This window comes from Palaemon carinicauda, chromosome 7, assembly GCF_036898095.1.
Source record: "Palaemon carinicauda isolate YSFRI2023 chromosome 7, ASM3689809v2, whole genome shotgun sequence".
In the NCBI taxonomy this organism is placed as follows: domain Eukaryota; kingdom Metazoa; phylum Arthropoda; class Malacostraca; order Decapoda; family Palaemonidae; genus Palaemon; species Palaemon carinicauda.
This window is the reverse complement of record NC_090731.1, coordinates 112,292,564-112,436,742: the sequence shown is the minus strand read 5'-3', so window position 1 is coordinate 112,436,742 and position 144,179 is coordinate 112,292,564.

Below are 144,179 nucleotides of genomic sequence, written 5' to 3'. Positions count from 1 at the left end.
TCACCAGGGGACGCCAGGAGAGGGTTCTAGGATCTTTGCAATTCGCCTCGGTAAGGAACCCTGTCCTCAAAGTACATCTCAAGGTGCAAACAGAGTTTGGAAACGGAGAGCCTCCAAAGCTCTTCGCGACCATCAGAATAAGACCCCGGTTTTACTCCAAAGACATCTTTGACCGTGGTTCACTGCCAAAAGTCTGTCACACATGATACCGTTGCGCTTTCCTCCTCCGGTAGTGAAACTTCATAATACCACATCAATATTCTGGAGGCCATGGCAGTCTTCTTGTCCCTCAAAAAGTTACACTTGAAGAAAAACATTCACATTCGTCCCCTCAAATAAATCATGTAATGTTAGCCATCTTTACGTTGGCTCAGAAGAGAGGTTGGCATCTGTCAGCATCCCAGCTTCACGGAGTAAGAAATGTGATGGCGGATTCCTTATCTCGGACAAAACCTTTAGAGACGGAGTAGTCTCTCGACAAAAATTCATTCTCTTTCGTGCAGGATCAAGATCCTGGACTTTAAGTGGATCTGTTTGCAACGAGTCTCAACTAGAAACTTCTGTGCTATGTAGCACCGACTGTGGATCAAGCAGCAGTGAGCATGGATGCGATGTCTCTGCATTGGAATCGTTGGATGAGGATTTACCTGTTTCCACCCTTCAATCTCCTTATGAAGGTTCTGGACAAGCTTCGGTCGTTCAAAGGGACAGCGGCCCTGGTGGCTCCTCTGTGGCCGAAGAGCAACTGGTTTTCCATGGTTACAGAATTGAATCCCAAGTTGGTGCTGTTGCCCAACCCGATTCTGTTCCAGGAGGTACAGCGAAAGATTGTCTATGCTTCATCATGAAGAACGAACAACCTTCATCTCATGATTTTTTCACCTTAGCTCTGGAAAAGATATTCCAAATTCAATGTGATAAGTTGGAGTTTGCAGAAAACTATAAGACTTCTACTGCTATGACTCAATATGAAACGTCATGAAAGAAATGGGTCAAATACGTCAAGGACAAGAATCCAGATTCAATTACTATGGATTTTTGTTTAGGTTTTTTGATTGATTTACACGCGCAAGGTCTAGCTTCCACCACAATCTCGTTGTACAAGTCGCCCTCGCTAGACCTATACTATACGCTTTTGATATCAATTTTAACTCGGATCTCTTCAACAAAATTCCGAGGGCCTTTGCAAGGTTGCCGCCGTCGGCTCCACCGAAACCTATCTCTTGGTCTTTAGACAAGGTTTTGCAATTTCGCTTCGGATATAGACAATCAAACGGCTTCTGTTCGTGATCTGACTCAAAAAGTCATCTTTCTAGTTGCGATGGCTTCCGGTGCTCGTGTTAGTGAAATTGTGGTTCTTTCTAGAGACGAGGCTCACTTTGAATTTGTGGATAATGATGAGGTGAATTTATACCCTGATCCTGCTTTTCTAGCTAAGAATGAACTTCCCTCTAAATGTTTGGGTCCATGGAAAATAGTTCCCCTATCAAGGGATCCCTCCCTGTGCCCAGTGCAGTGTCTAAAAGTTTATTTATTTAGAACAGTGCTGTTTAAAGGTGGTCAATTGTTTAAGGAGGAAACGGTGGGATCAGATTTGTCTGTGAAACAGTTAAAAGCAAAGATTACTTATTTTATACGAAGAGCGGACCCGGCTAGTATGCCATCGGGTCATGACCCTAGGATAGTGGCTTTCTCTTTAAATTTCTTCCAGTACATGTCCATTGAGGGACTACAGGCATATACCGGTTGGAAGTCCACTAGGGTTTTCTTCAGGCATTATCTGATGCAATTGGAGGAGATACATCGTTTTGTGGTGGCTGCGGGAAGTGTTATCAAACCCGCTGCATCGACGTAGCCCTCAAGTGCATCCTAGGGCACTCCTGCTTGTTATTTATAAAGAATAAACAGTGAGTTTTTGTTTCAGGATCACAAGAAAATACAATTAATCTTTCATTTTTCAGGATTCATTAGTGTATCTCTAACATAATGGTGTACCTCTACAGCTATAGACTAACTGTCTTAATGTTGATTAGACCATAGTTCAATTTATTTGTTGTACATGTATGATTTTGTCTTTATTAATCGATTTGTCTTGTCATAAGTTCCTTACGGTGCCTTATGTCATGTTTTTATATTCCCTAATGATACCTTTTGTATGGGTATGGTAGGGATATATTATTTGGTACAAACACAGTTCCTTTATGCCAGTAATGTTATTTATTTATTATTCTTTGCACTGATACTTGTAAATATAAGACTTTGATCTTTTTCACACCTTATATTTTAAGCCCTATTATTATTTTAGTGGCAATAAAATTAGTGTGCCTCTTGATTGTTATCCTTCCTGAACAAGCTTATTTAACATATTGATGAGTATTTGTTCCTTACGTTTTCCCTACGATGCCTCCTTCAGTTTGGGATGTTCTAAATTCTCACTACTGAAATCGGATGTCTTTCCCATGGTTGAAGGCTGTCCTTTGCTCTTTTCTACCTCCCTGACAGGCCATCATACTTGTCAATACAGCTTCTTTATTGTTCTGGAATAGAAGTTTGAGATTAATACCTATGCTTTGACAAAGTAATCCAGTTAGCGCATTTCGGTATTTGAACCTCTCCAAGGCCTCCTACCAAGTAATAGGTAATTCTCTGGTACACTTCCATCAGGGCGACATGGCTCGAGCCCAAAAATCGGATTTTGACGTAGGAAACATCTATTTTGGAGTGAGATAGCCATGTCGTCCTGATAGCCCACCCGTTACGTTGTCCCTCCCCGATTCCTCGTAGGATGCTCTTTTTCCACAGTAGTTACGTTGCTATGTGGAATGGAGCTTCAGAGACGAACGCAGGCACCTTAGGGAGAGAGGATATGTAACGGTTCCTCACTTATCTTTCCCCTTAGTTGATTATACTGGGTAAAGTCTATTGGGGGTGCAGATATCTATGGTTATCTTCGGATACGTCCCTGATTATACACGATATCTTCGGATAGTCGTTCCGGGGGTTTGAACCCCATGATACCCGACGGTAATTCTCCTGTAATATCACTCGCAGAAATATTATACAGTAGGAAGCTGCCAAACGGAACTTCCATCAGGACGACATGGCTATTTCACCCAAAAATAGATTTTTCCTACGTCTAAATCCGTTTCATTGGACCTACTGTACAACATAAAAGTAGTGTACCTCAATTTTTAACCCTCCTTTTATAGACTTCGGTCTTTTCATCTTCTGGAGTCAAAGATCTTCTCCACAATGAGTGGGACTGTGATGTTGATTTCCTTTACCCCTATAGTTTACAAAATATTGTTTGCTCCATAGCTTGGTACCATAGTTACCAATGCTACAGGAAGTTGGATTATGAATGGGTGTAAAGGTTTAAAACTCTCCTGACCACAACTGAGAATCATAACTCTCTGGTACATTTCCATCAGGACGACATGGATCGACCCGAAAAAACGGATTTTGACATAGGAAAAATCTATTTTTGGGTGAGATAGCCATGTCGTCCTGATGGCCCGCCCGTTACTTTCCATTCCCTCCCAATTCTCAGTGTGGAACCCCGCGTCATGCGATGGCTGCTCCTGGAATGGTTCAACAGGAAACGTGTTAGTTGTAGCACATTGAGATCGGGAGTTGTAACGGCTCACTTGCCTATGTCCTTCCCTCTATTCTAGGAAGGATAGCCATGGCTTGTTATTAACACATCCCTGATTTATACACGATATCTCTCTGGATATTTGCTCCAGAGGTCAGAATTCTGTTGATACCTCAAAGGTAAAATTTCTCTGGTATATCACTTGCAGAAATATCCCAAGTAGAAGCTTGGTACCATAGTTACCAATGCTACAGGAAGTGTGATTACAGTATGTCAATGGGGTGTAAAGGTTTAAAACTCTCCTGGCCAAAACTGATAATAATAATTCTCTGGTACACTGCCATCAGGATGACATGGCTCGAGCCCAAAAAACGGATTTTGACATAGGAAAAATCTATTTTTGGGTAAAATAGTCTTGTCGTCCTGATGGCCCGCCCGTTACTTATCATCACTTCCCAATTCTCAGTGTGGGACCTCGCATCATGCGATGGCTGCTCCTGGAATGGTTTAACAGGAAACGTGTTAGTTGTAGCACATTGAGATCAGGAGTTGTAACGGCTCACTTGCCTATGTCCTTCCCTCTACCCTTATCCTTCGACACAAAGTTAACTCTATTCAGGGAAACATAGCCATGGCTTGTTATTAGCACGTCTCTGATTTATACATGATACCTCTTAGGATATTTGCTCCAGAGGTCAGAACTCTGTTGATACCTCTAAGGTAAAATATATGTAATAGTAATGTATAAGTTATAAGAAAACACTATTTTTCTATGAACCTAATGAAAAATGATGTGAATTGGTAAATTTCTTTGCATTCTGATAAAGGTAACAAACATTTGGCTGTAAATTGTATATATTTCCATACAAATATATTATTTCTACAAAAGTATATGTATTATCCATATATTCCCTCTATATTATAGCGTTTCACTATCAGAATTTTAGATAAAATAAAAAGTACTCATATTAACCGATACTGTCCGTGGAAGTCCTTGGTATCGGTGCTCGATACTGGGAAAAATATTATTTGATATCGTATCGAAAGGAAATCACTGGTATCGCCAAGCACTAGAGAACATGTTTACAGTAACACACTGGTATCAGAGTTTTAACGGCTGTCTCACGTATTTAATCTTATCCCATATCCTTCGAGACTAGGTTAACTATATTCGGGGAGGGATAGCCTTGGTTACATACACTATATCTTTCGGGATATTCGCTCCAGGGGTAGTAACCCTGTAATACCTCTACAGATAAAATTCTCTCGATATATAACTTGCAGGAAATATCCCAAGTAGAAAGCTGCCTAGAGGAACTTTCATCAGCACAACATGGCTTGAGCCTAAAAATATAAGATACATTTACCCATGATCATCATAAGAAATATACAATAGAAGATTTGGGTTCAAATCTTCTTCCAGTGTAGGAATGGTACACTATTGCCTATAAAAATAGAGTAATTTTCTGTACGCAGCATTGCCTCTGTTCTTCTCATCAGATTTTTCAGTAATATAGCTGGCAATTAAAATAGTTAAAAGCATATTTCCACATACTTTTTTTCTAATTTTCAGTCTTATAGGGATTTTAAAAACCCTTCAGAACTATTTTCGTATGAGTAAGTTCCTTTGTTCAACAAATTAAGCTTTGTAGGTAATAAAACAATTGAAGTTTCTGAAAATACAAGAAAAGAGATTCCACTTGTTTGGGCACGTAGTGAGGAGAGATCAGGAGTATGTTGGGAGGATATTGTTGGAGATGGATATTCCTGGTAGGAGGACGATGGGCAGACAAAAGAGAAGGTGGATGGAGTGTGTAACAGCAATATGGAGGAGAAAGATCTTACAGTGGAGGACCCTCTTCATGAGAGAATGCCTTGATGAAGTCATTGAGCTTCAGCACGGCATTTCATTCCCGTGCTGAATCTTGGTGACGGGCAAGAGGGCTCTCGAACTTCATCTTGCTGTCCTATCTCTATGATTATTATTTTTCTTAGTTATATATATATATATGTAGATGTATGCATATATATATATATATATATATATATATATATATTTATTTATTTTATTTGTTCATTTATTTATTTATATATTTTTTTTTCTATTTTATTTAAATAGCGTGGATATTTCCACATTCGTTATTACTGCCTGCTTAGATGAATGGGAGAAGGGATCACGGTTGGGAGGTATTCGCATTCAAAGCTATATATGAGAGTATTGGATGATCTCAGCCATCCCAAGGATGGTTTGGACCTTTTTGGCGGAACTACTCTCAAGGGTTGGGTCATCGGAATCCAGGGGGATCCAATCCTTGAGGTGGGACTCTTGGCTTTTGGCCGGAAGCCCATCATTACAGATATGGGGAGGATGATTCCATACTACTTTGGTCTCAGTCCTAACAGGCGGGTTTAGCTTACAACTGTGCCTCTATATCTGTTTTGATGCTATCCTTCGGGTAGGGTATGGAGTGGACCATCGGGGAAGTATACTCTCATTGTGCCGATGGTGGAGAATGCAAATTTCCTTTCCAATGTATGATACTTTCTTATAATTCTCAAGCAGGTACCCCAACAAAACAACAACAAAAAACCTGAAAATCCCACCCTTAAATATGGACCCTTCAAATACTGACTCCCCCATCCCCTGGATTTGCTGACTCCCCCCCGGCAATGTTGACGACTTCTGCTACTGTAATTAAGGAAAACTCTGTTGACGACCTTCGAACTAAAAAGGACCACTCTACTGATGTTAAAAAATCTTGCAATTTGGGTAACACAGGGAAACTACGATTCCTTCATGTTTCCCAAATCCCTTTAGAGACAAATTATGATGATATATATAGAGCATTTGAGTGCTATGGATTGATAAAGGAAATAAGGATGAGACTTGGAGATGAAAAATGGGACTCTTGGATATCTTTTGAAAGTCATGATGAAGCGTTTAATGCCATTAGTAATATTAGTAGTATCAAAATTAACAAATTGAACATCATGGGAGCTCTTTGTGATAAGGTCCCAAAGGAATTGGATGTGTACAAACCTGCTGATTGGTTTGAAAAAGATAGAAATGTACCCATGCCTTCACAGAGAAAACCCACACCACCAATGTGGCTCTTAGCTGAACCTAAAGGGATAATAGGGAATTATTTTAAGATATGTAAGTTTATCCAAAAAAAAAGTAGGAACCATAGCTCCTGGAGATATATCTCATTTTGGGAAGAACAGTTATCTCATCCATGCCAAATCTTCGACTCAGTCTGCAATACTGTTTAACTTACAGACAGGCAGTGATGAAATTACATTGGAAATGAAACCTCATCTAAATTTTAGTTATGGAAAGGGAGTGGTCTTTAATAAGGACCTGGAGATACTTTCTATGTGTCCATTAAATGTATGGAAAGTGCATAAGGTTCCTAGAACTTCAATGATTATACTTACTTCCAGGATGCTGATGTACCTTTCCATATTTTTATTGAAAATGAAAGGATTAAAGTTCGGCCTTTCAAACAAAAGCCCCTGCAATGTTTTAATTGTTTTAAATTTGGACACCCATCCAAAGTTTGCAAAAATGGAAAAATGTGTGGTATTTGCTCCAAAACTTATCATGGAGAATGTACACTTGAGGCCAGGTGTTCAAATTGCAATTTGAATCATAAATCAACTGATAGGAGATGCGAACTGTATAAGTTGGAGGAAACTGCCCTAAACAAATCAAGTTTGGAACACATAAGTGTGGGACATGCAAAAAGACTGTTGAATAAATCAACCAGGTATGCAAAGGCCTTAAAATTAAAGGTAAATTTACCACAGGAGACAGCAACCCCACCTAGCACTGCCAGTAATCCTAAGAAAAGAAATACAACCTCTGATAATAAAGTACTGCATGACAAGGTAATCATATTGCAATCTGAGGCTTTGCCACAGCGTATTAAAAATGGGTCATTGCCCATTTCTGTACAGCCTTCGTCCCCCATTACCAACAATAGTACTGTACTAACCTCTCCCAGGTCATGTCCTTGCCTGATTTGATGGAGATACCACCTGACACCAAGTTACCAGGTGCACCTGTATTGGGGAAAGTGCAAAAACCTGGTAGCTCAAAACCTACTAATCGGAAAAGAGAGAGACCTCCATCTCTCTCGCTCCCTTCCATAAGAAATATCAAAATCACGACGTCAAATAAATATGATGATTTGTCTGTAGATATTTCTGATCTGGAGGTCAATTTAAATAAATCGGAAATTCAAGTGGAGGTTCACCAACCTCCTCAACAATCAGATCAAAAAGACAAAAAGAAAATCATAAATTCTAAACCCAATCTATCAAGACCCTCTTTAATAAAACCACCTAAAAATAGTGTTAGATCAAAAACTGCTAATGGGAAGACTCCATCCAAGGGGTCTACCAAATTATAAACCATAGTTTTTTCCTCCATTTTGCAATGGAATTGTCAGGGTTTAAGGGCCAAATATGAAGAACTTAAGCTCCTTATTCATGAGCATTCCCCCATAATTATTTGTCTACAGAAGAGCAAACTTGATCATAATACCCCTTGTCCTCGCGAATACATTAGTTATAGGACACCATATGATCACCAAGTGGGGAGCCATGGCAGAAGTCTCATATACGTTCGTCGAGATGTTCCCCAAGTTTCTCTGTCTATTCATACACCTCTGCAGGCAGTGGTTGTACAGATCGACATAGGGCGAAAATATACTATTTGTTCTGTGTACTTGCCTCCAAATGATAAAATTTTGTATGATAACTTAGTGGAGGTGATTCAACAACTCCCTCAACCTTTTCTTTTACTTGGAGATTTTAATGGTAGACATCCTTTGTGGGGTGATGTTTTAGCAAACACGAGGGGAAATATCATATCATCAATTGTGGAAAATGAAGATGTGGGACTCCTTAATACAGGAGAGCCCACACACTTTCATGTCCAGACAGGTACCTTGTCATGTATTGACCTATCAATTGTAAGCTCTAATTGCCTTCTCGACTTCAATTGGAGAACATTAGATGATTGGCATACTAGTGATCACGCACCAATCATTATAAACACCAACAATGGTCCACCTTTACAGGGATCGCCACGATGGAATCTTGACAAGGCAGACTGGGATAAATTTCGTGAGCTAAGCGAAATTGAGGGGGATGCAGGACAAGTTGAAAATATCGATGATGCCATAGACTTACTGAATGGAACTCTCCATACAGCAGGAGTCAATTCAATTCCAAAAACAACAGGGTTATTCAAACGACGACCAGTCCCGTGGTGGTCTTCAGAACTAACTGCCCTGCACAGAGCCACAAGAAGATCTTTAACATGATTGCGTAGACGCAGAACTGATGAGAATTTAATTATGTACAAGAAATGTAGAACACTGTTCCGTCGTGCCATGAAAGAAGCAAGGCGCCAGTCATGGATGTCTTTTGTTTCCTCCATTAACAGTAGAACACCACCATCTTCTGTGTGGAGGAAAGTAAAAAAGATAGCTGGCAAATTCACCCCCAACCCACCACCAGTGTTGAAGGTGAATGGCCAGTATGTAACTGAAGCAAATGATGTTAGCAATGCCCTGGCTAATCATTTTTCAAAAGTATCCAGCAAGTGTGAAGGAGCCCCTGGTCACCAGTATAGGAGCACTGAAGAAAAGAAAATTTTAAATTTTGCAACAAGAAGGGAAGAGTCGTATAATTCTCCTTTCACTGAAAGAGAATTTGATTCCGCACTTGCTCATTGCAACGATACAGCCCCTGGACCCGATGGAATTCCATATGCAATGATTAAACATGTACATTTTAATACAAAGCTATTTATTTTAAGTATTATTAATAGAATATGGCATGATCATAGTTACCCAAGTGTTTGGGAACTAGCCATTATTTTAGCCTTTTTAAAACCCGGTAAAGACAAGTTTTTAGCAGCAAACTATCGTCCTATTGCATTGACATCTTGTTTATGTAAAATCATGGAGAAGATGGTCAATGCAAGGCTGATGTGGTACCTTGAAAAGAAAGGTATTTTATCATCGATTCAATGTGGATTCCGAAAAATGCACTCAACGACTGATGTGTTGATACGACTAGAGTCTTCTATTTGTGAAGCCTTTGCTTCCAAACAGCACCATGTTACAGTATTTTTTGACCTTGAAAAGGCATATGATACCACATGGAGATATGGTATACTTAAAACCATTCATGAATTGGGATTGAGAGGAGAGCTGCCACTGTTTATTCAGGCATTTCTTTCACGTAGAGTTTTTCAAGTGAGAGTTGGGGAAGCTCTATCTGAGAGTAAGTGCCAGGAAGAAGGAGTTCCTCAGGGTAGTGTGCTGAGTGTAACCCTTTTTGCACTAGCAATTAATGGGATATCCTCAGCCATTCCCCAGGATGTTCTCTCAACATTATTTGTGGATGATCTCTCAATATCATTTGCTGGCACCAGAATGGCAATGGTTGAGAGAAAAATCCAACTCTCTATTGATAAAATTATCCAGTGGGCTGACATGAATGGATTTAAGTTCTCGACAAGTAAAACTACCGTTGTCCATTTTTGTCGTATCCGGGGAGTACATCCAGACCCGGATATATACATTAAAGGTCAACGGATACCATGTGCAAGAGAAGCTAAATTTTTAGGTTTGATATTTGATTGTAGGCTGACATGGGTTTCTCACTTAAAAGCATTAAAAGGTAAATGTGTTGAAGCTCTGAATATCTTGAAAGTATTGTCCCATACATCGTGGGGGGCAGACCGCAATACTATTTTAAAATTATACAAGGCCTTGATTTTTTCCAAAATTAGTTATGGTTGTGAGGTATATTCTTCAGCCACCCCAAGCCGGTTAAAAATATTAGACTCGATACATCATGCAGGTATTAGATTGTCTACTGGAGCTTTTAAAACCTCGCCTATCCCAAGTCTCCTTGTTGATGCTGGAGAGTTACCTCTAGACTTTTACCGAATGTCTTCCATTCTTCGGTATTGGTTTAGATTGCAAAGACTCCCTAACACTCTAGCATTTCAGACTGCAAGCCTTGTAAGACACGCATCATACTTTGAGTTGCACCCAAAATCTCCTCAACCTTATGGCTTTCGGGTGAAACGATTATTAAATAGTCTGGATATAATTAGAAATAAGGTACTTCCATTCAAGGTATCATCAACGCCTCCATGGAAGTTACCGGAGATATCTTTTTGTAAATATTTTATTGGAGATAAGAAGAATATGTCAGACCTAGAAGCCAGTCTCTTTTTAATGAACATGTTAAAGAATATAGAGGATCAACTTTTGTCTATACTGATGGCTCCAAATCTGATCCTGGCGTTGGATTTGGAGTACATAGTAATGGTTTTAATTGTAGAGGTGCACTTCCTCTGACCGCTTCCATATTTACTGCCGAACTGTATTGCATATTAACCGCTATTGAGAAAATAGCGTTGGAGAAGGAGGGTAATTTTACAATTTTTAGTGATGCAAGGAGTGTCCTTCCAGCTATGGAAATTTTTAATTCTAATAACCCTCTAGTTTTAAAGATTTTAGAATGGCTTTTCATTATTGGACGGAGAGGTATAACAGTTCAATTTTGTTGGGTTCCAGCACATGTAGGTGTGTCCGGGAATGAGAAGGCAGATTCACTGGCTAAGGAGGCTGCATCCGAGTTGCTGCCAAGAAGGTATCCCATTCCCTGTGATGATTTCTTACCTGACATCAAGAAATTGGTTTGCAATAAATGGCAACAGCAATGGGATAGTCAAGATGGCAATAAAATGCGAGAGATAACAAATGGCATATCTCCTTGGAGGTATAATATGATGCCCCGAAAATGGGAGACGTCTCTTTGTCGTCTCCGTATTGGTCACACTCGGCTGACACATGAGTTTCAGCTGAAGGGCCAACACCAACCGTATTGTGACAACTGTTTAGTACCTCTAACAGTAAGGCATTTGTTGACCGAATGCCCCAATTATAACAACTTGCGGAATAGATATTTGTTTGAGGCTCGAGGTGAGGGTGGCAGGTTCATCCTTGCCAAGATTCTTGGAAATGATGTGTCCTACCATGCAAGTGGCATTTTTAGATTTCTTTCAGAAGCAGGTCTTTTGAAAAATATTTAACTTTTATGACATTCAATTTTTATGATTTTAATTGAATACTCTTTAATTTTTTATTTTATTTCATTTTTCATTTTTGTATACATAAATTAAATGTTTCCGGCATCAATGACCTTAGATGTCAGGATGCCTGAAAACTTTAAATCATTCATTCATTCATTACAGTGGAGGATACTGGAAACAGAAGAAATTGGAAACGGCTTTCAAGAAATAGCGACCCTGCATAGCTGGGAAAGCTTAGTCCAAGAAGTTGCTGATAATTCCTATGATTAGATCAATTATATAAGTTTCTGTCAGTAATATCTAATTGTAAAATCTGCAAACTAGATATATGGAAGATATTGTGGAATAATAAATCTGACAATAAATTAAAACATTTGTGGTCTTCATTCCAAACAGTAAGTAACATTGAAACAATATTAGCATGTCTTAGAATCACGCTCATTTGAGCCGTGAAGGTTTATCAATATCTTTTGTTTCTTGCTTTTGTGTTGATTGTTTTTTCTTCTATCTTTCAAAATGAATGCGAAGCAAGTGGGAAATGAGGACGTGTCCTAGTGTGGAAGGACGTCCCTGTAGAACTTTTATAAGTCATTTAGACGTGGATTCTCATCTTTTGTTTTCAGCGTGTAGAGGACATTGATGCTCCTTTGAGTACCCTTGTGTTTTATGTAGGAAGTGGTTGTCCTTCCAATGGGAAAAAATTTCACGGTAGGAAGAAGAAATCTAAACTAGACTGTTTTCCGTCGATTACTTCAGCTTCAAAGGAGAATAAAAAGCCTAGATCTCCAACTGTGACTCCAGAAATTCCTCTGCCTAAGCCTTTGTTGTTGGGTCTTCTGCAAGGCCAACCAGTGAAGGTCAGCAATCATGTGCTATTCCAGGCTCACCCTGAAGACGTAGATTCTTCTGTCCTCCATAGTGAGGTATGAGATCCTGCATTAGAGGCTGTTCCTCTTGCTACATCATTGTCTCCAGCCGTTGAGCGTGCTCCGACTGATGCTTGCCGCACGATGGCTAAAAAGTGCCATAATGCGCCATCTCTTTCATCAACTTTCAGTGCTCTGGGCTCATGCGATGAGCTTTTTATCTATGACCTGGGTTCTCAAAGTGAGTACTTTGGGTTTGCCTCTACGATATTTAGATAATTCTTCAGAGCACACTCCTAAGCGTAGGCCAAAGCACCAACAGTCCCATGAGGGCCCTCCATTGCTAACCTTACCAAGTCCATAATATCACCTTTCTTGAAATCTTATTCGTCACCACCATCTGCAACGAAGTATGGTCTTCCACTTATGCCACGAGGGCCGAAAATTTGTGATAGTCAGGGTGTGTAAGCTAATCTTCTCTGAAAGGGTTGTTAAAAGTGGTAGGTTAGGCAGAAGACACTCAGAGAGATCAGCGTTGTGAGTTTTTCTCCAGGTCAGAGTGACAGGAGCAGTTTGGTGGTAGAGTTGTTATTCATTCACACTCCCACAAGATGCGAGTGAGAGAGGCACTTCCGCCTACCTACACTTCAGGGGAGTGCAAGGAGCGTCTGCCAAATTGCAATTCAGAGGTGCATCTATCATAACTCAGTTCATTCAGAGGTGCGTCCGCCAATCCGCATCTAAAGGGAGTGCACTGCTGTCCCTCACAGTGCGCGCCCTGAGTCTTCATGCCCTCGTCCTTTACTATCTTGATCCGATGTGTACCGCATCTCATAAGATGCGAGTGAGAGAGGCACTTCCGCCTACCTACACTTCAGGGGAGTGCAAGGAGCGTCTGCCAAATTGCAATTCAGAGGTGCATCTATCATTACTCAGTTCATTCAGAGGTGCGTCCACCAATCCGCATCTAAAGGGAGTGCACTGCTGTCCCTCACAGTGCGCGCCCTGAGTCTTCATGCCCTCGTCCTTTACTATCTTGATCCGATGCGTACCGCATCTCATAGAGACGCCTTTTCACTTCCTATTGTTTTACAGGATCATGACGAGATATTTTTAGGTTAAGCACTGTGCTCCACCTAGATAAACTTCCAAGAGGAGGGGGAGCGTTCCAGTTCCTTCGGCTGTGAACATGGTTCCCCCTTAACATTGTGTGCAGAGAAATGTCCTGAGCCTTTCCCTCCGAATGTTTCCCCAAGATCATTCTTTGAAAGGGACTATGCCTATTAGACCTTGTATTCCCCCGATTCTGACATTTTCTGGTGAACAACTCCATGATCCTTGCATTACAGAATTTTCTAGGAGTGAATGCTGTAAAGGGGAGTACTGTTTGGTTGAAATAGATCTTAACTCTATTTCAGACAAAGAGGATGTTAAGCATCCACTTCAACCTGCTAAACATTATCGCTTCCCTGCTTCACCATAGGAATTTCCATGGCAAGATTATCTTCCGTCTCTTTCCCTTTGTTCTGTTCTGTGCTTGAGCTTCGGTGGCAACGGGACATCCCAGAACAATGCAAAAATTGTCGCCGTTTAATCAAGCAGGAAAATTCTTCTGTTTCTCTGCCAAGTGAAAGGACTAGGGTAGACTTGATTGAGTCTCCTCCGATTATGATTGAGGATAGTTAAACAAACTTGGTGAGGCACCTCGTGTACCATACGTTGGTAGGAAAATGTCCATTGATGGTTTCTTCTCGAAACTATTTATTTCTTGTCACATGCTGGAACTACCCTAGTCCCGACAGGCAAAGGACACCATAAGAAAGATAGAACTGCAGGTCTCTGCTCCAAAGGACTCCCTTAAGGTTATGAGGGTATCCAAATTAATTCCTACGGTGCTGTTAAAGCTGCAGAAAATTTGTCACTGAAGGGGCACAACCTAATCCGTTGTCTCTGGATCCTGATAGGTCAACCTTGACCTCAGGGGTGTCAAGTGAGAAACTATCTCAGCAGTTGGCTGTTTTGACAGCGGCTGAAATTCTTAATTTTGAACCTTTCGGAATTGAGAGCCCGTAAACAATATGAAGAGCTTGTTTGGTCAGAGGCGAAAGCATTTGAGTTGCCGATCCACCAATGTGCTTTCCTCTTGGGTATCTGCTTCCTCAAGAGAAGGCATGCAGTTTTTATCAATTTGTGCATCAGATGACTTCTAGGGACTCTTAGGTATTCAGAAACACCCAGTTGATGCAGTGTCCAATCTTTTCCCCACCTGGTGAGGTCACGGCAGTATTGTATAAATGGGAGAAGGAGAGCCAGGTTATGCTCTTTAGAAGAGCAGCTTCATCCAAAAAAAAACTCAACCACAGCTTGCAAAGCATAGGCATTCATCTCCTAAGCAGCAGCCTCCACACCATAAGCTTCTTTCTGACCTGGACCATCCTCATTAATGAAGGCATGTTTTGACCCATTCCCTTCAGTGTCGTGGACTTCCCAATCGACAGGGTTGAGGCAGGAGGGATTCACATTAGGGAAGTCAATCCCCCTTAACATGCCACCTGTAAGGAGATGCTTGGCAACTCGGTGGGTGAGGTGGCAGTTGTACGGGGCAGAACCCTAGCCCGTAGTGGTCCTTCTTTCCGGGTATCGCATTCTGTTCATGAACTATCACCTTCCTTTGACTCAGACTCCGATGAACTCATCATTGTGTTCGAAAGAATCTTCCAAAGATATTCTTCTGCAAGACAAGCTTCAGGCTATGCTGAGGAAAAATACCATTAAAGAAGTCCAGGATGGGTCTCAGGCCTTCTACAGCAACTTGTTCCGAGTGGAAAAATTGATAGGAGATTGGAAATCAGACATAAACCTGTCTCGTTTGAAGCTTTTCAACTTCCTTGTAAAATTCAAGATGGAGACTCCCTGCACAGTTATGCAGGCAATTAGACGAAACGACTTCCTGCTGTCTATAGACCTAAAAGATATTTACTTTCAGGTATCTATCCAATCAAAGTTCAGAAAGTATCTCTAATTTTTTCTGAGAGAGGCACCACAAATTTTCACTCTTCATTCTGTTGTCTTCTTCAGACTTTTGCAGTACCTGGATGACTGGTTGTTACTGGCAGAGTCGAAATCTCAGATTCTCCACCACTGGGACCTTCTCGAGTTTTATCACGATCTCGGCATCGGGATAAATCTCAAAAATTGGTTCTCGAACTTCGGGATTGTCTAATGGTATTTAGGCATAGATATAGACACAGTCCAAGACAGTGTGTTTCCGTTCAAACAGGTTGCAGTTCTGTTCTTTGAGTCTATATTTCTTGAAGTACGTCAATGGTAAAGGTTAGCTCTGTTCAGTCGAATGCACCTCTGGTCATTCTAGTGGACCTTGAAGTCCCAATGGTATCAGAAGACAAACTCTTCTGTTCTGATCAAAATGCTCCAAGATGTCGGAACAGATCTCGACTGATGTGTTCAAGACAAGAACCTGTTGAGTGGGTCCCCATTGCTGGTCCCTCAGAATTTCTCCTGTTCTCAGACATGTCACAACGGGTGACAAGCCCATCTGCGCAACCAGCATGTCTCTGGTCTATGGACACAGGAAAATATAATGTTTCATATTAATTACCTCAAACTGAAAGCGGCGTAACTAACGTTACTCTATTTCACAGACACCCGACAAGATCACTTGGTAATGTTGATGAGCGACAACACTACCATGGGGACTTAGGTCAACAAGCAGTGGGGTTTGGTGTCTCAGATTCTTTGTCAATTAGCTATAAAAATGCATCAGTGGAGGTTAGTTCATGCAGTACACTTCACAGCTTGTTTCATTCTGTGGAGGTGGAATGTGATAGCAGACAATCTGAGTCGACTAGGCAAGATTGTTGGCTCAGAATGGTCTTTGAATCTCCATGTAGTGAGAGAACTCCTGACTTTGTGAGGTTCCCCAATCATTGAGTTGGTACCTTGTGAACCTTTCAGAAAGGCCTTGGCATATTCTAAGAGAGTAAACAAACTTGACGTACTCTCATATTTGGTTTCTTACTGCAAGAGGCGGAGGCATCTGTTGTTCTACGTACCTGACTTTGTCGCAAAAACACAGAATCCATCATTTAATGACTGTTGGTTTTACTCTTTATTTTTATTTTGTTAGTCAAAGAGGTAAGTGATAATGTTGATGATCTGTTATATTGTCCTGTACGGGTAGTTTGCCTTTACTTAAAGTGTACACGCCAGTGTCGCCCTACGGTACAGTATCTCTTCATCAGTACAGGCAAGATGAAGAAGAAACTAACTAAGAACACAAAGTCCTTTTGGCTCCAGGAAACCATCATGAAAGCATACAAGAATCAGGGAGATCTGTTCATGCAGATGCCTCCCAGAGCCCATGGTGTCAGAGGAATTGCTGCCACAATGGCTTTCTGCAAAAACCATTCATTAACAAAAGTTACTGCGCACTATTCTAAAGGACACCTTTTCCATTGGGCCTGTGGTAGCTGTCCAGCAATTGGTGTAGTGAATCATCTCTGTAGAGGACAAGTACCAAAGTGTCCAAGTCAACAGTTGCACTCAATATTATTATGTGTGAGAGTAGTACCTGGCCTCTTCATCTCTTTTGTCGTCCTCACCTTTTTGTGGGATTATTATGTGTAACACTATTGCTGGTCGGACACTCATACTGGTAAGCTCACTGGTGATGGGTAGTTTTTTTTTTTTTTACTACAATATAGGAAGGAGTGTTGTCCTCACATTCCTTTCAAGGAGAATCATGACTGCTCTGCAAATCCTTTATCATTTTATAGAGTTGCAGTCTCTGTTCCATTCAGACACAAGATGGGCCATGACCCATTATAAGAATTTTTTGGGTCATGGGATGAAAGCACATTGTGCATGTTTTCTCATCATACTAGACTGTGCACATTTATCCCAGAATGGTTGCCAGCCAGATGGCCAACAGGACTTCCTCCTACCTAAGGAAGACAACCTTTTGTAAATGACGAAGGTTTTTTGCTCAGAAACATCTCACACATTTAAGAAATGATTTGTATTTTTCCTAGCTATATAACCTGAGTCATTTAAATTTTACGTTCTGCCGCATCTATCCTGCAAGTCCCTTCTGGAGTTATAGCGAGTTCCCTGCTTCATGCCAGCGCATGTCAACCCAACACATGGGAGAGTAGGGCATGCCTTATTGGTGGCTAGATTCTCTATGATTATTCATTGGCTATACCAGCTTATGTGCCGGAGTACACCCATTTTAAATGGCTCAGGTTTGTATAGATAGGAAAAATACAAATAATTTTTAATTTTTTTATTTTAATTCATAATTTCAAGTCTTGACTTCATTTTTTTTTTCATTTTCAATGCATGCTTGAAACTTTTTTCTATTCTTTACCAATAAAAGGGGAAGTAAAAAAGAAAGTGGAGTAATGAGGTAAGCTAAAAATCTCTCTTGTAAATTTGTGGTATGTAGAGTATTTGAAAGTGGAGGACAAGAACGTTTTGGCAAAAATAAGGAAGAGCACAAAGGAATAAATACTTTTCACAACACTTCAGAGCTGACATAAAATTACATTAAGCATCATATAGTTTAGGAAGTTTACTTCCCCCTATAAAGCTAGGTGACCACTAATTCAAGTTAGAATATTGTTAAATATGAGGTTTATATGGTAAATTGAATTATTTCATTCAGTTCAAGAGTCCAATTAGCATTGCATAGAAATATGCTTCTGTTTTCTATTTTTTATTTTTTACATTTACAAGCTCAATTTGTCTTTATCTGCTACAATTTTACTTTACCACCTTTTAAAACCCCTTAGTTTGGTAGTGGAGGGTAACGGCAAAGTGATGTGTTAATTAGCTTTGTACAGTACTTTGCTGTTATAACTTTTGGTTATTGAGACCGTGATAACATTTGTAATTTGAAGGTAATTTTTGTCCTGATGATTTTGTGTATTTTATTGTGTACTGTTTTCTGTGTCTTAATTACTGTAGTTCATCAACAAGAATGTTAATTCTTGGTACAGTATTTGAATATCAATCTAGATTAGTTTTATCAGTTTTTACACTGCATTTTTCCCACTTCCTAGCCATTAGCCAGATTCCACATCTGTATGTTTTTTATATCTTAATGATCTGTCTAGTGCCAGTTTTCTGTTTTCATTTAAATTCAGCCCTCAATTTCAAGAAACTCAATGATGTTCACTGAAAGTCAATTGTTTTTAGTTTTGTCTCAACTCTTGAAATGTTTCAGGACCTGGGAGTGTGTGCACTTCTTTCTGTTGGAGGTGTCAGTGGAGCCATTGAACAGCTAGTACAGCAGCATTATCATCAGCGTGCAGCACTTCTGTTGGCTGCTACACAACAGCTTCACATTTTACCCAATACACATATACAGCCAGGAACTGCATCTTTAAATGCACAGTTAGGAAGTTCACCAGTTCTCACGGGAACTACCTCCATGATGTCCTTTGCCGAAAACATTCATAGGTAAGTAGTTCAATGAATAGCTTATTTTTATGTTAAATTAAGTTAGCAGTGAAATTCTGTTGAAAGGAACCCTCTCCTTTGGTGTTGGGGGGGGGGGGTACAAACATGGATTTTGTATTTTAATCATATTTGGTATTCTTTATGTGTGCTGGTACCAGACGCAAGGTATTAAAGCTCTAAGTTATAAATAACTAAAAATCACCCTTTTATACAAGTATCCATAGTACAAAATAATCATGAAATCATGATACCCTTTTGTTGTTCTTATTTTATATAAATTTGACAGAGTAATCAACACTTGTATACAATATATTTTCCCTCTATTGTGAAATGGTAACAAGACGTAAGATATAGAGACAACTATACATTTTTTAACGTAGTTCAGCTTACCCTAGATGTGCATATGCTTTTTGAAAGCTGCCAGATAGTGCCTATTTTTATCACGTTAATTACTGTTTTTAGGCTTTTCGCATAAAATGCTGAGAAAACTAATGACTTGAGAGTAGACAGAAAAGTCGTGCAAGGATAACAGTTAGTAATAGACGGAAAATATTGGAGGAAACAAATTAAAATAGGTGAAGAAAAAGCAGTAGTGCATGCCATGAATCTGCTTACAAGCCCTGAGTCCCTAACCATCAAGATTAGTCAAAGATTTTACTGAAAAGAGTTTTGTTGATTATGATGATTCTCTTGGTGTTGTAATAACGAAAAAATTTAAACTATATGTCAGATGGTGACAATGAAGAAATGGAAGAGGATATAGATATTGAATTATATATTCTTAATGATACACAACTTAGTTGAGGAAAAAATGGGTTCACTAGCAGAAAAAGTAATAATTTGACAGGAAATCAGAAGGCTACGAAATAGCTGAAGAATCCATAAGAAAAGAAAAAAAATAAAGACCCAACTACTAAGGGACCCAGGCTATAATCCTAGTAGCTTCTAAATTTCCTGCAACAATAAGGGGAAAGTATTATTATACTCTGAAAGTGAGGGGACCAAGTACCTTAGAAGCATGCCGATAGAAAATAAAACAAAAAAGCTTTAGAGAGTAACTTTGCAGCTTTACATACATTTACGCTAGAAATTTGGTTGTGTAAACTTTATCACGCGATATATATCAACTAGGTTTTCCTGAATGCGAGTGACTTTAAAACGCAAATGATTTTCTATTTGTTGTTCCTTTTTTCATTCTAAAACCTTTGGAATCTTTGATAAGTTCTGCATTAGAAACTCAAATTTTTATTTTTTGTTAATATAGAATTTAATAGTAAAATGAGATTTTTTAATCTATAGATATAATTTTTTTTTGTATCTGTTAATCAAAATTTTATCCACGGTTTCTGATAGATCATCATACTGTGAGTATATATTGGTTTAGCTTTCAAAATTTAGTTGGAAAATAAGGAAGCCTTTAGGTTTTAAAGCAACACATCTAAAAATCAGTAAATCATAAAAGTAAATATTATTATAACTTTATGAAACTTCCTATAGCAACTTCCCATTAGGTGTACTATAAAAGAGTACCAGAACAAAATTGATGTAAGAAATCTTTCAATACTTTGAGCCAGTCCCCTTGAATGTTTATGGAGAGTATTTTTACTCACAATGATACTTACCTGCTCCTGATCCATTGAGCCGCCCAAATAGTTTTTTTTAGTGATATTTGTTTTAAATTTGACTTTTCTGCCAGAGTGGCAGGCACTGGAAAGATCAATTACTTGAAAATGAGTATGTTAATGTCTCTTTTAAATGGTAAAAGATCCTAGAAGTTAAACATCCTCATACCCCATTCTGGATCATACCTGATATTTCTTTGTGCCCAAAATCTTTCTCATATATAAAATCAACTTTAGACTGTGTCCACACAAAGGGGAAATTCTGCAGGTCCAGGGAGAAGAGTTGAAAGATTTATTGAAAATACATTTATTTCAATAAGAACTGAAGATGTTAGCAGGATTGGTCTCATTGGAATCAATGCATCATAAATTTAAGCTTTAGTCTGCTCCTTCCTGTACCATCCAAATCACAGTTCTTTGAATATTATGTAGTTAATAAATACTGTATCATGTGAAGCTAATTACTGTTGGTTAAAAGTCAGAGAAGGGTACTGGATGACTTGTAATTCATGGGTATGATTCTGATGTCTTTGAGTTACCTGATATTGCTTCTGGTTGTTCCTACACGAATACAAACCATCGTCGTTTAGGTAGGGAGTTTGTTTACAGCATGAAACTGGACAGCTGTTAAATCATTTAACAAGCTGTTAAGCAACAGTTGGGATGGAGGGTGAGGAGGCCTGCCTCCTTACCTATCAAAGTCTTTTCACTTGATTTTGGCTACATCGAGTACAGGCATACAGTGTTTCTAGAGCTATCGTGGGCGTTTTGTTCCAGGACGCCCTGTGATACCTGGAAAACTGCGAAGTAAGTATAGAAATCTAAGGTATAGGCCTGTTCTTTTCATTATTTTCAACTTTTTCATATTTTTTTTTTTATTTTCTTCATAAACTTAAGTTTATATAAACATTCCTAAAATTCTTATATTCTTTCAAAACATCTGCATTAATGAAATGCCTTCTAAAACAAGGAATAGAAGAATCTTATGTTAAAACACTTGAAGATATCTATTCAGGAAGTGCAGCAGTCCTAAAAATACATAATGATAAAATTAAATTTCTCTTTTTTTACCTTTTTTAGTTTTTTTCTTTTTTTCTATACGTTTTGTATTTTCTAAATTTAATTATGTATTTTCTTCATCACGGCCACTTTTCTTTTCTTTTTTATCATGCCCTTGGTCTGCTTGTACTGAAGGCCTCTTTTTGAAAAATTTTTACAAAGAAGCTTGTTTCTGCCTGCTTTTTAAAATTTTCCTGAAATGACATCATTTACATATTCAAGCGCACGACCTGTGATTATCTTTTCTGGGTGTGTCTTTTCTAGCAGAGCCACCATTTTATAGTAGCCAGCTGGACCCTCCGTAATTTCTGCCGTTGTCAGTGGGTCACCCTCCCCCCTCGCTGCTAAAGAACTGTTCTTGAACTTTTTTCTGTTGCATGGCCTCCAACTCCTTTAGGTCATCCGTTGTAAGTTGTCAATTACACTAATTAAATCAAAAATAAAGTTAAAGAAACGGGATAAGACAGAGACTAATCTGCATTTCAAACTTCTTGTATTTAAATGAAAAATTCACAAGTTTTTCTTGAGCACTTCATATATCTAAGTTCATGAAAATTCTGGAAAGCATCTTTAATATCAAAGTGATAAGTGATCTTACATTACAAACATTACATCATAATTTTCTTGGGCGAGCATACAGCGAGGAGACGAAGTCTAATTAAATGGTTTTCATACTTTAAGTTATGGTGTAAAATAAAAGAAATTTCAGGGTTGGCATGGAAATGTGTCGAACTTTAGTAAATAATAAGAGGCGAAATACTAATCAAACTAATTAAGTATTGTGAAGTTTATTTCTTTTTTTTTAAATTAAATAAATAATTAATAAATAAATAGATCGAATATTATAAATAAAAGTATAAATAATTAGTATAAATATTTGAGAGATGCCGCGAATTAAAGTACTAGTAGAGTTGTACAGTCATAAATAATCGATTGTTACCGTTTAGCTCTTCCGAAAAACTAGTTCAATAGTGTGCGGTAGGCGGAAAAGTTAAAATGGAAGAGTATTTTTCCTTCAGAGTTAGTGGTACTAAAACCTCCGCCAGACATACAGTGCTTTCTCTAAAAATTAAGTGATTTAAAAAACAAGAAGGAACCAACTTCTACAATTCCAAGGAGCCACCAATTTGGAAAGTTCAAAGTCGCTAAGTTTATTTTCTATTTTTGTTAACATGTAATAGTGAATAGAAACTGTGCGTCTTTGAAACCTAAGCTCAAACAGGTTGGTTTTTTGAAGGTTGGTTCTTAAATAGGTTCCTTTTGTTAATTACGTGTATATTTTCTTTTACTTAATACTCAAAACCAATTATAACTTTACTAAAACTTTCTTATCTGAGTCCTTGGACACCGGAGCGACACGAGCCCTTTAATCTGACAATGGCTAGAACCCGACTGACTACCAGGTGCGGCACTTCGCAGGACGTGGTTATGGCGTCCGTGGGCAGGTGCCACCTTCCTTAGGGGTGTCAAGGTAGTAGTCTGTTCTGGTACTACCCGGATATTTCCGGATGTCCTTCATCTCCTTGCTGCAGCTTTCCCGCACAATCTGTAAGAAAAATGAGGTGACAACAAAAAGCCCTTTGTCAACAGATTGAGACGGCAACAGAATCCTGTCGCCGGTGGAAGCTGAGGTAGCATGCATTCCAGGCGAGCCAGCAGGCAGCGGTCGTTTACATGACCCCAAATAGGGGTTTCAAGCAGTGACTACGTGACAACTCCCCCCCTTACCAAGTTACAGTTACTCCTAGCACTGTGGTGGGCAAGAAAACAATCACATCAAGTTTACTTTAAACTCAAACCCCAACATTACTATTCTGCCGCAGTTCGCTCTGGTTGCACAAAACCTCAACTTCTCAAAAAAAAAAAAAAAAAAAAAAAAAACAAAGTCTGAACAAAGCAAGTTCACATATCATTACAGTAGTTGTGCTTTTAATCATGAGTAAAATAGGAACTATAACCATATGAATACACAATATATATAATGTGATTAACTGAAAACTAAGATTATATACTCAAAAAGATTATATACTTAAAAAGGAACAAAAAATACAGTAGATAACTCTGAAAACCAATACATATGGGTAAATATGAGTAGGTAAATACCAAGAAACAAAATACTGAAAAAGTTACATATTAGTAATTGGAATCTGAAACAGACTTCCATCATCAAAACAAATCATACAAAAATACTCATCATCAGTGAACATATTTTTAAGATAACTCAAAAAGAGAACTATCATCAATTAACACTACACATGTCTGTATTCGTGAACATGTACGGATACTGTATGATTCATCAAAAGTACATATAACAGAGGACTGTGACTGTTAAGTTAAAATTTATACAACAGAAAGTAACCTTTGTATTAAAAAATACTTGACTTTTCTAATTCCCACAGTCCATTAGTGGATTGGATGCAGTCACCATACAAAAAGAATTAATGCCCTCATATGTCAAGCCTACACTCTGGCTCACTCATTGCACTCTCAGTCTAAAAGAGATCTAAGATATAGTACTGGTAAAAACAATACATTATACATTCTTTATATTTAAACCAAAATCAATAGTTGCTAGCAAAAAACTCTCAAATTACCTAAAAGAAAAGTTTCACACAAAAACAATTCCTCGGAAAACCAACATATGTTATCAGTCATAATATTCTCATATAGCTATATCACACTAACAAAGTGTTTACAAACCAAAGTGCTAGTACATAAAAACAAAAAACATCTGTGCGCACACTAAACCTACAGGCGACACCACCTGGCTCGTTACATCTTCACACCGTGCACCTGAGGGCTCATTTGGACACACCGGAGCCCCACCCTGTGTAGGAATGTTCCCTCGACCTTCGCCGGCGTGAGACACCTGGCAGGAGGTCCTCCTTGGAACACTCTTGTGCAAAAAAGCAACAAAATGACACAATGTCAAAATGAATGGTGCCACTGCAACCACTCATCTGAGCTATGCCTATACTCTGCACTAAGCAAAGCATGCCTGGGATCCCCAGATCCCCTTCCCTCCGCGTTCATTGCCTAAACTGTGGCGGAGGTCTTCCTCAAAGCCTCTGGCTTAAGGACAACAAAGCAACCTCTCCTAAGAAAGGGTCCGCCAGCATTAAGAATCTGGGCTTCTTTCTTCCCCTCCACCGGGGTCAGGTAGGTCATCAAAACAGAACACCAGACCAACCAGACGGCGAGGAAGGAAATCAATTTCTCAACATCCACAACAGGGATGTGTAAAATCCCAAGTTTCAATCAGCCTCTGCCAACTCACAACAAGGGACATCCAAAAACTCTAAGGACATCTCGACGCCCAAGTACAGAAAGTCTCTCTGTCTCTCTGTCTCTCTCTCTGGCATCATCATCAGAGCTATGAACTCTCCATGCCCAATCATTTAAATCCCAATCTGGGTAAACTGCTGACACATTGCTCACATCACCACAGAAAACAAGCTTTCTGGCAGAAATTTTGCAACAGAAACACAACCTACATACATCGCTTCACAACAGCAACATTCCCATCTTGTGTTGTCTTACCTCTTTTGCTCGAACTCAAACTAAGCAAAACTCAAACTCTGTCAAACAAATAGCAGTCATTCTAAGACACTTATTCATCCAAGCTGACCCACATCACGCAAACAAGGCTCTTGTGTTACCATCACATCATCTTTATCTACATCGCACTTCACAGCCCTAAGCCATGTTGGCCTGGGTCTTCCAATTCTTCTAGTGCCTTGTGGAGCCCAATTAAACGTTTGACGAACCAATCTCTTTATGGGAGTGCAACCACTCACCACAGAGAACTAATTCGAAACTGAAATTTCCTAACGCAATCACGAATAGGGAAAACCATTCCAATCAGATCGACGTTAAATCTCAAACATAAAAAAACACAAGGCGGAAAATGTACATTTACATTAAAATTAAACGCCATAGAATTTCTTTGAAGTCAAAACTTTTCCCAAATTACGTTAAACTCCATCCAGAACATAACAAATTCTTCATAACCTGTTACTGAGGTCAATAAAAATAAAATCTCTTTAATCAATTTCCTAAGAAAAAGAAAAAACTTCAAAGGAAAAACTTTCTTACTTCCCTACCCTTAAGGGACAATCATTAGCAAAAAAGGAAACAGTTCTCTCTCATTTCTTCTCTCAGAACTATCTCACAAGGAAACAACTCTCACTCAGTCATCTCCACTTTTTTTTTTTTCATTTTGCGAACATACATACACCGCTCCTGCGCGTGCGCAATCTTGCACCTCTCTCCCTCTCTCACTCAGCAGAAAAGGGGCCAGAGTAACATTTTGACACTCATCAGCTGATCTCTCTCTCTCTCTCTCTCTCTCTCTCTCTCTCTCTCTCTCTCTCTCTCTCTCTCTCTCTCTGCGCACATGTAAGCGAACACAAACATTCGCTCACACAGAGACTGAGATAGGTCAAACTCTTTCTTTCTCGCATCTTTCAGCGAGTCACGTACTTAAAGCTAAAAACATCAGAAAAAGATAACAAATAAACATAGCATATAAAACGGATATCTATTTTTGGGTGAGATAGCCATGTCGTCCTGATGGAAGGTTCCTTTAGTAGCTTCCTAGGGTATATTTGACTACAGTGATATTCCCAGAGAATTAAACTAAAGGTCTCCAGAATTATAACTTCTGGCGCGAATATCCTTAAAGTTTCCTTTTAGGAAATCGCATAATATCAGGGGACGTATTCTTGACACGCCACATAGCAATCTGCACCCTGCATAGCGTTTACACTTCGAGACGGAAAAGTGGTAAGATAAAAGAGGAGCCGTTACAAAATTCTCCTCCGTTACTGTTTGAGTACTCAGATGATGTCATATTTGTCCGCCAACTTAGATGATGTCATATCCGCCCGCCATCTTCATTCCTTGTTGCGTTAAGCTGGTACTCTAAGATACACTAAGATTGGGAGGGAGTCTGCCAAGGCCTCTCATAGAAAGAATGGCGGGTCCATCAGGACGACATGGCTATCTCTCCCAAAAATAGATTTTTCGCTTCGCTCAAAATCTGGTTTTTTTTTTTACTCAGGCCATGTCGTCCTGATGGAAGTTTACCAGAGCATTAATGTATCGTGGATTTCCCAGTTGTGCCTTTCGACTTCAAGACAATCTTTCCCTGGTCTTTAAGACCTAAGAGACCTATGACATTACCGCTATATGTCATTTCTGCTAATCATATACTATGTTAGTGCTTCCTGCCCCCTACAGGGAAGAGTCAAACTAGACTCGGGAAAAGTCTCGAAGTTTCATATTATACGTAAACTACCCAGCATTCAAAGGAGACATGCAAATCTCAGTGTATGTCGTTAGCCAAAGTTTGTATCAAGTATTGGAACAAATTACATCTAGCCAGGAAGCTTTGAATAAATGTAGGAACAAAAATATTACTTTCGTTCAATTATATCATGCAGAATAAAAGGTAGAAGAAATACTCACATATAGGCTTTATTATAATGTTTAGGGCGAAATATGACGCACAAAACCATTAGACATTTATTGACAAGCAATAAATAATGATCAGCATACATGTATCGTAATGTAAAACTGCAATTGAAAACTCATATCATGAACATAAACAGAAATGCTTGTGTGATCTGAAAAGGAAAACTTTGCCACCACACATGTAAATTTTCGTTAGAAATTGTAATGTCTTTCTGAGAATTCATCTATTTACACTTATGTAAGAAACACGCAGCACCAGTGTTCAGTCTATGTTACATCACCTTAGTATATCAGAACAGTCCATAATGTCACCATGATGACAAGTCACTACTATGTTGCTCTCTAAGTGCCAACATATACACCCTTTGAATTTAAAGTCCCATATAATTCACTGTTCCTGGCAGCACTAAGCGGCTGGTTTTAGAACACTACCTGCCGCTACCACGAAACGCTTGACTTCCTGCACTTGCTTTGCATAGTGTTTGAAGAACACCCTGGATGATTTCCATCCAGTAAACGAACGAAGACTCTCGAAGTCCATCAGTTGGAAGAAGTTCAAGGAAGAGGCAATCTTCCTAGGATCATGACCTGCGGGTGTACTGTCAGGATCCGCTCTGCGAATGAAGTAGGTGATCTTCGCCCTTAGTTGTTTTAGTGACAGGTTTGAACCCGATGTTTCTCCTTTAAAGAGCTGTCCTCCCTCGAAGTCTGAAGTTCTGCGAAGATAGACTTGTAGACTCTCCACTGGACACAGAGAGACATCTTCCTTCAGAGGGCAGATTCTCCAGGGACCCCATCTCTTAGTGGGTAGCTCGTTCTTGGCGTGAAACGTTGGGTCAGGAAAGAGGGTGAGCTCACCCGTTTCAGCAAACTGGATATGGCCTTCTTCCCTAGATAATGCCACAATTTCACTAACTCTAGCCCCTGAGGCTAGAGCAAACAAGAAAATAACTTTCTGAGTCAAATCTTTCAGAGGCCAAGTCTCATTGTCCAAACCTGAGGAAAAATGTAACACCCTATCAAGAGACCACGAGATGGGGCTTGGAGGTGCTGCATGTCTAAGTCTGGCACAGGCCTTGGGTATCTTATTAGAAATTTCATTAGACAAGTCTATCTGGAAGGCATACAGTAAGGGTCTTGTCAAGGCAGATTTACTCAGAGATCGTGTTGGCTGCAGTAGATTTTGACTTATATTCCTCCAAGAAGTCTAGACTTTCTTTCGATATTCCAAACCTTTTCTTTACGGCTAGCGAGAGAAAATCATGAGATGAAGGTCTCGGGTTTTCTGTAATGAAGCGAAGACAGTCGACTTCTGAACTTGTTGAGACAGAACTGGGTCCGGCAGAGGAATCAGCTTCGGCTGTAATTCCAGAATCAAGGGGAACCAGTTGCTCTCGGGCCACTTGGGAGCCACTAGGGCTGCTGTTCCCTGAAAGGATCTCAGCTTGTTGAGGACCTTTTACAGAAGGTTGGGTTGAGGGAACAGGTAAATCCTGGTCCATCTGTTCCAGTCCAAGGACATGGCGTCCACTGCCTCCGCTCGAGGGTCCTCGTACGGGGCCACGTATCGAGGATGTTTCTTGTTGTCACTCATTACAAAGAGGTCGATCTGCAGTTTCGGGACTTGATGTGAGAGGAAGAAGAATGATTCTGCATCTAGGGACCATTCTTACTCTATCGGAGCTATCCTGGGTAGAGCGTCCGCTGTTACATTGCGGAACCTTTGAAGGTGAACTGCTGATAAGTGCCATCTCTTCTTTTCCGTTAGTCGGAAGATGGTCAACATCACTTGGTTGAGTTGAGGCAATCTTGAGCCTTGACGATTCAGACATCTGACCACCACATCGCTGTCTAGAATCAGTCTTATGTGGACTGAAGGACTTGGGGACAATTTCTTCAATGTGAGAAAGACTGCCATGGCCTCCAAGATGTTGATGTGAAACGTCTTGAACAGGGAGGACCAAGTTCCTTGAGTCTTGCGCTGATGGGAGTGACCCCCCCATCCTTCCCACGATGCGTCCATATGGATGATAACTGAGGGTGGAGGCATTTGTAGAGGTATTGACCTCTTGAACTTCCTGGCCTCTGACCATGGCTTGAGAGGTGATCGTACGTAGCCGAGTTGGTAGTGGTCTTCTTAGATCTCTTCGAGCATTTGATGCGTATCTTCTCCAGACTCCTGATGCATCTTTTAGCTGTGCTTTCAGCACTGGGTCTGTCACTGAAGCAAACTGGAGGGAGCCCAGCAATCGCTCCTGTTGTCGTCTTGAAATCCACTCGGATTTGAGGAGTCTCATGACAGATCCCGCTATCTCTCTCCTCTTCCTTAACGGAATGGAGAGGTAATGTGAATATAAGTCCCAATGTATGCCTAGCCATTGGAACTTCTGAGACTTTTTGGTGTTGATCTTGAATCCTAGATGTTCCAGGAACTGGATCATCTTCCTGGAGGCTTGCAAGCATTCTGTTTCCGATGCTGCCCACACCAGCCAATCGTCCAGATAAGACACCACCTGGACGCCTTGTAGGCGTAGTTGTTGAACGATTACCTCTGCAAGCTTCGTGACGAGCCTTGGGGCTATGTTTAGCCCAAAGGGCATGGCTTTGAAAACGTACTTTCTTCTTCAAAGCCTGAATCCTAGGTTGGAGGAGATCTGGCGATTCATCGGAATATGCCAATAAGCATCCACCATGTCTATGGAGACTGTGTATGCCCTTTTGGGCAATAGGGCCCTTATGTGTTGAAGGGTTAGCATCTTGAACTAGTTGATCTCGATGAACTTGTTGAGAGGAGACAAATCCAGAATGACTCTGAGTCCTTCTTGGGAACACAAAACAGTCTTCCTTGAAATTTGATGGACTTTGCCCTCTTGATCACCCATTTGCTCAAGAGGTCTCGGACGTATTCTTCCAGAACGGGGCTGGAGTGTTGGAAGAACTGAGGAAATGCTGGTGGAGCTGTCTTCCAGCTCCAGCCTAGTCCGTTCTTGATGATGCCGAAGGTCCAACGATCCCGGAAGAGTCGGAGTCTTCCTCCTACAGGAAGCAACTCATTGCTTCTGATTCCCGGAGGGCTTGCCCCTCGACTGCTTGCTCCCCTGCCTCCTCTCCCTCTAGAGCAGTGGTTCCCAAACTGGGGGGCGTGCCCCACTAGGGGGGCGTGAGGACGATACAATGGGGGGGGGGCGTGAAGTCATCTGCTTGAAATTACTTATTTAATAGAATAATAAAAAAATCATTCAGAGAGGAAGACTTTCAGCTCTCACTAGCATACCTTGTGGACTTTTTTGAGGCTATCAACAACCTCAATTTGAAGTTACAAGGAAGAAACACAAACATTGCACGCACTGATGTAATCAGAGCTTTCACCAAAAAAAATTCATCTTTGGAAAAGAAAAGTACAAGTTGGGAACTTTTCATCGTTCTCACATCTGAATGAGCCCTTGTCTGAGAAGAGAAAAATTGAGCAGTATGGCGTGACAAAAGAGGTTTTATCACATCTGGATTCCCTTGCTGAGGAATTTATACACTATTTTCCAGATGTCTCAATGGAGAACTCTCTTTGGACATTGGTGCAGAATCCATTTAACACTGATGGGGAGTTACTACTGGAATCACTGCAAGAGGAAGCCATCGATCGATTTGAAATGTAACTCAAGCATGAAACAATGAAGTTAGAAGAGTTTTTGGTGAAATATCTCCCCATGTACCCAAAAGTAGGTGGAGAAGCATTTCGTGTGATTCTTCCCTTTTCTTCTACTTATCTTTGTGAAGCAGGATGTTCAGCTCTTGTTGTTCTGAAAACAAAACAGCGCAACCGACTTGATGTAGAAAATGACTTGCGTTGTGCGCTGTCATCCTTCAATCCTAGAATTTCTGATCTTGTGAGGAAGAAGCAGCAGCATCCATCTCACTAAATTTGACCAGAAATTGTGCCTTCGTCTCAAAAGTATTTCCAAATATTATATGCCATGTTTTCAAATTATCTATTCTTAAAATTGTAACTCAATTTTGCCAATTTGCTAATGTTCAAACTTTTTTTTCGCTCTCTTTGAACCAAATGTTTCGTTTTTAGTTACTAGAATGTACTATTATTTGTTTGAGTGGCTTTCATTATTAAAATGTAATACAAACAGAAATCTGTTTTCCTGTAAAATGCTAAGAAATAAATGTAAGAATCAATTCATATAAAAAAAGAGAGGAGTGGGGGCGTACGGGTCTACTGGAAGCAAAAAGGGGGCGTCAGGTAAGATAGTTTGGGAACCACTGCTCTAGAGGGACGTCTAGAAGAGTTTTTACCTGAGCCTCTGCTTCTAGGGCGAAAGGTAGTGGTCTTCCTCTCATAGGCGGGAGTAAAGGCTGGTGAACGAGTCACCACCTGCTGGGGTACCAACTGGTAGGTAGGTTGGGGCTGTGCTACCAGCTGTGGCGGTCACGGGAAGTTGATGTTTAGCCGGGGGAGTTGACTTTCTTGGTCTTTTTGTCTTCCTCTTCGGTTGGGGACCCTCATCCGGAAAAGACTTCCTCTTTGCTGACATGCCCCACTTCTGGAGAAGATTCATATTCCCTGTGGCGGCCTTGTCAACAATTTCTTTGACCAAGTCATGAGGGAATGGATCTTTCCCCCAGATGTTGGAAGAAATCAACTTCCTTGGCTCGTGTTTAATCGTAGCCGAAGCAAACACGAACTCTCTACACGCCCTTCTTGCCCTGACGAAGCTGTAGAAATCTTTCGTCAGGGTCGCCAAATGAGTCTTGGCCAAGACCATGAAAATGTCCAGGGTTCTCTGCTCGCCTGCCATCGTCTCCATGGACACCCGGAGGGAGAGAGAGGCAGCAAGCCTCTCCTTTGTATCCTGTTCTCTACGAAGGAGAAACTCAGATAACTTGGGGAGGTTCTCACTGAACTGTCGTCCAGCGATGTCAGCCTCCAACTTCTCGATTGAGAAGGTTAGCTGAATGTCCTTCCAATCTTTTTCTTCGGGTGGTAGGGCCAGGAAGAGGGGCCTACACTCTTCCTGTGTAGGGCAAGGTTTCCCCGCTTCCACTGCCTTAATAGCTGCCCTGAAGGATTTCTCCGTGAAGGGGAAGACCATAGTTGTAGGAGCAAGAAAAGATGGATGCTTCTTTCAGTGCCGACACCTTGGAATTGGTGTAGCCCCTGTCCTTCAGGCTGCTGGTGAACAAAGCCTGGGCCTTTGAATGGTGAAATACTATGACCTCCTTAGGCTCTGTTTCCTCCTTGGAAACGGGTTCCGTCCTAAGACGAACGAAGCAGTCCGGATAGGATTCAAAGCTGGGCCAGAACTCGACGTCCTCAATGGGGACAGCATCCAGCTTGTCCGAGATAACAATCTTGCCTTTGGCGATGGGCATGTATTCGGCATGCTTCCTTGGGTTAATCTCGGAACACGAGGAAGGATCCTTGACGTTGAGTCTCCGCTGAGACCCCCAGTGAAGCGTGATGCGAAGAATCTCCTTCTTGAGATCTGCATCCCTCTGCTTGATCTTCTCGTCAAACAGCGCCATCATAGCTTTGATGGCAGCCATAGTATCGTCCGGCTTCGTAGGTTGAGGAGTGGAGGATATAGAGGGTCCAGGTTCTGGGGCAGGAACCGACGAAACGGAGAGTGATTCGACCTCCTCCTCTTCCGACTCAGGAGCCACCATTGACTCCTCTTCCGACTCAGGAGCCACCGTTGACTCCTCTTCCAACTCAGGAGCCACCGTTGACTCCTCTTCCGACTCAAGAGCCACCGTTGAATCATCTTCTTGACCTTCTGCCAAAAGGTCCTTCTCAGTGTCCTCTGACATCTCTTGACATCCTTTCATCATCTATGTGGATGTCCTTCATCGCATCCGAGACGTCTGAGTCAACAGATAACTGGATGCAAGGGATCTCAGGGTGAGGCTGAGGGATGACAGCATCCACAGATGCTCTGGGGAATAGCAGGGCTCTCATGCGCTCGCTAGGGAAGTAAGGTCCCATAGAGTTCTTCTGAAAACCACGCAACCATTTGCGTAGTTTTTCCCAAGTATTATCCCTTGACTCCGCAGACTTGGGAGTCTCAAACCCCTCATTTAGCAGGTCATTACATACAGTACATACCTGCGGGTCCCAGTACCTCAGAGGTCCCTTCGTGATGGAACAGCGGGAGTGTGTCCTACACCCCAGATGGCCGTAGAAGTCCTTGCAACGAACGCTGCAAAACACGCTCTAACACTGGACATAGTCCTCCTGTAAAGAGAGGAAAGGGAAATGAGTATGTTGTAGTCTATCACATTAGACTTAATATTATAATAATCATTATAACAGCAGATTCCTTTCTATTTTATTGCATGGAGCTTAGGATAGGTAAGCTGGAAATGAAATAGGAAAGACACATACATGTAAATCCCGCCTAGCCAATTGCTGCGACCTTTCTCACTTAATTCTAGGGTATCCTCTATAAGAGGCCCTCTGGAAGATTCTAGCCTATAGGGATAGAGTAGTGTAAACAACACACACTTCCAAAGAATTAATAATGAGAATTAAAGAAACTGATCAACAATCAGCGTAAAGAAAAGGGAATTCATTTCCCAATTCAATTAGGTCTCAACAATAGACTGCGCCTGGATGCACAGAGTATGTTGGAAAACTTTTACTATTGTATAATTATATACCGTAGTTTTCTGTCTGTAGTATGCTTCTATACTACTGATTTACTGGCTATTGTATACTCCTATACAACAGTTATCGCCGGCATGCTGCCGGCAAGGCTAGTACTTAGAGTTAATTCAACTGGCACAATATTCATTACGTGTATAGCCAGCAGTCCGCCGGAGGGTCGCCGACAGAAAGCACACCATCCCAGCCGTCATTCAATGTGACTGGGTAGTGGTGAGACCTTATGTATAGCTGGCAGCCCGCCGACTTGCCGGGGACCCTCTGGACTGCCGGCGGGCTACCGACTGAAGGCACACCAACCCAGCTGCCGGCTCTCGCCGGCAGAGTCAGATGTGACAGTGAATCAATGGCTGTCGGACCACAAACCTAGCCTGCATCTTGCCGGCAAGGTTAGTGCCGGCAGCCGTCATAGTTGGCAGCACTAGCCCATAGAGAGAGAGAAAGCAAGAAGCAAGGGGAGATGAAAGGGTGGCGGCATTAGCCACTCTGACACTGCCTTCCTCCGGAATGAGGGTTTTAATGGAAGGGGAGAACATATCATGATCAAGCTTCCACCCATCCGCAGCTATGCCGGTATTAGTCGGACAAAGGCAACGGATGGCAGCATAAGGGAGGACTGAAGAACACTCCAAAATAAATGGGTCTCCTGCCGGCAGCTACACCTGCCGAAACAGCTATCCCAGGACATCATGTCCGAAAGAGAAGCTGAACAGCTAGGCCAAACAGGCAGAAGACCGAGCCGGCCCTACTACCCGGCGGCACTCGGTGAGATTGTAGGACAGCGGACACAGAGGTGTGATGGCTAGGCCATCACCAAAGGACAGAAGGGACGGGGGAAAAGGGTCCTGTATAAGGTGTGAGAGGAGCCGGCGCATGCCGTCCCTGTCACACCAAAAAGGGAACTCTGTTTCAGTATCGGCGCCATCCCAGGCATAAGGAGAGTACATTCTCCAGCCGAGGGTGGGCTAATACAGTAAAAGGAACCGTCATCATCAAGTCGTCCCAAACTAAAAGAGAAACAGAATTCCCTTGCTTGCTCATCCTAGACCAAAAAATAATCACTATCCTTCAGCCCATGGTCCGCAAGCACAGGACTAGTCGCCAAACCACAGGGAGAAGGGGATCCCATGACCCCTCCAAGTGCAGTCTAGGGGGGCAAAGCCCCCTATTCCAGCCAATTATGTCAGACAGGGGAGTACATTCACCAGATTGGACAGCTGGAGGCACACGACAAGTACTCTGAAGTTCTGACCCAAACTCAAAGCTCATCAGCAATGGCTTGGAAAGAGGCAGAAAACCCTACCCTAACCTTAGCAGAATCACAATTCGAGGCAAAACCGGCTAGGATTGTAGCCATAGGCAACACTCAGAGGGAAGAAGAGATTACCTTATACATAAAGGTAACCGGGGAGATTGTATGAAAGTATACCAAAGCCACTAGACTATTAGCCTAGTGACAGTGAGATCGACTACTTGACTCATCGAAGCTCTTTCGTATACTATCTTGGAAGAGAAAATTATTATGCAATCCCTATATCTTATACGTATAAATTGCCTAATATCTTCATTTGAAATTAATAACACCAGGAACACTTATTATATCATGCAAGAGAGTAAACTAAAGCACCTAGCCTAGCGTTAACAAGATCAGCTACCTCATTCGCCGAAACCAAAGAATACTACCAGCATAATATAATTAATTCCTAGCAATGAAGACTACATAGCTAATTATTTAAGCTATTATACCGGGAAAGTCGTTCTGGCTAACTAAATAACACATGCGTTACGAACGACAGCGCCGAAGACGCCTCTGGTCTAGGCAATAGCGCTGCCACAAAAAAAAAACATAGTTTTTTCAAGAGATTCGTTACTTTATGGCCAGAGCTAAATTTATACGATATAAGAAGTAAATACTCAACTTTCCAGAGGTAGAAGAAGCTGAAGATTGGGACATAATATCCAAAATAGCGAAGAGCACTGGGAAAATCACCGAGCTAGCGCGCTACAGAATACGGAATGAAGATGGCGGGCGGATATGACGTCATCTAAGATGGCGGACAAATATGACGTCATCTGAGTACTCAAACAGTCATGGAGGAGGAGAATTTTGTAACGGCTCCTCTTTTATCTTGCCACTTTTTCCCCTCGAAGCGTAAATGCTATGCGGTGTGCAGATTGCTATGTGGCGTATCAACAAAACTTCCTCCTAAAAGGAAACTTTAAGGATATCGCGCTAGAAGTTAGAATTCTGGAGACCTTTAGTTTAATTCTCTGGGAATATCACTGTTGTCAAATATACCCTAGGAAGCTACTGAAGGAACCTTCCATCAGGACGACATGGCCTGAGCCCCCCAAAAAATACCGAAACTAAAAAAACATACTGAGCTCAAAACCTTAAAATTACATCCTTAACTTATGCATAAGATAGTTACTATGGCATAAACAAAAATAAAAAAAAAGAAAACAAACCAGAGTCTCTTTTGGCCTTTGAGATAAGTCACTGAGACTTACATAACTCTGAAGAACAGATAACTAGCCTCTTATTGAGTTCCTAAACGTACACAAAGCCACTAAAATACTAGGCTTTATCTCGTGGATTCACCAAATCACTTAATTGGAATCAAATTCACTTTTTACGTTATACTTTGACACCAAAAATATATCCTTTTTTCTTTAACAGGATTTGACATAAAACATAACTTTTTCTTATCAGATATTAATTAACTAACGAAGGCAACGGTATGTCTACTCATTGTCACCTTCTAACCCAAAGCTTGTTTGGTTGAGATATTCCCTGGATACTCAAAAATAAGGACTTAACCTAAGAACTCGTTACATGAATCAGAATTTAGTGCTTGACTAAGTTATTCTTCAAAACACAGGTTAGTCTTGCAACACTAGGCCTACTGTTATACCTATCATGTCACCAATATCTGATTTTACAATCATTCCAATTATTTACTTTATTCTTTGCCACAAACAAATGAAAATCTACGACAATCAATTTTCGTTCACTTGTCACGATTTTTCCAAAACACGTAGCCCTCTACAGAGTTAGAAAACAAAGATCTAATTCTGACCGCTAAGCAAAAAGAAATTACGTTACTTGTCAAGATCTCAGATTTCTTCTCAACACAAAAAAAAAAACTCACTCAAGGTGTGCTCTTGAACAGTGGCTGTGACATCATAATGCTTACTCAGGGAATTCACACGCCATCTCATTCGCTTCATTCATCTTCATTCATGTCAGCTGACTCTAATCGGGATCCCTTTAAACCTAAAATGCATTCGCACTCCCTGTTAAATCATTTGACATTACTGGTCCAAGATAATTTGTTAACAATGCTCGGTGCCATCAATCAGATCACTGGCAAACAAATCACTTATGACACACTGTAACTAAAAGAAACCAAACGCAACATTTTTAAATCTCCCATGTGACATTGCTAATTACTTAACAACTGTTAACAACTGAACTCGCTTCTGTTATCACGTTAACAAATGATTCTTCACTATTTAGGATAATCTCAGACTAAAACTGACAAACAATGGCTTAACTCTGTCTTTTAAAACATTCCATAACGATTAAGTAGGCTATTGATCAACAACACGGAATATGACGTAAGAACAAATATTGTGACACTAATTTCCCAAATTACCAATGTACCTAATTTACACCTTTTTTTCTCCATAATTTTATTAAGTACACTCAAAAGGGACATCATAAAGAACTTCATAACTTACGTCTTAACTCTGAACTTACAAACGTTCTACATTTCCTCTCTGGAATTAAACAACTTGTTATTGTTAACACAAAGTTATCTCAACATGTGACTTTACTTCTTTTCCAAAAATCACATTTAACATCTTTGACCACAAAGTTCTCAAAAACAAACTTAAACTACCATAAGTCAAAGAAACTATGCAACGAAAACTCATAGTTCATACAGCATAAAGAACAATTTCTCATTTAACCACACAGCAACAAAATCAATCTGATTTTCTACTTTTGTGAACAGAAAAGTTAATCTCTACTGGAAGCTTTAACACTGAAAACATTTTACTCGACTAGTGTTCTTTCATCCAACTTTAACATTACGTAAAGAAAACGGGATGATAGCTTCGTTACTCTACACACGTTTTACAAAATCTCAAAACGTATTAGTTAGTCATAAAACTACAGATTTTGTACCATGTTACTTAACTTCTGTGGGGGGTTGATTGCTGTAGGTCGCCTTGGGTCCCTCGTCCTACAGTTGCTGTCTAGGACCTCTTCCAATTTTCGGGATTGTCCTCGGCCTTTGTGGGCATGCCATTTCTACCAGAATGCCCGCTGCTGCCGCTTGGTCGACGAAATCCTCTATGGCAAGGATAATCAAACACACTCCAACTGCTGTTGACAGGGTCCTGGATCGCCATTTCAAACGGAAATTTTCGATGCTGTTGCTCCCGCGACGGGAAACGAAATACGGCGACGATTTTAGACGTATATGAGAGGGTACCGTCTTCTCTTCCAACAGGAACATTGCCGTGTCATCCTCTAGGACGAATGTGTTTCCTTACAATTTCCTCTCTTGGCCGCCATCTGTTTTGGCCCTCTCAACTCGACGTAAGGGCGCTAAGGTCTCCTCCCCACAGGTCCTCCGAGGGTGACTGATCCACAAAACTCCTGGTTGTTTCCTTCCGGACGGGAACAAAGTTACTGGTGGTACTTAGGTCTAACCTCAGTTGTAGGTGTCTTCTCAGATGTGCCCACAACCTGGGTTCCATGAATTCGAGATCTTTCCTCTCTTTCCTATGGGCATTTCCTCGAATTCTCTGTTTCGCCACAATGATTTTCTGACGATCAATCCAACATTGCTCTGACGTCGCTTCTTCCACAGAACTCAGAAATGTTTTGGATTGGCTGTATCGTCCATTCGCTCCGGCCCGGGGTTTGAATCCATCTTCTAGTGAAGGGCTGTTTTGGTATTGTCCCTGCTGTGCTATTCTCTCTGCGCCTATCGATGTTCCACTGTGTACAGATTCTCCTTGTGTTCTTACGAAATGCCGTAGGTCTCCGACGGTCTCGTCGACTTCGATGTAAAAATCTTCAAGTCCCTGTACACTCATTTTGTAATTTATTTTTTTCACTAAGTTGTTGAAATTATCCAACCCCAAAGCCACCAAAATTTGTCAAGTACACAAATTAAATAAAAAATAAAGTTCAAGAAATGGGATAAGACAGAGACTAATCTGCATTTCAAAATTCTTATATTTAAATGAAAAATTCAAAAGTTTTTCTTGAGCACTTCATATATCTTAAGTTCATGAAAATTCTGGAAAGCAACCTTAATATCAAAGTGATAAGTGCTCTTACATTACAAACATTACATCATAATTTTCTTGGGCGAGCATACAGCGAGGAGACGAAGTCTAATTAAATGGTTTTCATACTTTAACTTAATACCCAAAACAATTATAACTTTACTAAAAACTTTCTTATCTGAGTCCTTGGATACCGGAGCGACACGAGCCCTTTATTCTGACAATTGCTCCATCCCGACTGACTATTAGGTGTGGCACTTCGCAGGACGTGGTTATGGTGTCCGTGGGCAGGTGCCACTTTCCCTAGGAGTGTCGAGGTAGTAGTCCGTTCTGGTACTACCCGGATGTTTCCGGATGTCCTTCGTCTCCTTGCAGCAGCTTTCCCGCACAATCTGTAAGAAAAATGAGGTGACAACAAAAAGCCCTTTGTCAACAGATTGAAACGGCAACAGAATCCTGTTGCCGGTGGAAGCTGAGGTAGCATGCATTCCAGGCGAGCCAGCAGGCAGCGGTCGTTTACATGACCCCAAATAGGGTTTCAAGTAGTGAATACGTGACAAAGTTCCTCTTGGTGCTCCTCGATAAGCTCATTGATGTCGGGCTCATCAATTTCCAGACCCATGTTCGTCCCAAGTGTAACGATCTCGGCAACCTCAGATTGAGCAACAGGTTGAGGATCGTCAACATTTTCGGCCTAGTCTTCAGCTTGGCCTCAAAATCTTGTGCGGAGACAGCATCAGGCCACAGCTTCTTCCACTCAGAGTTCAAGGTGCGCCTCGAAACCTCCTGCCGAGCTGGATCAATGATTTTGAGGCACATCAAGATATCGAAATGCTCCTTCCAAAATTGACGAAGGGTGAGGGTTGTGCTCTTAGTGATTTTGAAACATCTCTTGAGAAGGTACTTTGTGTAGAGTTTTTTAAAGTTTAAATCACTTGCTGGTCCATGGGCTGGAGGAGAGGGGTGATGTTAGGTGGAAGATAGAGAACCTTGATGAATGAATACTGTGTTAGGATGTCTTCATCGAGGTCAGGGGGGTGAGCAGGGGCATTGTCCAACATCAGCAGGCGTCTCAGAGGAAGACGCTTCTCTTCCAAATACTTTTTCAGTCGGGCCGAAACAAGCATTTACCCAGTCAGTGAACAAATGTCTTGTTACCTAGGCATTTGCATTAGCCCTCCACAACACGTGAAGATTCTCCTTAATCACTTTGTGGGCCTTGAAGTCTCGAGGAGTATCGGAGTGATACACCAGGAGGGGTTTCACGTTACAATTCCTACTGGCGTTTGCACAGAGTGCAATAGTAAGCGTGTCCATCATAGGCTTATGCCCGGGTAGCCTTTTTTTTTCTGCAGTGAAGTACATTCGACGAGGCATTTTTTTTTCCAAAAAAGCCCAGTTTTGTCGCAGTTGAAGACTTGCTGGGAACTGTATCCTTCCTGGAAAGTCAACTCCTCGAACTTCTTAACCAAGGCCTCGGCCGCTTTCGTGCCCGAGATTGCAGCCGCCTCATGAGGCACCACTGAATGAATGCCAGAGTGTCTCTTAAATTTTTTAAACCACCCCTGAGAAGTCTTAAATGCTGGGGTTGCCTGCTTTGATGTTCCTTCTCCTGCATCAGCTTCGGCCTGAGCACACACAAGATCACCAAAAATGGCATTGGCCTTCTGGCAGATTATCGGTGATAGTGTCTATAGCCGTTTCCTTGTCCTTTATCCAGACATGCAGCAGTCTCCATCTCATCACTGACAAAGTTCCTCTTGCTGGAGAAAACAGTCACGCCTTAAGGGGTTTCTACTTTGATGGCTTCCTTCTGCTAACGATCGTTCTTATCATAGACAGATTTTGGCCATGTTCCTTTGCGATCACACTTAACCGCATGTCAGCCTTGTATTTCTTGATCATTTCCATCTTTGTCTCCATGGAAAGCATCATCCTCTTCTTCCCCTGGACATCCGCAACTTTTATGGTACCCATGGTATCACACACGATACAGTACAAAAGTTACGGAAGCAAAATCACAAACACTAAGTCAATGCATACGATACCGATGCCGAAACAAAAAGAAATAGGAATGCCAATGCGTAGATGCATGATGGGATACAATACAGTAGATGCCTACCAATAGGAGAGCAGGATCTTATGGTGGTAACTAGCATTGTAGTAGGGAGATAACCAAGGGAAGCGCGGGAGGATGGTAGCGAGTTTACGGGCTGGCGGCACATGAATTTTAAAATCGGTCTCGGACATGGTCAGGTTCTTGTACCATACCTCCTTTTGTTGCCCAAAACATTTTTCATGATGCAAGTCGTAAAATTCTTCGCATCTCGTTTTGCAGAGTGAAAATTTTGTAAGCAGATTCTTTTGTGTCAAGAGGTATAGCTGTACTATATTAACTATATATAGTAAATTTCTTGAATAAGTTAAGAAATAGTATACACATTATACTCTTTGGCATTGATTCATATGTGCATCAGCTTTGATAAAATACATCCGAAATTTAAAACAAAAGTATCTAAATGTGTTATTAAAGCACAGGTTCCCTGTTCCATGTGTGTACTTATGTTTACCCATTGGAATACTTTACCCCCTGTTCTGATGCTGACTAGTAGACTTCCTTTTGTCCCCTTAACCATCATTGGGCTTCTCTCTTATTTTTTGGTAGGCTAGGCTTGGTTGTCCTTTGTGCCCTATCACGGCAGCCCCTTTGGAACACTATTGCTGTTCTAATGTTGCTGTTTGGCTTTCCTGTCATGCTGCCTCACCATTTTCTGAGTCTCCCATCACCACCCACTTCTTCCCCTTTCCTTGTGCCTGTTAGTGTGCCTACTTGTGGGGTATCTTTCCTGGCCTAGGTAGGTGAGGTTTTCTCCTCCCCTGGTTAAAATCTCTCTGCCACCTTAGGGGTTTTGGGAGAGGGCTTGCATTGGAAAAGGCCCCTTATTAAGCCGTAGAATTTTGGTTAGAGGACAGTTAAGATCTTCAGCTTTACTTTGTGGTTCTTCTGAGAAAATTTTGGTGTTCCTCGGGAAGTATCCCACTAGGTTAGCTCCTACGCAGGTTTTCGCTATGCAGGTTACTGATCCGCCTGGATTTGTTACCGTTGCTTCCTCCATGGATGCCTCGCTTATCAGAAAAATGGCTGAAGCTTCAATCTACTCCCTCTATGATGAGTCTACTCATGGTGCTACCATTCTAAGGAGTTTCTACCCTCCATCCACTCCCTTTTTGTCTCAACCTCTGGATCGAGGATGGCTGGATCTTGAGGTTTTTGAGCTCATGTAAAAGCTCCAGATGGGACTTGACCACCTGAATCAAGTCTTCCTGGCTCGGTATTGGGGGAAGAGTCAGCGTAGGCTGCTGCTTTTTTTAATATAGAGGAGGGGATTCTAGTAGGAAACCCTTGGCACCTGTGAGATGGATGTACCTTCTGGTCTGAGTTGACTATTTTTCAACACAGGAGTACAGATCTTCCATTCTATGATAATGAATTTGAAAATCTTTGTTGCATTACCCAAATCGCGATGTTGTGGTTAGCAGGCTGTTGCCAGGTATAGCATACTGCATTAGTTTTCGGTCTAGTAGTGTTAAAGGCACCTCAAATATAGGTTCTAACAAGTAGAAAAGGATGGTCTACATTTAACCCTGAATAGGTACGCTCCTCGGACACCCCTTTAAGGGTATACTCGGACGCGAACGACCCCGACGCCAAAAAAAATTCTTGAAAAATCAGTTTTTGCAGTAACCTCCTTTTTTCTTTTGCCAAAAAAAACTTCAATGAATGCTTAAAACAACTGTAAAGATAAATACTACTCATCTGCAGAAAAACTATTTATTATAAATATTTTAAAAAATTAAGTAGAAAAAATAAAAGACCTGACATAAAAATTCATAAAAAAAAGGTTATACATATATACACAAATCCTTTTAGGAATTGATTCTTGAATGTTTAGGACACATCTTGATGTATTTTGGATGAAGTCAGACCCATGGAGGTGAAGATCTGAAATGAGAAAAAAAGGGTAACTTTTTTTGGCCAAAAAAATTTGTCCAAATTTCATGAATTTTTTTGGGTACCCAAATGAAATAGGAAGTGGCTAATTTTTTTAGGGAATAAACATATGTTATCCTAAAATAGAAATATGTAAAAAAATCTTCATTATTTTGTAAATTACATTTATATCAGGGGCCATATCTAAAGGTAATTTTTTGAGTACTTAGAAATTTCGTAAAAAAATACATATATTTAATATATAATATGATATTTATGCAGGTAAAAATATACCAAAATATCACAAATTCTATAGGGAACAAGAATATATATAGATAAGGCAGCTTACGCTTCGGATATGTCCACAAAATGGCCGCCAACCACACTGACTCAGACTCCCTAATCTGCCACTTGAAATGTAGGAAGGGTATGTCAATTTCAAGGTGTTATTTACTAATCTAATTATTATTGGATATGCATAAAAATTGTATGGTGGGTTGCTGGATAATTGTCGATTATTTTACGACTATAAAATTAAAATTCTGACCCAAAAAAATTTTTTTGAAGGGAAATAAAATCGAAAAAAAAAATGTAAAACAATATAATATTTTAGCTAAAAAAATTTGATGATATTCAATCAAAAAAAAAGTAAACAAAATTTTCCGACAAATAAACATCTAGAGGAATCATTACTCTGTGATAGTTCCTTAGTACGTAGTAATTTTGAAAGAATTGGGAAAAAACGAAAAAATGGCAATCACCGGAAAATCGAACACATACCTATATATACGCCATATCTGGCTAAAAAAAAGATAGGCATGGGTAGCCAGATCATCTAGAAACACTTTCCAACACTATAAAAATATAAGTTTTGCGACACTTGCCAATTCCTTACGGTAACATGACTAAGAAAAAAATGCAAAACAAATAAAAAGGGGCACTCGCGGAAAAATGGCTAACATTCTAATATACGGCATTTCAGAAAAAAAAAATTCAGCCACGTGCTAGGCAAACCATCAAGGCACATTTTCCGACAAATAAACATCTAAATGAATCATTACTCTGTGATAGTTCCTTAGTACGTAGTAATTTTGAAAGAAATGGGAAAAAACGAAAAAATGGCAATCACAGGAAAATCGAACACATACCTATATATACACCATATCTGGCTAAAAAAAGAAGATAGGCATGGGTAGCCAGATCATCTAGAAACACTTTCCAACACTATAAAATTATAAGTTTTGCGACACTACTTGCCAATTCCTTACGGTAACATGACTAAGCAAAAAGATGCAAAACAAATAAAAAGGGGCACTCGTGGAAAAATGGCCATTCTAATATACGGCATTTCAGAAAAAAAAAATTTCAGCCACGTGCTAGGCAAACCATCAAGGCACATTTTCCGACAAATAAACATATAAATGAAATATTACTCTGTGATAGTTCCTTAGTACGTAGTAATTTTGAAAGAAATGGGAAAAAACGAAAAAATGGCAATCACAGGAAAATCGAACACATACTTATATATACGCCATATCTGGCTAAAAAAAAAATAGGCATGGGTAGCCAGATCATCTAGAAACACTTTCCAACACTATAAAAATATAAGTTTTGCGACACTACTTGCCAATTCCTTACGGTAACATGACTAAGCAAAAAAATGCAAAACAAATAAAAAGGGGCACTCGTGGAAAAATGGCCATTCTAATATACGGCATTTCAGAAAAAAAAAATTTCAGCCACGTGCTAGGCAAACCATCAAGGCACATTTTCCGACAAATAAACATATAAATGAAATATTACTCTGTGATAGTTCCTTAGTACGTAGTAATTTTGAAAGAAATGGGAAAAAACGAAAAAATGGCAATCACAGGAAAATCGAACACATACTTATATATACGCCATATCTGGCTAAAAAAAAAATAGGCATGGGTAGCCAGATCATCTAGAAACACTTTCCAACACTATAAAAATATAAGTTTTGCGACACTACTTGCCAATTCCTTACGGTAACATGACTAAGCAAAAAAATGCAAAACAAATAAAAAGGGGCACTCGCGGAAAAATGCCCAACATTCTAATATACGGCATCTCAGATAAAAAAAAAAGACATGCACGTGTTAGCCCAACCATCAAGGCACACTATCTAACACATAAACATGAAAAAAAATCAATAATATACGGCAATTCCTTACTACGTAGTAAATTTTTACAAATATTGAAAAAAAACAGAAATTGGCAACCGCAGTTAAATACCCAATATACCAATAACTACGTCGTATCTGACAAAAACAAAATCACGCATGGGTAGCCAGATCATCTAGACACACTTTCCAACACTAAAAAAGCAAAAGTTTTACGATACTATTTCGCAATATCTTACGGAAAAATGACTTGGCAAAAAAATGAAAAAAAATGAAAAAGGGACACTCGCGGTAAAATGCCCGACATTCTAATATACGGCATCTCAGATAAAAAAAAAGACATGCACGTGTTAGCCCAACCATCAAGGCACACTTTCTAACACATAAACATGAAAAAAAAATGAATAATATACGGCAATTCCTTACTACGTAGTAATTTTTACAAATATTGAAAAAAAAACAGAAATTGGTAACCGCAGTTAAATACCCAATATACCAATAACTACGTCGTATCTGACAAAAACAAAGTCATGCATGGGTAGCCAGATCATCTAGACACACTTTCCAACACTAAACAAGCAAAAGTTTTACGACACTATTTGGCAATATCTTACGGAAAAATGACTTGGCAAAAAAATGAAAAAAAATGAAAAAGGGGCACTCGCGGTAAAATGGTCCTCGTGGTGATGAACGACATTTTAACTAAAAAAAAAATCATGCACATGGTAGCCAAACAATCCACCAAGACTTTCCACAACTGATAACCTATACAAGTTGCACCATTCTACGACAATTTCATAATACGTAATAACTTTGATAATTATGCAAACTACCTTAGAAGGGTAAACTCGGTCGCGCTCGACCCCGACGCGTCTCAGAAATCGGGGAAGGAGTACAGCTACAGCAATGCACATCTGGACACTACTAGAGCGTGTAGGGGAGACACCTCCTGCAGGTCGATCACCCACAAATTCAGTCACGGGGGTGAGTCACGTGAGAAAAACCTCTTTTTTTTTGACGCTCGGGGTCGCAAACGACCCATCGTACCTATCCAGGGTTAAGTAAGGGACCACAGTCTTGTCGACAACTCCACCACCTTACCTTCCACAGAACAACCACAGGTAAGTTTATTGATTTCATGGGATCCACTGAATTTTTATAAGCCCACTATGTACAGTTTCAAGGGCACTTTCACAAGGCCAGTTTATAATCATACAACATATGTCCATGAATATGTCCTTCCTATGGCACAACAAGAATCGGGAAGGACATATTTATGTAGAGATGTTGTCCTTCAGGGACCCCGTCCCTTTGAAGGTGGCAGCTGCCAAACCTTCAGATGTAGCCAAGACTATGAGATTGGGATTAAGGAAGGACCCTGTGCCTGCTCTGAGACCCTGGTTGGCAGCGCCAGCAACCTCTTCCAGAAAGAGCTTGTGCGTGCACAACCTTTTCCAGCTGACACTGATACCGATGTTTACCCCTCTCCCACTGCTGAGAGCAGGGGTATGCCTGTCTCGCCACTGGGTGACTTGACAGAGACACTGGCCAAGTCTTGAGTAGTGAGTATCCTTCGGCACGATTACTTCCTGTCTTTTCAGAACTGCTGGCCCCCCTATCACATGAACTGATCGAGTTCCCTGTGGATCATCCAACATCACCAAAAGCCCTGGCCTTGTGCGTAGAGGTGGACGGGATGTTAGAGAACTCGCTGGAAGTCATTTGAGATGAGTCTCTCAGTACGATCTGTGCGGTTTTCCATAAGAGAGGGAGACTTTATGCTTTCAGTGGACCTGATGGATGCATACTTTTGATTGCCAGTTCATCTGTCTCCATGAAAGTACCTGCACTTTTCCCTCAGTGGCACAGTTTGCTAGTCTAAAGTCTCTGTGTTTCAGACTATATATAAGTGTTCACTTTGGTGTTCACCTTGTTAGCTGCTTGGGCCTATTCGCAAGTGATATGTCTGTTAATATATCACGATGATTGGTTGATACTGGTTCTTCGGAGGGGCATTTGCTATACAGTAGGTTCAAGATCAAACTCATGCATTTTGCCCTAATATGGGGATTATGGTACACTAGGAGAAGTCAAGTTTCATACCCGAGCAGAGACTGAAGTACCTGGACATGTTAATAGATATTGCAGCAGCGAGAGTTTTTCCTTTAGATGATCACATCAGTAGGGTAAGGGAGGTTGCACAATCAATATTTGTCTAAGGCAGAAGTACCAGCTAAGCCCTGGTAATGTCTTCTCGGTCACCTCTCCCTATTGGAGAAGTTCATTCCACACAGGTAGCTCAATCAGAGATGTCTTTAATGATGTCTGAAAGATCACTGATCAGCCAACAGGGATCCCCCATTTCAGCCTGTCCCCGGGGGTTAATAGGTTCGGACCAATCTGTCCTGGTGGTTTACCGAGGAGAACCTCACCAGGTGAGCTCCACTCGATTATCTGCTCTGCTTCTGAACATGCAAGTGTTCTCAGATGTATTGATGGAGGGGTGCAGAGCACACGTTGACAACTTGATCCTTTTGGGTGTATAGACTGAAGAAGAAAGGTATCTGCACATCAAAGTTCTCAAGATGCAAGCAGCCTTTCTAGCATAGCAAGCATTCTAAGAATGTTTGAGCAGACACTCGATACTGTTGGTGAGTAAGAACACCAATGTAGTGGCTTATGTCAACAAGCTAGAGAGCGTGGTCTCACACTTCCTTTACAAACTGACGAAGCGGATTGACATCTGGGCAGTATTTCACGCTGTAGAGTTGTCAACAAGTCACATTCAAATGAAGAGGAATGTACTGGCAAACACATTCAATCCCTAGGGGCAGGTTGTATGGGCAGAGTTGTCTTTATGTCCTCTTGTAGCGGAAAGGATTCTTGCCTTATTAGGATCTCTTCTGATCGACATGTTTGCTACAGGGATGAACAGGAAGCTCCCTGTGTTTTTCCTCCTCCATTCCAGACTTATAGGTAGTGTCCGAAGATGCTTTTCAACACCCATGGGATCACCTGGACATGTACACCTGTCAGCTGGTCAGCCTGATCCGGCCAGTATCAACAGTGTGACTCAGGGTGACCCTCATGAGTCCCAGTTGGTATCATGCCAAGTGGTATCCCGATCTGCTTGCTCTTCGCGCTGTAGTGCCGAGATGGCTACCTCAGTGGCCACACTTCTCTGTCACTGACACTTACATAGGATCTAGAAGGTCGTGGAGTCCTTGGCTTTTCCCCTCTCCTCCGAGTGAAAGGTTTTTTGCGAGGCACTGCACAAGAGATGTCTGGGTACCTCTGAAGATCCTCTGCAGCTGCCTACCAGGCTAAGTGGGCCATTTACAATTGGTGTTGTAGAAAGGATATTTCTCTGGTCAGAGCAACTCAAGATATTAACTACAGCACTATAATTGTTTATTGGCTACTTACCTCTTTATAGGGGTAGAAAAGACTTTAGCTATTGTAAGCAGCTCTTCTAGGTGAATGACACTTCAGAATCAAACCATTGTTCTCTAGTCTTGTGTAGTGCCATAGCCTCTGTACCATTGGCTTCTACTATCTTAGGTAGAGTTCTCTTGCTTGAGGGTACACTCGGGCATACTATTCTATATTAATTTTTTTTCTTCTTATTTTTTATAGAAATGGAGCGTTGGACAGGCTTAATAGAAGGGCCATGGATGCCTGGTGGTTTATCAAGAGGTTGTCTTTACCTTTTCTGTTTCTTTATCTTTTCAAAGTCATTCTTACTGCTCTGCCTTCAGTTTACGTGGCTATCTTGGAGGGTATTTAGCCTTGTACAGTGTATCAGCAATGCCATGTTGACCAGTTTTTCCAACTTTTTGTCTATAGCCTATGGGTTTTATCAATCACTTTATTTATATTTCTGTACATATGGTTTTTGCTATCGTTATTATTAATTTAGTTTTTAAATATGATGAACCTTTTTCATTTCTACTAATTCTTATCCTGTCTGGAGACATTGAGCAAAATCCAGCATCAATGTGTTCTAGATTTTGCCAGTGTCATCTGTTATATTGCAATATTCATGGTCTGCGGGCAAACATTCAAGACCTTACAGTTGCGTCCAGACAATATGACATTCTTTTGTGATCAGAAACTTTTGTTTCTAATATGAGACACTCATCTGAGCTCCTTATTACTGGTTTTAAGAAGCCAATAATTTTGAAACGGGATGCCATTCTTAGGGCCAGGAGAATTGCAGTGTACATCAGAAATGTGTAACCTGCTTCTCGTAAGTCCTACTATAAATGTTGATGACATGAGATTCAGGTAATTAAAGTTTGTGGCTGGTACAACAACGTCTATAGGTGTTTGATCTATCAGAATCCAGACATGGATGATCCTCTCTTCAATTGTTTTTTGTTTTACCATTATGGCTAAGACGCAAGAACATGATAGAAAGGCCTCTTATGTTTTTATTGGTCATTTCAATGCTTACCCTAGGGAGTTGGTTAAATTCTGTCCTACTGATCGCCATGGCTTAAGAGCTATGGAGTTTGCCTCTGAATCAGTCTGTGAGCAAATCATAATTGAAGTTACTGACAGGTCTGGTAACTGCCTGAACCTCGTATACACCGACTCCCATGGCGTTATAACAAGTAAGGTTGATTCTCCAATTGGGACATCTGATCATGCCTTGATTTCATTAGTAGTGAAGTCTGAGCAGCCTTTTCCAGATGTGTCATACTCATGTAAGATTTATATAAAATCCCCAGCAGACTGGAATGGTATTTTGAGTGATTTCATGGACCTGAATTGATCACAATTTTATAATACAGTCAAGCCTGTGAATGAGAATATAGTCAACATACTGTAATTGATAGGCGTATCCCTTCTCATGTGCTAAGGTACCGAGTAAAAACCCAAAACTTGGTTCAGTGATGATTGTAGATGTGCTTATTTGGAGAAGCAGGAGGCCTATCAATTTTTGAAGGGTAACAGATCAGATTTGACTTGGAATAACTATACTAAGCTTAGAGCTTTTGCTCAGAGAGTTTATGCTTCAACTGGAAAGGAGTACAATTTATCCCTAAAAGAAACCCTTGTGGTGGGTTACCCTTAAATCTAAACTATTTGATGTATATGCAACAGTTCCTGCTATACATAAACCAGATGGGTCTGTCACTCACTGTTCAAAGGGTAAGGGAATCCTTTAGTCGGATGTATTTGACATTAAGCAGAGTAATGAGAAACTTGATCTTCCTCATTCCTGTTTTCCAGAGACTTAACTGATTAGTTTAGCTTTACGATCTCGGGAAATTAAAGCTCTCATGATGAACTTTGAGGCTTATGGAGATGTAGACCCAAATGGTATTTTTTCCACTCTTTTTTTTTATAAAGACTGCTGATTTCTTAGATCCAAAGTTATCTGTTATTTTGCGCAAGTTAGCAAGAAGAGGTTCTATTAGCACTTGTTGAAGGATTTATAATGTTACTCCATTAAGTAAATGTTTTGTGGTAGCTCAAGTCCAACCGATTACCACTCATTTCCATAACTCATATCTAAAGTTTTTGAACGTCTTTTGGCAAAGCTTCTAAGTTGGTTTGCTGGAGGTAATCATCTGCTCATTAATTTTCAATTTGGTATTCGTAAAGGCCTTTAGTATGTGATGCCCTTCTTACTATCTCCAATGCTGCTGCTCAGAAATCCCTTGATTGTGGTCAGGAAGTTCATATGGTTGGCCTTGATTGTAGTGCTGCCTTTGACCATGTTAATCTTGAGGCCCTTGTTTTCAAACTCAAACAGTTGGCATCAATATTGAATTTTTAAGTAATAGATTGCAAAGAGTTGTTGTTGGTGGGCACTCTAGTGAGTGTAGGAATGTGATATCTGGTGTTCTCCAGGGTAGTGTTCTTGGCCCATTGCTTTTCATACCATATACAAATGACATGTGGTTTGGCCTAGAAAACAGGTCATTGCGTGTGCAGATGATGCTACTTTCTTTGCATCAGTTACTGAAGCCCTTAGTAGAGATCTAGCTAGAATTAGTGTGTGGTGCAAATTATGGAGCAGGAAGTTGAATTATAACAAAACTCAAAGTATGATTGTAAGTAGGCGGAAGACAGTGGCTCCTCTACATCCAGATCTCAGCATTGATAATGTGTCTTTAACTCTGTATGACTTTTAGAACATTTTAGGTGTAATTCTCGATAGCAAACCCCTCCAATGGTCCAGCACTTGGCTTCAGTGGAGGGGCTTGAAAGTCTCAATGATGAGCTGGGAAATGGTGGTGGGATGATTATCCACCCTGGCAGGTTCAACCATACCACAAAGGCCAGTTATGAGAGACCAGACTAAGACTGGACCTCTATAAGCCTTCTTCTTTATTTCAGTTGTTTCTCTTCTTGCTCTATCTGAGTTTTGTGACGACCATTATTGAAACATTGACCAGTTTCTGCATATACTTCAAATTTAGACGCCATCACCCTCTGGCAGACCCCATTGGGTGCAGACTTAGTCTTTTAAGAGTCGGGCTTCAATGATCCAGTTTTAAGTAATTCCATATTTGCGGGTAGTGGGTTATGCCAGGCATTGGAGTCGTCAGTGGGAGGGTTAACTAACCCCATTGACCAGTATAAGCCCTCTGGCAGACCCCATTGGGTGCAGACTTAGTCTCTTAAGAGTCGGGCTTCAATGATCCAGTTTTAAGTAATTCCATATTTGCGGGTAGTGGGTTATGCCAGGCATTGGAGTCGTCAGTGGGAGGGTTAACTAACCCCATTGACCAGTATAAGCCCACCTAAAGGGAGGCAGCTCCTCTTTAATAGAGGACTTGTCCCTACTGAAACCTCTTCTCATGTTGAGCCACATGGGATAGGAGGACAGACATCCTCTGATAAGAGGTGGATCGGCTTGCTCCTATGGAAACCAACCCCTCGGGTGACGAGCTGAAAAATACCAAGATGGACCTCGTTATTGACAATTCCAACTCTGGTTTTGATATTGTGACATCAAAACCCTACTCGCGCCATGTAAAGAAGAAGAGAGAGAATAAGAGATATCTGCAAAACAGAAAAATATAGAAAAAAAGTGAATTATGAGATTTTTTTTTATTCAGAATTTGAAAATGGAAGACAAGAAAATGTGAATGTTTTTAAAGCCAGTAGGGAAATAGTAAAAGTATGTGGACGGTAGCCAAAAAATTCTTCCCCAGGGAAATGGAAGTCTCTTGATGGAGACACAATCTCACATACAAAGTGAAAGATTGAAAGCACTTTCAACTTTGGATGGTCATAATGTAAAATGCTTTTCTCACCCCATTTTTAACCAGAGTAATAGTGTGATATATGCTCCAGAGTTACTAGAAATAGAGGATGAACTGAATTGAATATGAACTCAAAAGTCAAGGAGTAGTAAAAGTAGTTAGAATGAGAGAGACGAAGAACATGTTCACATAGCTACTTCAGTTTTAACTTTTGATCAGTGTAGGCTACCCAATTTGATTAAAGCTGGTTGGTTATCTTTGAAGGTAAAACCATACACCCCTTCACCATTGCGATGTTATCATTGCCAAATGTATGGCCATTCAAGCCAAAAGTGTAAGGAAAAACTGAAAAATAAGCCAGCTGTTTGTGCCAACTGTGGAAAAAATAGTCATGGAGAATGCACAGAAAATTCAAATTGTATTCACTGTGGGGAAGCACACCCAGTTACATGTAAAAGCCGTGTTAAGTTTATTTTTGGAAAAAAAAAAGAAATTCAGGACATTAGGACCATGGATAGAGTTACTTTTAAAGAGGCTCATGAAAGAGCTCTTGAAAAGCAGATAAGGTCAGGACAACCCTTTTCACTGGTTTTAAAGAAAAACGTGGCTAAACACACTGATGAAAATAGTATCCTCACTTATAACATAGAGATATGACAGTAGTTAAAGAAGATGAAAGTCCAAATGCAAAATTATATCTGGAAGGTGAAGAAAAATAAAAAAAGATACTTAAAGAACACAGAGATATTAAAAAACCATCTACTTTCATTCTAAACAATAGTACAAACCTCTCTCAAGCCGTGTCCGGCAGATTTGATTGGAATTTCACTTAAAGCCAATTTACCCGGTGCATCTGTAGTGGGGAAGGTGCAAAAACCTGGTAGCTCACGACCTTTTAATAAAAAAAAGAGAGACTCCTCCATCTCTCTTGCCCTCTTTCATAAGAAATATTAAAGTTTAAAGGTTTAAGATTTAAAGGCCGCTCATAAATGGCAGAGGCAAGGGACAGGGACATTGTCCTATCGAGCAGGACAATGCCACACAGACTGACCATATATGCATATGATCAGCGCCTAAGCCCCCCTCTCCACCCAAGCGAAGACCAAGGAGGGCCAGGCAATGGCTGCTGATGACTCGGAAGATAGACCTATAGGCTCCTCCAAACCCCCCATCCTTAGCTCTCAAGGATGGTGAGGTTGCAGCGACCAAAGAAACTAACAAATTTGAGCAGGACTCGAACCCCAGTCTGGTGGTCACTAGTTAGGGACATTACCACATCAACTATTGATGTCTTGTCTGCTGATGTTTCTGATCAACTGGAAGACAACATAGATGAATCAGAAATTGAAGTTGTGGTCCACCATCCCCCTCAACACAGATCAAAAGGACACAAAGAAAACACAAACACAAAACCCAGTATATCAAGACCCTCTCTAGAGAAACCACCAGGGAATAGTGTTCGATCAAAAACTGCCCATGGGAAGACTTCATCCATTGTGTTTTCCAAAAAATAAACCATAGTTTTTTCCTCCATTCTGCAATGGAATTGTCCGGGTTTAAGGGCCAAATAAGAACTTAAGCTCTTCATTCATGAGCACTCCCCTATAATTGTATGTCTGCAGGAGAGGAAGCTCAATGCTAATACTCTTTGCCCTTGAGAGGAGGTTAGCTATAGGACAACATATGATCAATGAGCTGGGAGCCATGTGGAAGGTGTTATATACGATTGTCGAGATGTTCCCCAAATGTCTTTGTCTATCTGTACTCCAGTGCAGGCAGTGGGTGTACAAATACATATAGAGAGAAAATACACAATCTGCTTTCTTTTCTTCCCTCCAAATGATAACATCTCCTATGATAATTTATTAGAGGCGATTCAACAATTCTCAAACCTTTTCTATTACTAGGAGATTTTAATAGTAGACATCCTTAATGGGACGATGTTTTGGCAAGCACAAGGTGTGATACTATATCATCAGTTGTGGAGAATGATTGATTGATTGATTGTAAGTTTTCTGGCATTGTGGAGAATGAAGATGTAGCACTCCTTAATACAGGAGAGCCCACACACTTTCATGTTCAGACAGGTACCTTGTCATATATTGACCTATCAATTGCAGGTTGTAACTGCCTTCTCATTTTTATTGGAGAATATTAGATGATTGACATACTATGGATCATGCACCAATCATATAACCAACAATGGTCAACCTTTGCAGAGATCGCCACGATGGAATCTTGACAAGGACTGGGATAGATTTCATGAGCTAAGCGAAATTGGAGGGAACAGTTTGAAAGTGTTGATGATGCCATAGACTTAATGAATGGAACTCTTCATACAGCAGAAGTCAATTCAATTCCTAAAACAACCGGGATATTCAAATGGCGACTAGTCCCCTGGTGGTCTTCAGAACTAACTGCCGTGCACAGAGCCACAAGAAGGTCTTTAACTCTATTGCACAGACGCCATAATAAGGAGAATTTAATTATATACAAGAAATGTAGAGCACAGTTCCGTTGTGCCATGAAAAAAGGTAGGCGCCAATCTTGGGTATCTTTTGTTTCCTCCATTAAGAGTAGAACACCACCATCTTCTTTGTGGAGGAAAGTAAAAAAGATAGCAGGTAAATTCACCCCCAACCCACCACCAGTGTTGAAGGTGAATGATCAGTATGTGACTGGAGCAACTGAGGTTAGCAATGCCCTGGCTGATCATTTATCAAATGTATCATGTTAATGTGAAGCAGCTCCTGGTCACCTGTATAGGAGCATTGAAGAAAAGAAAATTTTAAATTTTGCAACAGGAAGGTAAGAGTCATACGACTGTCCTTTTAATGAAAGAGAATTTGATTCCGCACATGCTACTTGTAATGTTACAGCCCATGGACCCAATGGAATTCCATATGCAATGATTAAACATGTACCTGTAAATACCAAGTTATTTATTTTAAGCATTATTAACAGAGTATGGGATGATCATTGTAATCAAAGTGTTTGGGAGCTAGCCATTGTTTTAGCCTTTTTAAAACCTGGTAAGGATAAGTTTTTAGCAGCAAACTATCGACCGATTGCATTGACATCTTACTTATGTAATATCATGGAGAAGATGGTCAATGTAAGACTGGTGTGGTACCTGGAAAAGAAGGGTATTTTATCACCTATCCCGTGTTGATTTAGAAAAATGCACTCAACGATTGATGTGTTGATACGACTCGAGTCCTCTATTTATGAAGCCTTTCCTTCCAAACAGCACCATGAAACCTTTTTTTTTTTTTTTTTTTTTACTTTGAGCAGGCATATGATACTGCATGGAGATATGGTATGCTTAAAACCATTCATAAGTTGGGATTACGAGGAGAGCTACCATTGTTCATTCAATTATTTATTTCAGAAAGATTTTTTCAAGTGAGAGATGTGAAACTCTGTCAGAGAGGAAATGTCAGGAAGGAATTTCCTAGGGTTGTGTGCTAGGTGTAACCCTATTTTCCCTAGTCAATAATGGGATATCATCTGTCATTCCCTAAGATATTCTTTCAACACTATTTGTAGATGGCAATGGTTGAAAGAAAACTACAGCTTCCGATTGATAAAGTTACTTAGTGGGCTGATATGAATGGGTTTAAGTTTTCAAAAAGCAAAACTATTTGTGTCCATTTCTGTCGTATTCAGGGAGTACATCCAGACCCTGATATATACATCAAAGGTCAAAGGATCACATGTGTAAGTGAAGCTAGGTTTTTAGGCTTGATATTTGATTGTAGATTGATATGGGATCGTCACTTAAAAGCATTAAAAGTAAAATGTCTTGATGCTTTCAAGCTTTTAAAAGTTTTGTCTCTATATCATGGGAGCATACTGCAAAACTATTTTAAAGTTATACAAGGCCTTAATTTTTTCAAAAATTATTTATGGGTGTGAAATATACTCCTCAGCCACCCCAAGCCGATTAAAGATTTTAGATTCTATACACTATACTAGTATCAGATTGGCAACAGGAGCATTTAGAACTTGGCTTGCAGTCTTCTATTATTTGGTATGGGTTTAGGGTGCAAAGACTTCCTAATTCTTTAGCCTGTCACACTGCATGCCTTGTTAAGCACACAACATACTTTTAGTTGGACCCAAAATCTCTACAACCTTATGGTTTTCGGGTAGAACGATTGATACACAGTTTTGATATAATTAGAAGTAACGTGCCTCCCTTTAAGATATCATCAATGGTTCCATGGAAATTACCAGAGGTAACTTTTTGTAAATATTTTATTAGAGTTACAAAGAATATGACTGAGTTAGAAGCCAGGTTTCTTTTTATGGAACATGTTGCAGAACAGGGAATTAACTTTTATAAATATGATGGCTCCAAATCCGATGCTGGCGCTGGATTTGGAGTATACGGTAATGCTTTTAATTGTAGAGGTGCACTTCCTCTAACAGCTTCCATATTTACTGCCCAACTATATAACATATTAACTGCTATTGAGAAAATAGCTTTCGAGGAGGGAGGTCATTTTACCACTTTTAGTGATGCAAGAAGTATCCTTCAAGATTTAGAAGTTTTCAATTCCAGTAACCCTCAAGTTTTAAAGATTTTATAGTGTTTTTTCATCGTTATAGTGAGAGGTATGACAGTTCAATTTTGCTGGATTCCAGCACACTTAGCTGTGTCTGGAAACGAGAAAGCAGATTTACTGGCAAAGAATGTTGCAGCTGAGTTGCTTCCAAGAAGGTATCTCATTCTTTGTGATGATTGTTTACCCAACATTAAGAATTTGATTTCTAATAATTGGCAATAGCATTGGGATAGTTTAGATGAAAATAAGATGCGAGAAATAACGAATACTATATCCCCTTGGAAGTATGCCATGATGCCCCGAAAGTGGGAGATTACCCTTGTCGTCTCCATATTAGTCACATTCGGATGACACATGCATTTCCGCTTACTACCCAATACCAGCCATATTACGATGACTGTTTGGTACCTTTGACAGTGAGGCCTTTGTTGACTAAACGCCCCACTTATAGTAGCAAAAGAAATAGATATCTGCTTGAGGCTCTAGGTGAGGATGGCAGGATTATTTTGTAGGTAGTGGGTTGGCCAGGGCACCAGCCACTCGTTGAGATACTACCGCTAAAGAGTTATGAGGTCTTTTGACTGATAAGTCAGTACTACATTGAATCCTTCGCTCTAGTTACGGTTCATTTTCACTTTGCCTACACACACACACACGCACACACAGCAAATAGTCTGGCCTATTCTTTACTTATTCTCCTTTGTCCTCATACACCTGACAACACTGAGATTACCAAACAATTCTTCTTCACCCAAGGGGTTACTGCACTGTAATTGTTCAGTGGCCACTTTCCTCTTATTAGGGTAGAAAAGAGACTTTATTTATGGCCAGCAGCTCATCTAGGAGAAGGATATTCCAAAATCAAACCATTGTTCTCTAGTCTTGGGTAGTGCCATAGCCTCTGTACCTTGGTCTTCCACTGTCTTGGGTTAGAGTTCTCTTGCTTGAGGGTACACTCGGGCATGGTGTTCCGTCTTGTTTCTCCTCCTCTTGTTTTGTTAAAGTTTTTATAGTTTATATAGGAGATATTTATTTTAATGTTGTTACTCTTCTTAGAAATTGTATTTTTCCTTGTTTCCTTCCTCACTGGGCTATTTTCCCTGTTGGAGCCCCTGAGCTTATAGCATCTTGCTTTTCCAACTAGGGTTGTAGCTTAGCAAGTAATAATAATGATGATAATATCCTTGCCAAGATTCTTAGACATGATGTGTCCTACCATGCTAGTGGTATTTTTAGCTTTACTTCTGAAGCAGGTCTTCTGAAAGCTATTTAACTTTTAAAGTGACATCTTTGCCTTTATGGTTTTAATTGAATATCCTTTTATTCTTAATTTATAATAAATACTATCGTCATCAATGACCTTAGATGTCAGGATACCAGAAAACCTCAAATCAATCAATCAATCAATTGATAGCAATTTTACTTTTGAGAAACACATTAGGTCTGTCTCTTCTTCAATTGTAAAAAAAAAAAAAAAAAAAAAAAAGAAGGCTTATTGAAAAAGTCTTGTAAGTTTTCCAGAGATCAATCTATTTTGAAGAAGTGTTTTAATGCCTTCATTCTACCTTGTTTCGAGTATTGTTCTCCTATTTGGTCTTCAGCTGCTGACTCTCATCTTAAATTGTTGTACAGGAACTTACGGTCAATTAAATTTCTTATTCCTGATCTAGATATTATCTGGCACCGTCGTTCTGATCATCCTTTACTTTCAGATCTTCCCGGACAGTTCCATCCTGTTCGTAATACTTGGTATGAAGTTAATTCTGATAGTCTTGCCTTCTCCATCATGGAGCTCAATACGACACATTACTCTAGAAATTTTACTCCCGCTGTGACCAAGTTGTGGAATGATCTTCCTAATTGGGTAGTTGAATTAGTAAAATTTCAAAAGTTCAAACTTGCTGCAAATGTTTTTATGTCGTGTAGGCTTACTTAAGTATCTTTTTGTAGTTTATAAAAGATTGCTTTAGTGTTGTTGCTTTTTTATGGGGTATTTTGTTTCAGTTGTTCATTGCTTCTCAGTTTATTTATTTCCTTATTTCGTTTCCTCACTGGGCTATTTTCCCCTGTTGGAGCCCTTGGGTATACCTGCTTTTCCAACTAGGGATATAGCTTAGCTAGTAATAGTAATAATAGTCTTCCTCCTCCGAGTCAAGAGCCCCACAATCAGCCATAAAAGGCACTTCAAAGGCTAATGCTCAACCTTGATTTATGGCCCTCTAATTTAAAGCTATAGACCTCTCGTCTTCCAGTGAGTAGTCTATGCTCGTGAGAAGCTTCCAGCAGTCTTGTCCTCCCCATGATCTCAGGCCTCTGGAGTGGAACGTTCCTTTAGTCCTTATTGACTCTTACTCATACACTGTTAGACTTTGATGAGGATGTCAGACAGGGATCAGACTCTCAAGACTGTTTTTTTGTTAGCTTTAGCGTTGGTAAAAAGAGTTGACATACTGCACACTCTCTCTTAATTAGTCACCTACGACAAGGGGGTCGAAGGAGTTTTCCTTCAGTTTTGTGCCAGACTTCATAGCCACAACCCTGAAACCAGTGGCGCATATTCCGAGGTTTGCGTCTTTTTTTTCATTCCCTCCCTTCCAGAGGCATTGGTTGGTCATCAAAAGGAAAAGCTTTTGTGTCCCGTGAAGGCTATGCGTTGCTCTCTGAAAAGGACCCGACACCTCAGGTCTGAGTGTCAGAGACTTTTTGTTAACACTAGAAGGTCCAAGAAAGAGGTGTCTAGGAACACGGTCTCTTTATGGTTTTGTGAGACTTTCCATAGAGCATATGCCTTGACTGATGAGAGGGTCAAGGAACCAGCTAGAACCAGAACTGACGAAATCAGGGGTATTATCCCCACTCTTGCCTTCAGAAAAGTCCCTTGATACATTAGTACCTGGACCTGTGGTGGCTGCTCAACCAGCTCCCACACGGGACAAGTCTGCATCTCATCTATGGTCACATGTAGATATAAGTCTGGAATAAACAGTAGTAGGACTGGCTTTTCTCCTTCATTTTTCTGCCCCCCCCCCCCCCCTCAGGGACCAAGCGGTTGAAACATTAAGTGCTGGATCGGACCTCATGCTGGTAAGTTACTTTTTGGAGCCCCATTCTTTAGATCCAATGAATACATCTCGCATCCCCCTTTAATGAGCAGGGTGATGGTGGATTTAATACCAACCCTTTAATGTTCATACAAGGTACCTATATATATTTCCAACTTACATCTCCTTTGGGGGAGGGGACCTCTACTTTGATCAGGTACATGATTGTATATACATCCTAGGTCCTATCAGCCTTTCATTCCTATGGAAGTCAGATAGGAGACTAGTTGGGTCATCACTTTGCTTATACACAGATCAAGTGAGGTTCACTTTCAGGGTAGGAAATGAACTATCCAGTTTAGGTTTTAAGGGGACTTCCTATCCACCAAGCAGTGAGTCTCCCGAATGAAAGGATGAAGGTTTGTATGCTGTATAAAAACAAGTCAACTTCGTTACACACCCACCCCTTTCATTCCTAGACCGAAAGGTCAAATGTGAAGGCTTTCTAGCTGGAAAGAGGGTGGGGTTACTAATCCATACCTTCACTTGCTGGATAACCGCTTAGTATGCAACTTTAATGACCAACTTCAGCTCACAACGAATCAATCTCTCTAATTAAAGGATTCAGGTTTGTATTGCTAGGAAAATACAAATTATTTTATAGATTTGTTATATTAACTAAACAAAACTATTTCTAAGAAGTATTCCATTTACTCATCAGTAGCTCCAATTTACAAAAATTACTAATATCATTCTTTTTAACTATTTGTTTACGGTATTGTATGTAATTTATTAAGTTTCTCCCTTTAATGAATGGAATTTGATTTATGTTCGTTTGGTGTAGATATTAACGAAAAACATCTTTTCCAGGAAGTATGTATTACACCTGTTCAGTCTTGGCAATAGACCTGCAGTATCATATTTTTGCCGTTTAATGGGGGAAAAAGGAGCAACACTCTTGCAAGAGCTAGAATCACTACAGTAAAAATACCTTTCATGGAGGATATTGTCAACTGCACAAACAGAGAGTATTGTATTTGAATTATCATTAGAAGATTTATCTTTTGTTGTTTATACTAGCTTTATTTTGATTTTTGTATCATTCCTTATTTTTATTGTTTAAATACTCATAAGAACAAGAGAAAATTAATAAATTATTAATATCTTGAATAACTGTAAGTTATTATGCTTGTTTTGCATTAAGAGTCTTGTTAGGAAACATTGAAATTTCAACTTTATTCCAAATATGTTCTAGCAATTATGTTTTTGTAATGTATTGCATTCCTACTATGAAAGTGGTTTATTTAATTTCATAAAGAGTATTTCTATTGGTAAATAATTATTGTTTTCAATGAATATCAAAGAGATATTATTTTATATATGTGATGAACAACTATACTGCTACCTTTAGAGACTAAAGAATATTCCACTTGTATAACAGTATGCATAAAATAATTATGGTAAGCCTCTAGAATCCGATTGATATATGCTAGAAGATGCTAGCTTAATTAATAGGAAAAAGTAATGTTTATATATATATATATATACAGTATATATATATATATATATATATATATATATATATATATATATATATATATATATATATATATATATATAGAAAAAAGAAATCTGTATATAGACCACTGGCTTACCTTGTCCTTTTACTGTTGCATACAATGATTTATATGGCTTCCCCAAAAATAAACTAACACTTTCATTCCAGAAAATGAGACTAGTCTTTTTGTAATGGTATGGCCCAATCTCTCACCAACCTTTGATTCTTGTATCTTTGTAGAATCAGAGGTGGGGAGAGATAATATTGTATGAAAAATGGGGAAATATATTTAAAAACAGAACTTGTAGTTTTGCTTACATAGCTTTCCATGCATAATTTTTAATTATACATCACATTTTACTAATAATGAAACATTTTAGCTTGTATGCTAACATATAGCTAATAAGCAGCACAAAACATAAAGACGTGTTATGAAAGAATTATTGAGGCAAGTAAATGGATGACAATAACCATAAAAGAAACTTCCTGATATAACCCAGGACCATAAGTGGTGGGCTACCCTTGATTTTCCACTCTTTGGTGTAGGCATAATGGTTCCTCCTTTACTTAAACCAGTTGACTCTGTCACTCACTGTCCAAAGGAGAAGGCAACCCCATTGGCTGATGGGTTTGACAGTAAGGAGAATAATGAGAAACTCAATCTTCTTCATTCCTGTTTTCGTAAGACTTAACTGATTAGTATAGCCTTTTGATAATGTGAAATTAAAACACTTAATGAACCTTGATGCTTAAGGAAGTGTAGACCCAAATGGTATTTTTCCTTTGTTTTTTATAATTACTGATGATTTCTGAGCCTCTAAGTTGTCTGTTATTTTGCGCAAATTAGCAAGAAGAGATTCTTTTTGTACTTGTTGGAGAATTGGTAATGGTACTCCATTAGGTAAATGTGTTTGTGGTAGCTTTAGTCCTACAGATTCCTGCCTAATTTCCATAACTTCCATATTATCTAAAGTTTTTGACCATCGTTTGGTAAAATGTCTAAATAGTTATGTCAAAGGTAATAATCAGTTACATGGTTTGCAATTTGGCTTTTGCAAAGGTCTTAGAGAATATGATGCCCTTCTTACAATTTCCAATGCTGTGCAGAAGTCTCTTGATTATGGTCAGGAAGTTCGTATGATTGGCCTTAATTTTAGTGCTGCCTTTGGCCATTGTTAATCATGAGACCCTTGTTTTCAAATTCAAACAGTTGGGAGTTGGTGGGTCTTTTCTTAGCATCATTATTGAATTTTGAGGTAACAGGTTGCAAAGAGTTGTTGTTGATGAGTACCTAGTGAATATAGGAATGTGATGTCTGGTGTTCCTCAGGGTGGTATTTTTCACCCATTACTTTTCTTATTATATAGACATACAGTATGTGTCTTGACCTAGAAAACAAGCTCCGGGAATTTGCTAATGATGTTAATTTGTTTGCATCAATTCCATCTCCTGAATGTAGATCTGGGGTTGCTGATTCCTTTAATTGAGATCAAGCTAAAATGAGTTCATGATACAAATTATGCATGTATGATTGTAAGTAGTTCGAGGACAGTGGCTCCTCAACATTCAGATTTTTGCATTGAAAATAGTTCTCTAACTGTATACACCATCATCATATCCTCCTACGCGTATTGACGTAAAGGGCCCTGGTTAGATTCCGCCAGTCATCTCTATCTTGAGCTTTTAATTCAATACTTCTCCATTCATCATCTCCTACATCGCACTTCATAGTCCTCAGGTATATAGGCCTGGGTCTTCTAACTCTTCTAAACCCTCGAGGAGCCCAGCTGAACATTTGGTGAACTAATATCTCATGGTGAGTGCAAAGAGCATGCCCAAACCATCTCCATCTACCGCTCATCATGATCTCATCCATATATGGCCCTCAAGTAAACCCACTGTTACTACATGACCATGAGTCATGGAATGACAATGAAACAATCGCCAATAGATTTAGTAGATTTGCGAACAAAGCCCTCAGAAGGATATAGGGAGTTAAATGACAGGACAGTTATAGAAAGGAAATTATAAGAAACTGTATAGAATTACTTTAAAATTTTAGTTGTGATTCTTGATTGCAAATGTACTTTTGAGAAACCCATTCAGTCTCCTGCTTCTTCAATTGCACAAAGAAATTAGCTTATTGTGAAAGTCTTTTAGGATTTTTTGTGACCAATCTATCATGAAGGAATTTTTTTATTATTTCTTTCTGCCTTGTTTTAAGTAATGTTCTTCTGGTTTTCAGCTGCTGACTGTGATCTTAATTTGTTGGATAAAAACTTCAGATCCTTTAAATTCCTTATGCCTGATCTGGATATTAATCTGTGGCACTGTCGTTCAGTTAGTTCTTTATACGTGTTACATAAGATTTTTCATAGTTCTGACCATCCTATGCATTCAGATCTTCCCAGACTGTACCATCCTGTACGTAGTACTAGGTATGCGGTTAGTTCTAACAGTCTTACCTTCTTCTTCATAAGGCTCAATACTACACAGTATTCTAAAATTCTTAAACTAGCTGTTACCAGATTGTGGAATGATTTTCTTATTTAGGCAGTTTAATCGGTGGAACTTCAAAAGTTCAAACTTGCAGCAGATGTTTTCATGTTGAACAGGCTATCATGATTCTCTCTTCATAGTTTATGACAGGTCTATTTTAATACTGCTACTGATCTTAGGACATTTAATATTCTTTGTTCCTTACTTCTCAAATATATTCTTGTTTTGGCACTATACAGTATACAAACCATTTCACTTTTTATAGTTCAGATGTGTTTCAGCGACAGCTAAAACTAGACATAAGACTTTTAGCGAGGTGTAACTACCCACTGCTACTTAGCGGGGGTGGGATTAGCGTGGGTAGACATGCCACAACGCTCTCATCCACACTGGTAACCCAACCACTTTTTTTTTGTCTTGGGAGTGAATAGACATTCCGTCTCTTTCTCCCATTAGCCCTAAAAAACTGGCTTTTGACTTACTGTTTTTTTTTTTTTTTTTTTTTTTTTTGCTTATTTATCCTCTGATGGAGGGGGAATGAGTAGAATGATGATAATTGGACTTCCCTTAGGTGCAGACATTGTTGTTTCTGGTGAAGCAGCGGTGCCTCCATAACGAGTCATGTTAGACATAATCTTGTTGGGTTATTGTCTCGGATAGGAATGGTATTTCTACCTTACTGACTGTTCCCCTTTTCTATTGATGTTTTGATTGATTTGATTTGTCAGTTAAAGTAACCGGATTAGTAACATTGATTTTCTTTATAAGTTTGTGAATAAACATGTTGTGATTTTTCGTGAATTTCTTTTTATATTCATTTAAAGGTTTAAAGGTTTATGAATGGCAGAGGCAAGGGACAGGGACATTGCCCTAGCAATCAGTACAATGCCCTAGAGACTGACCATATATGATCAGCGCCCAAGCCTCCTCTCCACCCAAGCTAGGACCAGGGAGGGCCAAGCAATGGCTGCTGATGACTCAGCAGATAGACCTATAGGCTCCCCCACACCCCCCAACCTTAGCTCACAAGGAATGTAAGGATGCAGACACTAATGGCACTAACGAGTCTGAGCGGGACTCGAACCTCCGACTGGCAAACACCAGGCAGAGACGTTACCAATCAGGCCACAGCGTATTTTGCATATTTCAATGGTGGTTGTTGGAAACATTTATTTTAATTATTAAAAGAACCTGTAATGATTTTAAGGTCATAACAAGCCACCACATCCCACTGTAGTTTGGAAAATGATAAGTCTCGTGAAACATAATCTTCCTCCAGGTTACTATCTCAAGCTTCTCCTCCATACGGGATAGAGAGCTCTTCAAAGCACTCACACGGTTTTAGCCTCCAACCCCTTGCGATCTCTTCTCAACCCATTAAGTCCTAAGGGCACAATGGTCTCGTGAGACATAACCCTTCAAGACTAGGTTTGCAAGCCTCTATCCCCAAAGGGATAGAGTCAGCTGGTGCGTACGTTTATGAACGATAGCAAGCATTCGCTTACAGGAACACTTGTCCCACCCACAAGGCGGATAGGCAAGCACCTTCTACTGATGATTGCTTTGCCAGCTGCATGTACTTGTCGTGGCCACATGCGTGCTCACGAACATGTTGACAGTGCTAGGGCTGGTTAGCGATCAATTCATTTTGAGCAATAATGTTGCACTTTGCCCCACACACATTATTCTTGCAAGTGACTTCACGAGGTCTGTACGGGTCCTCATACATGGTATCGATTTTACAATGCTCAGGCTCGTGTTTCGAGCACTTATCCGCAGTCGGAGAAGTTAGCGAGTTCTCACAACTACATGGTAAGCAAGCTACTGCGGCTGGCAAAGGTGGTTCACTTTGCCAGTTGCATGTGTCACCCTTGTGGGCGGATGCTCACCCGTGAGGGTTAGCAAGGGCTACGTACCATCATACAAAATGGAACATTGTTCCAATACATCATTAGACCTCTTTCTAATTTAATGGTTGTATTTGAGATCTTTTGTTAACGCTGGAGGAGGTATGGAAGATGAAGTTAAACATTGGGTACAGGCAGGCTGGAACAACTGGAGAGCAGTCTCAGGAGTTCTTTGTGACAAAAGAATGCAACTGAGATTTAAAGGAAAATTTCATAAGACGGTGGTAAGAACAGCAATGCTGTACGGAACGGAAACAGCAAGCATGAGGAAGACATAGGAGAAGAAGATGGATGTGGCAGAAATGAAAATGCTTAGGTAGATGTCTGGGGTGACAAAAGTGGATCAGATAAACAATGACTACATAAGGGGGTCGACAATTTGGTAGAAATATCAAAGAAAGTGCAGGAAGGGATGCTGAGATGGTATGGACACCTGATGAGGAGAGATGAGGACCGCGTTGGGAGACATACTATGGAGATGGAGGTTCAAGGAAGAAGAAGAAGAGGGAGACCAAGAAAGAGATGGAGGGACTGTGTGAGAGGAGACTTACAGGAGAAGGGAATTGATGAGGCAGAATCGCAGAATAGAAAAAGATGGAACCGGCTTATCTGCAACGGCGACCCCATATAAAAATGGGAACCAGCTGGGAAGAAGAAGATTCCTTAGGGAGAGCCAGATTATTCACGACCCTCCTATCTTCACGTAACCAGACATAGGTATGCTGCCCTCAAGTAGACCCCTCCTTCATTCCAGTTAGTTCCTCCGTAACATCTCCGTATTGTTTGTCTAAGTATTGAAAGTACTTATTCTCTGAAGCTTTGCATAAGTGAGTCTGTTACCTTGAGAGGGAGCAATGAAAGCTTATATCACTTTTGCCGATTAAGAACTGAGAAATATAAAACTTATTCGCCAAACCTAAGGGATTTATGTCATAGGGAGAAAGAGGTCTCGTTTACGAACATTTATCGATGTTCACTAATCGAGTTGCGGGCTCAACAAACTATTCGGGACGTACCGGATCTTTATTCTGCCTAGGCTTCCCATCAGGGGAGTCCTAACGATAGATCGTTGGAAAATTATGTTCTATACGGGAAATATTTTTGGTCTGTGTTACTGGTCCGTAGATGGCCCTATACATACAATTACCTCTTTGACAAAATAATGATACATATCAATCTTGTCTTTAGGAAGTCACTGACTGATCGTTTTCTTGACAGCGTTCAACTAGGGAGATTTGCAGTGATGTTATTATCTGCTAGAGTACTCGCTACTCTTTGGTTACCTATCCATAAGCAGACATACAATCAACTCCCTTAAGAACGAAGGCAGTTGGAGGACAGGGTTCACCGCCCCATTACAGAAATCGACTTGAAATGTTTACTTACTAAGCAATCTCTTGGCCATTGGGCACTCCAATAAGAGTTGATCTTTTGCTTGAGAGTCAAATGTTCCTTATTCCTCTCAATTGAACTTTCCAACCTTTCAGGGTTGGTCAACAGATATAATCTCTGGGCTGCCGTACTAGGTAGCTGGCTGGCCAGTTAACCCAGATTCCAACTGAGTTTCCAATAGTGTGGAAGGGAAGAATAGTTTCTATAGAAAGGGTTGTTGATAACACCAGTCTTTCGTGCCCTTTCTCGCCTGTTTTTGAGCGGAAGCCTCCTCCTGTAGGAGCGCACAAGGGTAATCACCAACCTCTGGTGGGAGGCATGCCACTTCAGTGTGAGGAAGCACACACCCTAGTCTTGTGTAGTGTTGTGCATCCTTTCGCTGACCACTAGCGAGGGGGTGGGTAAGCTCATACACCTGACAGAGTTTTGCGCGCTCTCCCAACTGCACACCATAGTGAGTTCGCTATACCTTACTCGCCAGCTCGTCATGCTTGAACTTCGCAGGCACCACAGTTGAGCGCTACCATGATAACGCGTTCGGTAGTGCTCTGAACGCAGATGGAGAAACAGCAAATAATTCCAGAAGACTAAACTTACTGCCAGATCATTGCTCAGACAGCATCTAAAATGTCTTTGCTCAGACCACATCTATAATGTTTGAAATGGTTACAGAAGACTAAGATTACTGCCAGATCTTTGCTCAGATAGTATCAATAACGTTTAAAAAGGTTTTAGAAGACTGAAACTACTGCCAGACCTTTGCTCAAACAGCAACGTTCCAGAATAAAAATTGCTGCCAGATCTTTGCTCATAATGCAACTATAAAATTTAAGACGCGTCAAGAAGACAAGAATTACTTCCAGATCTTTGCTCATGCAGCCTCTAAAACACTTCAAATGTATCAGAAGACTGAAATTACTGTCTGATCTTTGCTCAGATAGCATCTCTAACGTTTAGAACGTTCCAGAAGAAAAACTACTGGCAGATCCTTGCTCAGACAGCATCTGTAACATTTAAAACGCTTGAAGAAGACTAAAATTATCGCCAGATTTTTCCTCGAACAGCCTCTATAATGTTCAAATCGCTTCCAGAAAACTAAAATTACTGCCAAATATATACTCAGACTTCATCTAAAACTTTTTAAACGTTTCCAGAGGACTAAAATTCCTATCAGAGTTTTCCTAAGACAGCATCTATACCATTTAAAATGCTTCCAGTATACTAAAATTACCACCATATTTATCATCAGACTACATCAATAACGTTTAAAACGCTGACAGAAGATTAAAATTACTGCCAGATCTATGCTCAGACTGCATCAATAACGATGAAAACTCTTCCAGAAGACAAAGATTACTTCCAGATCGTTGCTCAGAGATCATCAATAACGTTTCAAACGTGTCCAGAAGACAAAATACTGCCAGATTTTCGCTCAGACAGCATTTTGAATGTTGAAAATGCTTCCAGAAAATTAAAATTATGACAATATCTTTGCTCAGACAGCATCTATAACGTTTAAAACGTTTCCAAGTCACTAAAATTACTGCCATATCAAAGATAAGACGGAATCTCTAATGTTTACAACGTTCCAGGCGACAAATTAATGCCAGATCTTTGCTCTGGCAGAATCTATAACGTTCAAAATGCTTCAAAAATTTTAAAATTACTGCTAGATCTTTGCTCAGACAGCATCTATAACATTTACAACTCTTCCAGAAGACAAATTACAGCCAGCTCTTTTCTCAGACAGAATATTTAACATGTAAAATGCTTTCAGAAAAAGAAAATTATTTCCAGATCTATACTCAGACTGCATCTCTACCGTTTAAAACCTTCCAGAAGACTATTATTACTACCAGATTTTTGATAAGACAGCATCTATAACGTTATAAACGCATCCAGAATACAAATTACTGCCAGATCTTTGCTCAGACAATATCTAGAACGTTTAAACTGCTTCCAGAAAATTAAAATTGCGACATTATCCTTGTTTTCAGAAGACTAAAATTACTGCCAGATCTTTGCTTGGATTACTTCTATATCGTTTAAAACTTCCAGAAGAATACAATCACTGCCAGATCTTTTCTTAGACAGCATCTATAACGTTCAAAACGCTTCCAGAAGACTAAAATCACTGCCAGATCTTTGCTCAGACAGAATTTATAACGTTTAAAACGCTTCTGGAAGATTAAAATTACTGCTCAGACTCCATCTAAAACATTTAAAATGCTTTGAGAAGACTAAAATTATAGCCAGATATTTGTTCAGACAGCTTCTGTAATGTATAAGAAGCTTCTAGAAGACTAAAATTACTGCAGATCTTTGCTCAGACTGCATCTATAATGATTAAAACTCTTTTAGGAAACTAAAATCACTACCACATCTTTGTTCAGTAAGCTTCTATAACGTTTAAAAAGCTTCCAGAGGACTAGAATTACTGCCAGGTCTTTGATCAGACAGCATTTATTACGTTGAAAACGTTTCAAGAAGACAAGAATTACTGCAAGATCTTTGCTCAGACAGCATCTATAACATTTAAGACGCTTCCAGATGATTAAGATTTTTCCCATATCTTTTTTTCAGACAACCTATATAATGTTTAAAATGCTTCCAGAAGACTAAAATTACTGGCAGGTCTTTGCTTAGACAATATCTATTACTTTTAAACCACCTACATAAGACTAAAATCGCTGCCAGATCTTTGCTCAGACTCCATCTATAATGTTTGAAATACTTTAAGATTGCTAAAATTGCTGCCAAATCTTTATACAAACAGCATCTATAACGTTTATAACGCTTCTTATAGACTAAAATTCTGCCACATCTTTGGTTAGACAAAATTTATGATGTTTAAAATGCTTCCAGAAAACTAAAACTACTGCAGATCTTTGCTTAGACACCATCTCTAACGTATAAAACGTTTATAGATCACTAAAACTACTGCCAGATCTTTGCTTAATAATGCATCTATAAAATGCTTCTTGAAGACTAAAATTACTGCCGGATCTTTGCCCAGACAGCATCTATAACATTGAGAGCTCTTCCAGAAGACAAAAATTGCTGCCAAATCTTCACTCAGACAGCCCCTATAGCATTTGAAAAACTTACAGATATCTAAAATTACTGCCAGATCTTTCATCAGACATCTATAACGTTAAAAGACCTTTCAGAAAACTAAAATTACTACCCGATGTTTGCTCTAACAGCATCCATAACGTTTAAAACGTTTCCAGGAGACTTAAAATAAAGCCAGATCTTTGTTCAGACAGCATCTTATATGTTTAAAATGCTTCTTGAAGACTAAATTCACCTTCAGATCTCTGCTCCGACAGCATCAATAACTTTTGAAATACTTCCAGAAGGGGAAGGATACTGCCATATGTTTATTAAAACAGCTCTATAATGTTTAAAGTGCTTCCAGAAGACGAAAATAACTTCCAGATCTTTATTAACATGGCATCTATAACGTTTAAAACGCTCCCAGATGACTAGAATAACTACTAGAATTTGGTCAGACATCTATAACTTAAAACGCTACCAAAAGACGAAAATTACTGCCATATCGTCACTCAGACGCCATCTATAATGTTTAAAACGCTTCCAGAATACTAAAAGTACTGTCAGATCTTTGCTCAGAGAACATCTATAACGTTTAAAATGCTACCAAAAAACTGAAATTACTCCCTTATTTTTACTCAGGCTGCATCTATAACATTTAAAATGCTTCCATAAGACTAAAATTACTGCCAGATCTTTGCTCAGAGAGTATATATAACTTTTAAAACTCTTCCAAAAGACTAAAATTACTGTCACATCTTCATTCAGAAAGCATCTGGAAAGTTTGAAACGCTTCCAGAAGACTAAAATTACTGCCAGATCTTTGCTCAGACTACATCTATAACGTTTGACACGCTTCCAGAACGATAAAATTACTGCCAAATCTCTGTTCAGACAGCATCTATTACGTTTAAGATGCAGCCTGAACACGAAAATTAGTGCAAGATCTTGCCTCAGACAGCATCTATAACATTTAAGATGCTTCCAGAAGACTAAAAATTTAGTCTTTGTTCAGACACCATATTAAACATTTAAAATGCTTCCATAAGACTAAAATTACTGCTAGATCTCTGCTCAGACAATATTTATAACGTTTCAAACGCTTCCTGAAGACTAAAATCTCTTTCAGATCTCTGCTGAAACAGCATCAATAACTTTTAAGATGTTTGCAGAAGGGAAAGGTTACTGCCATATGTTTGTTAAAACAGTTCTATAATGTTTAAAATGCTTCCTAATGACAAAAATAACTTCCAGATCTTCATTAACATGGCATCTATAATGTGCTCCCAGATGACTAAAATAACTACCAGAATTTGGTCAGACATCATCTAGAACTTGAAACGCAACCAAAAGACGAAAATTACTGCCATATCGTCACTCAGACGGCATTTATAACGTTTAAAACGCTTCCAGAATACTAAAAGTACTGTCAGATCTTTGCTCAGAGAACATCTATAACGTTTAAAATGCTACCAGAAGACTGAAATGACTACCAGATCTTAGCTCAGACAGCATCTATAACGTTTAAAACGCTACCAAAAGACTGAAATTACTGCCAGATTTTTGCTCAGAGAATATCTATAGCAAATAAAATGCTTTCAGAAGACTGAAATTACTCACTTGGTTTTACTCAGGCTGCATCTATAACGTTTAAAATGCTTCTATAAGACTAAAATTACTGCCAGATCTTTGCTCAGTGAGTATCTATAACTTTTGAAAAGTTTGAAAAGCTTCCAGAAGACTAAAATTACTGCCAGATTTATGCCCAGACTGCATCTATTACGTTTAAAATGCTTCCAGAAGACGGAAATAGCTGTCAGATCTTTGCTCAGGAGGCATTTATAACTTCTAAAATGCTTCCAGTAGACTAAAATTACTGCCAGATCTTTGCTCAGACTGCATCTATAACGTTTGACACGCTTCCAGAAGGATAAAATTACTGCCAAATTTCTGTTCAGATAGCATCTACTATGCTTAAAATGCTTCAAGAAGGCAAAAATTACTTCCAGGTCTTTGGTCAGACAACATTTTATAAGTTTGAAACGCATCCAGACACTAAAATAACTGCACGATCTTTGCTCATACAGTATCTATAACATTTAAAACGTACCCAGGAGACTAAAATTACTGCCAGATCTTTGCTCAGACATCTTGTAAGTTTGAAACGCATCCTGACACTAAAATAACTTCCAAATCATTACTCAGAAAGAATCTATAACGTTTAAAACACACCCAGAAGACTAAAATTGATGCCATATCTTTACTCAGACAGTATCTATAACATTTAAAATTTATCAGATGTTTAAAATTCCTACCAGATCTTTGCTCACACAGCATCTATAATATTTGAAACGATTTTAGAAGTCTAAAATTACTGCCAAAATGTTGCTCAGACAGCATATCTAACGTTTAAAACACTTCCAGAAGACGAAAATTACTGCCGGATCTTTACTCAGACAGCGTCTATTACATTTAAAAAACCTCCAACAGACTAAAATTACTGCCAGATCTTTGCTCAGATAGCATCTATGACATTTAAAACTCTTCCAAAAGACTAAAATTACGGCCATATCTTTGCTCAAACCTCGTCTATAACGTTTAAAACGATTTCAGAAGACTGAATTTACTGCCACGTGTTTCCTCAAACAGCATCTGTGACGTTCAAAATGCTTCCATAAAGCTACAATTACTGCCAGATCTCTGCTCACACAGATTCTATAAAGTTTAAAACTCTTGCAAGACTAAAATTACTGCCAGATTTTTGCTCAGATTGCATATATAACGCTGAAAGAGTTTCCAGAAGACTAAAATTACTGTGAGATCTTTGCCCAGAAAGCATCCATAACTTTTGAATATCTAACATATGACTGAAGTTACTGCTAGATCTTTGCTCAACAGCACATATTAAGTTTAAAATGCTTACAAAAAGACTAAATTTACTGACTGATCTTTGCTCAAATAGCATCTTTAACGTTTAAAACTCTATCAGATGTCTAACATTACCTCCAGATCTTTGGTCAGACAGCATCTATAACGAATAAAATGCTTCCAGAACACGAAAATTACTGCAAGATGTTGCCACAGAGAGCATCTTTAACGTTTAAAACCATTCCAGAAGACTGAAAATTCAGCCAGATCTTTGTGTTAAACATTTATAATGCTTCTTGAAGACGAAAATTACAGCTAGATCTCAGCTCAGACAATATTTATAACGTTTCAAACGCTTCCAGAATACTAAAATCACTTTCAGATCTCTGCTCAAACAGCATCAATAACTTTTAAAATGCTTGCATAAGGGGAAGGTTACTGCCATGTGTTTGTTAAAACAGCTTTATAATGTTTAAAATGCTTCCAGAAGACGAAAATAACTTCCAGATCTTTATTAACATGGCATCTATAACGTTTAAAATGCTCCCAGATGACTAAAATAACTACCAGATTTTTATTTGGACATCATCTAGAACTTTTAAAACATTTCCAGAAGACTAAAATTACTGCCATATCTTCACTCAGACTGCATCTATAACGTTTAAAACGCTTCCAGAACACTAAAAGTACTGTCAGATCTTTGCTCGGAGAACATCTATAACGTTTAAAACGCTACCAAAAGACTGAAATTACTACCAGATCTTAACTCAGACAGCATCTATAACGTTTAAAACGCTACCAAAAGACTGAAATTACTGACAGATTTTTGCTCAAAGAGCATCGATATCAAACAAAATGCTTTCAAAAGACTGAAATTACTCCTTTTTTTTTTTTTTTTTTGCTCGGACCGCATTTATAACGTTTAAAATGCTTCTATAAGATTAAGATTACTGACAGATCTTTCCTCAGAGAGTATCTATAACTTTTGAAACACTTCCAAAAGGCTAAAATTACTGCCACATATTCATCTAAAAGGCATCTGAAAAGTTTAAAAAGCTTCCAGAAGACTAAAATTGGTGTCACATCTTAGTTCAGGATCCATTTCTTACTTTTAAAAAGCTTCCAAAAGACTAGAATTACTACCTGATATTTACTCAGTCTGCATCTGTAACATTTAACACGTTTATAGAAGGATAAAATTGCTGCCAAAACTCTGTACAGACAGCATCTATTACGTTTAAAATACTTGGAGAAGACAAAAATTACTTCCAGAGCTTTGCTCAGACATCTTATAAGTTTGAAACGCATCCAGACACTAGAATAACTGCCAAATCTTTGCTCAGACAGCATCTGTAATGTTTAAAACGTACCAAAGAGACCAAAATTACTGTCATATTTTTGCTCAGACAGCATCTATAACATAGATCTTTGCTCAACAGCACATATTACATTTAAAATGCTTACAAATTACTAAATTAACTGACTAACCTTTGCTCAAATAGCATCTTTAACGTTTAAAACTCTATTAGATGTCTAAAAGTACCTCCAGATCTTTTCTCAGACAGCATCCATAACGTTTAAAATGCTTCCAGAACACAAAAATTACTGCAAGATGTTGCCTCAGACAGCATTTATAACGTTTAATATGCTTCCAGAAGACCGAAAATTCAGCCAGATCTTTGTTCAGACACCATGTTAAACATTTAGATCTCTGCAAAGACAATATCTATAACGTTTCAAACGCTTCCAGAAGACTAAAATCACTTTCAGATAAGTTCTCAAACATCATCAATAACTTTTAAAATGCTTGCAGAAGGAGAAGGTTACTGCCATATGTTTGTTAAAACAGTTCTATAATGTATAAAAGGCATCCAGAAGACGAAAATAACTTCCAGATCTTTATTAACATGGCATCTATAACGTTTAAAACGCTCCCAGATGACTAAAATACCTACCAGATTTTTGTTTGGACATCATCTAGAACTTTTAAAACACTTCCAGAAGACTAAAATTACTGCCATATCTTCACTCAGACTGCATCTATAACGTTTAAAACGCTCCCAGATGACTAAAAGTACTGTCAGATCTTTGCTCAGAGAACATCTATAACGTTTAAAACTCTACTAGAAGACTGAAATTACTACCAGATCTTAGCTCAGACAGCATCTATAACGTGTAAAACGCTACCAAAAGACTGAAATTACTGACAGATATTTGCTCGGAGCATTTATGTGAAATAAAATGCTTTCAGAAGACTGAAATTACTCCCTTATTTTTGCTTAAACTGCACCTATAACGTTTAAAATGCTTCCACAAGACTAAAATTACTGCCAGATCTTTGCTCAGAGAGTATCTATAACTTTTGAAACGCTTCCATAAGACTAAAATTACTGCCACATCTTTGTCCAAAAAGCATCTGAAAAGTTTGAAAAGCTTCCACAAGACTAAAATTACTGCCATAATATTACACAGACAGCATCTAATACATTTACTATAAAATGCTTCCAGGAGACTAAAATTGCTGTCAGATCTTTGCTCAGGAGGCATCTATAAATTTTAAAACGCTTCCAGAAGACTGAAATTGTTGCCAGATCTTTTCTCTGACTGTATCTATAACGTTTAACATGCTTTCAGAAGGATAAAATTACTGCCAAATCTCTGTTCAGACAGCATCTATTACGTTTAAAATGCTTGGAGAAGACAAAAATTGCTAACAGATCTTTGCTCAGACAACATCTTGTAAGTTTGAAACGCATCCAGACTCTAGAATAACTGCCATATCTTTGCTCAAATAGCATCTATAACATTTAAAACGTACCCAGGAGATCTTGCCTCAGACAGTATCTATAACGTTTAAAACACTTCAAGAAGACAAATTATTGCTAGATCTTTGCTCTGACATCTTATAAGTTTGAAATGCAATCAGACACTAAAATAACTCCCAAGTCCTTGCTCAGACAGCATCTATAACGTTTAAAATGCATCCAGCAGACTAAAATTAATGCCAGATCTTTACTCAGTATGTATAACGTTTAAAATTTATCAGATGACTAAAATTCCTACCAGATCTCTGCTCACACAGCATCTATAATGTTTGAAACGATTTCAGAAGTCTAAAATTACTGCCAAAATTCTGCTCAGACAGCATCTATAACGTTTGAAATGCTTCCAGAACACGAAAATTACCGCAAAATCTTTCCTCAGACAGATTCTATAACGTTTAAAACGCTTCCAGAAGAGGAAAATTACTGCCAGATCTTTGCTCAGATAGCATCTATGACATTTAAAAGGCTTCCAAAAGACTAAAATTACGGCCTTATCTTTGCTCAGACCTCGTTTATAATGTTTAAAATGATTTCAGACAGCATCTGTGACGTTCAAAACGCTTCCATAAGACTAAAATCACTGCCACATCTCTGCTCACACAGATTCTATAAAGTTTCAAACGCTTCTAGAAGACTAAAATTACTGCCAGATTTTTGCTCAGATTGCATCTATAATACTGAAAATTTCCAGAAGCCTAAACTTCCTGTTAGATCTTTGCCCAGGAAGCATCCACAACTTTTAAAAATCTAACATATGACTTAAGTTACTGCTAGATCTTTGCTCAACAGCACATATCACGTATAAAATACTTACAAAAGACTAAATTTACTGAAAGATCTTTTGCTCAAATAGCATCTTTAACGTTTAAAACTATCAGATGTGTAACATTACCTCCAGATTTTTGCTCAGACAGCATCTATAATGTTTAAAATTCTTCAAAAAGACTAAAATTACTGCCATATCTTTGTTCAGACAGCATTTATAATGTTTAAATTGTTTCCAGAACACTAAAATTACTGCCAGATCTTAGCTAAGACAACATCTATAATGTTTAAATCGCTTATAAAAGACTTGAAATACTGTCAGATCTTTGCTCAGAAAGCATCTATAACGTTTGAAACGCTTCCAGATGGCTTATATTATCTACAAATCCTTGCTCAGATAGTATCTATAATGTTAAAAACGCTTCCAGACGACTAAAATCCCTGTCAGATCTTTGCTCAGACTGCATCCTTAACATTTACAAATCATCCAGAAGACTAAAATTACTGCCAGTTCTTTGCTCAAACTGCATCCATAACGTTTAAATCTCTTCAAGAAGACTAAAATTACCTCCAGATATTTGCTCAGGTAGCTTCTAAAACATTTTAAAGTTTCCAAATGACTAAAATTACAGCCAGATCTTTACTCGGACAGTATCTATAACGTTTAAAATTTATGAGATGACTAAAATTCCTACCAGATTTTTTGCTCATAGAGCATCTATAACATTTAAAACGATTTCAGGAGACTAAAATTACTGCCAGAACTTTGCTCAGACAGCATCTATAATGTTTAAAATACTTCCAGAACACTAAAATCACTGCAAGATGTTTCCTTAGACAGAATTTATAACGTTTAAAACTCTCCCAGAAGACGAAAATTACTGCCAGATCTTTGCTCAGACAGCATCTATTACGTTTCGAAAATTTCCAGAAGTCTAAAATTACTGCTATATCTTTGCTCAGACTGCATCTATAACGTTTATAACGCTTCTAGGAGACTAAAATTACTGCCAGACCTTTGCTGAGGAAGCATCTATAATGTTTAGTATGCTTCCAGAAAACTAAAATTAATGCCACATCTTTGCTCAGAGAGCATCTTTAACGTTTAATATGCTTCCAAAGGGATTAGATTACTGTCACATCTTTGTTCAAACGCACTCAATGATATTTTAACCCGTTCTCAAACACTAAAATTACGGCCATATCTTTGCTCAGACCTCATCTATAACGTTTAAAACGCTTCCAGAGGACTGATTTTACTACCAGATGTTTCCCCACATAGCATATGTGACGTTTAAAAAGCTTTGAAAAGGCTAAAATTCCTGCCAGATCTTTGCTCAGACAGCATCTATATCGTTTTACACGCTTCCAGAAGACTAAAAATAAATTCAGATCTTTGCTCAGACGGCATATATAACGTATAGAATGCTTCTTGAAGACTAAAATTACAGCTAATCTCTGCTCAGACAATATTTATAACATTTAAAATACTTCCAAAATACAGCATCTATAATGTACAAAATGCCTCTAGAAGACTGAAATTACTGCAATATCTTTGCTCAGAATGCATCTTAAAACGCTTCTAGAAGACTAGAATTACTGCCATATCTTTGTTGAGACAGTATCTATAACGTTTAAAAAGCTTTTAGAAGACTAAAATTACTGCCAGATCTTTCCTCAAACAGCATCTATAACATAAAGAAATGCTTTTAGAAGAATAAAATTGCTATCAGATCTTTGCTTAGACTGCATCTATAACGTTTTAAACTTCCAGAAGACTAAAATTACTGCCAGATCTTTGCTCACACAGCCTCTATAACGTTTAATATGATTCTCTTAGACTGAAATTACTGCCAGATGTATAATCAGACCAAGGTCTATATATACCAGGTCAGCCAACGCACAGCTTAAGCTGTGAATCACCCATACTGTGACGTCAAGCTTCCCCGTCTCACACACGTGGGTAAACAAAACAAAGGACCGTTGCCTTAGTTAGCTACCTATAGAGGTAACGTAAACAATAGGAGACACTGTGTCCATTATCATTTTATTCATTCATTCATTCCATCACTAATAATGCCAAGTAACTGCGCAGTATTTGGCTGTTATAATAGACATGATAAAACTAAAAGCTCAAACATAAAATACCATCGCTTTCCAAAAGAAAAACCATACATAGACCAGTGGATACATGCATGTTGCCGTGCAGACAGAATTAACGTTGTGGATGCTACTGTTTGCTCGATTAATTTTAAACCAGGCGATTACAAAGATGACATGAAGTCTAGGTTACTAGGTATTGAAAGTCCTAGAAATTGATTACCTACTTATACAAAATCAAGATTGCCTTGAACATTTCTTTCTGTGTATAAGGCAAATGGATGGGCACTATGATCATCCTCATGCTGTGAACTTTAAATTTCGGCTAAAAAAAATGTTACCAGGAAAGGAAATTAAAGTATTAAGTGAAAAGTGTAATATCACGACCGTTGAAAAATCTCATGAATCAGCCAAAGACGATGAATCTATCACGAAAGAAAGGGACTTAGCGTTAGAAATATGCCTAACAACGCAGATATTCAGCAATTTAGATTTTGATTTAGAGAAAGATGCTTGAGACGAGGAAGAAGACCTTTTGAGAGCAAATAAAGAAAGATATTGGGGGAGTAATTGAGGAAGAAGCTCTTAAATACATTGGTGAATATATTGTAAAGAAATTTTGTGTAAAATATCCTGAGTTAGGAAATAAGACTGAAGAAGTGCTATTGAATGATACTTGGATACCATGTGTTAATCGGGGGGAATTACATGCACCGTCTAGTCAGTTTTTTTTCACAGTTGTTAATAATGCGGGAGATTTTTAATGCTGTACACGGGTAAGCTCTCATGGAGGGAAAATTTGTTTTAAAAAGCTTTATTGAGAATTAAAAGAGTCTGGTACTGAAGTTCCTGACGATGTTACTGCTTTTTTTGTTAAGATATCGGTATATTTTCGAATGCGATATCTTAATCATTTGATAAAGTATAGAACACCTCAAGAACAACCATGCAGGGAGGCCCTAAGAAAAAAATGAAAGTTGTAACTTAAAATATTTTCCAGTTAAAATGTTGTTTTATTTACATTGACTGTGTGATAGATCTACGTTCTTAATGGGTCTCGCCAACACTAAGCCCCTTCAGATGACGTAGGTGCGCAGAAGAGGCTTAAAATCGGTATGCTGTCTGGCTGACCTGGTATATCTGGACCCCGAATCAGACTGCATCTATAAAATTTAAAATACTTCGAGAAGACTGAAATTACTACCAGACCTGTGCTTAGACAGCATCTATAACAGTTGAAACGCCTTCTGAATACAAAAATTACTGTCAGATCTTTCCTCAGACAGCATATCTAACGTATAAAACGCTTCCAAAATACTAAAACTGCTGCCAAATCTTTGCTCAGACAGCCTCTATAACTTTTAAAACGATTCCAGAAGACTGAAATTACTGCCAGATGTATACTCAGACTACATCTGTAACGTTAGAAGCGCTTCCAGAATTCTGAAATTACTACCATATCTATCCTCAGACTACATATATACCGTTTAAATTGCAGCATAAGCCTAAAATTACTGAAAGATCAATACTCAGACTGCATCTATAACGTTTAAAAACGCTTCCAGAAGACTAATATTGCTGCTAGATATTTGCTCAGAGAGCCTCTAACGTTGTAACAATATGTGAATGTTGTGGTCAGGATTTCGTATGTAATCAGTGTATGAATATTGTTTGGTATGCTGTCTAAGTTTGTAAACGATATCTGTTGTTTATGTTTGGGTAAGTCACGTGACCACACAGTCTTCCGCATTCTCCCCCGCTCTACAAATGTTGGCTCGGCAATGCTGTATAACTTGCTGTTTAACTTGTATGATAAACTAAGGTTAATTACCCTCAGCTTATCAATCAGAACCCATAACATGGTGTCAGGAGTGGTTCTTATCTACATATAAGCTGGATTAAAGAAGAAATGAGGGTAAGTGACAACTTACAAGTTACGGACCAGTTTGTTGATGTCCTAGGCTACGTCTTATGCCGACGTGCATAATTTTTCCCAGTGTGATAAGTTTTTTTTTTTTCTCATCATAATTAAGGTAGTTTTGTACCATAAAGATGAATGTACACCTAACTCCACCGAGTCCTATGGACTTTAGTGCAAGTACTAATGTAGCCCTTAAATGGAAGAAATTTAAAGAAGCTTTTATTAACTATGAAATTGCCATAGGCTTAGATAATGAAGCTGACAGACGAAGGGTAGCAACATTCTTGCATGTTATATAGAGGTTGAGAAATATAATACACTGTCTTGGGATGCAGATGGAGATAAATATAAGATAGATATAGTATTAAGGAAATTTGATGCAGAATGCAGTCCCAGATCAAATATAATCATGGAAAGATACAAATTTCTCAAGCAGAAACAAGAATCTAATGAAAGTTGTGACCAATTCATAACTCAGTTAAGAATTTTATGCAAAACTTGCAATTATGATAATGAAGAAGAAATGATCAGGGATCAATTCATCCTCAATTTACATGATGATAAGGCTAGGGAGAAATTACTGGATAATGTGCAGATGGATACAAAGCCAATGACCTTGGAAAGGGCTGTGAATTTTGTAAAAAATTATGAAATGGGAATTCAGCAAAAGCAGCAGATGACTAGTAGCAATACTGAAGAAGAGGAAGTTAATGTCGTGTGGAAGAAGAAAAATAAGTACACAAATCCTCAAATTAAGCCTAAGTACAATTGTGCCAAGGAAATAAAAGATTGCAGGTATTGTGGTAGGACTCATAAAATTAGGATGTGCCCAGCATATGGTCAAGTGTGTGCCAAATGTAAGAGAAAGAATCATTATGCTGAACAGTGTAATACTAATTGGAACTCTGAAAAAGTGAAAACTTGTGAAAAGAATGAGGACAGTGATAGTGACCTTCAGCAAATTAGCACAATAAATGAATCGATAGAAACATTTCTATGTCTCATGAGAGAAAGCAGTATGTAACCATGACTGTAAATCAGCAAGAAATAAATTTTCAGATTGATTCCGGTGCTACGTGCAATGTTTTGAGTGTTAGAGAATTGAAGCGTTTGATTGGCAATGATAAGTTAGATATTGGTGATAGCATCAAACTGAAAGTGTTTAATAATAAAACAATCAAGACTATTGGAATTAAAACTCTAATGTGTGAAAGGAAAGGAAAGCAGTATAAACTTAATTTCTATGTAGTGAAGGAAAATGTTTCTTCTGTAATAGGTTATGAGGATGGACAGAGACTGAATTTGATCAAAATTCTTGTGAATGATAACCCAAGCGATAAGCAAGAAATAAATGAGGTTTCTCCGAAAGTGTTAGATAAAAACAAGATTATTTCTGATTTTCCTGATTTATTCGAAGGATTGGGGGAATTAGGACCTCCATGTAAGATAAATATTGATGATACAGTGTCACCAGTGATCCATGCTCCAAGAAAAGTTCCTTTTGCCCTTAAGAGAAATTGAAGCAGCAGTTAAGTAGTATGGAAGGTACCATTATTGAAAAGGTCTCAGAACCTACAAATTGGGTTTCTAGCATGGTTTTAGTAACAAAACCTAATTCCGATTTAAGGATTTGTTTAGATCCTACGGATCTGAACAAAGCTATCAGGAGACCCCATTATCCACTTCCAACAAATGAGGAAATTTTACCAAGATTGGGTAAAGCTAAAATATTTTCAGTACTTGATGCAAAGAACGGATTTTGGCAAGTACAACTTGACAAAGAGTAGAGGAAATTGTAAGAGATAGACAAATAGACAGAATAGAAGGAATGGATCTGATAATAAAAGAGGCTGCAGAAGAAAAATTGGCAAGAGTATATAAAAGGAAAGTTCTTGATGAAGAAAAGGTACATGAGCAACCCTGGATGAACGATGAAATAAGAAAAGGCATAAAGGAAAGGAAGGATTTAAACAGAAAGAAAAGAAATGAATCCAACATCGAAGTAAAAAATGTATTAGAAGAGAGATATGATCAAAAGAAGAGGGAAGTGCAAGAAATGATAAAGAAGGAAATTACTAGATTTGAAAAAAAGGTAACAGAAGAAATAAAAATGGATAAAAATAAAAAACTCTGGGAGAATATTGATAGAATAAGGAACAGACAGAAAGCCCATGGCAAAGTTATACAACTTTATGGAGAACAAGGAAATAAGCTAAATAAGGAAGAAACAAAAGAAGAATTAATCAAGTACTGGAAAACTATATATTGTAAACATGAAAATAAAATAGACTCAGTTTGGAATGAAGAAAAACAGATAGAATATGAAAATGAAATAGCGCATCAGGAAGATACAACAAGAATAGATGAATATAGTATCCCGGACATACTTAGGGAACACTATGACCTTGTAATGGTAACAAAAGGGAAAATAAAATCAATGAAAAATACAAAAATCACAACAGAAAAAGTAAGGAATTGCCTGGGAAAATTAAAGGCAAAAAAAGCGGCAGGACCAGATGGCCTAAAACCCAAACTATATAAGGCACTAGGAAAAAGCAAAATATGTCTTGAAACCTTACAGAAATGTTATCAAAATGAGTTGGACGAAAAAGAAAAACCAAATATGTGGAAGAAGTCAAGAACAAAGATGATTGAAAAGAAAAGAAGGCCAATGGCAAAAGACTTAAGACCCATAGCTCTATTAAATATTTCTTATAAAATATTCATGATGATGGTGAAAGAGGAAATAGAAAACCACATAAGAATGAATGAAGAAGACAATGAATGTCAAGCAGGATTTACAGGTGGAGGCAGGATAGAGGACAATATCTTTATATTACAGTATTGTGTGGAAGAGAGCCATAGTAACAAGAAACCTCTAATAGTAACTGCGATAGATTTTAGTAAAGCATTTGACTCTGTAAAAAGGGAGGTATTAATAGAAGTTTTAAAAGAATATAAAATTAACACCAAAATCATAAGTGCAATTGCAAATATTTATCAAGGAGATACTACGGGCATTGACTTAGGAGAAGGTATAGAACAAGAAATGGAGGTTACAAGTGGAATTAAACAAGGTTGCACAGGATCAACTTCACTTTTTAAACTGATTACGTATATTGTCATGAAGAAAATAGAAGAGGAAGGAAACGGTTTCAGAAATCAATTAATAAAGATAGAATCATTATTTTTTGCAGATGATGCCTTAATAATTGCACAGGATATACATAATGCTAAGCGTAACATTCAGATATTAGTAGAAACTAGTGAAAAATGTGGGTTGAAAATTAATAAAGAAAAGAGTAATATTATGATTTACAATATGAAAGAAAAGCCAGATAACATAGAGGGAATCAATGTAGTAGAAAGTTTGACATACTTAGGAATAAAGCTAGACAATAGTAGGAATATATTTAAAACTCAGAAAAGGGTAATGATAGAAAAGGCACAAAAATTAGCTAATCTAACATATTCAGTTATAGAGAAAAGTTGCAATAAAGTGATGATAGGAAAAACGTTCTGGAAAAGTATTGCTTTACCATCTATTTTGTATGGAACAAATGTTATAAATCTAACAGAAACTGAAATAGAGAAACTACAAAGAATAGAGAATGGGGTATATAGGAAGATTTTAGGTGCCACTAAAAGCACAGCTAATACTGCTCTAAGAGGGGAGATAGGTGCATCTTCTATGAAAGCAAGGGTGATGGATGGGAAGCTGCAGTACTTAAATCGTACCCTGAATGGAAAGAAGGAAATACTGAAAATAATTATCCAGGATATTCAAGAAAAAGAAGGAATATGGTGGAAACAACCTGTAAAGTATTTGGAAGAATTAAGTTTAGGTATAAGACAAATAAGAAGAATAAACAAGGCAGAAATATAAACGGAAACCAGAAAGTGGGATACTGAAAAGTGGAAAGAAGAAATAGAAAGTAAAGTGAGCTTAGAAATATATAGAACGTGGAAGAAAGAAATTAAAGAAGAGTTAATTTATGACAATACATTTGCTTCAGTGATATTTTTTAGAGCAAGAACTAATACGTTAAAACTAAATATTGTAAATAGACACAATGGAGGGAATGTAAACTGTAATTTTTGTGAAAATGAGGAGGAAGATTTGATACATTTTTTGTTATTTTGCCAGGAATATAGAAAAGAAAGGAATAAAGTAATTGAGCTACAACAACCATACGACGAAGACCCAAAGAAAAAAGTAGGATTATTTTTATTTAGTGAAACAAATATAGAAAAAGAAAAAGAAGCATTGAACATAATGTGGAAGAAAAGACAAAACAGTACAAGAAGATAAGCGTTAGAGGCGCCGTTGTAAAGGCTATGCCTCACCCCAGACCCTGAACCTGAACCTGAGAGTCAAGTTATTTGACTACATTTAATACGCCTTTTGGTAGGTATAGATGGAAGAGAATGCCTTTTGGTATATCATCGGCACCAGAAGAGTACCAGAGACGAATGCATGATGCCTTACATAATTTAGATGGCATAGAAGTAATAGCAGACGATATCCTAGTTTATGGCAAAGGAAATACTGATCAAGAAGCTTTGGAAAACCATGATAAGAACCTATTAGCGTTACTACAAAGATGCCGAAAAGAAAACATCAAGTTAAATCAAGAGAAGATGAAATTACATGTGACTGAAGTTAAGTACATTGGACATTTGCTAACAAAGGATGGTGTTTGTCCAGATCCAAAGAAAATTTAAGCTATTAATTGTTTAAAAGTGCCAAGTAATGTTAAATCATTGAAAAGATTTCTAGGGATGGTTAATTATCTTTCAAAGTTTTTACCAAGGTTGTCAGAAGTAACTCAACCATTAAGAAAATCTGGAAAAGAAAAATGTTGAATGGCAGTGGAACTCTTCTCATGATGAAGCATTCTCCAAGATTAAGAAACTAATTGTTGAAGCTCCTTGCTTGAAATATTTTGACAGTAATTGTAATGTGTCTTTACAGTGTGATGCTTCAATGTCAGGATTAGGTGCTGTCCTAATGCAAAACGGTCACCCAGTGGCTTATGCTTCTAAATCGTTAACTGAAACAGAACAGCGATATGCTCAAATAGAAAAAGAGATGTTAGCCATTGTTTTTGCAGCGTTACGTTTTGATCAATACCTTTATGGCAAAGATGTTATTGTAGAAACTGATCACAAACCTTTGGAAAGTATTTTTAAGAAACCATTAATGAAATGTCCCAAGAGGTTACAAAGTATGTTATTGCAATTGCAGAAGTTTAATTTGAGTGTTAAGTATAAACCAGGTAGTAAAATGTATATAGCAGATACATTGAGTAGAGATTTCTTGTCGAATACATTTTCAGGTGCTGATAAATCTGATGTAATTGCATTATTTGAAGAGGTTGGTAATGTAAATATGACAGAACATGTTGCTGGGACAAATGAAAGACTTGAGGATATTAGACAAAAGACCATAAGTGATATTGCATTGCAAACATTAAAAGAAACAATTCTAAAAGGTTGGCCCACTCATTGTATAGAGGTTCCTGAAACCATAAGATCTTTTTTTAAATTTAGGGATGAACTTACTATTGATAATGAAATAATATTTAGAGGTAATTGCATTATAGTCCCATCATGTTTAAGGTCTTACATGCTGAAACAAATTCATTATGCTCACAATGGGATTGAAGCTACTGTTAGATATGGTAGAGATATATTGTTCTGGCCTGGCATGAGTGCAGATATAAAGAATTATGTTTCTTCTTGTGTGGTGTGTAATAAGTATGGTAGTAAACAAACCAAGGAATCCTTAAATTCACATGATTTTCCTTCTAGGCCTTGGTCTAAAATTGGAATGGATATTTTTAGTGTTGGCAATTGTAACTATTTGATTTTGGTAGATTATTATTCATCATATTTTGAGATAAATTCATTGGAGAATATGTTAGCGTCAAATGTTGTAAGCAAGTTAAGGAGTCATTTTTCACGCTATGGTATACCAGACATTGTAGTAAGTGACTGTGGCTCACAATTTACATCGAGTGAATTTCAAACTTTTGTAAAGAAATGGTCATTTAAACATGTAAAATCATCCCCTTACCACCACCAGTCAAATGGCAAAGCTGAAAATGCAATAAAAATAATGAAACAGTTGTTCACAAAATTAAAGGAGGATGGCCATGATCCTTTATTAGCACTTCTTGAATGGAGAAACACTCCAACTGAGGGATTTAACTCTTCACCTGGTCAAAGATTTTTTGGTAGAAGAACTAAAAGTCAATTACCTATAACAGAAAATTTACTTAAACCCAAGATTGTTGATGGGGTACCAGAAGTTCAAACTAAAAAATTGAGTAGGCAAGCTAGATATTATAACAGATCATGTAAGAATTTAGTCTCATTAAAACCAGGTGATGTCATCCGTGTACAACCAGTTCCAGGAAAAAAGGAATGGAAGAAAGTTAAGGTAATAAAAGAGGTTGCAAAAAGGAAATACAAAATAGAAGTAGAAGGCAAAGTATATTTTAGAAATCGTAAATTTTTGAGAAAGACATCAGAGACAGTAACTGATAATTATATTGATTCTGATATTGAAATTGAAACTGATGTAAATACGAATGATGTTGCAAATAAATCTTTTATACTTCCTGAAGCTGAGAACTTAGAATCACAAAGAACCAGAAGTGGTTGTGTTGTAAGGAAACCTCAATATCTTGAGGATTATTTGTGATAAATTTAAAGAGCCAATTAGGTATGTAGGATTAAATGTATGTTGCAGGGACCATTTATGTAGAAGAAAAGTTCTTCCAAGATTTTGTTGAGAAAATGTAAAAGAAGGGAGATGTAACAATATGTGAATGTTGTGGTCAGGATTTCGTATGTAATCAGTGTATGAATATTGTTTGGTACGCTGTCAAGTTTGTAAATGATATCTGTTGTTTATGTTTGGGTAAGTCACGTGACCACACAGTCTTCCGCATTCTCCCCCGCTCTACAAATGTTGGCTCGGCAATGCTGTATAACTTGCTGTTTAACTTGTATAATAAACTAAGGTTAATTACCCTCAGCTTATCAATCAGAACCCATAACAAACGTTTACAACGTTCCAAAATACAAAATCTACAGATCTTTGATCAGACAGCAACTATAACGTTTAAAACTCTCCTAGAACACTAAAATTCCTGGCATATATTTTCTTAGACAGCGTATATGAAGTTTAAAATGCTTTGAAAAGACTGCAATTACTGCTAGATCTTTGCTCAGACAGCATCCATAACGTTAAAAAAACCTCCTGAATACGAAAATTACTGCCAGATCTTTGCTTAGACAGCATCTCTAACGGTTAGGACGCTCCCAGAAGACTAAAAATTGCTGCCAGATCTTTGCTCAGACAGCCTCTATTAAATTTTAAACGATTCCAGAACGCAAATTACTGCCAGATGTATACTCAGACTGCATCTATAATGTTTAAAACGCTTCCAGAACCCTAAACAGACTGCCATATCTATCCTCAAATTATATCTATACCATCTAAAATGCTGCCAGAAGACTAAAATTACTGCAAGGTCTATAGTCAGACTGTATCTATAACGTTTAAAACGCTTCCAGGAGACTAAAATTACTGCCATATCATTTCTCAGACTCTGTCTCTAACGTTTACAACGTTCCAAAAGAGAAATTAACCCAGATCTCTGCACAGACAGCATGTATAATGTTTACAACGCTTCTAGAAGACAAATTACAGCCATATCTTTGCTCAGACTGCATATATAACGTTTAACGTTTGCTCAGACAAAATCTATAACATTTAAGTCTCTTCCAGAAGACTTGAATTACCAGATCTTTGCTCAGACAACATATACGCCGTTTAAAATGCTGCTAGAAGACTAAACTTTCTGCCAGATCTTTGCTCACACAGCATCTATAACGTTTAAAGCACTTCCAGAAGTCTAAAATTACTGCCAGGTTTTTGCTGAGACACCATCTATAACGTTTAAAACTCTTCCAGAACACTAAAATTACCACCGGATCTTGCCTCAGCCAGCACCTGTACCGTTTGAAACGCTTCCAGAAGCCCAAAAGTACTGCTAGACCTTTGTCCCGAAAGGATCTATAAAGCTCATAAAGCTTCCAAAAGACTAAAATTACTGCCAGATCTTTCCTCATACAGTCTCTTTAATGTTTAAAATGCTTCCAGAAAACTAAAATTACTGCCAGATCTATACTCAGACTGCATCTATAACGTTGAAAATGGGTCTAGAAGACAGAATTACTACCATATCTTTGTTCAACAAATATCTATAACGTTTATAACGCTTCCAGAAAACTAAAATTACTGCCATATTTATATACAGACTGCATCTATAAAGATTAAAATGCTTCCAGAACCAGAAGACTAAAATTATTGCCAGATCTGAGATCAGTCAGCATCTCTAACGTTTACAACGTTCCAAGAGACAAATTTCTGCCAGACCTTTGCTCAGGCAGAACCTATAACGTTTAAAATGCTTCCAAAAGTTTAAAATTACTGTCAGATCGTTGCTCAGAGACCATCTATAACATTTACAACGCTTCCAGAATACAAATTACCGCCAGTTCTCTGCTCAGCCTGTTATGTATTTTGTACTATAATACTATATGCGCTACGGGTATTAAAAGTAATGATTGCACAGTATTGCATTGTTAGACGTGTTTCGGCACAGTTCATAGGTGTAGTAGCTTAAGTTATAAAGGATTTGATTGTTCATTAATTGTCCTTAAGTTAGGATGTGATTCTTCTTACTTTTGTATTGCAGTAGGATTTGATCTTTTTGAGAGCGATGCTCAATTTTGTTTTCTCTGTGTATGTGTACGAGTTTTGTTTACATATTCTCAGACGAGAGTCAGAAGGTGTTGAGACACGATTGAGAGCTGAGGAGTAATGTAATCACAACTTCATTAAATTTATTTTAAGAATACAAACGTATCAATACATCCCACCAATAAGAATCGACGACGTTACAATGGGATAATAACACTAATGAATGGATATTATTCCAGGTATGTATGAAGCTGTCATTTCACTTGGGATAACCAATACCATACAGAAGACTGATGACGTAAAAATGGGATAATAAACAACATTAATGATTGGATATTACTCCAGATATGTATGAAGCTGTCATTTCACTTGGGATAACCAATACTATTCAGAAGACTGGCGAGAGGTGAAATGGAACCCATGCAGAGAAAGGTAACAGCAGAAGAGACAACTAGAAGTAGCCCACATGAAGAAGCAGCAGGTATGCAGTAAACAAGAGGAACGCCACAAAACATTCAAGCTCAATGTCAAGAAAGGTACCTGAGAATGTTAATGAATTACAAGTTCAATGTCAAGAAAGAAGCAAACATCCTACATATATATTGTATTGATAGTAAAAAATTAAGGTAGGATTGAAATTTGTTACCAGTAGGCATTAGGTGGTAAAATTTCACTATAGCACGGGGACTAATTTACATAAAGCATAAAGTGTAAACTACCTTTAGTTGGTTGCATAAACACACAAGAGGTGCAATTAATATAGAAATTGGGTTAAAACTTACTTTGTTAGTGAGTGACTAGCTAATTTTTTAGAATTCATTTGCCTAACCTAATTCAGATAAGAAGTAAAGATGACCCTGGAACTCGAGCATCCAGAGAAGTTTAGCATTGTTGCCGAACACAATTCTGTTGCAACACGATAGCAACAGTAGTGTGAAGAATTTAAGATTTACATTGAAGCTTTAGGTACCATGAAAGATGGCCAAAAGAAGGTGTTATTACTGTACACAGCCGGTAGAGATGTTCGGGAAGTGTTTAAGACACTACAACCTACCAATGACACTAGTGAAGCTGCGATTAAGGCTCTTACCACATATTCTGCCCCTCAGGTCAATAAATTTTTTGAAAAGTGTCAATTTACTGCACAGGTATATCAGAAAGACCATGAAAGGTTATATGCATTTATGACTGGACTTAAGAATTTAGCTGTTTCATGTGAATTTCTAGTTAGAAAATGTTATCATAGATCAAGTTATTGTCCTTTTCACATCCTAAGAGCTAAGAAAGAAATTATTGCAAGATAAAGATTTAGCTCTACAGAAGGTATTGATTATAGGCAGAGCTCTAGAAACATCAAATAGGCAAAGTAATATAATAGGTAATTCTACGAGCAATAGAATGTAAAGTTCTAAAATTAGCAGGATAGGCTCAAAGTTGAAAGTCACTGAGAATCAGAGGAAGAATACGTCAAAGCTTAGTCATAGGAAATTGCCGAGCTCTAATGCTCATAAATATCGGAATAAGACCTATATGCAGAAGCAACAGGAAAAACCCACATGCTATAGGTGTGGTAAAACTGATCTTCTTGCATACGAAGCAAGGAAATGTCCTGCTCCAGGACAAACATGCCAGAATTGCAGAAAGACGAGACCTTTTCAAATGTTTGTAGATTCCCTAAACAGTACGCAAAGAAAATCAATGCAGAAGTTGATACCATAGATCAATAGAATAATACGGAAAATATTCATGATAATCAGGTTAGGTCAGAAACTGATTTTGCGTTTCGCATTAATTCCGTCAACAAAGGTGCAAAGAAACACATATTGGTAGAAGTGATCATAAATGGTAAACCAATTGTGATGCAAGTTGACACAGCAGCAGATGTATCAATTATGTCTGAGAAAACAGCTAAAACCATTCCCAATTTGTTATTAGAAAGCACAAATAGAGCTTTGAAAGGTTATAGTGGTTTTGATATTCAGGTAATAGTTGCTTCGAGCGTAGAAGTACAGTATAAAGATCAGAAATTAGACAGAATGCCATTAACGGTAGTGAAAGGTAAAGGCCAAACTTTGCTAGGTTTGGACTGGTTACGTTATATAAAATTAGATTGGCCTAGCATTTTGAAGGTTATAGGTACACAAGATGAACAAAAGAGTGAAGTGTCTGTGGATAATATTCTATCAGAGTTTCAAGACGTATTTGAAGATAAAGTTGGTACAGTAAAGAATGCAAAGGCAATTTTAGTTTTGGAATCAGATAGTACCCCTAGATTTCTTGCTCCAAGACCAGTACCATATGCATTGAAAAGTGCAGTTGAAACAGAAATCAAAAGGTTAGAAAGTGAAGGTTCTTGGGAAAAAGTTACATACTCAGATTGGGCTACACCATTAGTTCCTATTGTGAAGGAAAACAGTCAGGTTAGGTTATGTGGAGATTACAATGTAACGTTAAATCTACAGCTGCAGGTAGCTCAACATCCATTACCAAATCGAAAAGACATGTTTGCAACTATGTTAGGATGTAATGTATTTTCTGAGTTAGATCTTAGACAAGCATTTCAGCAGCTTCTCATGGATGAAATTTCACAAGAACTATGTACAGTAAATACATCCTTAGGTTTGTATAGGCCAAAGAGATTGCCTTATGGAGTAGCAAGCAGTCCAGCTATATGGCAACAAACTATGGATAAGAGATTTTCAGGAGTGCAAGGAGTATTCATTTTCATACATGATATTTTAGTCTCTGGTAAAGATAAAGAGAACAGAGAAAGATTACGGGCAGTTCTGAAGAAGTTGATGGAACATGGGAGCAAATGTATTTTAGAAGTTGATTCAGTGGAATATTTGGGTTTTGTAGTTAATGGCATATGTATTCACAAGACTAAGGAGAAAATTAATGCAGTGATGTCAACTAAGGTACCTGAAAATGTTAAGGAATTACAATCATTTTTAGATTTAGTAACATTTTATGGAAATTTCATTCAGAATTTATCTACAATTGCACATCCATTGAATAAGGGTGTAGAATGGAAGTGGACAAAAAATTGTCAGGAATCTTTTGAAAGAATCAAACAGGAAATAACATCACCTACTTTTCTAGTACATTATCAAATGGATTTACCAGTTAAATTAGTTTGTGATGCATCGAACATAGGTTTAGGCGCAGTATTATCTCATGTAATGCCCGATGGAACAGAATAGCCAATTGCTTTCGCTTCTAGAGTTTTGAACAAGGCAGAAAGGAATTACTCTCAGATAGAAAAAGAAGGTTTAACATTAGTGTATGGAGTTAAGAAATTTCATATGTATCTTTATGGAAGGAAAAGATTCACACTTGTTACAGATCATAAACCTCTATTAACAATATTGGGTCCAAAAGCAAGTTTGCATACATTGGTAGCTGCAAGACTACAACGTTGGGCAATTACGGTATCCACATATCATTATGATATAGAATACTGTCCTGCGTCAAAGATGGGTAATGCAGATGCTTTATCTAGATTTCCAGTAGACAAAGCACCAGAAGGGTATGATGATTGTGTATTACTAGTTTCAGTATATGATGTACCCATTACAGCCAAGGATATTGCACATAATACCAAGAATGACCCAATGTTTAGGGTTTTGGAGAGTTTAATGACAGGTAGAGACTTATGTGGACAGAAAGTAAATTGTAAAGTCTATAAGGATATAGGCAGTGAATTGAGTATAGCACAAGGTTGTATAATGAAATGGTCAAGAGTAATTATTCCTAGTTCCCTGAGGAATAAGGTTCTGTCTGAAATACATGCTGATCACCAAGGTATTGTCAGATCATAGTTTATTGCAAGAACTTTTTTGGGCTCAGGCCATGTCGTCCTGATGGAAGTTCCTTCTTAGTAGCTTGAGGTTATATTTAACTACAGTGATATATCCCAGAGAATTTTACTAAAGGTATCCAGAATTCTAACTCCTGGCGCGAGTATCCCTTGTATTATCTTATAGGGATATCGCATAAGATCAGAGGACATATTCTTGACACGCCACATAGCTATCTACACCCCTAATAGTGTTTACGCTTCGAGAGGGGAAAGTGGCAAGAATTGTAGGAGAGCCGTTATTAAGGCAATACTCCTACTCGTACTGTAATTGGGCGTCAGCACGCCGCCGCGTGGCGCCATCTAGTCATTCTTTCGTGTGTAGCGTTCCTGACCGGTGTTTATCTCGTGTTATCTCTCGCTATTTTGGATTGTTTTGGTTCGATGATGTCTTCCCCAGCCTCATCTGCTTCTGGAAAGTTAAGTACTATCTTTGAATTGTATAAATGTAAGCTCTTGCCAGTTTTTGCCTCGAAATATGTGCGTATTTAACGTAACAAGAGCTGTTGCCCAGCCGGATGGCGTCTTGGACGCGGTCGTTCGTTGCATGTACATTTAGTTAGCCAGAACGACTTTCCCAGCATTAATCGCTTTAATCAATTTTAGCTATTTAGCAGTTTAGCTAGGAATTCTTATATTTATGCCCTTGTTTTCATGGTTTTGGCAATTTTATGACCGAGCCCCACAAGTGCTAGGCTTCCTAGCCTAGGCACCTACACACTTCATGCATGATATAACCTTCCTGGTAAAGTTTTATTGAAGCTCAGGCAATATTTTATACAATTAAGATATTACTGCTTTAAATTTTCCTCTTCTAAGATAGTATACAAGAGAGTTTCGGTGACCGATTCTCACTGCGCCTAGGCTATCAGCCTAGGGGCTTTAGTATACTTTCATACATGTCCCCAATTGCCCTTGTATTGTCTTTTAAGTGGAGACTGACACCTCCTTTACCTTTTAAGTCTATACCAATCTCCTTGTGAGATTTAGAGCAATTCCTCTTCCTAGCCCTAGTTAGCTTTGCCTTGAATTGTATTCTGGCAAATCTTTACTGGGGTGTTCCAGCTTCTTTCTCTCAACCACTGACCCGGTTTTGAGTTTAGGACGGGACATCAGAGTAACTTGTCTGTGATCGACAGCCACCTGTCTTGGTGAACTGATTTCCCAAGCCAGGTTAGGTTGCCAATGCATGAGGCTAGACCTCCCTAGGCCATACCCTGGAGGCGTTATAAGATAATTCCTCCTCTCCCCATGGCCTAGCAGATAGTCCTGTGCCAGCAGGTCCTAAGCCGAAGAATTGAATTCTTCCCTTGCTTAGGGTCTCCGACACTAAATTCTGTTCCTTAGTTGAGACAGCGACCTGTGTGCTGCCTTCTCACCTAATCAGACTAACCCAACATAGGGAATTGAATTCCCTGGCCCCTAAGGTTGTCTTTCTATGGATCCGAATCTTTTAGGTTAGGTAGTGCCTTCTAGGTACTACCTCACCTGCAGGACCCTTGCCCCTCCCCTGCTGTCCTTTAGTGTTGGCCTAGCCTTCACACACCATGGCCATCATTCTACAATTGACCTTATGGGTAGTTTGTGGGATTGGCTTGGGGTTCCCTGTCTGCCGCCGGCCGAGCTGGCTGCCGGCAGGGATCCTCCCCTATCATTAGAGTGTTCTTCAGTCCTCCCTTGGACTGCCTTCCATGGCCCTACTATCAATATGGATGGACTATGGTTGGATGGAAGCCCGAATATAATTCCCCCTTCCATATGAACCCTCATTCCGGATGAGGTCTGCAATGCTGTGCCTTTGCTTTCCCCTCATCCATGCTTTCTCTTTATCTTTCCATCAACCCTGGCCTGGCTGCCAGCATCTTACAGCTGCCGGCGGCCAACTCGGACGACTGTCCGCTGTCAGATTGCTCTGCCGCCGCTTGCCATGGGGTACCGTTGATCGGCGACCCAACGGCAATCGGCACACACTCTGGCCGACTGCCGGCAACTATGTTGACTGCTGGCAGCCAGTCATCCAAGTCTGTAGACATTCTTTCCGCCGGCTGCCGGCGGGTCCACCTTGATAGAGGGGCCCCTCGATGGCCGGCAGCGGAGCAACTGCCGGCAACCTACCGTCCTTTATCTATGAAGGCAGTATATACCTTCAATAGCCCAGGGCAATGCCAGCGTACGCCGGCAGGCACTACAGTCCCGAGTACGGTTGTCGTAGTCACTGCGATATTGATTATTCCGCATGACACATACCGCTGTATAGACTGTGCTGTAGCCCATGCAAAAATTTTTCCAACCTACAAGGTGCTTCATGGGCAGCCTATTGTGAGACCACCACTCCTAGAGAGCAATTCTCTCTGTGAAATTAATGGTCGATAACCATTTATTAAAAATCCCCAATATTGAACCTTAGAAGGTGTTAAAATTACACTTCATATCCAAGGATATTATCTTCCCATTTAATTCGTTAAGAATTTAGTGTTCAATATTGAAGGAAGTCATAGCAATGGGCTGGACAGGAAGCACATGTGGGTATCTTCCCTTTTTTCCCTAGCTTACACTTTCCGAAGCTAATTAAATGACTTTTATTACACTGTATGATGAAATTCTGAGATTTTCACCGAATACTTATATGCTTTTCCCGAGTGCGGGAACCATTTCTGCAAGGTCCGCAGTAAGAACTTCTGCGGCCACGACATGTGCAGAACCCATGCGCGCTGCGCAATTACGAAGAGATCTCTAAAATACTGGGACCCACAGGTATCTACCGTTTGTGACAAACTGGTAAAAGAGGCTTTTGATGATCAGAAGTCCACAGAGTCAAGGGATGCAGCAAGAGAGACGCTGCGAAAATGGGTCAGAGGTTTCCAGAAGAACACCACTGGCCCATACCTTCCTAAGGAGATGACGAGGGCTTGTCTGTTCCCTAGGGCATCTTCGGATGCAGTTGTTCCCCAAGCTCAACCTGAGATTCCCCTCGTCCAGTTCCGATAGAATCTGATGTATCCGATGCCTTGAAGGACATCCAACTAGAAGAGAACATGTTAGTTGTCTCCGAGGAGACGGAGCGAAGTCTCCTAGCAGAGGAACAGGAGCAGGGTCTGTCTTACCTCCTGAAGGCGACATTGAGAAAGCCGAAACTATTTCAATTTCATCGGCTATGGTGGCCGAGCCTGTCCCATCAACTTCTTCTGCCCCCCCCAGCTAGACACGATCAGTCATACGCTGCATTCGCTTTTGTCAATGTTCGAGGACATGAAAAAACAGTCGTCCGAGAAGGAGGCTTCTCTATGGACCAAAATTCACCAACTCTTGTCCTCACGTTTAGCCCCCAAGAAGCTAAACGTCAAAGAACTTCCCGTCTTTTCTGACATCAATCCTTGGAGGTATGCTGAGCACATGCCTATATCAGGGGGGAAGATCTTCCTCTCCGAAAAACTGGGCACTGTCCCAGTAGATGACGTAGAGTTCTGGCCCAGTAAAGGGCCCTATCCGGATTGTTACGTCCCCTTGAGGACGGAACACCCTTCCAAAGAAGAAACCGAGCCGAAAGAGGTCATCATTCTAGACCTCCCCAAGGCACAGGCCTTGTTTACCAAAACCTTGAAGGAGAGGGCCTTCACCAGCTCCAAAGTGCTGGCTCTCAGCAAGAAGCACCCGTCCTTCATTGCTGTTTCTTCCCGTGCCTTCCCCTTTATGGAGAAAGGGTTCACGGCAGCCTTAAAGGCAGTCGAGGCAGGGAAACCTTGCCCTACACTCGAAGAGTGTGGACCCGTTTCCTTCGCCCTCCCATCCGATGATGCGGACTGGAAGGACGTTTACAACACCTTCTCAGTCGGGAAGCTGGAGGCTGACATTGCCGGACGTCAGTTCGGAGAAGACCTCCCAAAGTTGTCAGACTCACCTGCGCAGGGAGCAGGAAACGAAAGAGCGACTTGCCGCCTCTATGTGTCTACAGACCGGACTAGAGACGATGGAAAGTGTCCCAGATACCCCGGATATGTACATGGTCTTTGCCAAAGCTCATTTGGCAACGGTCACCAAGGACCTGTACAACTTCATTAAAGCCCATCGGGCTTGCAGAGAGTTCATGTTCGCCTCGGCTGCAGTGAGGCACGAACCGAGGAAGCTGATAGCCTCCAACATCTGGGGAAAAGACCTCTTCCTGAGTGAAGTGGTCAAAGAGGTCGTAGACAAAGCCGCAACGGAGAACAGGAATCTCCTCTCTAAATGGGGCTTGTCCTCCAAGAGAAAGTCTTCCGCTGAAGAGGGTCCCCAGCCGAAAAGGAAGACAAAACGACCCAGAGTGCCCTCTCGCCCTCCAAGACAACAACAGCTCCCCGTGGCCACGGTGCCCCAGACGGTGGCACAACCACCCACCACTTTTCAGCTGGTGCCCCAACAAGTGACGACTCAGTCGCCCGTTTTCACCCCAGCCTTTGAAAGGCAATCGACGACCTTTCGGCCGAAGTCTCGAAGTTCCTTTCGAGGTTCCTCTAGACGCCCTTCCAGAGGTAGGGGCAACAGAGGTGGACGTGGCCAAGGAGGCAAGTCCTCCACCCAGCACTCCAAGTGAGATGCTACCGGTAGGAGGGAGACTTCTCCTCTTCCGGGATCGCTGGACCTTCGATCCCTGGCCCCACAGCCTAATCAAGAACGGATTGGGGTGGAGTTGGAATGCACCTCCACCGAACTTCCCTCAATTCTTCCAACACTCAACCCCCATATTGGAAGAATACGTTCAGGAACTCTTAGACAAAAGAGTTTTAAGGAGGGCAAAGTCCATCAAATTCCAAGGAAGGCTCAGATTCATTCTGGACTTATCACCACTCAACAAGTTCATAGTGAACAAGTTCAGAATGCTGATGCTCCAACACATAAGGACCCTACTGCCCAAACAGGCATACACTGTCTCCATAGACATGGCGGATGCATACTGGCATGTTCCGATCAACCGCCAAGTTTCCCTCTACCTAGGATCCAAGCTGCAAAAAAGACAGTACGTCTTCAGAGCCATGCTATTCGGACTAAACATAGCCCCAAGAGTATTCACAAAGCTTGTGAATTCAGTCATTCGTCAACTACGCCTAAAGGGAGTTCAGGTGATGGCCTACCTGGACGACTGGCTGGTGTGGGCAGCATCCAAAGAAGAGTGCACGCAAGCCTCAAAGGAAGTGATCCAGCTCCTAGAACACTTAGGATTCAAGATCAACTTGGAAAAGTCTCGACTATCTGCAGCTCAGAAGTTCCAGTGGCTGGGTGTCCACTGGAACTTGCAGTCACACTGCCTCTCCATTTCATCAAAGAAGAGGAGAGAGATAGCGGGAGCTGTCAAGAGACTCCTTCAATCTGCCAGGATATCAAGAAGGCAACAGGAGAAAGTGTTGGGGTCCCTCCAGTTCGCCTCAGTGACAGACCCAGTATTGAAAGCTCAATTAAAAGATGCATCAGGAGTTTGGAGAAAATACGCATCAAACGCTCGAAGAGATCTAAAAAGACCGATACCAACTCGTCTGCGATCCCTCCTCAAGCCATGGTCGGAGGCCAAGTACCTAAGGAAGAAGGTACCCTTACAATCACCTCCACCGTCGGTCACCGTTCACACGGATGCCTCAAAAGAAGGGTGGGGAGGCCACTCTCACCATCGGAAAGTCCAAGGAACTTGGTCCTCCCTCTTCAAGACCTTCCACATCAACATTCTGGAAGCCATGGCAGTTTTTCTCTCACTGAAAAAACTGAAACTTCTCTGCTCAATCCACATCCAACTGGTACTAGACAGCGAGGACGTAATGAGATGCCTGAATCAACAGGGCTCGAGATCGCCTCAAATCAATCAAGTGATATTGGCCATCTTCCGGCTAGCAGAGAATAAGAGATGGCACTTGTCAGCAGTTCACCTTCAAGGGTTCTGCAATGTGACGGCGGAAACTCTATCCAGGCTCAACCCGATAGAGTCAGAATGGTCCCTAGACGCAAGATCATTCTCCTTCAGCTTACGCAAAGTCCCAGGAGTGCAGATAGACCTCTTTGCAACGAGCGACAACAAGAAGCTACCCCGGTATGTAGCCCCGTACGAGGATCCTCTAGCGGAAGCAACAGACACGATGTCTCTAGACTGGAACAGATGGTCCAAGATCTACCTTCTGCTGAAAGTCCTCAACAAACTGAGATCCTTTCACGGAACAGCAGCAATAGTGGCCCACAAATGGCCCAACAGCGTATGGTTCCCTCTGATAACAGAACTACGCCTGAAGCTGATCCCATTCTGACTCAGCAAGTGCAGAAGTCGACTGTCTCAGCTTCATCACAGAAAACCCAGAACCTTTATCTCATGATTTTCTCACCTTAGCAGTCAAGAAAAGGTTTGGGATTTCAAGGGACAGTATTAACTTTCTAGAAGAATACAAGTCAAAATCAACGAGAAGACAATACGAGTCTTATTGGAAGAAATGGGTCGCCTTTGTCAAGGCAAAGAAACCAAAGGAGATTTCAATGGATTTTTGTTTATCCTTCTTCATCCATATCCATGAACAAGGTTTAGCAGCCAACACGATTGCCACGGGCAAATCTGCCCTGACCAGACCCTTGCTGTACGCCTTCCAGGTGGACTTTTCCAATGATATCTTCAACAAGATTCCAAAAGCCTGCGCTAAATTTCGGCCCGCAGCTCCTCCGAGACCCATTTCATGGTCCTTGGATAAGGTTCTTCACTTGGCATCAACCTTGAACAACGAAGACTGCTCTCTAAAAGACTTGACTCAAAAAGTGATATTCTTATTTGCACTAGCCTCAGGAGCCCTAGTTAGCGAAATAGTGGCCCTCTCGAGGGATGATGGCCACATTCAGTTCACAGACTGCGAAGAACTGAACCCTTTTCCGGACCCAGCGTTTCTCGCCAAGAACGAGCTGTCCACTAAGAAGTGGGGTCCCTGGAGAATCTGCCCTCTGAAGGAAGAAGCATCCCTATGCCCAGTGGAATGCCTAAAGGTCTATCTTCGTAGAACTTCAGACTTTAAGGGAGGTCAGCTTTTCAGGGGAGAAACATCAGGTTCAACATTAACTTTAAAACAACTAAGGGCAAAGATCACCTATTTCATTCGCAGAGCGGATCCAGACAGTACACCCGCAGGTCATGATACGAGAAAAGTTGCTTCGTCTCTGAATTTCTTTCAAAATATGTCTTTTGAAAGTCTTCGCGCTTACACTGGATGGAAGTTATCCAGGGTCTTCTTCAAGCATTATGCGAAACAATTACAGGAAATCAAACATTATGTGGTGGCAGCAGGTAGTGTACTAAAACCTGCAGCTTGATTTCTGCGAAGAACAGTGCACTAATTGGGCCTTTTTAGTGAAGGGTGTACATGATGGACTCTTACGGTGTATCATGTTGAGTGATGTATCTAGTACATGGCACTATAGACTATTCTAATTACACGGGTGACAAAAAGCATAAAAGACTGACACATGTGCCATGCATATTCATATGCAAGTGTTCCTTTTGTAACAACAGAATCCATAGTGAAATATTCCATATTTCCCATTGAATGACTTGTGTTTCCTTCTCAGATGAAACCTTATTAACTTTTCTGTTATTACTGATTATGCTTTCTCACAGAAATTTTCAGTGAAAATTATGATTAATTGTACATGTTACAACCCTTGATTTATATATCCTATTTGTTAATAAACATAGTTAGGAATCTTTGCGTCTCATTCCGCCCCAAATATCCTAAAACATACAAATAAAGGGTGTTAAAGCTACTTTTTATCTTTTTTTTTTTTTTTTTTGAAAATATTCAGAACAAAGGTTATTACTGTTCCAAGCAAACAATCATAACATTACATGTTATGCTATCGAGTTCAGTCCCTAGTAATGACTGATTGTACCAACCTGTTTACCTTACTGATTTAAAGTTTCCTACAGGTATGTAAACCTATCTTGTCTCCAATGAACAAACACACTTGGAAGGTATCATTAACCTACACAGATAAATTCCATTCAGAGTACAGACTCTGCTTTATGTATATGAGGACACTAATATACAACTTGTTTGCTAGACTTGTTCCTTGAACTTACAATCCTCAGGTTTTTCTTCTAGAGTCTTCCAAGACTCTTCCCTGTAGGGGGACAGGAAGCACTGACATAGTCCATGATCAGTTGAATGGTGTATGACGGTAACACCACATGTCTATGGGTCTAGACAACCAAGGAAAATTTATCTCGAGATGATTGGCACTTTTGAAAATCCACAGATACATTAATGCTCTGGTAAACTTCTATCAGGACGACATGGCCTGAGCCCAAAACACGGATTTTGAGGGAAGCAAAAAATCTATTTTTGGGTGAGGTAGCCATGTCGTCCTGATGGACCTACCCTCTTTTGACAAAGGATAAATTAATCCCTCCCTAGTATACTGTATCTGTAGCACCTAAGTAACGCTACAAAGAATGACAAGATGGCGCCACGCGGCGGGGTGTTGGCACTCAATTACAGTACGAGTAGGAGTATTGCCTTGATAACGGCTCTCCTACAATGCTTGCCACTTTCCTCTCTCGAAGCGTAAACGCTATTAGGGGTGTAGATAGCTATGTGGTGTGTCAAGAATACGTCCTCTGATCTTATGCGATATCCCTATAAGATAATACAAGGGATAAGGGCAAAGAGTTAGAATTCTGGATACCTTTAGTAAAATTCTCTGGGATATATCACTGTAGTTAAATATAACCTAGGAAGCTCCTAAGAAGGAACTTCCATCAGGACAACATGGCTACCTCACCCAAGAATAGATTTTTCACTTCGCTCAAAATCCGTTTAGTCTGGTGGCCAGGTGTAGATAGGGACATTGAATTATTCGTAAGAAATTGTATGAATTGTGCTATGCAACAGAACAACCCTCATTTTGCTAGAATGCAACCGTACGAATTACCCAGGTATCCATGGCAAAGAGTGCCCATACATTTTGCAAGTCATTTCTTAGGTTATAGTTTTTGATAGTTGTAGATGCTTACAGTAAGTGGCCAGAAGTAATCCCAATGAAGACAACAACATCTTATGCCACAATTCAAGAATTAATTAATTTTTTTTTCACTCCTGGAATTCCACAAAGAATTGTAACTGATAATGGTCCTCAGTTTACCTCACAGGAAATTGAAGATTTTTGTGAGGTAATTGTTATTAAACATACATTTTCAGCTACATATCACCCTTCCACGAATGGAGAGGCTGAAAGATTTGTTCAAACGTTTAAGCATAACATGAAATGTAGAAAGGCAAATTCAAATAACATATTTTTTAATGTGTCTAAGTTTTTAGTGCCGTATAGAACAACACCACACAGCACAACAAGTGTAACACCATCAAATTTGTTGATGGGGAGGAGGATTAGGTGTAAATTAGATTTGTTGTATCCAAGTTTGCAAAGTGATTTAGAAGAAAAAGGGTATAAGCAATTAGAAAGTCTCCTAAAAGTAAGACATTTTTCCCTTTGTTCTGATGTCGTGGTAAGATCATACAATACCCCAGAAAAGTAGGTACCAGGAGAAAGTGTAAAAGAGATAGGAAATTTGAATTATGATGTTCAAGTATGTATAAATATTGTAAAACGTCATGTTGATCAATTACAGCCGTTAAATAAAAATGTTGTAAATCATGTGAATGTTAGAGATGAGAAATTTTCAGAAGTAGTTAAATCAAATATTAACCAAGATGCTCAAACATCATATGTAGATTCAGAATCTATTCATGTACCAGTACAGGATGAAGTTAGAGTACTTCCCTATAGGATGAATAGAGGGAAGGCCCCTGAGAGATTAGATTTGTAGGTTTGTACAATGGCAAGTTAAGGGGGAGGAGACTGTTATGTATTTTGTACTGTAATACTATATGCGATACGGGTATTAAGAGTAATGATTGCACAATATTTCATTGTTAGAACATGTTTTGGCACAGTTCATAGGTGTAGTAGTGTTTGTTATGAAGGATTTGATCATTCATTCATTCATTGTCCTAAAGTTAGAATGTGATTCTTCTTACTTTTGTATTGCAGTAGGATTCGATCTTTTTGTGAGCGATGCTCAATTTTGTTTTCTCTATGTATGCGTACGAGTTTTGTTGACATATTCTCACTCGAGAATCACAACAAGTCAGAGAGTAGACCAGTGATGTAAGCTTTAACCATTAAACATATTTTTATAAGAAGTCTGATCATATCCTATCCAACAAGAAGACAAATCCGCGAAGACACTGGGATAGGAATATTCTTAACTAATAAACTACTGTATCATGATTTCAGGTATGTTAGAAGGGGTTATTCAATTTTGATAACCAATACCATATACAACAAACAGGTGTAATAAGATCTCACATATCTGATCGCGATGTTATTTTCTGTACTTTTGATATTAGTAAACCTATACGCTACCCAGAAATAAAAACATTTAGAAGCTTAAAAAACTATACGAAAGAATTATTTTGTATGCAGCTTAGAAACCATATTCATTTATTAGACAAAATACTCTAAACAGACAATGTAAATGAACAAGTGTTTATTTTAAAAACGGTGATGAATATTTGCAAAGAAATTGTTGCACCAATGGAAACAAAGAAAATATACAGGCTACGGGCTCCGTGGATAAGCACTGAAATCAAAGAGGCTATGAAAAACCGCATTCATTTACGAAACTGGAGAGATTTAGTCAAGGATCAAAGCTCTATAGAACAATATAGACTTGTTATGTAATATTGTAATACTGTACTCTATTATTTCAAGTATTACATGTATTGCTCAACATTGCATCATATTGCATGGATAAAACATGTTATGCTTTGTACATAAGTGAAATGATTTGTTTTGGTATTAGGATTCAAGCATTTATTAATTATCTCAAAGATAGGATGTGATTCTTTATAGTTTTGTACTGGAGTAGGCTTTCAGTCTTTTGAGAGCAATGCTCTTTTGTTGTTTAGCAATGTTTTGGTTTGTCAGATTGTTTATGAGACGCTCCACGCACACTTGGGAGTTGGCTGTCACAGAGCAATGTAATCACAAGTACATAAAATGTATTCTATTAAGAAGTCTGTCTCTGATTATAATTCATCTAACTGAGAAGACAAGTCGGCTATGAGGGTGGGATTTAATATCATCATCTAACTACTGTATTATTATTTCCAGGTGAGTGAGTAGCATGGTGACTTCATTAGACATCCTATAACCAAACACCACAATTGGCGACAAGGAGGACGAATACACACAGAAGAAACATTGGAGCTTTTGTAGATCGATGGCCAGCAGAAGTAAAGGAGCTTTTGTAGATCAGCGGACAGGAACGAAATAAACGCCCAATGAAGATTTCCCAAGCAGCAGAACGGAGGAATTTCATCAAAGCAAGCAAACAAAAGAAAAAAGTTTTTTAAGGTTGGGTAGGATACAAAAAAGGTAGAAAGTTACAAGGTGACTTTAGAACAGTAGCCTAACCTAAATAAGGTAAACAGTCAAAATGCCTCTTGACATTGAACATCCTGAACGATTTAGCATCACAACTGAGCCCAATTCTGTTGCAACACGATGGCAACAGTGGTGTGAGGAATTTAAGATTTATTTAGAAGCACTAGGGAACATGAAAGATGCCCAAAAGAAGGCATTATTACTTCATTCAGCAGGTAGGGAAGTTCAGGGAGTGCTTAAGACATTGCAGCCTACAGATGACACAAGTGAAGCTGCAATTAAGGCTCCTACCACATATTTTGCTCCTCAGGTCAATAAATTTTTTGAAAGATATCATTTTACTGCACAAGCTTATCAGAAAGAAAATGAAAGTTTAGATGCATTTGTGACTAGAGTAAAGAATTTAGCTGTTTCATGTGAATTTCTAGAGTTAGAAAATGTTATCATAGATCAAGTTATTGCACATTGCACATCACAAGAGCTAAGAAAGAAATTATTGCAAGATAAAGATTTAACATTAGAAAAGGTATTGATAACAGGCAGAGCTTTAGAAACATCAAATAGGCAAAGTAACATTATAGGTAATTCTACAAGCAATAGAATGGAAAATTCTAAGGTTAATACAATAGGTTGTAAGTGGAAAAACAATGAGAATCAGAGAAGGAATATGTTAAAGCCTAGTCATAGAAAAGTGCCCAACACTAATGTTCATAAATATCAGAATCAGGCTTATACAGTACACAGAAACAACAGGAAAAGCCAAAGTGTCATAGGTGTGGTAAAACTGATCATCTTGCATACGAAGCAAAGAAATGCCCTGCTACTGGACAAACATGCCAGAATTGTAGAAAGATGGGTCATTTTGCAAATGCTTGTAGATTCCCTAAACAGTACGCAAAGAAAATAAATGCTACAGTTGATATTGTTCAAGAGAATAACGCGGAAAATTTTCATGATAATCAGGTTAGGTCAGAAACTGATTTTGCGTTTCGCATTAATTCCGCCAACAAAGGTACAAAGAAACATATCATGGTAGAAGTAATCATAAATGGTAAACCAATTTTAATGCAAGTTGACGCAGCAGCCGATGTATCAATTATGTCTGGGAACACGGCTAAAAGCATTCCTAATTTGTCATTAGAAGGTACAAATAGAGTTTTGAAAGGTTATAATTGTTTTGATATTCAGGTAATAGTTGCTTCAAACGTAGAAGAACAGTACAAAGAACAGAAATTAGAGAGAATGCCATTATCAGTGGTAAAAGGTAATGAACAAACTTTGCTATGTTTAGATTGGCTACAGTATTTTAAGTTAGATTGGCCTAGTATTTTGAAGGTTACAGGTAGACAGAATGAACACAAAAATGAAATGTCTGTGGATAATATCATATCAGAATTTCAAGATGTATTTGAAGATAAAGTAGGTACAGTAAAGAATGCAAAGGCAATTTTAGTTTTGAAACTGGACAGTGCTCCTAGATTTTGTGCTCCCAGATCAGTACTGTATCCATTGAAAAGTGCAGTTGAAACAGAAATCAGGAGATTAGAAAATGAAGGTTCCTTTGAAAAGGTTACATATTCAAATTGGGCTACACCATTAGTTCCTATTGTGAAGGAAAGTGGACTGGTTAGGTTATGTGGAGATTACAAAGTAACATTGAATCCACAACTGCAAGTACCTCAACATCCATTACCAAATCTGAAGACGTGTTTGCCACTATGTCAGGATACAGTGTTTTTTTTTCTAAATTAGATTTAAGACAAGCATTTCAACTGCTTCCCATGGATGAAAGTTCACAAGAATTATGTACAGTAAATACATCCTTAGGTTTGTTTAGGCCAAAGAGATTACCTTATGGAGTTGCAAGTAGTCCAGCTATATGGCAACAAACTATGAATAAGATTTTTCCAGGAATGCAAGGAATATTCATTTTTATAGATGATATTTTAATTGCTGGTAAAGACACAAGAGAACTTAGAGAAAGATTGCGAACAGTTCTGAAAAAGTTAAAGGAACATAATATTAGAGTAAATAAGAGCAAATATATTTTAGAAGTTGATTCAGTGGAATACTTAGGTTTTGTAATTAATGGCAATGGTGTTCACTAAACTAAAGAGAAGATTAAAGCTGTGCAATCAGCAAAAGTACCAGAAAATGTTAAGGAATTTCAATCATTTTTAGGTTTAGTAACATTTTATGGGAATTTCATTCAGAATTTGTCTACAATTGCACATCCATTGTATAATCTGTTGAATAAGGGTGTAGAATGGAAGTGGACAAAAGTGTCAGAAATCTTTTGTAAGAATCAAACAGTAAATAAAATCACCTACATTCCTAGTACATTATCAAATGGATTTACCAGTTAAATTATTAGGTGATGCATCAAACTTAGGTTTAGGTGAAGTATTATCTCATGTAATGTCAGATGGAACAGAAAAACCAATTGCATTCACTTCTAGAGTATTGAACAAGGTAGAAAGGAATTACTCTCAAATAGAAAAAGAAGGTTTAGCATTAGTGTATGAAGTTAAAAAATTCCATATGTATCTTTATGGTAGGAAAAAGTTCACACTTGTTACAGATAATAAACCTTTATTAGCAATATTGGGTCCAAAAGCAAGTTTACCTACGTTGGTAGCTGCAAGACTACAACGTTGGGCAATTACGTTAGCCACGTACCACTATGATTTAGAATACAGTCCAACATCACAGATGGGTAATACAGATGCTTTATCTACACTACCAGTAGACAAAGCTCCAGAAGAGTATGATGACAGTGTTCTGTTAATTTCTGTATATGATATACCCATAACTGCAGAAGATGTAGCACACAGTACCAAGAGAGACCCAGTACTTAATAAAGTTTTAGAGTTTCATGACAAGTAGGGACTTATGTGGAAAAGAGGAAAATTGTAAACCCTGTAAGGATATATGGTATGAAATGAGTGTAACACAAGGAATGGTGATAAGAGGTTCAAGGGTAGTTATTCCTAATTCACTGAGGAATAAGGTTTTGTCTGAAATACATGCTGATCACCAAGGTATTGTAAGATCAAAGTTAATTGTAAGAACTTTTGTATGGTGGCCAGGTGTAGATAAAGATGTGGAATCTTATATAAAGAATTGTATGAATTGTGTTATGCTACAGAACAATCCTCAATTTGCTAGAATGCACCCATGGGAGTTACCCAGGTATCCATGGCAAAGAGTGCATATAGATTTTGCAGGTCCTGTTTTATATTATTTGTTTTTGATAGTAGTAAATGCTTACAGTAAGTGGCCAGAAATTATCCCCATGAAGACAACAAATTTTTTCTACACATGGTATTCCAGAAAGAAGTGTTTCAGATAATGGTCCATAATTTATCTACCAATGGAGAGGCTAAAAGATTTGTTCAAACGTTTAAACACAACATGAAGTGTAGAAAAGCAAATTCAGGTAACATATTTTTGCATGTATCAAAGTTTTTATTGTCTTATAGAACAACGCCTCTTAGCACAACAGGCGTGACACCGTCAAATTTGTTGATGGGGATGACGATAAGGTGTAAGTTAGATTTGTTGTATCCAAGTTGGCAAGGTGGTTTAGAAGATAAAGGGTATAAACAAGTAGTAAAGCTTCCTAATGTAAGGTATTCTTTACCTTCATCTGATGTCATGGTAAGATCGTACAACACTCCAGAGAAGTGGGTACCAGGAGAGATTGTAAGAGAGATAGGAAATTTACATTATGATGTACGTGTTGGTGGTAATGTTGTAAAACGTCATGTTAATCAATTACAGCCATGGAGACCGTCCGCCATGTCCGCCATTTTTTTCCTAATGATCCAAATTACACAATTTCTATATATGTTTTAGACACATATAATACCTTCATCATATAAAAATTTCAAGTCATTTGATCAAAAACTTTTGGATTTATGAGCAAAAATCATGATTTTAAAAAAATATTTAGGTACATTTTTCCCCACTACTATAATACCAATTGTATTGAAACTTATACCACAAAAACTACTCTAACAACCGAACAATTCTGTCAGACAGAATTTTGATTTTCCTTTCTGTTTTTTTTTAATGATTTTTTATTTTTTTTCCTCGTCTAGACGGAAAATAATCGTGAAAAAAAATGTAAAACGAAAATCAAAATTTTGTCTGACAGAATTGTGGAATTTTTATTCTTCTTTTCAACGATATCTTTTTCTCTAATATCGAACAACAAATAAGTGAGAAAAATGTACCTAAGTGGGAATAAGTATGTTTTTGAGTTATGAGCTCCCAAAGATTTGCAGCAAGCTTTCGCTTCTTTTCTAAAAGAAATCAAGATAATATTATTATGATAACTTTTATTGTTCATTCCTACATAAATGCACCCTAAAGGAGGTATTTGAACCCTCAGTTTACTATTCCTATGTTATGAGTTGCCAGTGATCTCTAATTGTTGACAGTGTTTTAGTTAGCAGGTTTTAGCATTGTACTCTTATCCATGTTTCCCTCTTTCTTGGTTCTTTTTTCTTGTTCTCCACTTACTTTTTGTTCTTTCTATCACCTTATGTAACATTGGCATTGCTATAAAATTCCAGAGGACGTTGTGAAAGCACAATCAACATACGAACTTCAAGTAAATAAACACATGCATTATAATTTCTATATGTCTTTGGAAACTTTGTGATTTTTTCGTAGCAGGTAGTTTTCATTCACCTACCCTCTACCAATGCCTTTCATTTCTGCCAGAGGTACGAGATTTTGAAACATGAGAGAGAGAGAGAGAGAGAGAGAGAGTTGAACATTGTTATTATAGTATTTGTATAAATGGGAGTTTATAACAATTGGAGAGAGAGAGAGAGAGAGAGAGAGAGAGAGAGAATACAAGTATTTGTATAAATAGCAGGGGTATATAATTCGAGAGAGAGAGAGAGAGAGAATAAGTATATTTTACAAGGGTATACGAACAAATGAAAAATAGATTCATTCTATTATCTAATAAAAGGATGTACAGAGAGAGAGAGAGAGAGAAGTACTTTTTACAAGGGTATACGTACAAATGAAAAAGAGATTCATCCTATTATAAAATAAGATGATAGAGAGAGAGAGAGAGAGAGAGAGAATAAGAATTTTTGCAAGGATATACGAACAAATGAAAAAAGAGATTCATTCTATTATCTAATAAAAGGATGTACAGAGAGAGAGAGAGAGAGAATACAAGTATTTGTATAAATAGCAGGGGTATATAATTCGAGAGAGAGAGAGAGAGAGAACTACGCATCTGTCACTCAGTCTTGCAGACGACGCCATAAGAATGACGTCATCATTTAAAGACCGCTATTTTCATTGTTTGGAAAAATTATTGACTATTTGTTCTTTCTACAACCTTAGGTAACATTGGCCTTGCTATAATGTTCCCGAGGGCGTTGTGGAAACACAATGTACATACGAACTTCAAGTAAACAAACGCATACATTATAACTTCTATACATCTTTGGCTTCTGTTTTCTTGTTCTCCACTTACTTTTTGTTCTTTCTATCACCTTATGTAACATTGGCATTGCTATAAAATTCCAGAGGACGTTGTGAAAGCACAATCAACATACAAACTTCAAGTAAATAAACACATGCATTATAATTTCTACATGTCTTTGGAGACTTTGTGATGTGTTCGTAGGTGGTAGTTTTCATTCACCTAACCCTCTACCAATGTCTTTCATTTCTGCCAGAGGTACGAGATTTCGAAACATGAGAGAGAGAGAGAGAGAAAGAGAGAGAGAGAGTTGAACATTGTTATTATAGTATTTGTATAAATGGGAGTTTTAAATAATTCGAGAGAGAGAGAGAGAGAGAGAGAATAAAAGTATTTGTATAAATGGCAGTGGTAAATAATTCGAGAGAGGGAGAGAGAGAGAGAGAGAGAGAGAGAGAGAGAGACGGCGCACCTGTCTAACTCAGTCAGGCAGACGAAGCCATAAGGATGACGTCATCATTTAAAGACCGCTATTTTCATTGTTTGGAAAAATTATTGACTATTTGTTCTTTCTACAACCTTAGGTAACATTGGCCTTGCTATAATGTTCCCGAAAGCGTTGTGGAAACACAATGTACATACGAACTTCAAGTAAACATAGGCATACATTATAACTTCTATACATCTTTGGCAACTTTGGCTTCTGTTATTGTAGTAGAATTCGTTCATCTACACTCTACAAATGCCTTCCATTTCTGCCAGACGTACGATAGATTGAAATATAAGTGAAAAATCGCTATATATATGCAAAATTACACACAAAGACGATTTTGTCAAACTAAGTCATGCAGACGACACAGTAGGGATGACGTCATCATTTAAAAACCTCTATATCTTCGTTATTTGTAAAAATAATGGGTTGAAACTTCTGGAGAGCATGTACGATATGTTTCTCTATACAGAGAGACAATAAAACGATTTTTGAATTTTTCAAGTTGGTATGCCAAAATACCAACCCGGACGGTCCCCTTAAACAGAAATACAGTGGAGCATGTGAATGTTAGAGATGAGAAACTTTTAGAAGTAGTTTGATCAAATGAGTCAAATATTAACCAAGATGCCCCAACATCAAATGTAGATTCAGAACCAATTCATGTACCAGTACAAGATGAGGTTAAAGTGCTTCCTAATAGGATTAATAGAGAAAAGCCCCCTGAGAGATTAGACTCATAAAGATTTTTACAATGTCAAGTTAAGGGGGAGGAGACTGATATGTATTATTGTAATAATGTACTGTATTATTTCAAGTGTTACATGTATTGCGCAACGTTGCATCATATTGCATGGATAAAACATGTTATGCTCTGTACATAAGTGAAATGATTTGTTTTGATATTTGGATTCAAGCATTTATTCATTATCTCAAAGATAAGATGTCATTCTTTATAGTTTTGTACTGGAGTAGGATTTAAGTCTTTTGAGAGCAATGCTCTTTTGTTGTTTAGCAATGTTTTGGTTTGTCAGATTGTTTATGAGACGCTCCACGCACGCTTGGGAGTTGGCTGTCACAGAGCAATGTAATAACAAGTACATTAAAATGTATTTTATTAAGGAGTCTGTTTCTGGTTATAACCCATCCAACTCAGAAGACAAGTCGGCTACGAGGCTGGGATTTAATAGCATCATCTAATTACTGTATTATTATTTCCAGGTGAGTGAGTAGCATGGTGACTTCATTAGACATCCTATAACCAAACACCACAAAAATATCAAAGATTAAAACAAAATCAATGGTGGAATTTGCAAGAGTTAAATACACTCAAAACCAGCTAAAGTTTAATAGTAAAAAATATTTGGAAGGTGATAAATAAAATCATTCAAAATAAGAACACAGGAGGAAGGAGGAATAATTTAAAATATCCGTAAGAAACTAGCGAAAGATTTAATGATTTTTTTGCGAACGTTGGCGAGAAATTATATGAAGAGGTTAACACAAATAGAGAAGTGAGTGAGGAAAATTTCACATTACTAGACAATCAGCATATTTTCCTTGGAAGAAAACGTTTTAGGCCCAGTCCGGTTGATGTTGGAAAGGTGGTTCAGGTGGTTAATAGTTTAGGAAACACAAATTCCCATGGCCCTGATAACACTACGCATTGATTTTTAAAAGATTCAATGCCAGTTATAGGCTTTCACCTGACTGTGATTATAAACCCTTCAATCGTAACAGGCAAGATACCAATTGAATGGAAATATAGTATAGTAAATTCGCTTTATAAGGAAGGTGACGTTGATGATCCCAGTAATTTTAGACCAATATCTGTATTATCTATTATGTCAAAAGTATTGGATAAAATTGTAAGCAATCAACTATACAACTTCTTGGAGTAAACAAATTGTTATCTATCACTCAGAATGGTTTCAGGAAACATTTAGCTATAGAAACTGCTTTAACAATAATATGTGAACAGATTCACGATAATATTGATAATAATAAAATATCTTTCCTTACTTTGTGTGATCTGTCGAAAGTTTTTGATTCTGTTTCCCATAAACTACTTTTGAAAAAGATGATAGATTTAGGTATCAATGACTTTTGGTTTAGAGATTAGCTGACAGCTCAGACTCAATCAGTAAAAAGGGATGACCACATCTCAAGCAGACATGAAGTGGGATATGAAGTACCACAAGCCTCGATTCTTGGACCAATTTTATTGAATATTTTTGTAAATGGCCTTATCGATATAAATGATGTTGACATGTTAGTTCATTATGCTGATGATGCACAATTTTTTCACTCCGGCTAGATCGATAATCAAGCTGAAAGAAATTTAATAAAAGTAAACAAATATTTTTCTGAAAATGGCTTAAAAATGAATGCCAATAAAACCCAATTCTTGTTTATAGGATCTCGTCAATATATTAATCAACTGCCAGACAATATTTCAATTCAAGTAAATAATGACAACATCAAACCAAGTGAAAGCGTAAAAAATCTTGGTAGATTCTTCACTTTTGATAATCATGTAAAAAAGATATATAGCAAGGCTAAGGGAGTGCTGTATTTCCTAAATAGAAATGAAGATCATTTTGATAAGACGAGCAGAAAATTAGCTGTTGAGGCATTAGTATTAAGCATAGTATTCTATTGATCCACAATATGGAATGGGTGTTCAAATTTAAACTCACAAAAATTACAGAAGATTCAAAATTTTGCATTGAAAATCACCTCAGGTGATGGGAAAAAAATATGATCATGCCACACCGTATATTACAAAACTGGAATGGTTAAAGATAAAAAATAAAAAAGTTTATGATGTTTGTATATTTATTCATAAAATATTGCATGAACATATACCACAAATAATATTGAGTTTGAAAACTGTCGAGCAGATGAGATCTCGTCAAACTTAGCAGAGCAGCAATCTGATGGTTCCAAGTAGGCTAACAGTAATAGCTGATAGGGCAGCTTCAGTCAGGGGACCTAGATTATGGAACGCGTTGCCTGTGGATATTTTGTGGAATAAAGTCATTAATATTATTACTATTATCATTATTATTATTATTATTATTATTATTATTATTATCATTATTATTATTGTTATTATTATAATTATTATTATTATCATTATTATTATTGTTATTGTTATTATAATTATTATTACTACTATAGTAAAATGCTCCCAGAAGACTGAAATTACGACCATATCTTTGGTCAAACTGCATCTATAACGTTTAAAATGATTCATATAGAGTAAAATTGTGCCACATCTTTGGTCAGACAAAATCTATAACGTTTCAAACGCTTCCAGAAGACTAAAATTACTGCACGATCTTTGTTTAGACAGCATCTATAACGTTTAAAACGCTTCCAGAAGACTAAAATTACTGCACGATCTTTGTTTAGACAGCATCTATAACGTTTAAAACGCTTCTAGAAGACTAAAATTACTGCACGATCTTTGTTTAGACAGCATCTATAACGTTTAAAACGCTTCCAGAAGACTAAAATTACTGCACGATCTTTGTTTAGACAGCATCTATAACGTTTAAAACGCTTCCAGAAGACTAAAATTACTGCACGATCTTTGTTTAGACAGCATCTATAACGTTTAAAACGCTTCCAGAAGACAAAAATTACTGCCAGATCTTTGGTCACATTGCATCTGTGACGTGTAAAATTATTCTAGAAGACTGAAATTATTACCAGATCTTTGCTCAGATAGCATCCATAACGATTGAAATGCTTACAGAAGACTAAAATTACGGCCAGATCTTTGCCTAGACCGCATTCTATAACATTTAAAACACTTCAAGAAGACTGAAATTACTGTCAGATCTTTGGTCAGACAACATCTATAGCGTTTAAAATGCTTCGAGAAGACTAAAATTACGGCCCAACCTTTGCTCAGACATCATCTATAATATTTAAAACACTTCGGGATGACTAAAATTACGGCAAGATCTTTGCTCAGATTGCATCTATAACGTTTAAAACGCTCCCAAAAGAGTAAAATTACTGACAGATCTTTGCTTAGACAGCATCAATAACGTTTAAACCTCTTCTAGAAGACTACAACTACTGCCAGATCTTTGGTACAGAATTTATAACGTGTAAAATGCTTCAAGATGACTAAAATTACTGCCAGGGCATTGCTTAGACTCCATTTATAACTGTTAAAGCGCTTCCAGAAGATTGAAATTTCTGTCAGATGTTTGCTCAGACTGCATCTGTAATGCATAAAATGCTTCCAGAAGATTAAAATTACTGCCAGATCTTTGCTGAGACTGCATCTATAACAATTGAAAACCTTCTAGAAGACTAAAATTACTGACAGATCTTTGCTCATTAAACGTCTATAACGTTTAAAAAGCACCCAGAAGACTAAGCTACTGCTATATCTTTCATCAGAGAGCATTTATGACATTAAAAATGTTTCAAGAAGACTAGAATCACTTACAGATCTTTGCTCAGACACTACCTGTAACGTTTAAAACGCTTCCAAAAGACTAGAATTATGGCTATAACTTTGCTCAACCCTCTTTAATAACTTTTAAAACGCTTCCAGGCGACTGAATTTACTTCCAGATCTTTGCGTAGACAACATCTATAACATTAAAAATGTTTCAAAAAGACTAAAATTATTGCTATATCTTTGCTCAGACGGCATTTATAACTTCTAAAATGCTTCCAGTAGACTAAAATTACTGCCAAATCCTTGCTCAGACATCATCTAGAACGTTTAAAATGATTTTAGGAGAGTAAAATTATTGACATATTTTCACTCAGACTGCATCAAAAACGTTTAAAACGCTTCCAGAACACTAATATTAATGGCAGATCTCTGCTCATACAGCATCTATAACGTTTAAAAAGCTTTTAGAAGGCTACAATTACTCAGATCTTGGCTCAGAATGCATCTATAACGTTTAAAACGCTCACTGAAGACTAAAATTCTTGCCAGATCATTACTAAGACATTATCTATGACGTTTAAAATGCTCCCAAATGAGTAAAATTAAGGCCAGATCCTTGCTCAGACAGCATATATAATGTTTAAAACGCTTTTAGAAGAATAAAATTACTGCCATTTATTTGCCCAGACCACATCTATTACAATTAAAACACCTCCAGACGACTAAAATTACTTCCAGATCTTTTGCCCAGACAGCATCTATTACGTTTAAAATGCTTCAAGAAGACTACAATGACTATCAGATCTTTACTCAGACAGCATCTATTACGTTTAAAACACTTCTAGAACACTTTGCTCGCACAGTAACTATAACATTTGAAAGGCTTCGAGATGACTAAAGTTTCTTGCAGATCTTTGCTCAGAAAACATGTATAACGTTTAAAACGCTTCCAGGAGATTAAAATTACTGACAGATCTTTGCTCATACAGAATCTCCAACGTTTACATCATTCCAGAAGACAAATTATTGCCAGATCTTCTATAACGTTTACAATGCTTCCAGAAGACAAATTACTGCCATATCTTTATTCAGATAGCATCCAGAAAGTTTAAAACGCTTCTAGAAAACTGAAATTACAATCATATCTTTGCTCAAACGCCTCCATAACATTTAAAACGTTTCAAGAAGACTAAAATTACTGCCAGATCTTTGCTCAGATTGCATCTATAACGTTTAAAACACTTTGAGAAGACAAATTACTGCCAGATCTTTGCTCCGATAGCATCTATCAAGTTTAAAACGCTTCCAAAAGACTAAAATATCTACCAGATCTTTGCTCACACAGCATCTATAACGTTTAAAACACCTCTAGATGACTAAAATTACTGGCTGATCCTTGCTCAGAAAGCATCAATAACATTTGAAATGCTTCCAGAAGTCTAATATCACTGCCAGATCATTGCTTCGACAACATCTATAACGTTTCAAATGCTTTCCGAAGACAAAAATTCCTGCCAGATCTTTGCTAAGACACCATCTATAACGTTTAAAATGCTTCCTAGTAACTGAAATTAGTGCCAGATAATTGTTCAGACAACATTTATAACGACCAAAACGCTTCCAGAAGATTAATTTTACTGACAGATCTTTACTCATACTGCATCTATAACGTTTAAAACGCTTCCAGAAGAATAAAGTTACTGCCACATCTTTGTTCAGACAATATCTTTAATGTTTAAAATTCTTCCAGAAGAATAATATTACTTATATATCTTTGCTCACACTGCATCTATAACGTTTTAAACGCTTCCAGACGACTAAAATTACTGCCAGATCTTTGCTTAGACAGCCTCTATAACGTTTAAAACGATTTCATATGACTAAAATTTCTGCTAAGTATTCGCTCTGACAGCATCTATAACATTTACGATGTTTATAGTAAACTAGAATTACTGCCAGTTATTCGCTCAGAATGCACCTATTACACCAATTTTTTTTCAGACAGCCTCTCAAACGTTTGAAACGCTTCAAGAAGACTGAAATTAATTCCAAATCTTGACTCACACAGCATCTAGAATGTTTAAAACGCTTCCAAAGAACTGATTTTGCAGCCAGATCTTTGCTCAGACTGCCTTCATAAAGTTTAAAACGCTTCCAAAAGACTAAAGTTATTGCCAGAGATTTGCTCGGACAGCATCCATAATGTTTAAAACGCTTCCAGAAGACTAAAATTTCCGCCAGATCTTTCCTCAGACAGAATCTATAACGTTTGAAACGCTTCGAGAAGACTAAGATTATTGCCAGATCTTCGCTCAGATTGATTCTATAACGTTTAAAACGATTCCAAAAGACTAAAATTATTTATAGATCTTTGCTCCGACAGCATCACGAACGTTTAAAACTCCACCAGAACATAACCATTACTGCCAGATCTATGCTCTGACAGCATCTATAAAATTTCAAACACTTGTAGAAGACTGAAATTACTGCAAGATCTTTGCTCAGACACCATCTATACCATTTGACACGATTCCAGGAAACTAAAATTACTGCCATATCTTTCTTCAGACAGCATATATAATGTTTAAAACGCTTTCAGAAGCCCTAAGTTAACGCCAGATCTCTGCATCGATAGAATCTGTAACGTTGAAATGCTCCCAGATGACTCAAATTATTGCCAGATCTTTGATCAAAAAGCATCCATAACGTTTAAAACGTTTCCATAAGACTAATATTATAGGCCGATCTATACTCAGACTGCATCTGTAACGTTTAAGACGCTTCAAGAAGACTAAAATTAATGCCAGATCTTAGCTCAGACAACATCTATAAATTTATTACTCCTCCAAAAGATAAATTACTGCCAGATCTTTATAACGTTTGAGACGCTCCTAGAAGACTAAAATTACTGCCAGATCTTTGCTCACACAGCTTCTATAATGCTTACAAGTCTTTCAAAAGACAAATTACTGCTAGTTCTTTGCTCAGACACCATCTATAACGTTTGAAACAATTCCAGAAGACTAAGATTACTGCCATATCTTTGCTCAGACAGCATCTATAACGTTTACAACGCTTCAAGAAGGTAAATACTGCCAGATCTTTGCTCAGACAGTATATATAACGTTTGAGACTCCCAGAAGACTGAAATTACCGCCAGAGACCCATATAGCATCTATAACGTTTACAACGCTCACAGAAGACATATTACTGCCAGATTTTTTGTCAGACAGAATATATAATGCTTAAAACGCTTCCAGATGAATCAACTTACTGCCAGATCATTGCTTAGACTCTATCTATAACTTTAAAACGCTTCCAGAAGACTAAAATTACTGCTAGATCTTTGCTCATAGAGCATCTATAACGTTTAAAATTCTTCCAGATGAATCAAATCACTGCCAGAACTTTGCTCAGACATCATCTATAATATTTAAAATGCTTCCAGAAGACTGAGATTACTGCCAAGTCTTTGTTCAGACAGCATCTGTACCTTTTAAAACGCTTTCAGATGACTCAAATAGCTTCCACATCTTTGCTCAGTCAACATCTATAAATTTTGATACACTTCCAGATGACAAATTATTGCCAGAAATTTTCTCAGACAGCATCTATAATGTTGATAACGCTTCCAGAAGACTAAAATTATGGCCTTATCTTTTCTCATACAGCATCTGTAACGTTTAAAACCCTTACAGAAGTCTAAAATTACTGCCAGATCTATACTCAGACTGCATCTATAACGTTTAATACCCTTCCAGAAGACTAGAATTACTGCTAGAAACTAGCTCACACAGCAACTGTAACGTTATTAATGCTTCCAGATAACTCAAATTACTGTCAGAGCTTTGCTCAGACTGCATCTATAACGTTTAAAATGCCTATAGAAGACTAAAATTACTGCCAGATCTTTGCTCTGACAGCATCCGTAACGTTTAAAATGGTATCATATGACTCAAATTACTGCCTAATCTTTGCTAAGACTGCATTTATAACGTTGAAAACGCTTACAGAAGACTAAAATTACTGCCAGTTTCCTTGCTCAAACTGATTCTGTAATATTTAAAACGCTTCTAAAAGGCTTATATTACTGCCAGATTTTTGTTCAAACGGCCTCTATAACGTTTTAAAACGATTCAAGATTACTGAAATAACGGCTAGATCTTTGCTCAGACATCATCTGTAATGTTTAAAACGCTTCATGAAAACTAGAATTACTGCCAGATACATGCACAGACAGCATCCATAGGGTTTAAAACGCTTTTATAAGACTTAAATTACTGCCATATATTTGCTCAGATAGCATTTATAACGTTTAAAACGCTTTCAGAAGATTAAAGTTACTTCAAGAATTTTGCTCAGACTGTAACAATATGTGAATGTTGTGGTCAGGATTTCGTATGTAATCAGTGTATGAATATTGTTGGTACGCTGTCTAAGTTTGTAAATGATATCTGTTGTTTATGTTTGGGTAAGTCACGTGACCACAGAGTCTTCCGCTGCTCCGCATTCTCCCCCGCTCTCAACATGTTGGCTCGGCAATGCTGTATAACTTGCTGTTTAACTTGTATAATAAACTAAGGTTAATTACCCTCAGCTTATCAATCAGAACCCATAACATGGTGTCAGGAGTGGTTCTTATCTACATATAAGCTGGATTAAAGAAGAAATGAGGGTAAGTGACAACTTACAAGTTACGGACCAGTTTGTTGATGTCCTAGGCTACGCCTTTTGCCGACGTGCATGATTTTTCCCAGTGGGATAAGTTTTTTTTTCTCATCATAATTAAGGTAGTTTTGTACCATAAAGATGAATGTACAGCTAACTCCACCGAGTCCTATGGACTTTAGTGCAAGTACTAATGTAGCCCTCAAATGGAAGAAATTTAAAGAAGCTTTTATTAATTATGAAATTGCCATAGGGTTAGACAATGAAGCTGACAGACGAAGGGTAGCAACATTCTTGCATGTTATAGGAGAATTAGGTGTTGGGAAATATAATACACTGTCTTGGGATGCAGATGGAGATAAATATAATATAGATATAGTATTAAGGAAATTTGATGCAGAATGCAGTCCCAGATCAAATATAATCATGGAAAGATACAAATTTCTCAAGCAGAAACAAGAATCTAATGAAAGTTGTGACCAATTCATAACTCAGTTAAGAATTTTATGCAAAACTTGCAATTATGATAATGAAGAAGAAATGATCAGGGATCAATTCATCCTCAATTTACATGATGATAAGGCTAGGGAGAAATTACTGGATAATGTGCAGATGGATACAAAGCCAATGACCTTGGAAAGGGCTGTGAATTTTGTAAAAAATTATGAAATGGGAATTCAGCAAAAGCAGCAGATGACAAGTAGCAATACTGAAGAAGAGGAAGTTAATGTCGTGTGGAAGAAGAAAAATAAGTACACAAATCCTCAAATTAAGCCTAAGTACAATTGTGCCAAGGAAATAAAAGATTGCAGGTATTGTGGTAGGACTCATAAAATTAGGATGTGCCCAGCATATGGTCAAGTGTGTGCCAAATGTAAGAGAAAGAATCATTATGCTGAACAGTGTAATACTAATTGGAACTCTGAAAAAGTGAAAACTTGTGAAGAGAATGAGGACAGTGATAGTGACCTTCAGCAAATTAGCACAATAAATGAATCGATAGGAAACATTTCTATGTCTCATGAAAGAAAGGAGTATGTAACCATGACTGTAAATCAGCAAGAAATAAATTTTCAGATTGATTCCGGTGCTACGTGCAATGTTTTGAGTGTTAGAATTGAAGCGTTTGATTGGCAATGATAAGTTAGATATTGGTGATAGCATCAAACTGAAAGTGTTTAATAATAAAACAATCGAGACTATTGGAATTAAAACTCTAATGTGTGAAAGGAAAGGAAAGCAGTATAAACTTAATTTCTATGTAGTGAAGGAAAATGTTTCTTCTGTAATAGGTTATGAGGATGGACAGAGACTGAAATTGATCAAAGTTCTTGTGAATGATAACCCAAGTGCTAAGCAAGAAATAAATGAGGTTTCTCCGAAAGTGTTAGATAAAAACAAGATTATTTCTGATTTTCCTGATTTATTCAAAGGATTGGGGGAATTAGGACCTCCATGTAAGATAAATATTGATGATACAGTGTCACCAGTGATCCATGCTCCAAGAAAAGTTCCTTTTGCCCTTAAGAGAAATTGAAGCAGCAGTTAAGTAGTATGGAAGGTACCATTATTGAAAAGGTCTCGGAACCTACAAATTGGGTTTCTAGCATGGTTTTAGTAACAAAACCTAATTCCGATTTAAGGATTTGTTTAGATCCTACAGATCTGAACAAAGCTATCAGGAGACCCCATTATCCACTTCCAACAATTGAGGAAATTTTACCAAGATTGGGTAAAGCTAAAATATTTTCAGTACTTGATGCAAAGAACGGATTTTGGCAAGTGCAACTTGACAAAGAGTCAAGTTATTTGACTGCATTTAATACGCCTTTTGGTAGGTATAGATGGAAGAGAATGCCTTTTGGTATATCATCGGCACCAGAAGAGTACCAGAGACGAATGCATGATGCCTTACATAATTTAGATGGCATAGAAGTAATACCAGACGATATCCTAGTTTATGGCAAAGGAAATACTGATCAAGAAGCTTTGGAAAACCATGATAAGAACCTATTAGCGTTACTACAAAGATGCCGAAAAGAAAACATCAAGTTAAATCAAGAGAAGATGAAATTACATGTGACTGAAGTTAAGTACATTGGACATTTGCTAACAAAGGATGGTGTTTGTCCAGATCCAAAGAAAATCGAAGCTATTAATTTTCTAAAAGTGCCAAGTGATGTTAAATCATTGAAAAGATTTCAAAGTTTTTACCAAGGTTGTCAGAAGTAACTCAACCATTAAGAAATCTGGAAAAGAAAAATGTTGAATGGCAGAGGAACTCTTCTCATGATGAAGCATTCTCCAAGATTAAGAAACTAATTGTTGAAGCTCCTTGCTTGAAATATTTTGACAGTAATTGTAATGTGTCTTTACAGTGTGATGCTTCAATGTCAGGATTAGGTGCTGTACTAATGCAAAACTGTCACCCAGTGGCTTATGCTTCTTAATCGCTAACTGAAACAGAAGAGCGATATGCTCAAATAGAAAAAGAGATGTTAGCCATTGTTTTTGCAGCGTTACGTTTTGATCAATATCTTTATGGCAAAGATGTTATTGTAGAAACTGATCACAAACCTTTGGAAAGTATTTTTAAGAAACCATTAATGAAATGTCCCAAGAGGTTACAAAGTATGTTATTGCAATTGCAGAAGTTTAATTTGAGTGTTAAGTATAAACCAGGTAGTAAAATGTATATAGCAGATACATTGAGTAGAGATTTCTTGTCGAATACATTTTCAGGTGCTGATAAATCTGATGTAATTACATTATTTGAAGAGGTTGGTAATGTAAATATGACAGAACATGTTGCTGGGACAAATGAAAGACTTGAGGATATTAGACAAAAGACCATAAGTGATATTGCATTGCAAACATTAAAAGAAACAATTCTAAAAGGTTGGCCCACTCATTGTATAGAGGTTCCTGAAACCATAAGATCTTTTTTTAAATTTAGGGATGAACTTACTATTGATAATGATATAATATTTAGAGGTAATTGCATTTTAGTCCCATCATGTTTAAGGTCTTACATGCTGAAACAAATTCATTATGCTCACAATGGGATTGGAGCTACTGTTAGATATGGTAGAGATATATTGTTCTGGCCTGGCATGAGTGCAGATATAAAGAATTATGTTTCTTCTTGTGTGGTGTGTAATAAGTATGGTAGTAAACAAACCAAGGAATCCTTAAATTCACATGATTTTCCTTCTAGGCCTTGGTCTAAAATTGGAATGGATATTTTTAGTGTTGGCAATTGTAACTATTTGATTTTGGTAGATTATTATTCATCATATTTTGAGATAAATTCATTGGAAAATATGTTAGCGTCAAATGTTGTAAGCAAGTTAAGGAGTCATTTTTCACGCTATGGTATACCAGACATTGTAGTAAGTGACTGTGGCTCACAATTTACATCAAGTGAATTTCAAACTTTTGTAAAGAAATGGTCATTTAAACATGTAAAATCATCCCCTTACCACCACCAGTCAAATGGCAAAGCTGAAAATGCAGTAAAAATAATGAAACAGTTGTTCACAAAATCAAAGGAGGATGGCCATGATCCTTTATTAGCACTTCTTGAATGGAGAAACACTCCAACTGCTCAAAGATTTTTTGGTAGAAGAACTAAAAGTCAATTACCTATAACAGAAAATTTACTTAAACCCAAGATTGTTGATGGGGTACCAGAAGTTCAAACTAAAAAATTGAGTAGGCAAGCTAAATATTATAACAGATCATGTAAGAATTTAGTCTCATTAAAACCAGGTTATGTCATCCGTGTACAACTAGTTCCAGGAAAAAAGGAATGGAAGAAAGGTAAGGTATTAAAAGAGGTTGCAAAAAGGAAATACAAAATAGAAGTAGAAGGCAAAGTATATTTTAGAAATCGTAAATTTTTGAGAAAGACATCAGAGACAGTAACTGATAATTATATTGATTCTGATATTGAAATTGAAACTGATGTAAATACGAATGATGTTGCAAATAAATCTTTTATAATTCCTGAAGCTGATAACTTAGAATCACAAAGAACCAGAAGTGGTCGTGTTGTAAGGAAACCTCAATATCTTGAGGATTATTTGTAATAAATTTAAAGAGCCAATTAGGTATATAGGATTAAATGTATGTTGCAGGGACCATTTATGTAGAAGAAAAGTTCTTCCAAGATTTTGTTGAGAAAATGTAAAAGAAGGGAGATGTAACAATATGTGAATGTTGTGGTCAGGATTTCGTATGTAATCAGTGTATGAATATTGTTTGGTACGCTGTCTAAGTTTGTAAATGATATCTGTTGTTTATGTTTGGGTAAGTCACGTGACCACAGAGTCTTCCGCTGCTCCGCATTCTCCCCCGCTCTCAACATGTTGGCTCGGCAATGCTGTATAACTTGCTGTTTAACTTGTATAATAATCTAAGGTTAATTACCCTCAGCTTATCAATCAGAACCCATAACACAGACAGCATCTACAACATTTAAAACACTTCGAGCATAGTAAGATTATTGCCATATCTTTACTCAGACAACATCTATAAAGTTTTAAACGATTCCAGAAGACTAAAATAACTGCCAGATCTTTGATTAGACAGCATTTATAAAGTTTTAAACTCTTCCAGAGGACTAAAAGTACTGTCATCTCTTTGCTCAGATACCATTTATAGTTTACAACGCTTACAGAAGTCTACAATTACTGACAGATATTTGCTGAAACAGAATCTATAACATTTAAAACGCTTCCAGAAGACTAAAATTACTGCCAGATCTTTGCTCGTACAGAATCTGTAACATTTAAATGCTTCTAAGAAACTAAAATTACTGCCACATATTTACTCAGACTGAATATATAATGTTTAAAACACTTCGAGAAGACTAATATAACTACCACATCTTTACTCAGATAGCATCTATAATATTCAAAACGCTTCAAGACTCAAATTACTGCCAGATCTTTGCTCATATATCTATAAAGTTTAAAATGCTTCAAGAGGACTATTATTATTGCCAGATCTTTGCTCAGACAGCATCAATAATGTTTAAAACGCTTCAAGAAGACTAAAATTCCTGCCATATCTATACTCAGAATTCATCTATAATGTTTAAAACGATTCCAGAAGACTAAATTACAGCCAGATCTTTACTCAGACAGACTCTATAACGTTCAAAATACTTCTAGATTAACAAAATTACTGCCAGATCTATACTCAGACTGCATCTATAACGTTTAAAACGTTTCAAGAACACTGAAATTACAGCCAGATCTTTGATTAGACAGCATTTCTAGCGTTTAAAACGTTCCAGTAGAATAATTACTGCTAAATCTTTGCTCAGACAGCATCTATAAAGTTTTAAACGCCTCGAGAAGACTAAAATATCTGTCAGATCTATGCTCAGACAGCATCTATAACGTTTACAATGCTTCCAGAAGACAAATTACTGCCAGATCTTTCCTCAAAGAGCATCTATAACGTTTAAAACGCTTTCAGAAGACTAATAGTACTGCCAAATCTATGCTCTGACCGCATCTATAACTTTTAAACCCTTCCAGAAGACTTAAATTACTGCCAGATCTTTGCTCAGACATCATCTATAAAGTTTAAAACGCTCCCAGAAGACTACAATTACTGACCGGTGTAAAATCAGACTGCATTTATGACGTTTAAAAAGCTTCCAGAAGACTGAAATTACTGCCAGATCTTTGCTCAGACAGCATATGTAATGTTTACAACTCTTCGAAAAAAAGACTAAAAGTACTGCCAGATCTTTGCTCAGACAGCATATGTAATATTTACAACTCTTCGAAAAAAAGACTAAAAGTACTGCCAGATCTTTTCTCAGACAGCATATGTAATGTTTACAACTCTTCGAAAAAAAGACTGAAAGTACTGCCAGATCTTTGCTCAAACAGCATATGTAATGTTTACAACTCTTCGAAAAAAAGACTAAAAATACTGCCAGATCTTTGCTCAGACAGCATATGTAATGTTTACAACTCTTCGAAAAAAAGACTAAAAGTACTACCAGATCTTTGCTCAGACAGCATATGTAATGTTTACAACTCTTCGAAAAAAAGACTAAAAGTACTGCCAGATCTTTGCTCAGACAGCATATGTAATGTTTACAACTCTTCGAAAAAAAGACTAAAAGTACTGCCAGATCTTTTCTCAGACAGCATCTGTAACGTTGAAGGGGTCCGGCCCAAATGCCAATACATGGGGTTATAGGAAGAAAAATACAAATTCCTGAAATAGTTGACTGAACTTCCTATGGCAATGGATACTGCGTATACAAAATATTTTGTCAAAATTCCTCTTTTTTTCATAGTTATAGGGTAATTAGTAAAAGTAACTCAATAAGCCAAAAACATATTTCCCTCCAAGAAAATGCAATTTTTCTTCTTTTATTGTAAATTTGTATAGTTATTATATTTTAATGTAAAAGAAATTGTGAATAAATGCATATGTATAGCTTCCACGAGTGATATGACGATATATTACACTGTAAATTGCACCCTTCTCCCTTTAGTCCTACCATAAACCTCATAGAGAGTATATATCTGAGTTTGACCTCTGACATTCGCTCATTTTTACATTCGTTTTTTTCGTTTTTGGCAAGAATTTTATCATTTCAAAGAGGAAAAGACAATTTCAACATCTTGCTAACATAAGGAAGAAGAAAATTTGCTCTAGTAAGAGTTTAGAGGAGGGTAATATTGGTAGTGACGTAGCGAGAGAGAGAGAGAGAGTGAGAGAGAGAGAGAGAGAGAGAGAGAGAGAGAGAGAGAGAGAGAGAGAGAGAGAGAGAGAGGTGTGGATGGAGGAGGGCTGCCTTGCCTGACACGAGCCAAAAGAGGCTAGATATTGAGCAAAAGGATCTTTGTTTATGAATTAATTATAAGACATAATTTTGTTTCCGTTTATTGATATCCAAAAAAGGAACATAAAATTCGTAATAATCAGGATTTATTGACATTGTCTTTGTAAAAATACAAAGAAAAATTTGAGCGCCCCCTGACACTCACTAATTTTTACGTTTGTTTTTCTTGTTTTCGGCAAGAATTTTATCATTTCAAAAAGGAAAAGACAATTTCAATATCTTGTTAACATAAGGAAAAAAATTATCTCTATTAAGAGTTCAGAAGAGTGCAATATGGGTAGTGACGCAGATAGAGAGCGAGAGAGAGAGGTGTGGTTGGAGGAGCGGCTGCATTGCCTGAAAGGAGCCAAAAGAAGCAAGATATTGAACAAAAGGATCTTCATTTATGAATAAATTATGATATACAACTTTGTTTTCGTTTATTAATATCCAAAACGAAAATAAAATTCATAATAATCAGGATTTATTAATATTGTCTATGTAAAAATACAAAGAAAACTTTGAATGTCCGTATCTGCAAAATATACTTATTGACCTTCAAATTCTATCTTCCCCCCTAGTTTTAAAGATATAGCATTGAAATTTGGTATATAACTTAGAAAGTCATTTTGAAATAAACAAATGTTACCTCTTTTTCCAATTTTGTTTTCATATTTTTTTCCTAATGTTTTTCGCCGATTTTTAGCGTTTATTTTTTTACCATAATGAAAAAATTCCTATGTAGGAAAAAAATGACTTCTAGAAAAAGAAAATCTTCACTTTATTTGAGGTCTACATCAGGTCTATATAGGGTAGTAATCCCAGGTCTTAATATCAATTATTAAGCGAGAATATAGAATTTAAAAAAAAAAAAATTCAGGATAATTCGCCATGGCGTCGCAAAACCGAAGGTCAGAGGCAAAAACCCTATACAGTTTGGAGATGTCCTTAGTCACCTTATTAAGTGGTAAGAATGTCATAATCTTGCCCTTAATTATTATTATTATTATTATTATTATTATTATTATTATTATTATTATTGTGGTAGGAGACCCTCTTTTAGGCAGGTTGAGTTAAAAGTAATGGCTGCATCGGCAGAGTTTATTTTCTTATCCAATTTTTCTATTTTCCGGATAATTCTCTTCTCTAGAGCGCTGCAATCAGCCAGCAGACTTGAAAAATTCATCAATCGGGTGAATGACAAAATCGGGAAGACTTTTCAAGTATATTCTCACAAAATACAAGTAAAACTTTTGGTACAAAATAGTAAAAACTACGACGCGTTTCGAGGATAAGTCCTTCCTCTTCTTCAGGTAAAGAGTGAGGTGGATGCTGCAGTCGGGTGGTATTTATACCCAGGATCAGGATTACAAGTGAAAGGGCTGGAATTTTCATTGGTTTTCATTGGTTGATCGGAGCTGATATGGTATGGTGCCTGGTGTACGATGATCTCGGCCGGGAATACCAGTCTGTGACGTCATCGGGGGACCTGAGTTTTGATTGGCTGAGGCGCGCTCTGAGCCAGCCAGGCTGCTTTCCCGCTCAGAAAAGTGTCCCACGTGGCTGAGATCATTTCCTACTTCGGTGTCAAAATTCGGGTTTCTTGATGTATCAATACGACGGCTTGATGGTAACAAAAACATCTCTTGGGTCGTATTAAGGGTGGGTTTATCTCGCTGTATCAGTAGAGCTTCTAGGATGCGTAGACGTCGACCATCTGGGGCGCTACCAATAATCTTGGTGTTACTGACAATATCAGCTCAACAAATAGGGGTGTTATGTCTTTGTAGGGCATGATTCTTTATAGCCCCTTGTTGTACGTGGCAAGAAATTCTCTTGGAAAGACGCATAGTTGTCATGCCAATATAATTTCCGGGACAACCACGGATAGGGCATTGATATGCATAGACAACATTCGTCTTCTTTAAGAAATCCTGCTCTGGGGGCGCTGGGTTATTCCTCATAATAACGCTTTTCGTCTTGGCCGTTTGGTAATATATAATGAAGTCCAATTTCTGGGTGTCTTCAGTAGGGGATACATTATTCTTGATGATTTCTTTCATTGCCTTCTCGTCTTGCAGGTAATTCGGATGCATATGTCCTTTGTAAAATAGCTTGATGTTATTGCTACTGTCGATTCTCTCGGCGGGGTCGGGTTCGTACCACTTGTCTACTGCTTTCCTGACTTCCTTTTGGACGTGCTTATTGGAGAATCCATTGTTGACAAGTACTTGGGATATTCGGTCCAGTTCCTTGTGTGTGTCGCACCAGGTGGAACAGTGCGACAGGGCCCTCCTGACGTAAGCCTTGATGGTAGAACTCTTATATCGGGTGGGGCACTCACTGTCTCCATTCAAGCACATGCCTAGGTTTGTGGGTTTGGTATACACTGTGGTCCGAAATCCATTCTCCGTCGAGGTGACTAGGACATCCAGGAACGGGAGGCGATTATCTTGGCTGTGTTCGAGGGTGAAACGGAGTACACTATGGTCCTCAAACATCTTCCTCAAAGTCTCGATTTCATCACTTGATCTCGCTTTCACAAAGGTATCGTTTATGTACCTAAAGTACAGAAAGGGGCATTCTACACGGGAGAACACTCTCCCTTCTACAATTCCCATGTAAAAATTCGCGAATAGGACTCCCAGGGGTGAGCCCATCGCTACACCATCCTTCTGTAAGTAGGTATGCCCTCGATGGGTGGTAAAGGGGGCCCTCTTCGTACAGATGGCTAGGAGGGTCCGAAGGGCTGGTTCAGGGATGTTCAGAGATGGTGTAGAGTCGTCCCTATAGACCCTATCTGCGATAAGGTCTATGGTTTCGTCCACAGGCACGTTTGTGAATAAAGACTCTACATCCATCGATGCAATAACTCCATCACACGTAGAGTCCTTAATTTTATCCAGGAATTCAGTGGATGAAGCTACACAGTAACGATTTGGAATGTAGGGCGTCAGGATGGCATTCAGTCGTTTGGCAAGCTGGTAAGTCGGAATAGGGCATTGACTTATAATGGGGCGTAGGGGGTTGCCCTGCTTGTGGGTTTTCACATTGCCATAAAGGTAGCCCGGCCAGAAATCCCCTGAAATAACTGGTAGGTGCATGGCATTGGTTGCTGCATTCACGGCCTCGATGGTTTTGTTAGCCTCTTTCTTGATTTCTTCGATAGGGTTTCTAGTGAGGCGCACAAATTTTGAGGAATCAGCCAGGATGTCGTCGAGTTTCTTGTGGTATTCCTCTGTGTCAATAAGCACAAAGGCAGCAGTCTTGTCTGCCCTACGAACAGTAACACCAGCAACCTGCTTAAGTTCCTTGGCAGCTGCCTTCATATCCTGGGTGACGATACCACTGGTGTAACGACCCCTCTCAGTGAGGGCCTCAGCAAGAAGCAAGGGCTGGAGGGCATCAGTAGTCCGCAGGGTGCCACGATCTTGAAGGGCGAGGATTGAGTCAAGTAGCAGCTCGACCTCGAGGCGTTTATCAGTGGGCCTTGGTCTGGTCACGTAGTGGCAGTTGAGGCCCATCTTGAGGATTTGTTCCTGTGCAGGAGTCGGGGTATACCCCGAGATATTGATGTACTCCTGGCGTTCCTGTGGTATACGAAGTTTGCCACCGTTGAGGTTGATCAATTTCTTCAGGATGGTGCGGATCCTCTTCTGCATGTCTCTCTTCTTAAGGATTCGGAGGGCATGGGTAATGTTGTCAGGGTAGTTCAGGCCACCCCGGATGTCCTCGTCCTCTCTCTGTTGGCTGGTAGGGTCGAATTCTGGGTTATCATCGACATGTTCTCGGGAGTCCTCATCAGGGGCGTCCTCATCTTCGTCAGGGTCGCTGTCAGGTTCAGGAGGGGTGTCTGGATCGGTACTGTCTTCATTCTGCTCTGCTCTTCTTTCCCTGGTGTTGACCCATTCCTCCACGAGACGGGTCCGGAGGGCTGTGAGCTCGTCCTTCAGCGCCTGCTTCTGTTGGAGCTGCCTCTGGAGGAGGCTACGTCTGTAGGCACGGGTACCAGGATCATTTTGGGCCGACGGGTCGAACAGCTGGACTTCGGTATATCGTGGTAGGAGACCCTCTTTTAGGCAGGTTGAGTTAAAAGTAATGGCTGCATCGGCAGAGTTTATTTTCTAATCCAATTTTTCTATTTTCCGGATAATTCTCTTCTCTAGAGCGCTGCAATCAGCCAGCAGACTTGAAAAATTCATCAATCGGGTGAATGATAAAATCGGGAAGACTTTTCAAGTATATTCTCACAAAATACAAGTAAAACTTTTGGTACAAAATAGTAAAAACTACGACGCGTTTCGAGGATAAGTCCTTCCTCTTCTTCAGGTAGAGAGTGAGGTGGATGCTGCAGTCGGGTGGTATTTATACCCAGGATCAGGATTACAAGTGAAAGGGCTGGAATTTTCATTGGTTTTCATTGGTTGATCGGAGCTGATATGGTATGGTGCCTGGTGTACGATGATCTCGGCCGGGAATACCAGACCCTCGAAACGCGTCGTAGTTTTTACTATTTTGTACCAAAAGTTTTACTTGTATTTTGTGAGAATATACTTGAAAAGTCTTCCCGATTTTGTCATTCACCCGATTGATGAATTTTTCAAGTCTGCTGGCTGATTGCAGCGCTCTAGAGAAGAGAATTATCCGGAAAATAGAAAAATTGGATAAGAAAATAAACTCTGCCGATGCAGCCATTACTTTTATTATTATTATTATTATTATTATTATTATTATTAAATGCTAAGCTACAACCCTAGTAGGAAAAGCAGGATGCTATAAGCCCAGGGGCTCCAACAGGGAAAATAGCCCAGTGAGGAAAGGAAACAACAAAAAATAAAATATTTTAAGAATAGTAACAACATTAGGATAAATATTTCCTATATAAACTATAAAAACTTTAACAAAACAAGAGGAAGTGAAACTATATAGAACAGTGTGCCCAAGTGTACCCTCAAGCAAGAGAACTCTAACCCAAGACAGTGGAAGACCATGGTACAGAGGCTATGGCACTACACAAGACTAGAAAACAATGGTTTGATTTTGTAGTGTCCTTCTCCTAGAAGAGCTGCTTAATATAGCTAAAGAGTCTCTTCTAACCTTACCAAGAGGAAAGTAGCCACTGAACAATTACATTGCAGTAGTTAACCCCTTGGGTGAAGAAGAATTGTTTGGTAATCTCAGTGTTGTCGGGTGTATGAGGACAGGAGAATCTGTAAAGAATAGGCCAGACTATTCGGTGTCTGTGTAGGCAAAGGGGAAGAACCGTAACCAGAGAGAAGGATCCAATGTAGCATTGTCTGGCCAGTCAAAGAACCCCATAACTCTCTAGCAGTAGTATCATAACGGGCAGCTGGTGGAATTAGCCAGTCGGTCCTTTTAAAACACTTCCAGATGACTCAAATTATTGCCAGATCTTATCTGACTGCATATATAGCGTTAAAATGCTTCCAGAAGACTAAAATTATCTCCAGATCTTTGCTCAGACAGCATCTGTAACATTTAAAATGCTTCTAGATGACTCAGTTTACTACCAAATCTTTGCTCAGACTGCATCTATAACGTTTAAAACGCTTCCACATTGCTAGAATTACTGCCAGATCTTTGTTAAGATAGCATCTATAACGTTTACAACGCTTGTAGAAGACAAATATTTGCAAGAAATTTGCTCTGACAGCATCTACAGTATAACATTTAAAACACTTCTAAGACGACTGAAATTACTGCCATATCCTTGCTCAGACAGATTCTATAACGTTTAAAGCATTTCCAGAAGTGTAAAATTACTGCCAGATCTATATTCAGATTGCATCTATAACGTTTAAAAGGTTTCCAAGAGACTGAAATTACTACCATATCTTTGATCGCACAGCATCTGCAACGTTTAAAATGCATCATGATAACTCAATTTACTGCAAGATCTTTGTCCAGACTGCATTTATAAAGTTTAAAGCGCTTATAGAAGACTAAAATTACTGCCAGATCTTTGCTCTGACAGCATGGGTAAAATTTAAAATGCTTCCATATGACTCAAATTACTGCCAAATCTTTGCTCAGACTGCATTTATAATGTTTAAAATGCTTTCAGAAGACGAAAACTATTGCCAAATCTTTGCTCAGACTACATCTATAGTGTTTAAAACACTTCCAAAAGGCTAATATCACAACCAGATCTTTGGTCAAACACCCTCTATAATGTTTAAAACATTTCCATAACACTAAATTTACGGTCAGATCTTTGATCGGGCAGCATCTATTACGTCTAAAACGCTTCCAGAAAAATCTTTGCTCAGACTGCATTTATAACGTTTAAAATGCTTTCAGAAGACGAAAATTGTTGCCAGATCTTTGCTCAGACAGCATCTATAATGTTTAAAACGCTTCCAAAAGGCTAATATTACAGCAAGATCTATGTTTAAGCACCCTCTATAATGTTTAAAACATTTCAATAACACTAAATCTAATGGCAGATCTTTGATCAGGTAGCGTCTATAACGTTTAAAACGCACCCAGAAGACTAAAATTACTGCCAGATATTTGTTCAGATAGCATCTATAACGTTTACAACGCTTTTAGAAGACAAATCATTGCCAGAAATCTGTTAAGCCAGTATCTCTAACGTTTAAAACGCTTCCAGAAGACTAAAATTACCGCCGTATCTTTACTCAGACAGTATCTATAACGTTTAAAGCACTTCCAGAAGTGTAAAATTATTGCCAGATCTATACAAAGACTGAATCTATGATGTTTAAAAGGCTTCCAGAAGACTAAATTCATCGCCAGATCTTTGATCAGTCAGCACATGTAACGTTTACAATGCTTCCTGATAAATCAAATTACTGCCAGATCTTTGCTCAGACTGCATCTATAATGTTTAAAACGCTTATAGAAGACTAAAATTATTACCAGATCTTTGCTCTGACTGCATCGGTAATGGTTAAAATGCTTCCATATGACTTGAATTACTGCTATATCTTTGATCATACTACATTTATAAGGTTTAAAACGTATACAGAGGACTAAAATTACTACCAGATCTTTGCTGAGACTGCATCAATAATGTCGGAAACACTTAAAAAAGGCTAACATTACTGTCAGATCTTTTTTCAAACATCCTCTATAATGTTTAAAACATTTTTTAACACTAAATTTACTGCCAGATCAGGCAGCATCTATAACGTTTAAAACTCCTCCAGAATACTAAATTTATTCCCAGACCTTTGTTCTCACAACATTTATAACGTTTAAAATGCTCCAAAGAAAGACTAAAATTACTCCCAGATATTTGCTCAGAGATCTATATTGTTTAAAACGCTTCAAGAAAACTAAAATTACTGCCAGATCCTTGCTCGGACAGCATCTATAACGTTTAAAACGCCTTTAGAAGACTATAATTACTACTGTATATTTGCTCAGATAGCATTTATAACGTTTAAAACACTTCCAGAAGACTAAAATTACTGCAGGAACTTTGCTCAGATAACATGTATAACGTTTAAAACACTCCGAGAAGAGTAAAATTACTACCAGATCTTTGCTCAGATAGCATCTATAACGTTTAAAATGCTTTTAGAAGACTAATTACTGCCAGATCTTTGCTCAGAGAGCATCTATAACGTTTAAAACGCTTCCAGAAGACTAAAATTACTACCAGATATTTAATGAGACGGCATTTATAACGCTTAAAATGTTTCCAGAAGACTAGAATTACTGCAAGATCCCAGTCCAGACAGTATCTAAAACTCTTCAAACGGTCCCAGAAGACTGGAATTACTGCAAGATCTTTGCTCAGACAGTGTCTGTAACGTTTAAAATGCTTTCAGAAGAGTAACTGCCAGATTGTTACAATCTTAAAATCGTTACAGGTTCATTTAATAAGTAAAATAAAACTCAACAACAACGAACATTGAAACATACATACATATAGGCCTACCAAAGGCACTTCCCCCAATTTTGGGGGGTAGCCGACATCAACAAATGAAACAAACAAAAAAAGGGGACCTCTACTCTCTACGTTCCTTCAGCCTAACCAGGGACTCAACCGAGTTCAGCTGGTACTGCTAGGGTGCCACAGCCCAACCTCCCACATTATCCACCACAGATGAGGCTTCATAATGCTGAATCCCCTACTGCTGCTACCTCCGCAGTCATCTAAGGCACCGGAGGAAGCAGCAGGGCCTACCGGAACTGCGTCACAATCGCTCGCCATTCATTCCTATTTCTAGCACGCTCTCTTGCCTCTCTCACATCTATCCTTCTATCACCCAGAGCTTTCTTCACACCATCCATCCACCCAAACCTTGGCCTTCCTCTTGTACTTCTCCCATCAACTCTTGCATTCATCACCTTCTTTAGCAGACAACCATTTTCCATTCTCTCAACATGGCCAAACCACCTCAACACATTCATATCCACTCTAGCCGCTAACTCATTTCTTACACCCGTTCTCTCCCTCACCACTTCGTTCCTAACCCTATCTACTCGAGATACACCAGCCATACTCCTTAGACACTTCATCTCAAACACATTCAATTTCTGTCTCTCCATTACTTTCATTCCCCACAACTCCGATCCATACATCACAGTTGGTATAATCACTTTCTCATATAGAACTCTATTTACATTCATGCCCAACCCTCTATTTTTTACTACTCCCTTAACTGCCCCCAACACTTTGCAACCTTCATTCACTCTCTGACGTACATATGCTTCCACTCCACCATTTGCTGCAACAACAGACCCCAAATACTTAAACTGATCCACCCCCTCAAGTAACTCTCCATTCAACATGACATTCAACCTTGCACCACCTTCCCTTCTCGTACATCTCATAACCTTACTCTTACCCACATTAACTCTCAACTTCCTTCTCTCACACACCCTTTCAAATTCTGTCACTAATCGGTCAAGCTTCTCTTCTGTGTCTGCTACCAGTACAGTATCATCCGCAAACAACAACTGATTTACCTCCCATTCATGGTCATTCTCGCCTACCAGTTTTAATCCTCGTCCAAGCACTCGAGCATTCACCCCTCTTACCACTCCATCAACATACAAGTTAAACAACCACGGCGACATCACACATCCCTGTCTCAGCCCCACTCTCACCGGAAACCAATCACTCACTTCATTTCCTATTATAACACATGCTTTACTACCTTTGTAGAAACTTTTCACTGCTTGCAACAACCTTCCACCAACTCCATATAACCTCATCACATTCCACATTGCTTCCCTATCAACTCTATCATATGCTTTCTCCAGATCCATAAACGCAACATACACCTCCTTACCTTTTGCTAAATATTTCTTGCATATCTGCCTAACTGTAAAAATCTGATTCATACAACCCCTACCCCTTCTAAAACCACCCTGTACTTCCAAGATTGCATTCTCTGTTTTATCCTTAATCCTATTAATCATTACTCTACCATACACTTTTCCAACTACACTCAACAAACTAATACCTCTTGAATTACAACACTCATGCACATCTCCCTTACCCTTATATAGTGGTACAATACATGCACAAACCCAATCTACTGGTAGGCTACCATTGACAGCACAAAACACATATTAAACAATCTCACCAACCATTCAAGTACAGTCACACCCCCTTCCATCAACATCTCAACTTTCACACCATCCATACCAGATGCTTTTCCTACTCTCATTTCATCTAGTGCTCTCCTCACTTCCTCTATTGTAATCTCTCTCTCATTCTCATCTCCCATCACTGGCACCTCAACACCTGCAACAGCAATTATATCTGCCTCCCTATTATCCTCAACATTCAGCAAACTTTCAAAATATTCCGCCCACCTTTTCCTTGCCTCCTCTCCTTTTAACAACCTTCCATTTCCATCTTTCACTGTCTCTTCAATACTTGCGCCAGCCTTCCTTACTCTCTTCACTTCTTTCCAAAATTTCTTCTTATTCTCTTCATATGACTGACCCAATCCCTGACCCCACCTCAGGCCAGCTGCCCTCTTTGCCTCACGTACCTTGCGCTTTACTTCCACATTTTTCTCTCTGTATTTTTCATACTTCTCTATACTATTACTCTGCAGCCATTCTTCAAAAGACCTCTTTTTCTCTTCCACTTTTACCTTCACTCCTTCATTCCACCATTCCCATGTTTCACATTGAAACATGGGAAATTAATATAAAAAGAAACACTCGAAAAAATACAGCACGTTTATTCACAAACTTACAAAGAAAACTAATGTTACTTCTTCGGTTACTTTAACTGACAAATCAAATCGGTCAAAACACCAACAGAAAAGGGGAACAGCCAATAAGGTAAAAATACTTAAGGAATAGTTTTCTGCAGCTGCTGATACGATACTAGTACGGAGACTTCAGGCTTGAGAACATTGCAGAAGGGCGGCTGAAGTTCGAATGAAACTGGCACAATGACCGAATTCGAAGACGTCAGGAAAAGGGTGGCATCAAAAGGGGACATCAGAGCTCTTCTTCCAAGAATTCGATGATACTTTTGAACTAAGGCAGGCTGCAGGCAATGTTGGCTACTTCTCGTTACAAGCAGGGAGGGCTGGCTGTTTCAATTTCTCTCGTCTTCTCAGCCATAAAAGAATTTTGGAGATAGGCTTTTGTTGTCTGAAAGGAAGGTTAGAATCTGGCTCTATCAGACTTCTGGTCTTCTCTGTTTCTTATCTCGTTAGGGCTTGGATCTTATCTGCTTCGGACATAGTTCCTCTCTTGTCTCATGTCCTGTCCTATCTCTTTTAGACAATCTCTTCTTGAAGTTTATATACCCATGTATGGGCGGAGTTAATTACAGTGGGCAGTGGTCATTTCCATAGAAAGCGTTCTTTTTAACAATTCTGCATCTCTATTGGCTTCCTCAAAAACTTAGATCACGCCATGAAAGCTTCTAGAAGAAATTTCTGATGCAATCTGGACCACGTGTTAAGTTGTAAGAAAAGGGCAGCATGTGTCCTCCTATGATGACATATATCCTAAACAAGGATATCTCTCAGGCTCAGTTTCTCAAAATATGCTGACTCCACTAATTAAGACGATGACATCTTGGTCTTAAATCATCTCCTTTAAACGTATTATATCTACCCATGACACGTTCCCCCAAAAGAAAAAAAAGAAAATCTTCTGATTTTACTTTTTTTTTTTTTAAAGTGCGCAATGAAAAAACTTATTCATAAACTGAGGAGCATTTGCATGAAACTTTAACTTAACTTCAGGAAAACATTCTTCTTTAACATTCCATTCGCTCAACACAAAGCTTCAGCAAAAAAAAAAAAAAAAAAAAAAAAATCTTAATTCACTGATAAAAAAAAAACTTTTTCTTATTCTGAAAAATCTCTGGAAAGGCTATCAGCTATAACATTATTCTTTCCCCTTTTTATGAATTATCTTCAGATTATAATATTGTAGCTCTAAACTCCAACGCATGAGACGTTTATTCTTATTCTTAAATATTTCCAAAGAAACTAATGGATTGTGAACTGTATACACAGTTAAAACAGGACTACTACGTACATAAATCTCAAAGTGCCGTGAGGCTGAAACTAAAAAAAAAAAAAATCCTTCTCAATAATTGAATAATTTTGTTGAGCTTTATTCAGTTTTCTTGGATAATATGCGACTGTGTGCTTCATCCTATTCACTTCTTGCAACAAGACTCCTCCTATACCAATGTCACTAGCATCAATCGCTAAATTAAATTCCTTGCTAAAATCAGGTAACAATAATACTGGCTCGTGAAGCATTACGGCCATTATTTTTTGAAAGCTTCGACACATTCCTCATCAAATACAAAACTTCGTCCCTTCTTAAAATTATTAGTTATGGGAGCGCTTATTTCCGAAAAATTCTACGGAAATATGAAACCATCCCGAGAAATCTCATGGCTTGCTTTTTAGTTGCTGGGACTGGGAAATTGATGATAGCTTCTGTGTTCCCAATTTTAGGACAAATCTTACTGAGACCCACATTATGCCCTAAATAAGTTATATAGGTTTTCGCAAATTCGCATTTCTTTACATTAATACAAGGTTTGCTTTTTCAAGGGCTGTCAGGACTTTAGCTAAAATTCGTAAATGTTCTTCCCAGGTTTCTGAAAACATAACAAGATCATCTAATTACACGACACAGTTATCAATACCACTTAAAACTTTATTCATTAATATTTGGAAAGTACTGGCTGCATTTCTTAACCCAAAAGGCATCACTTTAGGTTCATGACTACCGAACGGTGTTATAAAAGTGGATATTTTCCTAACTCGTCAGCTTAGAGGTACTTACTGATAACCTTTGGCCAAATCAAGCTTGGAGATGAATTTAGCATTCCCGATCCTATCTACAGTAAGCAATCGTCGATCCTGAGAAGTGGAAAATTACTTTGCTTAGTTGTATTTCTTTAGTAAGTTTAAGTGCAGCCACTTAGCTCTACGTCTACTCGTATCAATTAGGTAATTCAAATTGACCCTTTTTCCTAAAATAGGATAATGACCTTTGAACTTATAAGATAATGAGGGACCTTCTTTCTGAATTAATACTAAGACTTTGTCTCCCACACGGAAATTTCTCTCCTTTGCCTTAAGATCGTATCTTCTTTTAGGTTCCCCTTGGTTGTTGCTCTCGTTTTCTATTGCTAAATCCTAAGCTTTCCTTAAATTCTCCTTGTAATTCTCGAAATTCTGAATGTAATCTTCTCTACTCTCTTGAAGCATTAATTTACACTAAGATTTCTAAAGGTCCATTGGCGGGGTGACCGAACAGCAACTCGAAAGGACTAAATCCTGTAGTGTCATTAGGTGCCAATCGTCAGGCTAACAAAACAATAAGTAGTTTTTCTTCCCAGTCATGTTCATAGTTATTACATCATTTTCGTAAGCAATTTTTTAATGTTTAATGGAAACATTCTACAACCCCTTGCGACTCTGGGTGATACGGTCTGGAAGTTACAAGTTTGATACCTAGGTCTTTAATTTTGTCTTTGAAATATTTGGACACAAAATTACTGCCATTATCACTTTGTATAACGCAAGGCAGACCAAACTTGGGAAAATAGTTCAACAAGCATTTAACTACAGTTTTTGCATTGCAGCTTCTTACTGTTATTGCTTCTGGATAACGGGTTAGTCCGTCAATGATTGTTAATAGATATATATTCCCTCCTTTACTTCTAGGCAAAGGTCCAACTACTGTATATCAATTACGACATTCTCAAAAGGTTCTCCCACTGATGGAATATTACATAAGAAGCCCTGGGAATTACTTGATTAGGTTTACCAGCAACATGACATTCGTGACAGCTTAATACATATTTCTTCAAGTCACTTTTCATCTAAGGCCAAAAGTAAGTCTTAGTTATACACTTGAAGATTTTATTTACCCCTAAATGTCCTTGATCATAATGTGCGAATTTCAGAATTAATTCACGAAACTTCCTAGGAATTACTAATTGTTCTATAACTTCCTCTTTGCTAACTAACGTGGGACAAACATAACGACACAAAATTTTGTCTTTTAAACAAAAGGTTTCACCTACTTTTCTAGTACAATATCTAGTGGATTTACCAGTTAAATTAGTTTGTGATGCATCGAACATAGGTTTAGGCGCAGCATTATCTCTTGTAATGCCCGATGGAACAGAAAAGTCAATTGCCTTCGCTTCTAGAGTTTTGAACAAGGCAGAAAGGAATTACTCTCAGATAGAAAAAAAGAAGGTTTAGCATTAGTGTATGGAGTTAAGCAATTTCATATGTATCTTTATGGAAGGAAAAGGTTCACACTTGTTACAGATCATAAACCTCTATTAACAATATTGGGTCCAAAAGCAAGTTTGCATACGTTGGTTAGCTGCAAGACTACAACGTTGGGCAATTAAGTTACCCACATATCATTATGATATAGAATATCATCCTACGTCAAAGATGGGTAATGCAGATGCTTTATCTAGATTTCCAGTAGACAAAGCACCAGAAGAGTATGATGATAGTATATTACTAGTTTCAGTATATGATGTACCCATTACAGCCAAGGATATTGCACATAATACCAAGAAAGACCCAATACTTAGTAAGGTTTTAGAGAGTTTAATGACAGGTAGAGACTTATGTGGACGGGAAGTAAATTATAAAGTCTATAAAGATATATGGAGTGAATTGAGTATAGCACAAGGTTGTATAATGAAAGGGTCAAGAGTAATTATTCCTTGTTCACTGAGGAATAAGGTTTTGTCTGAAATACATGCTGATCGCCTAGGTATTGTCAGGTCAAAGTCTATTGCCAGAACTTTTGTCTGGTGGCCAGGTGTAGATAGAGACATTGAATTATTTGTAAGAAATTTTATGAAATGTGCTACATAACAGAACAACCCTCATTTTGCTAGAATGCACCCGTGGGAATTACCAGGTATCCATGGCAAAGCGTGCACATAGATTTTGCAGGTCCTTTCTTAGGTTATTTGTTTTTGATAGTTGTAGATGCTTACAGTAAGTAGCCAGAAATAATCCCAATGAAGACAACAACATCTTACGCCACAATTCAAGAATTGATGAAAATTTTTTTTTTTACTCATGGAATTCTAGAAAGAATTGTAACTGATAATGGTCCTCAGTTTACCTCACAGGAATTTAAAGATTTTTGTGAAGTAAAGGTTATTAAACATACATTTTCAGCTACATATCACCCTTCCACGAATGGAGAGGCTGAAAGATTTGTTCAAACGTTTAAGCATAACATGAAATGTAGCAAGGCAAATTCAAATAACATATTTTTTAATGTGTCTAAGTTTTTATTGTCTTATAGAACAACACAACACAGCACAACAGGTGTAACACCATCAAATTTGTTGATGGGGAGGAGGATTAGGTGTAAATTAGATTTGTTGTATCCAAGTTTGCAAAGTGATTTAGGAGAAAAAAGGTATATGCAATTAGAAAGTCTCCCAAAAGTAAGACATTTTTCCCCTTGTTCTGTCATGGTAAGATCATACAATACTTCAGAAAAGTGGGTACCAGGAGAAAGTGTAAAAGAGATAGGAAATTTACATTATGATGTTCAAGTATGTGGAAATATTGTAAAACGTTATGTTGATCAATTACAGCCGTTAAATAAAAATTTTGTAGATCATGTGAATGTTAGAGACTAGAAATTTTCAGAAGTAGTTAAATCAAATATTAACCAAGATGCTCAAACATCATATGTAGATTCAGAATCTATTCATGTACCAGTACAGGATGAAGTTAGAGTACTTCCCTATAGGATGAATTGAGGGAAGTCCCTCGAGAGATTAGATTTGTAGGTTTTTACAATGTCAAGTTAACTAAGGGGGAGGAGACTGTTATGTATTTTGTACTGTAATACTATATGCGCTACGGGTATTAAGAGTAATGATTGCACAGTATTGCATTGTTAGAACATGTTTCGGCACAGTTCATAAGTGTAGTAGCGTATGTTATGAACTATTTGATTATTCATTAATATTCCTAAAGTTAGGATGTAATTCTTCTTACTTTTGTATTGCAGTAGGATTCGATCTTTTTGTGAGCAATGTTCAATTTTGTTTTCTCTATGTATGCGTACGAGTTTTGTTGACATATTCTCACTCGAGAGTCACAACAAGTCAGAGAGTACAGCAGTGATGTAAACTTTAACCATTAAACATATTTTTATAAGAAGTCTCTGATTATATCTTATCCAACAATAACACAAATCCGCGAAGACGCTGGAATAGGAATATTCTTAACTAATAAACTACTGTATCATGATTCCAGGTATGTTGGAAGGGGTTATTCAATTTTGATAACCAATACCACATCCAATAAACAGGTGTAATATTATCTCACATGTCTGATCGCGATGTTATTTTCTGTACTTTTGATATTAGTAAACCTAAACGCTACCCAGAAATAAAAACATTTAGAAGCTTAAAAAACTATACGAAAGAATTATTTTGTATGCAGCTTAGAAACCATATTCATTTATTCGACAAAATACTCCAAACAGGCGATGTAAATGAACAGGTGTTTATTTAAAAAAAAAAACGGCGATGAATATTTGTATAGAAATAGTTGCACCAATGGAAACAAAGAAAATATACAGGCCACGGGCTCCATGAATAAGCACTGAAATCAAAGAGGCTATGAAAAACCGCATTATTTACGAAACTGGAGAGATTTAGTCAAGGATCAAAGCTCTATATAACAATATAAACTCTCAAAGATTAAAGTAAAATCAATGATGGAATTAACAAGAGTTAAATACAATCAAAAGCAGCTAAAATCTAATAGTAAAAATATGTGAAAGGTGATAAATAAAATTATTCCAAAAAAGAACACAGGAGGATGGAGGAATAACTCAAAGAATCCGTAAGAAACTAGCGAAAGATTTAATGATTTTTTTGCGAACGTTGGCAAGAAAGTATATGAAGAGGTTAACACAAACAGAGAAGTGAGGAAAATTCCACATTACTAGACAATTGGCATATTTTCCTTGGAAGAGAATGTTTAGGCCCAGTCCGGTTGATGTTGGAAAGGTGGTTCAGGTGGTTAATAGTTTAGAAAACACAAATTCCCATGGCCCTGATAACATTACTCGTCGATTTTCAAAAGATTCAATGCCAGTTTTAGGCTTTCCCCTGACTGTGATTATAAACCCGTCAATCCTAACAGGCACGGTACCAATTGAATGGAAATATAGTATAGTAAATCCGCTTTATAAGTAAGGTGACGTTGATGATCCCAGTAGTTTTAGACCAATATCTGTATTATCTATTATGTCAAAAGTATTCGATAAATTTGTAAGCCATCAACTATACGACTTCTTGGAGTAAACAAATTGTTATCCATCACTCAGAATGGTATCAGAAAACATTTATATACAGAAACTGCTTCAAGAATAATATGTGAACAGATTCACAAAAATATTGATAATGTAAGGACAGTGAGACGAGCTATCGCCAACAACAACTGACGGTTTATTCAAACATGTGCGAGAATATAATACAGGGTGCGGATGGAAAAGTAGCATGCGCGCAGGAGCCAATCTGACTTGAACTAACCGCCACAATATGTGTGTTTTTTCACACGTACAGATGCTTGAAATACAAGTCAATAGAAATAGGTAGCGAAATGATAAATACATAAAATTGTAGCTCTGA